Source organism: Chiloscyllium punctatum, chromosome 2 (genome assembly GCF_047496795.1).
Source record: "Chiloscyllium punctatum isolate Juve2018m chromosome 2, sChiPun1.3, whole genome shotgun sequence".
NCBI lineage: Eukaryota > Metazoa > Chordata > Chondrichthyes > Orectolobiformes > Hemiscylliidae > Chiloscyllium > Chiloscyllium punctatum.
Window position 1 is genome coordinate 156385717 of NC_092740.1, and position 144179 is coordinate 156529895.

The 144179-nt window shown below is 42.3% G+C and overlaps 2 protein-coding genes across 3 annotated transcripts; both read left to right on the forward strand.

The window, feature by feature from the left end:
* The first annotated feature begins 17290 nt into the window (after positions 1-17290).
* Positions 17291-20021, forward strand: ctxn3 (cortexin 3). Of its 2 annotated transcripts, XM_072591004.1 has the most exons (3): positions 17291-17417; positions 17835-18625; positions 19057-20021. In XM_072591004.1, the coding sequence occupies exon 3, from the start codon at positions 19097-19099 to the stop codon at positions 19382-19384; it is 288 nt and encodes a 95-aa protein (XP_072447105.1). In that variant the 5' UTR covers positions 17291-17417; positions 17835-18625; positions 19057-19096; the 3' UTR covers positions 19385-20021. The 2 variants fall into 2 exon arrangements, with proteins under 2 accessions (XP_072447105.1, XP_072447096.1); XM_072590995.1 differs by having other exon boundaries at positions 17291-18625.
* A 23956-nt stretch (positions 20022-43977) lies between these two features.
* On the forward strand, positions 43978-114466 carry LOC140493578 (coiled-coil domain-containing protein 192-like). The gene is made up of 7 exons (XM_072592159.1): positions 43978-44075; positions 44239-44293; positions 53494-53598; positions 81309-81440; positions 95031-95087; positions 98801-98933; positions 113533-114466. Exons 1-7 carry the CDS (start codon positions 43978-43980, stop codon positions 113913-113915), a joined length of 963 nt encoding a protein of 320 aa, XP_072448260.1. The 3' UTR covers positions 113916-114466.
* Positions 114467-144179: the final 29713 nt, after the last annotated feature.

Here is a 144179-nt window from a genome sequence, read left to right on the forward strand (position 1 = left end):
AGTAATAAATAACTCTAAATTCTATCATATTTTATTTGCAAAATATGTAAAATAAACTTTATGGAAATAGCAAATTAACAAATGATGCTTGCTCAAATTGCAAAGACACCGAGTTAGTGAGGGTCAGTTTCCGTACTCCAAAAACAGTGACTGATTTCAGTTGAATGAACTGTCAGCTGTTTTCTGATGTCTGATGTGTCCCAATTATTTGCAAATAGATATTAACAGGTCTTGGGGAGACACTTACTCTGTCTTCTGTGTAATTATATAGAAAGCATCTATTTTGTTTCATGTAACACTCTACACCCCCATTTTTCCTTTAGTTTCTGTGAACACAACCGATGAACTGGCTGTGACCCACTCCCTTGAGTGACCGAACTGGACCGAACCCTGGATCTCTGACTGATGTCTGTACATCTCCCTGATCTATGCTAACCCTACCCCCAAAGTTGGGTGCTATGAAGCCCGAGGACAGACTGCAAGGCATTCCCCAGACTGCAAAGGCACAGACTCCCGGAGTGCTAACACTGTGAGTGAAAGCCTGACTATCAATCCCCTGGACTGGAGTTACTCTTGACTCATTGCGCTGTGAACCTCTGACTGATGGGTTTCAATGAAGGCTACTCCCCGAGACTTTGAGACATGGTTACCTTCTTGCTGCATATGCGATGTGTTTGATCCGTAAGCTGCTGGCACATTGTACAAGTGTGAGATTGACGTAGCAAAACACCATACAGTAAGATGCAGGTCCCCTTGACTGACATCAGGTGCCAGCCAGGCATGTTGCCCAGAAATGAGATTAGCGAGGTTTGAGAAGATTTGTAGCTCAGGTTGAGGTTCCGGATGTAGGTTTGCTCGCTGAGATGGAAGGTTCATTTTCCGATGTTTCATCACCAAACTAGGTAACATCTACAGTGAGCCTCCGGATGAAGCATTGTTGGTGTTTCCAGCTTTCTATTTATATGTTTGGGTTTCCTTGGGTTGGTGTTGCCATTTGCTGTGGTGATGTCATTTCCTATGGTGCTGTCATTTCCTGTTCTTTTTCTCAGGGGGTGTTAAATGGGGTCCAAGTCAATGTTTTTGTTGATAGAGTTCCAGTTGGAATGTCATGCTTCTAGGAATTCTCGTGCGCATTTCTGTTTGGCTTGTCCTAGGATGGACATGTTGTCCCAGTCGATGTGATGTCCTTCCTCATCCGCATGTGAGGATACTAGTGAGAGAGGGCCATGTAGATTTGTGGCTAGTTGGTGTTTATGTATCCCAGTGGCTAGTTTTCTGCCTGTTTGTCCAATGTAGTGTTTGTTACAGTCTTTGCACGGTATTTTGTAAATGACATTAGTTTTGCTTGTTGTCTATATAGGGTCTTTAAAGTTCATTAGCTGCTGTTTTAGTGTGTTGGTGGGTTTGTGGGCTACCATGATGGTAAGGGGTCTGAGTAATCTGGCAGTCACTTCCGAGATGTCTTTGATGTAGGGGAGAGTGGCTAGGGTTTCTGGACGTGTTTTGTCTGCATGTTTGGGTTTGTTGCTGAGAAATTGGCGGACTACGTTCATTGGGTACCCATTAGTTTTGAATACATGGTGTAGGTGATTTTCCTCTGCTCTGCGTAGTTCCTCTGTGCTGCAGTGTGTGGTGGCTTGTTGAGATAATGTTCTGATGCAGCTTCGTTCGTGGGTGTTGGGATGATTGCTTCTATTGTTCAATATTTGGTCTGAATGCGTGATTTTCCTGTAGACGTGGGTTTGAAGATCCCCATTGGTTGTTCGCTCTATTGTGACATCTGGGAATGAGATTATACTAACTGGTACAGCAGGACAGAGCAGGATGCTGTGAGCACACAGGTGCACGGGGTGAGTGAGCATGAGGCAAGTGAGCACTAGGGGAGTAAGCATGAGGAGAGTGAGAACAAGGGGAGTGAGAACGAAGGGAGTGAGCATGAGGGGTGAGCACGAGGGAGTGATCATGAGGGGTGAGCATGAGGGAGTGAGCACGAGGGGAGTGAGCACAAGGGGAGTGAGCACAAGGGGAGTGAGCACGAGGGGAGTGAGAACAAGGGGAGTGAGCACTAGGGGAGTGAGCACTAGGGGAGTGAGCATGAGGAGAGTGAGCGTGAGGGGAGTGAGCACGAAGACAGTGAGCAATAGGATAGTGAGCATGAGAGGATTGAGCACGAGGGGAGTGAGCACTAGGGGAGTGAGCACGAGGGGAGGGAGCATGAGTGCAGTGAGCAATAGGAGAGTGAGCACGAGGAGAGTGAGCACTAGGAGAATAAGTTAACAATTCTGAACTATAATCGAGTTCAGTCCATGCACACACAATCCCTGCTGCAGCATCTCGCTGCTCATTGAGGATGTGCCCTGCAATGTGACTATATTTCCTGAGCAGCCTGCCAGTGGTTGCAGGGGAGTATCATGTTGGTAATGAGAGACTGGCAAATGTCAGATGCCAATGTCCTTGGACAGGGGGTGTATGTAGCTGGTACTGAGGATTTATGCTCTGGGATGCTGGGTTGTGATGAACGTGCACTGGTCCTTTAGAGTCATTGGCAAACTGGAGCCACTATCTACCCACTCTAAACTCCATGTTGAGTTTCTCAAAGCCAGCTTTTTCGGCGTGTTTGGAAAGATAGGAAACTGAATATTAATGAGCAGATTTGAGACTTTAAAAAAGAATTTAACAAGCTATAATCCCTTTAAATTGGCAACTCTGCCGTCAGCGAGAAACTCTGCTCACTGCTTGTCAAAAGAATAAAAGATGGTGCAATATGTTCCCGATGTTGAGCTGGCTTTGCCAATCTTCTCATCTGATTCTGCCACAAATTTCACTATAGCCCACGGCTCTCAGCCCCCTCACTCAGAAGCAGACACTTCTATCCTACAGCATGCATTGATGTTTTATAATAGTTAGCTCAGAAGCAGAGAATAATGTTTTTTTTATTCTTTATTTTTCTACAGTCTCTCTGGGAATTTAGGACAGTGGGAATGGAGGTTAGGGCAGTTGAATGTTCCTCTTGCAGAATGTGGGAGATAAGGGTCACCACTAGTGTCCATACTGACTGCATCTGAGGGAAATGCACCCCCCCAACTCCAGCTCCTTGAAAACTGTGTTAGGGAACTGGAGCTGGATGAACTTTGGATCATTTGAGAAGTGGAGGGGGTTATAGAGAGGAGTTACAGGGAAGTAGTTACACCTCAGGTACAGGAAAAAGGTAAATAGGTTACTGTCAGGGGATGGAAAGGGAACCAGCAGACAGTACAGGGAACCCGTGGCCTTTCCCTTCAATAACACGGGAACTGTTTTGGATACTGTTGGAAGGAACGACTTACCACAGTTAAGGCATGGGATACAGGGCTCCGGCACAGAGTCTGTCCCTGTTGCTCAGAAGGGAAGGGGGGAGAGCAGCAGAGCATTCATCACTAGGAACTCCATGGTTAGGGGGACAGATAGGAGGTTCTGTGGGAGCGAGAGAGACTAACAGTTGGTGTGTTGCCTCCCAGGTGCCAGGGTTCATGAAGTCTCTGATTGTGTTTTTGGGATTCTTGAGGGGGAGGAGGAGCAGCCCCAAGTCGTGGTCCACATAGGCACCAATGACATAGGTTGGAAGAGAGATGGGGATTTAAGGCAGAAATTCAGGGAGCTTGGATAGAAGCTTAGAGCTAGGACGAACAGAGTTGTTGTCTCTGGTTTGTTGCCCATGTCTCATGCTAGCAAGGTGAGTTATAGGGAGAGAGAGGAGCTGAACACGTGGCTACTGGAATGGTGTAGGAGGCAGGGTTTCTTATACCTGGAAAATTGGGGCTCGTTCTGGGGAAGGTAGGGCCTCTACAAGCAGGATGGTCTTCAGAACCAGAGGGGTACCAATATCCTGGGGGGAAATTTGCTAAAGTTATTTGGGAGGGGTTAAGATAATTCAGCAGGGGGTTGGGAAACTAAATTGCAGTTTCAGTATTCAGGAGGTTGAGAGTAGTGAGGTCAGCAATATGGTTTCAAGGTTGCAAGAGTTCATCGGCAAGCAGGAAGGCGGTTTGAAGTGCATCTACTTCAATGGCAGGAGCATCTGGAATAAGGTGGGTGAACTTGCAGCATGGGTTAGCAACTGGGACTTTGATTTAGATGTTTCAGTAAGAACAGAGAAGATGGTAAAAGAGGGGGAAGTGTGGCACTGTTAGTCAAGGACAGGATTATGGCTGCAGAAAGGATGTTTGAGGACTCGTCTACTTAGGCAGTATAGGCTGAGGTTAGAAACAGGACCGGAGAGGTTATCCTTTTGGGAGCTTTGTATAGGCTTCCAAATAGTTCCAGAGATGTAGAGGAAAGGATAGCAAAGATGATCTTCGTTAGGAGCGAGAGTGACAGAGTAGGTGTTATGGGGGGCTTTAACTTTCCAAATAGTGACCGGGAATATTATAGTTCGAGTACTTTAGATGGGTCAGTTTTTGTCCAGTGTGTGCAGAAGGGCTTCCTGACACAGTATGTAGACAGGCCAACAAGGGGCGAAGCCACATTGGATTTGGTACTGGGTAATGAATCTGGCCAGGTGTTAGATTTAGAGGTAGATGAGCACTTTGATGATGGTGACCACAATTCAGTTATGTTTACTTTAGTGATGGAAAGGGATATATATTTAAATGATTATTTTACCCCAGCACCAATGTCTTATGTATCCCCAGGTTATTTTTTTTTGAAGTGAAAGATATATACTGCAGAACAAGAGTTATTGTGGAGGAAAGGCAATTATGATGCAATCAGGCAAATTTAGGATGCATTGGATGGGGAAGGAAACTGCAGGGAATGAGCACAATTTAAATGTGGAGTTTATTCAAGGAACAGCTACCTCTTGTCCTTGATAAGTATGTAGCGGTCAGGCATGGAGGAAGTGGTCGAGCAAGGGAGCTGTGGTTTACTAAAGAAGCTGAATCTCTTGTCAAGAGAAAGAAGAAGGTTTATGTTAGGATGAGACATAAAGGCTCAGTTAGGGGGCTTGAGAGTTACAGGTTAGCCAGGAAAGACCTAAAGAGAGAGCTAAGAAGAGCCAGGAAGGGACATGAGAAGTTGTTGGTGAATAGGCTGAAGGAAAACCCTAAAGCTTTCTATAGATATATCAGGAATAAAAGAATGACTAGAGAAAAATTAAGGCCAATCAAGGACAATAGTGGGAGGTCCAAGGAAATAGGAGAAGCGCTAAATGAATATTTTTCGTCATTACTCACACAGGAAAAAGACAATGTTGCCAAGGAGAATTCTGAGAAACAAGCTACCAGACAATATGGGATTGATGTTTGCAAGGAGGGGGTGTTAGCAATTTTGGAAAGTGTGACAATAGATAAGTCCCCTGAGTCAGATGGGATTTATCCTAGCATTCTCTGTGAAGCCAGGGAAGAGATTGCACAGCCTTTGTCTTTGATCTTTATGTCATCATTGTCTACAGGAATAGTGCCAGAAGACTGGAAGATAGCAAATGTTGTTCCCTTGTTCAAGAAGGGGAGTGGAGACAACCCTGGAAATTATAGACCAGTGAGCCTTACTTCAGGTGTAGGTTAAGTGTTGGAAAAGGTTATAAGAGATAGGATTTATAATCATCTAGAGACGAATAAACTGATTAGGGATAGTCAACATGGTTTTGTGAAGGGTAGGTCGTGCCTCACAAACCTTATTGAGTTATTTGAGATGGTGACCAAACAGGTGGATGAGGGTAAAGCAATTGGTGTGGTGCATATAGATTTCAGTAAGGCATTTGATAGGTTTCCCCCAGTCGGCTATTGCACAAAATACAGAGGCATGGGATTGAGGGTGATTTAGTGGTTTGGATCGGACATTGGCTAGCTGAAAGAAGACAGAGGGTGGTTGTTGATGGGAAATATTCATCCTGGAGTCCTGTTACTAATGGTGTACCACAAGCATCTGTTTTGGGACCACTGCTGTTTGGCATTTTTATAAATGACTTGGATGAGAGCGTAGAAGGAGGGGTTAGTAAATTTCTGGATGACACTGAGGTCGTTGGAGTTGTGAATAGTGCTGATGGATGTTGCAGGTTCCAGAGAGACATAGATAAGCTGCAGAGCTGGGCTGAGAGGTGGCAAGTGGAGTTTAATCTGGAAAAGTGTAAGGTAATTCACTTTGGAAGGAGTAACAGGAATGCAGAGTACTGGGCTAACAGTAAGACTCTTGGCAGTGTAGATGAGCAGAGATATCTTAATGTCCAAGTACATAGATCCCTGAAAGTTACCATCCAGGTTGATTGGCTTGTTAAGAAGGCATACAGTGTGTTGATTTTATTGGTAGAGGGATTGAGTTTTGGAGCCACGAGATCACGCTGGAGCTGTACAAAACTGTGGTGCAGCCGCACTTGGAGTATTGCGTACAACTCTGGTTACTGCATTATAGGAAGGATGTGGAAGCTTTGGAAAGGGTACAGAGAAGCTTTACCAGGATGTTGCCTGATATGAAGAGAAGGTATTACAAGGAAAGGCTGAGGGACTTGAGGCTGTTTTCATTAGAGAGAAAAGGGTTGAGAGGTGACTTAATAGAGATATATAAAATAATCAAAAGGTTAGACAGGGTGGACAGTCTGAACCTTTTTCCTCATATGGTGATGGTTAGCATGAGAGGGCATAGCTTCAAATTGAGGGGGTGATAGGTATAGGACAGATGTCAGAGGTAGTTTCTTTACTCAGAGAGTAGTAGGGACATGGAATGCACTGCCTTCAATAGTAGTCAACTCATCAAATTTAAGGACATTTAAATGATCATTGGACAGGCATAAGGATGATAATAGAATAGTGTAGGTTAGATGGGCTTCAGGTTGGTTCCACAGGTCAGACAACACCAAGGGTTGAAGGGCCTGTACTGCGTTGTAATGTTCTATGTTCGAATGTATTATAAAGAAAAGCATGTGTGCAAATTTTGTTTGAAAAGTAAGGTATATTCTGCCAACAAAAGGTTTCTACTACCTAAAGGAGTGCATTCCTGTGAAGCATCTGGGCCTTTGTGCAAACTGACTCAGAAGTACTATTTTGTTGTTAGCTTTTTTTATGTGATGTTAGCGAGTAATTTATCAGCGTAAGATCAATGCTAAAAGAAAGCTTAGGATTTTCTAAATGATTGCTATAGAGTTGTTCATTGTGGTAGCAGCTTTGGTCACTTTACTGAAAGGAAATGTTAACTTTGGGGGCAAGTTGACCATTTTGTTGGGAGTAAGTTTCATCACAATGCTTTGTCATTTGCTTTGATGTCACAAAAGAAATGAATGATATAATTTTTATAAGAATGAGACTTAAGAAAAATATTTTGTATCATCATTTTGTTCCATCGTGCATATAAAGGTTTAGCTGAATGATAACCAGAAATGACAACATAATTTTTTCCACAGAATTTTATTGATACTTTGTGGGTGGCACGGTGGCTCAGTGGTTAGCACTGCTGCCTCACAGCACCAGGATCCCAGGTTTAATCCAGCCTTGGGCGACTGTCTGTCTGGAGTTTGCACATTCTCCCCGTGTCTGCATGGGTTTCCTCTGGGTGCTTCGGTTTCTTCCCACATCTAAAGATGTGCAGGTCAGGGCTAAATTGCCCAGAGTGTTAGGTGCATTAGTCAGAGGGAAATGGGTCTGGGTGGGTTACTCTTTGGAGGGTCGGTATGGACTTGTTGGGCCAAAGGGCCTGTTTCCACACTGTAGGGAATCTACTCCAATAAAATGGACAATTGTATTTGTGCATTAACTGGCTTAAAGTCTTATATTTTCACTTTGTAGTCACAGAATTGCTTGTATTAAGGAATTTCATTTATAGTTTAAAGAAATACGTAAATACTCTATATATGTGCAAGCATTTTGACAGACTTGTTCTTAACATATGCCTATGTAATATGGATTTACTGTGTTTAAAAACATTCCGCATGTGTCGTTTTAGTTTTCTGTGTGCGAAACAACATCTATTAAATAATTATTTTTCAGCAGCCTAACAAAATATCAAGTAAATTTATTATGAACTGACTGAAACTAGTTTCTAGTATAAATGTGTCCAAATAAATTCAATTTCTAACAGTTAAAACATCAAGTAGCATCTGTGGGGATACAATAAATTGCTTAGAACATTGATTTCTATCAGAACAGATTTGACTTATCAAATGCAGTCTAAGCTCACACACATACCTAGTGGTGATTTTTCCAGGTACAATTCTGTGTCTGTCCTGTCCTGAATGCGCTTATTGGAGAAAAATGGGGAGAAATCCACATTAGGCAGGAACAGTGCCACAGGCTAAAATATGTCTCCTTTTGTTGATTGCCCTCACTGCTGCATCCAAAGCCATTTTGACAGCTACTGAGGAAAGTTAGCTCTGTAAGGGTAATTGAGGTGCTAGGGTGAAATATGGGCATGGCTGGATAGGTGGAGAAGAGGGTTGGATGCCAGGTGTACAAGATGGTAAGGGGTTCAGTGTAAGTGTGCTTATGGTAAAGGGATGGGAGTTGGTTTGAGATGGGGCTTGGGTCCAGCAGGTAATGGGGGTGTTGGGGTGATGGGGGAAGAGGGGGGAGGTGGAAGGGGTTGGTTGGTTGGTGTCAGAGCCCAGGAAGGGTTAGTCAGGCTGTGGGAAGTGATCTTGCATTTGACACGGTCAGGCTGTGTTGGATTGGTTTCATGGTTTATCAGGGAAGTCCACTGGGCTAGGGTCTGGTGCAAATGGATTGGGATGGAGCTAGTGTCAGATCTATGATGGACAGGCCATGGTGGGACATGGCCAAGCCTGACATAGTGTGGTGCGTTGTAGTAAGAGGGTGTGTAATGGATTGGATGTTCTAGTCAGAGAACTCAATGGTGAGTCATGAGGTTCAGTTTAATCGTTTTCCAGTGATTAGATTAACATTTTAATCCTTTGACATTTCCTGGATAGATGTTACGTTCAAGTGATTTGGTGTCTGATGTTTTTGACTTAAAGAGATTTTCTTGAGGGTGCCAAATTCATGGAAACTGTCCATAGGAATTTTTAATTGCCTATACAACTTCCTTGGAGTCAGCTGCAATGGGAATTCACCATGGAACCAGAACACAGCTGTAGTCTACACTGTAGAAACAACGCTCTGTCCATTGGAATCTCCAAGCCAATCTTTCAGCTCAATGATGTTTCATCAGAACTTGGAAAAAAATTGAGATGTAAAAGGTTTTGATCAAAGGGGTAGTGGGACAAGAACAAAGGAGATAATGTGATAGGGTGGAAGAGCTAGTCTCAGAGGGTCACAGGAAAAGTGATGGGGCAGGAAAAGAAGGCAGGAAAACAAAGATGTCCTTGGACTGGATTACTGCTGCTAAACAAAAAGAGAAAATCTGGAACATGTGATTGTCTACGTGCATTTCTGTTTAGTTTTCCACTCCACAACCATCTGCTTCACTTCTGTCTTTTGCAATTAAGACTGGAAAATCCAAATTTCAAAGAAAAACTGATTTGTGGAGTTTGCATCATAAGTACTTTCTCTGAGCTTGTACGGATTACTTACATTTTTCAAAAATATTTGTCTGAAAATGAACCACTGGCTACAATTTCACTGTCAATAACAAAGGAAATTTTAAAATCACACAACACCAGGTGATTTTTAACTTTGTCCACCCCAGTCCAACACCAGCTCCTCCAAGTCAAAGGAAACTTTGGCTTATGGGAAAAAGTAAGGACTGAGAACATCTCAGTTAAGGCAAGCATGTGATGCTGCTGCTACAATTTACATTGAGAATATGGTGGTAAACCACTTTCCCAACAACTAAGAGGCATTGAGTCACTTTGCAATGGACCTGGAGTTACATATTGGTCTGATTGTAAAAGGACTTAGAATGTTCTTTCCTGAAGGTCTTCAATGAACTAAATTTTTAAAAAAATCTTTCAATCCTTCATAGCTCAAATAAATGAAGGCGGTTTCCACTTAAGTCAAGTATTACTGAACTAAGTGGTGGCCTAGTGGTTTTATTGCTAGACTATTAATCCAGAGACCCAGGTAATATCCTGGATTCAGATCCTGCCATGGCTGATGGTGGAATTTGAATTCAGATCAAAAAGAAATCTGGAATGAGGAGTCAAATGTTGACCATGGATCTATTGTTGATTCATGGGTTCATTTTGACAATCATTGTTGATTGTCAAAAAAAAAATTGTCAGGAATGTAGTGGAATAGAGGGATCTTGGAGTTCATATTCACAGTTCTCTGATAATGGAGTCACAGGTAGACAGGACAGCGAAGAAGGCTTTGGGCACACTGGCCTTCATCAGTCAGAGCATTGAGTATAGAAGCTGGGAAGTTATGATACAGTTATACAGGATGTTGTGAGGCCACACTTGGAGTATTGTGTTCAGTTTTGGTTACCTTGCTGTAGGAAGGATGTTATTAAAATGGAAAGAGTGCAGAGACAATTTACAAGGATGTTGCCTGGACTCAATGGTCTGAGTTATAGGAAGAGGTTGGACAAGCTAGGACTTTTTTCTTTAGAGCGTAGGAGACTGAGGGGGGATCTTACAGAGGTGTAAAAGATCATGAGAGGCATGGATAGGATGAATGCACTTAGTCTTTTTCCCAGGGTTGGAGACTTGAGGACTAGGGGGCATCAGGTTAAGGTTAGAGGGGAAAGAATAAAAGGAAACCTGAGGGGCAACTTTTTTATACAGAGGGTGGTAGGCATATGGAACGAGTTGCCAGCGGAAGTGGTTGAGGTGGGTACGTTAAAAACATTTAAAAGGCATTTGGACAAATGCATGGATAGGAGAGGATTAGAAGGATATGGGACAAGTGCAGGGAAATGGGGTTAGTGTGGATGGACGTTTTGGTGGTGTGGATCAGTTTGGGCCAAAGGGCCTGTCTCCATGCTGTAGCACTCTATGACTCTATAACTCTATTGTGCACTAATGCCCTTTAAGGAAGAAAACTGTCATTCTTATACTATTTGGCCCATATGTGACTCCAGACACATAGCAACATGGTTGACTCTTAAACTGCCCTCTGGGCAATAAATGCTAGCCTAGCCAGAGAGGCCAATGAATATTTTTAAAAAATGGAAAACATGGGTGATTTACTGGTGGTGGTTAATATTTGGAAAAAGTATACCTTTGGTGATGAGAAAAAAAAATTGTCAGTAAAAGTACCTCTGGATATAAAACAAAAGCTAAAAATCAGAATTCATTGTGGATCCACGTACATATATAAATTTCCAAGAAGATATTTTATTGAGCCATTGGAATGCTAAACAAATTTGAATCCCATTGGTATATTGCGAGTCTTATACTTTTTATTACATGAATTCTTAAACTTCAACCTTCTTATAAATGAATTGAATTATGCTTGATAAACTGATGTGGAATTTAATGTTCCCCAACTAAATCTTATGGAGAGATTAGTTGAAATATAATCCAGGTCAAACCAGCATAATGCAAAGCTTTTGAATGAAGTGAACTGCAAGCTGCATTCAAAGGACATCATTGGCATGCAGGTATAGAGTCATAGATTCAAAAAGCATGGCAACAGACCCTTCAGTCCAACTAGTCGATGCCGACCGTGTTCTCCAACTAAACTAGTCCCACCTACTTGCAAATCTTTCCTGTTCATGTACTTATTCAAATATCTTTTAAACGTGGTAGCTGTACTTGCATCCTTCACTTTCTCTGGCAGTTCATTCCACACACTGTCTGTGTAAAACATTTGCCCCTCAATTGGAATGCTAAACAAATTTGAATCCCATTGGTATATTGCGAGTCTTATACTTTTTATTACATGAATTCTTAAACTTCAACCTTCTTATAAATGAATAACATTTGTGGTTGCACAGTGGCTCAGTAGTTAGCACTGTTGCCTCATGGTACCAGGTTCTATTCCAGCCTTGGGTGACTCTCTGTGTGGAGTTTGCACATCCTGTGTGGGTTTCCTCTGGGTGCACCAGTTTCCTCCCACAGTCCAAAGATGTGCAGGTTAGGTAAATTGGCCATGTTAAATTGCCCATAGTGTTAGGTACATTAGTCAGAGGGGGGGTGGGATACTCTTGGGAGGGTCAGTTTGGGCTGAAGGGCATGTCTCCACACTGTAGGGAACCTAATCTAATTTGCCGCCCTCCGGTACCTCACCTATTGTTATAGATGACACAAATATTTCTGCTAGAGACCCCATAATTTCCTTTTTAACTTCCCACAGTGTCCTCGGATATGCTTATTCAGGTCCTGGTGAGTTAACTGCCTTTATGTTTTCTAAGACATTCAGCACTTCTTCTTCTGTAATGTGAACTTTGGCCTGAATAATGTTGTATGTATCCATTGTATTAATAATTAAGATAATTATACTCAATTCTTTTGGTTAGATAAAGGATTCAATCAATGCTAAATAAAATATCAAAACAACATTTTCTCTTGTGTAACTCGATTCCTACAGGCATGAAAATAATGCTTAATTTTTATCTACCTAAGCTATGACTATGTGTACAAAACTTCTTCTCCACTTATATGATATTAATCAGGCATAGAGTTTGGTTTCATTCGTTCTTGGGATGTGGGTGCCCTTGGCAGGTCAGCATTTATTGTCCATCTATAATTGCTCAGAGGACAGTTAAGACTCAACTACATTGCCGTGGGTCTGGAGTCACAGGTGGGCCAAACTGAGTGAAGATGGCAGAGTTAACATTTTGAGCCCAGTTTCTCTCTCCACAGATGCTGCTAGACTTGCTGAGTTTCTCCAGCACTTGTTGTATTTGTGTGTCGCTGAATTACTAGTGCAGTGACATAGGGTTATACCACTCCCTCTCACTAAGACATGATTGCCTCACAAATTGTAGGAACATAAGATGGTGTCTTCCTAGCTCTGAATGAAATGGGTCATGTAGAACAAGGTGGAAAGTTCAGTAAGAAGCTTCTCTGCGTCGAGAGCAAGTATGTCCCGTTCTCCATTCAATTTCAGAGGATGAGATGACATTCTTGCCAGTGAGTGGCAAGAGGCTTATTTGCATGCACTAGCATCTCATGGTTTGCTAATTTTGTTTCATTTACTCAATGAGTAATTATAGATCATAGATGTTAAAATCATAGATTTATGTACAGTTTCCCATAGAGACTAGATATAAAATACCAACTGAGACAATTCCTGACATGAAAATCAGAGCAGATCTTGTCAACTCTGGCTCACCACTAGCCCCTCCTGATCTCTGTTTTGGATACTCTACATCAAGACCTCAGGGCATACTCCTGGGTATCAACTGCATGCATTCCCTGCCCACAGACCTTGGCATCTGAAATGTACTAGCTTCACCACATCATCATGGCACATCTCAGACCCATTTACAGTGCAGTTCTGGATGTCAAGGCTATAGTTTGGAACACAATGACACTTTTCATTGCAAGGCCGGTGCCAGGACACTTTGTGTACAGGGCCATGGGGGGATTGAATCAGGGTGCATCTCAGGGATCTCCTTAACACTCACTCACTTTACATCCACTTGAATGCTTCCAGCATTACCACCTTGCTTTGCCTTATCTTCCTTTTTTTGTGTTTTAAACCCTCTGCCAGAATATAAATGTTCACAGTATTTTAATCTTGACTTACCTCTTATGCAGAGACAGAACCAGGCAGCTTGATGTCCTGGTTACTTAGCAATGATCTATAAAGATGGTTGGTATGTTTGTGAAATTCACCATGCTATGTTAATCTTAAATCTGCACCATGCACCAGCTACTTTCATGATCACGCTGCCTGTGCTTCAACCATGATCATGTCTTAAAGTTCAAGAGGAGTAGTCCTCAGGCAAGTCAATGATGCTGTTGTCACGCCTGGGATCCTGTCACAGTAAGTCAGGGTCAGTCTCTGATATCAGTCCTGAGGCTTCAGCATGGTCAGGCTGCCACTTGGGACAGTTAAGATCTGGGAGTCATATCTCTGCAGTCCTTAGGGTGAGACACAGTCAGCTCAGTTTGTCCAATGCACAGAATCTGGAGATTCCCAGGAAGTCAGTAGTGGAGCTAGACAGAGATTGTTCAGGGATCTGGCCAAGTGGGATTAAGGCAGTGGGCTATGATCATTCTGAAAGTCAAGGATTGTTTTAACAATGGCTGTTGCTGTGGAGACTGAAGGCAGTATGCTGTGATATGGAAAGAATAACAATGGTGATGGGATCAGTGGTGGACAACGCAATATTTAAGTGAAGGTAGGCAATGTATCATGGAAGGGAAAGAGTTAATATGGGTATGGTGGTGTCATTACAGTTAGCATCATCTTGTGGACTACTACCTCTGAGTAGTTCGGTTTAGAAACAGAGAACAAACTAATTTAGAATTAGCATAATGTAATACTATAGGACTAATGAATAATCTTGGTGTAATCATGTGTCAAAGTGAGTTAGTTCAATTTGAAACCAGGGTATAAACAAAACTAATCAGCTTCTTCCAGTAAGAACTTTCTCCATACTTGAACATGCCTTCTATTCCTTTTGATTGATATTCTCCCCAATACTTGTATTCTATTTTATTTCCATATTATTCTGCTCCTTCAGCATGTAACGTCCCTGCAGAGTGCAAGGTCTGGTCTATTCTATAACAAATATGTCCAGTTGCTGACTGCACTCACAGTTGCTGACTTACAGTCACAGTTGCTTACCTACAGTCACAGTGCTGAACTACAGACACAATGCTGGCCTACAGTCACAGTGCTGACCTACAGACACAATGCTGGCCTACAGTCAGAGTGCTGACCTACAGACACAATGCTGACCTACAGTCACAGTTGCTGACTTACAGTCACAGTGCTGACCTACACAGTCACAGTGCTGACCTACAGACACAGTGCTGACCTACAGTCACAGTGCTGACTTACAGTCACAGTGCTGACCTACAATCACAGTGCTGACCTATAGACACAGTGCTGACTTACAGTCACAGTGCTGACCTAGAGACACAGTGCTGACCTACAGTCACAGTGCTGACCTACACAGTCACAGTGCTGACCTACAATCACAGTGCTGACCTACAGTCACAGTGCTGACCTACAGACACAGTGCTGACCTACAGACACAGTGCTGACTTACAGTCACAGTGCTGACCTACAATCACAGTGCTGACTTACAGTCACAGTGCTGACTTACAGTCACAGTGCTGATTTACAATCACAGTGCTGAACTACAATCACAGTGCTGACCTACAGACACTGTTGCTGACTTACAGTCACAGTGCTTCTGCACAAGCTGGTTATTTTCCTGTGAGTAAGTTTCTCCTTTCTGAGTGGATGTGCTCTCACTGCATGATCACATGCCCAATGAAATTAATTAGATCATCCTTTATTTTCAGAAATTCACAAATTCTATGAACTATGTTAATGCAGTTACATTTTGATCAATGGACTTTTTCCACAGCAAATGTGGAAAGAGAAACAGTGTCTTCAAAAATGGATAACCTCACAATGCTGCACTTCTCCAGCTTCCACCCTAAACATATCTGAAAATCCATCCCATACAGACAAGCCCTACACATATACAGAATCTGTTCAGATGAGGAAGAACATGACGGACACCTGAAGATGTTGAAGGGTGCCCTCATTAGAATGGCTACCATCCAAAAACGCTGCTAGACCTGCTGAGTTTCTCTGGTATTTTTTGTGTTCGTATCAGATTTCCAACATCTGCAGTGTTTTGCTTTTATTTCAGTATCTAGACTCTGCAAGACACAGACACAGTTGCTGACAGTAAGTCAGGGACAGAATAATGGAAGCAAGACACTGAGAAAGGAATTCAGAAATGAAGCCGTGATTGTATGCGCAATTTCTAAGATAGAATTGCAGAGGTTAAAGGTAAGGAGTGATGATGCAAGAGAGATGGGGATCACAACAGCAGAGTAGCAGGAGAATTATAAATTGTGGTACCCTGAGAGCAGTCAAAAGGTATTGAACACAAGCACCCAGAAACAAGGTTCAAGAACACCAAGAATGACACTTGCAGAAGGAAAGGAGTTGATTGCTGAGTAACTGATGAGTTTGTTTTTAATCCACTCGGGAACAAATCTTAAAAGTAGATAGATTAGGAAATAACAGATACAAATATTATAAATCATTTGCATTCAGATATAGGGTGAATATTTGGAGGGTGCATATTTGGAGGACAGTATGTTGGAGTTTGTGAACAGTGAGACTGTCCTGAGCAGAAGTTGTATATGTAGTAGAAGTCTCTGTCTCAAATCTCTTCCGCTCAAAGTTGGAGTTTGAATTAGAGATTCTCCAACTCATTGGGTTTGCTCCAGATTTCAACAACTTTTTTGGGGGCGGTGGGGGAGGGTGAGCAGATTCATAATGAGATGATGGGATGGATCGAATTGAACCCAATGCCAGTCACATTGGCCCAAAGGCAGGCTGTGCCCAGGACTAGGGGCAGAGGGAATCCCCACCGTGGCAGTTTCTGGGCACCCCAACAAATATCCATGTCCATCATACAGCTACCTCCATAATCATCACACTCTGAGGTGGGCCATCTCTGGCCCAAGCCCATGGCTCCTCTCCTTAGTCCTTGCACCTTCCATTGTCCCCGAGCTGAGCTCTGGAATTCCTTCCTTAAATGTTTTGGAACATTTCTCTCCTCTTTCAAGCTACGCCTTAAAAATTTGCCTCACTTGTCCTATTCCCTAACACCACTAAGTGAAAGGCATTTAATGGAAATTGTTGCTGAAGATTTTAGAAGGTAACCACAGTTTGAACTACCCGGATTTAATTCTGTCAACCAACAACCTGGCAGCCCTGTTTGTGTAGGTAAGGAGTGAAATCAGGACAAAGTGTGTTTGGGGCTCACGTGTTGACGTGGTTTTGTACCTGAAAACAAACCAAGGCTGGAGATCCCAGTGGGTCAGGCAGCATCCACGGAGAGAGACCAAGCTAATGTTCCGAGTCTAGATGACTCTTCATCAGACCTACCTTACAAGTTCAGATCTCACCTAGCACTCTCTGAAAGGGAGGTTCCAATACCTATGGAGTGTCTTTGAAAATGGTTTAAATGGCAGCCCGCAGTCAAATGGTTAGAAATCACCAAAAAAAGATCCAATGGTGTTGCACAGAGGTTATAGAACATAGAACATAGAACAATACAGCACAGAACAGGCCCTTCGGCCCACGATGTTGTGCCGAATTTCTAACCTAGATTAAGCACCCAGTTATAACTTCAGTTTGACATCAGTGGCAGGGGGGAATGTCACTGGATTTGAAAGACTAATTATTTTTGACATTCTTGATTCGGCACCTTTAACTGAAAGGGTTATTCCAAGTTGTTCCTTTACTGCCTGTGGTTACTGTTCAGAAATCGCCTGAAGAGCACACAGCCGTGCCTCAGCGAGATTCTCACTGCAAATATCGACCAGAAAAGGGGGTTTCCTGTTCGCACCCGTGTTCACTCCACCTCTCAATAGAAACCTACAGTGATTTGTAACCGAGGGCGAGGTGACTGTTGCGTTTTTTAAATTAAAAATGGTGCAATTTATTGGAGTTGTGCGCTGAGGCGGGATAAAACATCGCGTTTCTCTCCAATGCATGGAGGTAATATTTACAAATGTACGTGAGGTGTCGTACTATCCAGAATACCTGCAATCTGTTGAAGAATAGATTCCCTTGTAATAATGGATGAAGTTGGATTGATTTTGTGTGTAAACCGGGATTAGACATATCCATCCTGTCCCTCAATCTGTACTGGGTAGTAATCGTGATTGGGGCAGGTGGATCTGAAACACATAAGTGTCTCGCTAACGAGAACGAACCGCATCTGTTCGGTTTTGCATGTTAAGGATGTATTGTTGCACATAGCAGTTTCCACCGACACCACCTAATCCAACTCGTTTACTTTCGTCTGCTCCTTAATAGTTTATGGATTCAAGACATCGGCGAGTCTTCCTGGGAATATTTAGCACACAAAGATTTCATGGAGACTTACAGAAAGTGTTGGCAGTATATTTAGGAGGAAATCCAGGATTGCTGCTGAACGCCGATGCTTCAACTCACTTTAATGATTTATGTCATCTCGCAATATCTAAGCTGAGTGAACATATGTTGTTAAATATTCAGTGATCCTTCACAATCAGACGCCAAGCCTGCTCCATGAGACAGACATTTATCAACACGCCTTTCGAGCTTACTAACCCCAGGAAGTAAGGGCAGAATATGTAATTGGAAATGGCGCTCTGCCCTTGGAACTGATTTTACTTTAATGGATATAATTCCTAAATGAACATTTCTGGGACAGAATCTACAACAAGACAGAGACTGGAGAGAGTGCACACCGTAAATCCTAGATGCGTGGTTTGTGGATCCCCGTATGATTTTGTTTTCTTGGTGCTCAGACAGATTGAGATGGTTAACAAGGGAGGGAGTAATGTTGCACTGAGCTGACCGAGAGTCGAGCTGTTTCAGCGGCACGGCAGATCCCTTCAAACGGCGCAGTCTGGCATCACCTCAAATCTCTTCAGATTAAGAAGGATCAATGAATGAATGACGTCTCCAATCGAAATGACAATGACACTGGCGGGTATTTAGGTGGAGAGGAGCCTCTAGTCATCCTGAAGCAGACTTGGCGGTGCTGTCAGAGGGGAGAGAGAGAGAGAGCAACAGGAGACTGAGGGGAACTGCACAGTGGGAGACAGCACCCCGGCGTGTGGGTAAGATGTAGAGCTAGACATGGTTTTGCGAAGTACTGACAGCACTTTATCTCGATGCATCGTACATGCATCCTGAAGAAGACCAGGTTCCTGGTATATTTTATATGCTCATCAGTCATTGGGTTAGATCTCAAACACTGCTGCGAATATGACCATAGCTTTTTTTAAAAATAGATGCAATGTATCACATTTTTGGCCAGCTGAATGGAAAGAAGGATCTAATTCTGACAGGTTGCTGCTTGTTGGCAAACACTACAACCCGGTTATGAAGTGATCATAGAGTCATAGATTGGCGGAGCTGGGAAAGCGCGCCCTTCTGTCCCGGGAAGGATGTTCGTGCCGCGGATGGGGCTTTGCAGACAGCGCCCGCTCTGAGGTAACTAACTCAATTATGTTTAACTTGCTCAACATTAACGAATTATTTTCTGTAGTTCAGGGGCTTGGTGCCAGCATGGACTTGAGGAATTGATCATGAGAAGAGAACGTTCTGGGGTTGGTCACTTCACATCTCCTGGAGAAATGGACAGTGAATCATTAACTTCCAGTTTCCAACCGACCGGGGGTGCACTCCATGAGGGAATGACTCTGGAACAGAAAACCACTTTCGCCTTTGTTATCTTCCTCTTTATCTTCTTGGGAATCCTCATCGTGAGGTGTTTCAGGATCCTGTTGGATCCCTACAGGAGCATGCCCACGTCCACCTGGGCTGATGGGCTGGATGGTTTGGAGAAAGGCCAGTTTGATTATGTGTTAGCCTGAATCTCAATAGGCAGAATGCCTCGGGAAATTCCCCCAAACCCCCATGGCCATGATTATCTGATAAACCCCCAGACTGTTCAGGTTCGATAGATTAAAAAAAAAGAAGGTTGCATTCCCATTCTCCTATCTTTCAAAAGCCGGTTGGTAAAACAGAACGGGAGATTACAGCCGCATAACGAACAGATGTAATATAAACGCAGGAATTACACTCTGTGACCTCCTTACAAAAGACTACTTAGCTGTTATGGATAAACATTTGAAACAAAAAAAGGACTGGGAAAGTTAGCGGTGTCTCTCTCCCGAGATGCTGCCAGACCTGCCGAGTTTCTCCAGTGTTTTCAAACTCGGTTTCAGATCGCCAGCACCTGTCGCTCTTTGATTTTATTATGGGTAAGCATTTGCATGGGAGGGTTGCACTAAAACTTTAGCAGCACAATTTAATGCTATTCAGTGGCCGCTTTCAGAAGGGATGCTGGGCTTGGTTCACGTTAGTGATGCTGGTCTTGAATTTGACACAAGCTTGTGATACCGGTATCAGTGGGATCTGCTGTGATTGGAGAGTGGGCGATGCTATGTCAATGCGGCAGCTCTGTATCTTTCTAAGAATCAATAATTACAAAATAAAGGTTAACCTCGATCGTGCATACAATTCTGTGTCCTAATTCTGACCTTCAAATCTTGTATTTCAATCCTTCATAGGTCAACTATTTTTGACCCTTGTTAGTGAGACTGCATCTGACATTGACGAAAACCCAACATCATTTATGGAGTATTTCCAAATCATGTTGAGAATTAGGCACTCATTACCTTAGCTCAATATGGGCAGTTACCTTCAGGCTGACAGAACCATAATCTAGGTACCTTATCAAGTGATATTGATGGTATTCAGTCCATCAAAGGAGAGCTACACCATCGGCCAAGTCACAAACACCTGGTAAACTCAAATATCCGATTTTCCATTATCTCGAGCCAAATGGGAAGAATACTATTCTGGTGGACAGGTTCAATGTGTTTGTAGATGGGCTGGATAAACATCTCCAGGACACTCGCACCAATCAACCACACTGCCCTGTGGCCCAACATTTCAACTCCCCCTCTCACTCTGCCGAGGACATGCAGGTCCTGGGCCTCCTCCACCACTGCTCCCTCACTGCCTGACGCCTCGAGGAAGAACGCCTCATCTTCTGCCTCGGAACACTTCAACCCCAGGGCATCAATGTGGACTTCAACAGTTTCCTCATTCTCCCTTACCCCAGTTCCAACCTGCCAGCTCAGCACCATCCTCATGACCTGTCCCACCTGCCAATCCTCCTTCCCACCTATCCACTCCACCCTCCTCTGCAACCTATCACCTTCATTTGCATCTCCACCCACCTATTGTACTCTTAGCTACCTTCTCCCCAGCCCCGCCCCCCCTCCCATTTATCTCTCCACCCCAGAAGCTCCCAGCCTCATTCCTGAAGAAGAGCTCTGGCCCAAAATGTCGATTTTCCTGCTCCTTGGATGCTGTCTGCCTTGCTGTGCTTTTCCAGCACCACGCTGATCTTGACTCTAATCTCCAGCGTCTGCAGTCCCCACTTCCACCAAGCCCAATACTCAGGACTGAACTAGTTTAGAATTTTCCTCATGACCGTGTTGTCAGGGAGTCACAATGAATCTATATAGAGGCTGCTTCAGCACCTTCACCACCTCACACCCAGAGAAGGATGGTTCCCAGTTGGTTATTAGGTAGCTGACAAAGGCAGGACACTCAGCTGATCTTGTGAGGTGGGAGATTCTCTCATTCCAGTAGAAACCAGTGGGTGTGCCTTTCTCCCTGCTCCAATCAGGGACATGCATATCCCGCACCAGCAATTCCATTGGATGAAGTTTTTATTGTTGGGACCAGGAGCTTTCCAGTTTTAGTTTATGGGAAAACTGATCTTCATATGGTAAATGTCACTTATACAAATGGACAAACTCTATTTGGTTTCTGTTAACTGTTGGATGATAAAAGCTTGCTACTGTTTTTCTGTTAATTAGTAAATACACATCAGGACAACCAAAATGATTAAACTCTCAAATTGTGCACAAATTTGCTTTAGGTTTTGAGAAATTTCAAATGCTATGTAGGTTTCACAGTTCTAGCTATTCAAGTTAAAAATAGTTGATAGAACAAAAGATGATTTTCCTGTCTTTGATTGCTTAAGACCAAGCTATGCATAATGCATAATAAATATTACAAGATGGAAAAACAACATAGGTGATATAAATGATTATAATGGAGACTTACTTACACAAGTCTGATTCCCCAAGCAGAACACCACAGAGAGGAACAGTGCTCATTGGGACAGACCTCTGGCCAGGAAATGGTCTGTCTTTTCATTCAAACAGAACAGATTGTCCACAATAGGATAAATACTAATCACAATGTTCATGGCAAATCATCTATGGAATGGGTGGGCACATTAAGCAGTTTACTTTTTTTTTGATCCATTCATTCTCAAGTTTTTCAGTTGCTTAATGTATCCACAATATCTGAAAAGTTAGCACCTAAGATACTCCTTACAACAAAAAGGAACATATAGAGTTAATATTAATGTGGAGTCATCAAAGTAAGAGTTGATCATTGATTCAGTTTACTGTGCCGTCGCATATATAATTTGGTGTAATCATTGCAATGGCATTTTGATCTTTTAGATTTTGCTGACATTTCTGGCATAATTACATAAATTTTGTGTGTTTAATATTTCATTTATATATCCAAATGTATATAAGAAATGGGAGCATGAGGAGAGTCTGTAGCCTCTTGAGCTTACTCTCTATTCAATATGGATGATATTCTGCCTCAATTACACTTGACTATCCTCCCCCCACATCCATTGATTCACTGGCAGATCTAAAATCTCTATCACAGCCTAAATATATGCAACAATACAACATCCACAATGTACCAGGGTAAACAGTTCCAAATATTCATAACCTTCCAAATGAAAAAAAAATCTCCTTGTGTCAGTTCTAAATGATGGACCCCTTATTCTCAGAATATGCTTTTAAGTTGTAGATTCTCCAGCCAGGCCAAACAACATCTTAGTGTCCATTAGGTTCTTTAAGAATCTTATATATTTAAGTGAATTTCATTTTTCTAAATTCCAGAGAATAAAAGATCTAATTTCTGGAACCACTTATTAAAGGAAAACTGTTTCATCCAGTGAACTATCATTGTGTTGTTTTCAGTGCAAGTATACCTTTCCTTAGATATGGAGACGGCAATTGTGTGTAATCCTCCAGGAGTGGTCACATGCTAGCTTTTATATCTGGTGATCTGCTTATAATGTACACCTAAAAATATGTAGTCTGGTTTACCTTGATTGTATATTTTCTTAAATAGTTAAAGTATTTTTATATAGTAACATCGGGATTTCAAAGTTGTTTGGAGATTGTGAACCTCAAACATCTGCCCTTTAAAACCAGCAGGATTAGTTAAGGAAAGAAATCTCTTGTATTTCATCAGAAACATCAATCAGGTTAAATATGCTTGGAGGCTGGAATATGTTTAACATTCAATACAGATTGAAGTTGTGATCATTTGTCCAAACCTACATCCTGTCAAAGGGCTCTTGTAGCTGAGTAATAGTGTCTATCTCTGAACCAGGAGTCCCAGGTTCAAGTCTCACCTGCTCCACAGGCATATTATGTCCATGAACATGTTGATTAGAAAATCCCTACACAGTCGACAAGACACATAGTGCAGTCATTATATTACCACACGGCAAATCCGAGGATGAGAGGTTAAATCCCTTTGTGACAGTTGGAAACTGTCAAATTGTAAAACTCAACTGTTCCATTAATATAGGTGGAGGGACAGGATATGTGGAGGAAAGGGGGAGACTGCAGAAAAAATTGGAAAGGCTAGGAGCATGCCCAAAAATGGAATATAATGTGGGACAGTCTGTAGGTAGGAAGAATAGAGGCACAGACTAATTTCTAAGCAGGGAAAGGCTTTGAAAATCTGAAGCACAGAGAGACTTTGGAGTTCAAAGTTTGTGAGAGGATTTGTAGCTCGGGTGCTCGTTGTTGTGGTTTTGTTCGCCGAGCTGGGAATTTGTGTTGCAGATGTTTCATCCCCTGTCTAGGTGACATCCTCAGTGCTTGGGAGCCTCCTGTGAAGCGCTTCTGTGATGTTTCCTCCGGCATTTATAGTGGTTTGAATCTGCCGCTTCCGGTTGTCAGTTCCAGCTGTCCGCTGCAGTGGTCCGTATATTGGGTCCAGGTCGATGTGCTTATTGATTGAATCTGTGGATGAGTGCCATGCCTCTAGGAATTCTCTGGCTGTTCTCTGTTTGGCTTGTCACCTAGACAGGGGACGAAACGTCTGCAACACAAACTAAAATGTTTCACCTCCCATTTATTTGTACAGCTTTGCATTTATCATATGTCTCCCCCTACAAACAGTCTGTCTATGTTGTCCTGAATTCTGCTATTATGTTCCTTATTATTTACTACATTTCCAAGATTTTCATTGTCTGTACATTTAAACATTGCCTTCCTACACCCAAGTTACATCATTTCTTGACTACAGGTAACACACCTTTTGCATTATCTGAAGAGAAGTCAGATCTGGTGAAATTTTTAGCAAGTATACAACAAAATAAAGCAGTAAATGTTTTACATCACACTACATCCCAAATACTGTATAAAGACAAAGTTTCAAATAACGTGGAAGAGAAATTAAGAATAAACAAGGAATTATTTCCAGGATATACATGGAATAAAGTCTGTGCATTATATTGGGATGAGGAAACCTTTGCTTCTACTATCTGCTTTACCTTCTCATCAGCCCTGTACCCTGGTAAGCGTCCTTTGAAGTCTTTGCATTTAGTTCCTGATAACTGACACAGATCCACAGTTTTTCATCTTTCTTTCACAAGAAGATCATGGGTGAAACATTTAGACTTGATGACTCTCAGACAGCATCTCACTCAAAGCCTTCTGCAGGTAGTCCCAGACCTCCTCCCTGTCCAACGGTAAGGAATCTTTATTTTATGGCCATCTTTAGTCAGAGTCCATTGGTTTACCAGAACACAATGCCCAATGTTACATAAGAATATAAGAACTAAGAGCAAGAATAGTCCATCTGACCCATTGAGCCTCCTCTGTCATTCAATGAGGTCATGGCTGATCTTTTTGTGGACTCAGCTCTAGAATAATGTTGCCAACATTTTTACTGAAAATCATCTTGTACTTGTGATTTGGAGATGACGGTATTGGACTGGGGTGTTCAAAGTTAAAAATGACACAACACCAGGTTATAGTCCAACAGGTTTAATTGGAAGCACGAGCTTTCGGAGAGCCGCTCCTTCATCAGGGAGTTGTGATGCCACCTGATGAAGGAGCAACGCTCTGAAAGCTAGTGCTTCCAATTAAACCTGTTGGACTATAACCTGGTGTTGCGTGATTTTTAATCTTGTACTTGGTGGGAGTGTAAGTAAGCTGTCTTCCATGGGTCTCTTCTAACTCACCAATGTTCAACTTGGAAATGAGGTATGAGATGTTTCCTCCAGTTGTCCATTTTCAATCATACTAGCAGAGTTAAGGCAACCTATGGGCATTTTTGGTTGGAGGTAGACATCTTTGTTGTTGAAATTGATGATTGAATGGTGCCCTACTTTTTCTCCTACTGTGAGGAGGACATCTCCCAGAGTTACACCCAAGTGGGATATTCACTACATGTGACGTGTGACATTGTAGCAAAGTCTGATGTTGAGCAGTTAGAGACATCTGGCATGAGCTTTCAAGAACAGTGATGGTATGGGCAGGTAAAAGAACAGCCCAGTTTCCTACTACTTGAACAGTTGTAGTGTTCCGTACAGAGTAATATATCTTGAGCACACAAAGTAAGGCCAAAGACTCGTGTCCCCTGCCAATGTGCTGCTTACAACAGTCACCATCCAAGCTTTTTGAGAACACCCGAATATCTCTTAATATGTCCGACACCAACACCAAAGCTGTTCTCAATTTCCTTGCTTCAACTGGAGGATTGATTGGGTCACAAACTATCAGACACCCCAGGCTATAAAAGATATATCTGAGTAACTGGGTCACAAACTATCAGACACCCCAGGCTATAAAAGGTATATCTGAGTAACTGGGTCACAAACTATCAGACACCCCAGGCTATAAAAGGTATATCTGAGTAACTGGGTCACAAACTATCAGACACCCCAGGCTATAAAAGGTATATCTGAGTAACTGGGTCACAAACTATCAGATTATATGATGAGGAGTTAGATGGCGGAGACAAAGTTAAAAATCACACAACACCAGGTTATAGTATAACAGGTTTATTTGGAAGTACAAGCTTTCGGAGTGCTGCTCCTTCGTCAGGTAGCTAGTGGAGTAGGATCATAGGACACAGAATTTATAGCAAAAGATCATAGTGTCATATACTGATACGATTATATTGAACAATCCTAGATTGCTGTTAAGTCTTTCATCGTTCAGAATGGGTTGCGGGTTTAGATTCATTAATATATAAATCGTAGAACTTTTTTCAAGTCACATTCCCAAGGTAACTTAGGGTTTTATTAAAAAAGTGACATCTCAGCTCAGACATGCATTAAAGGTGTGAGGTTAGAGTCTCAGGCAGCATCCAAGGAGCAGGAGAATCGACGTTTTGGGAATAAGCCCTTCGTCAGAAAGAGCACCACGTTCTCGACTCTGATCTTCAGCATCTGCAGTCCTCACTTTCTCCTGAGGTTAGAGTCTGTTTGTATCCCAATCTTGAGTCAGACTGGTTCTATTTCCAAAGTAGGAATTTATAAAATGTCATATGGATTATAAAAGATATTGACTGCCTACAGATTGTGTGCTTTTTGAACAAAATAGAATTTATCTGCAAATACAATTATGCAAATGCAAATTCACCCCATAGGCTTATATGTCTGTATGCATGCATATGAGGGGGAGAGTGAGTGAGTGAGAGAGAGAGAGTGTGTGTGTGTGTGTGTGTGTGTGTGTGTGTGTGTGTGTGTGTGCATGCATACATGTGGAGGAGAGAGGGAGAGAGTATGTGTATGTGTGTGCGCAAGCATGTGGGGGAGTGTGTGTGTAGTGGACTCACCTGTAGTGTAACATGAACCCAAGGTCCCGGTGAGGTCATCCTCATGGGTACAGAACTTGGCTATCAGCCTCTGCTCAGCCACTCTGCATTGTTGTATATCCCAAAGTCCACCTTGGAGGATGGTCACCCGAAAATGGCCTCTCGGATAGTGAGAACACAATATAGCTATGATAGAGGATGTTCAACCCCTGAACAATGGGGACCTGGATGAGAGAAGGGACATCAATGAGCTTGCAATCTGTGACAGTTACTTATGGAAAAACCGGTGAGGAACAGTTGAAACCTTCACTCTTGTATCAATGAGACTCACTTCTACTTTGTCAAATTTCATGCTCATTGCAGGACAAATCCCTATCACTTTACACAAGACTGAAACTCTTCCTGAAGGAACATAATCCCCACCCCACTGGGCTCTCAGTGGGTGATCCAACTTATTTAACACCTGGGGAGAAGAGGAGGCTACAGCCCTTACCTCTTATTCCATTAGCATGGTCTCGAGTAGAAGCTGACTGTTAACAACCTGTCTGATCCTGGCCTGGGATTTGAGCTTGGTATCCTCCTTATCACAGACTGGTACTTCTGGATTGACATCATCACCTATCGCTGGCCCTGCCTCAGTCCATCTGCAGCTAAGGTCACTGCGCATGCCTTTGTCACATCTCAACTCAGGTATTCCAAATCTCTCCATTGCCATGTTCCAAAAATGTCAGGCTATCTAAAACATGTGCAAAGCCACAAAGCACAGGTAACCAGAGCCTGGAGGTATGTGAGTACTGCACAATATCGTCAAGTGAAGATTCAAGAAATATCTACTGTGGAGCACTGTGGATTGTGATTTTAAGTCTGCTTTCAGGAAGAGAAGAATTTTTGGAGAGAAGTTGATGTATTTACTGTCTGGTACTTTTCAAGATATGTTACAATAAATGAGATTTCCGTAGGGTTCACTCTCACATCACTAACTGCTCATTTCCAACTGATTGCAGGGCAGCCTGGAGTAGTGGTGAGTGTTCCCTCATCTCAAAAGGGGCTTAGGCAAGTCAGTCAACTCAAGACAGAGATATTGGATGAAACAATGCAGGTCTATGATGACCTGTAGGAGGGAGGTGATGGTCTAGGGGTATTTTGGCTGGCCTATTACTCCAGAGACCCAGACAATGTTCTGGGGACCCAGGTTCCAGAGCCACTATAGCAGATAGTAGAAATTGAATTCAGTAACCTCTTATGCTCACATCCAAACGTTGACAAGCACCGACAGCAGAATAAAGGTGAATAAGCTCTTAAATTTGCAAACAGTTATGTCCCAGCCATTTCTTCTTATTATTAAGCTTTGACAAAAAGGGCACCTAAGAATCACAGGTGAGCTAATGGCCGTTGGATCATTTTACATTCAGCCATGCAGCAGCATTCACAGGACCATATGAAAGTTAGAGACAACAAACATGAAACTAATATACAAGATGTTCATTCCAAGGTTGTTGGGATGTATGGCATTCGGATGGGTATATGATTAGGAAGGGTTTGGAGGGATATAGGCCGGGTGCTACCAGGTGGAACTAGATTGGATTGGGATATCTGGTTGGCATGGACCAAAGGGTCTGTTTCCATGCTGTACATCTCTGTGACTCTATGACTCTAATAAAAACTTGGAATTAACAATGAACCTGAGTGTTGTGAAATGTCAGAAAAACTCATTGCATTCACTAATGTCCTTTAGGGAAGGAAATCGGCCTTCCTTACCTGGTCTGGCTGACATGTGACTCCAGACCCACAGCAATCGGGTTGACTCTCAACTCCCCTCTGGGCAATTAGGGATGGGCAATAAATGCTGGCCCAGCCAGCGATGTGTATCATGCTGTCAGTAAATGAAAAAGAAAGGCCAAACAACGTACAATGTGTACTGGACGAAAATTTGGAGAGATCAGAAAATAGTGTAAACACACACTCTAACAATGTCTACCCAACTGCACCGATATCAAATTTGTCCCTAATACTGGAATAGTTGGTACATTATAATTTGGGAATATAAGATGGCCCTCATAAACAAACTAATTCTTGGTTATGGTGCATTATTGATAGCATGAATAGAAATAAAATGGCCCTCAGATGGTCTGATTCGACTGGCTGAAGCAGAAAGTGAGCAACAGATGGCTGCAGTGGTTTTCCACTGAGAATATTTATCTTACTGAATAAACTCAATATTCCTGTTGTCTCTTTTGCACTTAAAGTAGAGTATTCTGCCTTCATTTTTCGCAGATTTCACACAATCTCATTCTTTCAATTTCTGGGCTAAATGTATTTTTTGACTCAGTGCGGTTGGTTTCTTTCAGATCTCCTCTCAACCATTTACTCCTCAACTTAAACTTATCTCCTACAGGAAGGAAGTGTGTTGTGGTTGTCAGTAAGTCTCAATTAATGTCCAAAGATGTGTAGGTTAGATGGAATCACCCAAAGTGTCCAGGGATGTGCAGGCTAGGTAAGTTGGCCATGGGAACATGCAGGGTTACAGGGATAGGGTAGGGAAGTGTATCTGGATGGGATGCTCTTTGGAGGGTCAGTATAGACACGATGGGCTGAATGGCCTGCTTCCACATTGTAAGGGTTCTGTGAAAACTCAGAAGAGATGGGCTGTGTTCAGAGAATGCCAGAACAGTAAGTTTAGGAAAAGCTTGCAAGATTAACCTAGGGGCTTGGAAATGAAAAGTCAATCGGAGACAGAATGGTTTTTCTGGAGGGATTATAGCTGCAAGGCTTGGCAGGATTTCTTGCTGTAACTTATGAAACTTGCAGCATTATTGAAGTATCCCACCTAGATAGCATGAGCCACTGTCAATTCTGACTCTGTCTTACCACATGCATACCCAGAACAACTCACCACCCAGTGGATATCCTGGAATTCATCGACATCCCTTGAATCTGTGCTATCGTGCACTCAGACCATTGCTTCCAGCCTGGAGTTGCCCGGTGGGTTCGTGGGATTAGCCCTGGACATGGCAGGTAAGGATATTGGCATCGTGTTTGAGGGCAGGAATCTGGAGGTCCTGCTTGACCAGCTGGTGTACTCATGGGACTTCCTCATACCTCAGCATCAACAACGAAGGCCATTGCCACCAAATGTCCAGCCTGCTCTGAGGTGGGCTCTGGGTTACAGCAGGTTCAGCCATCTTGAGGAAAGCCCAGTACTGTAGGAGGAAGATCTGTAACTTTCTCCATACCACCAGTGCCACCACCTTCTCTCTGATATCTCACACTCTCTCTGTGCTACAGCACCCACCTCCCACCAAGCTAATGCTCTATCATTCTCAACCTTACTTCACCTGCTATTCCCCCTTAAACCTAACTATACTAATCCCATATACTCTCTGCACTGCCTAATCACTCACTTGGGACACCTCCTTAGCTTCACCACAAATAACAGCTGTACCATGTATTTCCATCTCCTGAAATACCTGCCACCCTCTCAGTCCGTACCCACAATAGAGAAGAAGGAGTCAAGATGAGTGATGGTCTGTCTAACATTCAGTTCCTCACCCTTAAATGGAAGGCATTCTGTCTCCGATTGACTTTTCATTTCCAAGCCCCTCGGTTAATCTTGCAAGCTTTTCCTAAACTTACTGTTCTGGCATTCTCTGAACACAGCCTGTCTCCTCTGAGTTGTCACAGAATCCTTACAATGTGGAAGGTCATTCAGCCCATCATGTCTATACTGACCCTCCAAACAGCATCCCATCCAGGTACACTTCCCTACCCTTCTCCTGTAACCCTGCATGTTCCCATGGCTAACCTACCTAGCCTGCACATCCCTGGACGCTTTGGTGATTCCATCTAACCTGCACATCTTTGGACATTAATTGAGACTTACTGACAACCACAACACACTTCCTTCCTGTAGGAGATAAGTTTAAGTTGAGGAGTAAATGTTTGAGAGGAGATCTGAGAAAAAATCTTTTCAGCCAGAAGGTGGTAGAATGATTGAGGTACACTCACAATGTTTTACAAGCATCTGGATGAGACTGAGAATGTCAGGGTATGGTGGGCTCTGGATTAAGGGCAGGTAAATGGAATTATGTAGCTTGGTGTTTGTTGGTCAGCATAGACCTGGTGGGCCAAAGGGACTGTTTCTATGTTGTTTTACTCTGACTCTTTATTGTGAGCAATACAGAAATAATATGGTATCTCTGGCTGAAGTGGAAAGTTGCAAAATGCTAAGGCCAGACAACATCCATGGGTTCAGAGTCAGTGAACGCTATGACAGTGAGGGGAGAACCCAGCAATACAGCCTGGTCCAGTCCAGGAGCTGGCTGTGTGTCCCTGAATATAAAATGTCCTTGCTGTCGCATCACAATGATAGTTGCTGATGCAGCCTTAGGTGAGGCACTGAAGTGCAGAAGTGTCCTACAAGTAGATTGGAAATGTGCCAAAAAGATTCTTATAAGCTGGCACACATTATATGCCAATGTCTGTGGGCATGGTACCCATGGTTCATTCCCCGAGATGTTGGTGCCCCATGTTCAATATGGAACAAGCTGAATTTGATAAGCACCCGCTCTAGTTTCTAGGTGTCTAGTTTGTTTGACCATTTTGGTACGATAGAAAGTTGAATATCAATAGGGCATGATGAGCAGTTAGCAAGGTGTTTAACAAGTAATAATCCCCTGCGTTTGGCAACTTTCCGCTGCCTGATGAGAAACTCATCACACCACTTGTCAAAAAGCATAATAGTTGGAGTAAGACCCTCCTGACATCAGACTGTCTTGATGAGGTTCTCACCCAATTCTGCTACAAATCTCACCGTAACATATGTCACTTGGACTCCTGTATGGTTCCTCCCAAAGCTTTCTGCGTGACAAGGCTGGTTACTGACCAAGAGTGTGTCACACTCCAGGGGTTTCATTATTAGGTGCAATATTATCTATTAATGCTGTACTAATTACATAGACAGATGAGATGAGATTCAATTCCCAGTCTAAATTTGTAGATTTTACTTAATTATTGTCTAGGTGTGTACATTCATCAATTGGTGTCTGGTCTAATGAGTACTGTCCCAAATTATTTAATAATGTTCAGGCAGATGCTGAAAGCCTCCACATGCTTTTAATGGTCGCAAGAAATAGAGAGACAGCAAGTATTAATAGTAGAACAGTGAAATAGCAATTCCACATACATCTAGCTTGGAGGTTTAATAATTTAATAACTTAAATTCTAACTTAATCCCCCTTCTTTGTAATTAACTGTGGATTTCATAATGCAATGTTTGCAGCAACAAAATTTAATTTGGCGTCAATCTTTCTTCTGAGTAGGTTTAAACCACTAATATAGTCAAGCCTAACAAAAAATGAATGCTGTACTATTAGAGGTGTCTTTCAGATGAAATGTTTAATTAAGGCCCTGCCTGCTCTTTCAAGTAGATATAAAAGACTCCCCCAGCCATATTCAAAGAATAACAGGATAATTCCTGCCATTGTCTTTGGCAATGTTTATATAATACCTGATCAGTTGTTTCATTGTTGATGTGGGAGCTTGTGCTGTTTTTATTTAATTTACACGAATGGCTACATGCCATATCTCATGGACAGCAAGTTGTTTAGGGGATCGTGAGGTTGCCTTTGTTGCTGTCTTTAGTTTGTGTTGATGAATTTTTAAAAAATAAAACTTCCTACAATTTGCATTTTAAACAGCTTTGCTTGTGCAATTTAAAGTAATTATACAAAGCAGAATCTTTAATTTTAAAAGAAATAACGATTTTAAAAGAAATTTTAAAAGAAAGAAAGCAAAAAAATGGATTTCAGATTCATACCTAAGCAAAATATTGACAATTGAAAACTTTTGGCTCATCTGATTTGAAATGCCCTGACTGACTGATAGCACAGATGTAAAATAAGACATAGAACTACAGATGCTGAAGATCTGAAACAAAAACAGGAATTTCTGGAGAAATTCAGCAGGTCTGGGCAGCATCTGTAGAGAGAAAGTAGAGAAGATTTGATGTTCAGTCATCCTTCCTCAGAAGGGTTTCTCCAGCAACTCCTATTATGACAGCACAGATGTGCCATTTCTGTATATGGAACATGTATTGGTCGTGGTCAGTGGATGTTATGGTCTGGATTATCCAGCCCCAGAGGAGGCTAGAACAGTGGTGGGTGTGTGAACTTAATTGGGTGTGAAGCAAAATGAGAAAATCTTTAGCAATTAAATTTTCTCCCCTCAGGTGGTGAGTCAACCTTCTTACCAGCTGAGATTGAGGTGTTTGCATGGATTAGCATTTCGTTGCTCTGGAAACAAGTTTCTCTTGAAGAGTCACAGAGTGGTAAAGGGGAAGGGCGAGGGTGTGCTGCAATCAGGCTTTGGGAGTGGGGTGGAGGGTGGGGATCAGGGGTGATGTAAGCTTTGTCCAGAGTGTCCTCTGCTGAGGGAAGGCCATGTCTTGTGATCAGCCTGGTGTTATTGAGCAGTGAAGGGAATAGTCTCATTCCAACAGCAGCTGGATGCAGCACTTTGGGATTTGGAAGCTGAGATTGGGGAAAATTCAGCTTTGTACAGGGTTCAAGGAATGTCAAGGTACAGCTAGCCTCAATCAGCAGAGGGGTGAGGGGCTCTGGTGCTTAGATAGTGAGGGACTCAAGGGCAAAATATGGAAATCAATGGCCAAATGTATAGTATTGGCATAAATAGGGCTGAAGGGGAGAATGAAGGGGACAAGGATAGTGCGTTGGTGAAGAAGGAATTGAATGGGCAGCACATTAGTGAGAACCCAAATCTGTAACCTGTGAAAGTCCCATCAGGGCCCAGAACTTCTTGCTTGGCTGTCCCATTTGATTTGCCATTTATCATACAACTAGGAAGGGATGGCCCAGTGGTATTATCACTGCACTGTTAATCTAGAGATCCGGGTTAATATTCTGTAGACCTGCACTCAAATCCAGCCACTGCAGGTGGTGGAATTTGAATGCAATAAAAATTTGAAATTAAACACAGTCTAACAATGACCATGATCCCATTGCCAATTGTTGGAAAAATCTATCTGGTTCGCTAATGTCCTTTAGGGAAGGAAACTGCCACTCTTACCTGGTCTGGTCCACATGTGGCTCCAGACTCATAGCAATGTGGTTAACTCTTAACTCCCTCTGGGCAATTAGGGATGGGTAATAAATGCTGCCTAGCTCGTCACATCCTCATCCCATGACAGAATATAAAACATTACCTTGCTACAATACACTTAGGTATGAAATGAGCTGAAAAGCATTTAATCATGTGAGTGAACATGCCATAGGCCATGGCAAAGTGATGTCCAATGCCACTCTTTAGCTTCGAAGAGATAAATCCAAGCTATGTTCTATCATTTGGCAGGATCACATTGGCACAGTTAAGAGCCTCTCATATTCGCTTGTAGCTGAGTATGCATTCGTGGTGTAATGGACACTGGTCCAACAGCCCCCTCTCCCAAATGGATTTATTTAAAGGGATAACTGCCATTTTCTAAGCAAGCTGCTTTTGGTTTACATTTTGCTGATGGAGGGTTTGTGGAAGTACTGTTGGATATTGAGCAATTCCTTGAAGGGATTTGTGTGTGACTATGATCAAAAATTCTCTAGGTCAATATCTCGGTGACAGCCATAATGATCTTCATTCTGCAGCCACCATATGTACCTTGCATTACTGAACTGTTACACAGAATCAGAAGCTAGTTAGGCAACTGAGGATGCCTTCTATATACTTGGTACATAACTCTCGTCTACCTCCTGATCAGCACACCTATAGTTAGAGCCATGCCAGAAACAGCAAAGTGTCCTGACGATATAATTCTGCTGCCTGGGTCTATAGGGGATTCATGAGTACACACCAGTACATCCATCCATCTTTATTATGGCCTGGTGCCTTTTGCACATACCTGCTATCCTAAGCATGATCTTGCTATCAGGCATTCAAAAGAGGAATGGGATAAAGAAAATGAGAGGCATGAGGGATTAGGGAGAATCAGTTGTCCGAGTGTTCCCCTAAGATATTATAATAATGCAACAGTTGTCCCATAACTCTCACCTTCCAATTCAATTGGTCTGTTGAATCACAGTAAACACGTGGCAAATGTTTTAAAACAAAAGTTACCAGTTAAATATCATTCACTGACAACTCTAACTAATAATATTTCCAATAATTGCTAAAATTAAATGTAAGTGGAATGCCATGTGGATCAGTGCGAGAACTTTTTATTCTAAACTCTGGTTTTCAGCATCTGCAGTCCTCACTTTTGCCTGGTTGATTTGAACCTTACTGCGAATCCTCTTGCAAGGATGCCTACCTTGAAGAAGTTTTCCTCTTCTCTTCACCAGAATCTCAGTGAGTCTCTCTCTCACTGCCAACCCCAGGTCATCTCCTTTGCTCTGAAGCTCTTCAACCATGTACTGAAACAGACTCGCTACCACAGCCCCCCATGACCTGTCCTACTTGCCAATCTCCCTTCCCACCTAACTGCTCCACCCTCCCCTCTGACCTATCACCTCCATCCCCACCCCCATTCACCCATCGTACTCTTTGCTACCTTCCCTCACCCTCCCTTCTGACCTATCACCTCCATCCCCACCCCCATTCACCCATCGTACTCTTTGCTACCTTCCCTCACCCTCCCTTCTGACCTATCACCTCCATCCCCACCCCCATTCACCCATCGTACTCTTTGCTACCTTCCCTCACCCTCCCTTCTGACCTATCACCTCCATCCCCACCCCCATTCACCCATCGTACTCTTTGCTACCTTCCCTCACCCTCCCTTCTGACCTATCACCTCCATCCCCACCCCCATTCACCCATCGTACTCTTTGCTACCTTCCCTCACCCTCCCTTCTGACCTATCACCTCCATCCCCACTCCCATTCACCTATTGTAGTCTCCCAGCTCCCCCCCCCCCCCCCCCCCCCCCATTTATCTCTCCACTCTGCAGGCTCTCTGCCTTTATTCCTGTTGAAGGGCTTTTGCCCGAAACGTTGATGTTCCTGCTCCTCGGATGCTGTCTGACCGGCTGTGCTTTTCCAGCACCTCCCTGATCTAAAGTATGGTTTCCAGCAGCTGCAGTCCTCACTTTTGGCTAGAACTCTTTTGTTCAGTTGCAAACAAAGAAATATGAATTGTGAAACGTTTTGAAAAAGTGAAATCATCATGTTATCCTGCCTGTATTTCCCCTTACTGCGGAACATAATTGGTATAATTTACAACAACAGCTAGATGTCACAGACTTTCTTTATCTTCAGCTATCAATTTTTGGATTAAAATCAAATGTGGTTTACGACAATGTGGGTGAAAAGGAAGTCTTAGAACACTGCCCATTGTCATGAAGATGAAAACAAGCCTGGAACTGTAATACTTTGTGAATTATAAAGAGTTCTCATCAGCTGCTGGTTGCCAGCTGACATTCCAATTGTAATGTAATAAGAATGAATGTCACAAATGCTACCATCACTACTAGCCTGTTCCAGAGTGCTTCAAATATCGCGTATGACACAAGGTGACCACAGGAAGTGTAGTGACAACGATTGTTATTGTCCTGAGAAGAGCATTTATGTGGGTACTTAGAGCATCTTAATTGTTGCTAATTGTAGCAGTAGGCAAAGCTTCCTGTTGTTTATTCTCGTAAACATTAGAGTTTGGAGTTTCCTTCATATTTGCTGCTACATACAGCAACGACTATGGCACAGAATTTCTGATTGAACTTAGCAGTGAACATTCAGATGTTTTATGGTTTAGGGCTACTCTCAAGGTTGCATCCTGACCTGTAAGATGGTGATGGAGTATGGCTTCTGAGACCAGGTCTTAACCGCTCTGTTCGCTTTTGTTTTTGTTTATTTTTGTTGTTTTCATATCTTCTCTCGTTTTCTTTATCTTGTCGATTTAATTTTACTTACGTCTTGGTGAAGAGTTGAGTCGCAGTGGCAACGTTGGCAGCATGTAGGCCCAGTAGCTAGACTCAAGTATGCCCAGCAGCATGGGGTCAAGTGGGCCCAGCTGTGCAGACTTGAGTGGGGCCTGCAGCATGGATTCGAGTGGTCCCAGCAGTGTGGCTCAGTGGTTAGCACTGCTGCCTCACAGCGCCAGGAACCCGGGTTTGATTCCAGCCTTGGGTGACTGTCTGTGTAGAGTTTGTACATTCTACCTATGCTTGTGTGGGTTCCTCTCACAGTACAAAGATGTGCAGGTGAGGTGAATTGGCCATACTAATTTTCTCATAATGTTCAGGGATATGTGGGTTAGATGCATTAGTCAGGGTTAAATATAGGGTTGGGGAAATGGGTCTGTGTGGGTTACTCTTCAGAGGGCAAGTGTGGACTTGTTGGGCCGAAGGGCCTGTTTCCACACTGTAGGGATTCTTATGATTCAGTTTCATAGAGCCGGCAGAGTCAAGTTAGGTGGCATCCATATTGGCGAGGGCCAGTGAGGACTCAGTGGTGAGAGTGTCAATGGAGGTGAGATGGCACTGAAGAGTGGGCAACTTTCATTCTAGTGGTGACGGTGATGGCAGAAGGGTCTCCTGGTCTGGACAGCAGGCCCCTGGCCCACAATAGATCACTTAACACGAAGGACTGTAAAGTTTGACACATTCTTCCTTCATTCTTCTGCCTTTGTATTCAGTGTTTTGATTTTGTTTCTGTTTTAAGATGTTGCCAGAGAGTAGCGACATGATATAAGATGTTTCACATTATTTTGCAACAAAATACACGTGACAACAAGTAAATCAAATCAAAGCAAGCGTTTGGAACACATGTCTTGCATGGAAATGATGACCAACTCCTTGCAGTTTGAAGGATGGTTAGCAAGAGAAGCTTGACATCACCAAGGAAGATCATCTACAGCTGTCCCCAGGGAAAGCCAGCAGGATTTATTTGGAGCCAGCAGACAATGCTGAGGAGCACTAGGATAGGCAAATAAAATCACCCAGAAGTCAAGCTGCAAAGACATGCACAATGAAAAACAATTTGGGTAGGGAAATATATATTAAAAACAGTATTAAAAGCTTATTTCATACCTTTCAATATCAAATACTGACAATGTTTTTTATTGATTTGTGCACTGCTGACTGTGCCAACAGTTAGTGCTCAACCCTGGTTGCCCCGTGAGAAGGTGGAGGTGAACTGCTTTGTTGTTTAACTGTAACCGCTGCAGTCCTTCTGCTGTAGGTAGACCCACAATGCCCTTAAGGAGGCAGATCTAGCAATTTGATGCAACAGCAGTGAAGGAATGGCAATATATTTCCAAGTCAGGATGGTGATTGCCTTGGAGGGGAACTTGTAGATGGTGGTGTACCCTTGTATCTGCTTCTTTTTGGAGTTTTAACCTTGTATCTGCTGCCCTTGTCCTTCAAGATGGAAGTGGTTATGGGTTTGGAAGATACTGTTTAAGGATCTTTGGTGAATTTCTGAAGTGCATGTTGCAGATGGTACACACTGCCACTACAGAATGTTTGAGGTGGTGGGAGTGAATGTTTCAGGATGTGGTGTCAATCAAGTGAGCTGCTTTAGTCTAGTTGGTGTCAAACTTACTGAGGGTTGTTGCAGTTGCACCCATCCAGGCCAATGGGGAGCATTCCAACACACCCATGACCTGAGCCCTGCAGATGGTGGACAGTCTTTGGGGAGTCAGGAGGTGAGTTACTTGCCACAGTGTTCCTGACCTGTTATTGTAGCCACTGTCTTTATTCAGCAAGTCCAGTTCTATTTCTGGTCAAAGGTAACCCCCTAAGATGTTGATAGCAGAGGATTCAGATGGTAGTGCCATTGAATGTCAAGGAATGATGGTTTGATTTTCTCTATTTGGATAGGTTAATTTGCTTGACACAAATGTTCCCTGTCAACTTTCAGCACAAGCCTGGATATTGTCCAGGTCTTGCTACAGTTGGACATCAGTACTTGAGGAGACACAAATGGCTCTAAACAATGTGCAATCATCGATGAACATCCCCATTTCTGAGCTAATGATGGAGGGAAGGCAGTTGTTGAAGCAGTTGATGATATTTATGTCTGGGACTCTACCCTGAGGAACTCCTGTAGAGATGTTCAAGAGCTGAGATGACTGAACTTCAACAACCAGAACCATTTTCCTATGTGATAGGCATGACTCCAATGAGCATTGAGGTTTTCCAAGATTCCCAATGACTCCAGTTTGTCTAGGGCTCCTTGATGCCACACTTAGTCAAATGTGACCTTGATGTCAACACTGTCACTCTCACCTCACCTCTAGAATTCAACTGCTTTGTCCATGTTTGATTCAAAATCAGAATGAGGTCAGGAGCTGAGTTACCGTAGATGACCCCAAACTGGCTTCAGTGAGCATGTTATTGCAAAGCAAATGTTATTTGATATCAAAATACTGATGATACCTCACTCATTTTACTCACGATAGAAAATAGACTGATGGGGTGGTAATTGGCCAGGGTTGTATTTGTCCTGTTTTTGTGTACAGGACATACCTGGGCAATTTTCCACACTGTCAAGTACATGCTAGGTTGTGGTTGCACTGGAAGAGCTTGCCTGGGCTGTCATATGTTCTTAGTACTACTGCAGGGATATTGTCAGGCCCCATTGCCTTTGCAGTATCCAGTGCCTACAGTCATTTCCTGATATCACATGGAATGAATTGAACTGGCTGAAGACCACCATCTGGGATGCTGGCAATCTTTGGGGAAGTTTGTACTCACTCACTAAACCTGCCTGTATCATTTGGAGACATGTTGTCATCCTCACTATTTGTGGTCCCAACTATAGCATTTGTACATTCATTTTTCTCATCTAAAAATGTAAACCACATCCAAACAAGGTCAGGTTTTTGTCAGAAAGATTGTCCAACTCACCCCAGATGATGGCATCTGATGTTATATTGTTACGTGGCAGGTATCACATTTAGTTTTATAAAGTTCATATGAAGCACCTTCCACATCCGGAGTGACAGAAATGCAAATACAAACACAGAGGGTTGCTAACCTATGGAATTCCCTGCTCAAGGAAGTCATTGAAGCGAGTTCAGTAATCACCTTTAAAGCTAAGGTATATACTTTTTTGAAAAATAAAGGAATTAAGGGATATAAAGTGAGAGGGCGGGTCAGTGGGGCTGAGTCCATGAAAAGATTAGCCATGATCTTACTGAGTGGTGGAGCAGGCTCGAAGGGCCAGACGGCCTACTCCTGCTCCTAGTTCTTATGTTCATGTTTTGTATCACTATAAGAAAAAAAACACCGTGCTCTGATGCACAGTGTCATATTATTCGCAACAAGTAGGTATCTTTTCCCTAGGAAGGAGGATTTCAAGACTAGGGGTGAGAAAAGACAGATTTAAAAAAGACATGAGGGGCAAATTCTCTTTTATAGAGACTAGTTCATGTGTGGAATGAACTTTCTGAGCAAGTGGTAGATATGGGCACAGTTACAATGTTTAAAAGACACTTAGATAAGTACATGAATAGAAAAGGTTTGGAGGGATTTGGGCGAAGAGCAGGCAGGTGGGACTAGTTTGGTTTGGCTGCTCATTGGATGCTGCCTGAACTGCTGTGCTCTTCCAGCACCACTAATCCAGTATTTGCTTTCCAGCATCTGCAGTCATTGTTTTTACCTCCTAGTTTGGTTTGGGGCTACAGTATGTTCAGCTTGGACTGGTTGGACTGAAGGGTCTGTTTCCATGCTGTATGACTCTATGTGGGTGTTGCTGGTTTAGCCAGCATTTATTGACCTTGCACAACTGCCTTTGAAAAGGTGACAGTGAGCTGCTTTCTTCAATGACTACTGTCCTTGGGATGCAAGGTCACACACACTGTACTAGGAAGGGAGTTACCTGTGAGACTCATTGAGTTCCCATTTGTATTTATTCTATGTCCATGTTGCCTTCTTTAGTCTTCCCCAATGTAGTTATGAGCAGAGGCAAATATCATTCAGTCAGATTGTATATACCCTTTAAATTTGCAGCAATTCTGCTATTTCAAATCTGAAGAGATCCTGGGAATGATTCAGCCATGACAAAAATATGTCATTCTCCCACAAGATACACGTACAAAGATAAATAACTTCAGTATTGCAGCAGCTCAAAATGTTGTCCGACTGTTTCTTTTAAAGAACATTAGCTCCTGTAAATTATGTTTAATTGCACATTTATGAGACTCATTGCAATGAAATGCATTGCAAGCAGGTTGGTGGAAGCAGATTTAACAGTAACTTCCAAAAGAAGAATTTGACATATATTAAAAAACAAAATAGACTGGGCAAGGGGGAAAGATAAGGCAGTAAGGCCATATGATGTAGGATTAGAAATAGGCCATTCAGCCCATCAAGTCTGCTCCAATATTCAATGAACTCATGGCTGACCTGATCATCTTCAACTCCACTTTCCTGCCTATTTGTTTTTAATTCTTGATTTCCTTACTGATTAAAAATCTATCACAGCTTTGAATATTCTTAATGACCCAGCCTGACCACTCTCTGGGGTATAGAATTCCACAGATTCACTAGCCTCTGAGAGAAGAAGTTTCTCCTCATCTCTGTCTTAAACGTGTGCCCCTTTATCCTGGGATTGTGTCCTCTGGTCCTAGAGTTTCCCACAAGGGGAAACAACCTTTCTACACCAATCCTGTCCAGTCCTCTTAGAATCTTATATGTTTCAATGAGGTCACTGCTCATAATTCTAAATTCCAATGAATACAAGGCCAATCTACTCAACTTCTCCTTCATACATGGTAACAGCCTTGTAAACTTTTTCTCAACTGCCTCCATTGTCAATCTATCTCTCCTTGGATAAGGGGCCCAAAAATGTTCACAGTGTTCTGGCTGTGGTGTGACTAGTGCCTTTTGTTGTTTTAATGAAACCTCCCCACATTTATACTTCACTCCCTTTAAAATAAATGTCAACTTTCCCTATTACGTGCTGACATTGGATGCTAGCTTTTGTGATCCAGAGACAAGGATTCCCTTGTTCTGCAGCTTTCTGCAAGCTTTCTCCATTTAAATAATATTTCAGTCCTCTATTCTCCCTGCTGAAGTGTATAATCTCACATTTTCCAACATTATAGTCCATCTGCCAAGTTCTTGTCCAATTTCCTAATGCATCTATTATCCCCTCTTTGGAGACTCCTTGTGCTGTCCTCAGCACTTGCCTCTTGATTTAGTTTTGTCAGCTACAAACTTAGCAAAAGTACATTCACCTTCTTCTTCCAAATCATTAATATATAATTGTAAATAATTGTGGCATCAGCACTGATCCCTGTTCCAACTACGTCCATCTTCTTTATATCTTCTATGTCTTCCTCTACCCATGCTAACACATTACCTCCAACACCATGGGATTTTTTTCTCCCATTGCCTGAGTGTATTACATGATTGAACGCTTTCTGAAAACCTAACTAAGTTACATTTCTTCCTTACCTGCTTGTTATCACCTCAAAAACATTCTAGGAACCAAATATTATTTTAGAGACTAAAGCACAGAGAGGCAGTATAAACCTGATGGACTTTAATAAGATTCTCAAATTCCAATCTAAATCCTTGTTCCTGTAGAATCATAGAATCCTTACAAAGTGAAAGCAGGCCATTCAGCCCATTGTGTCCACTCTGTCCATCCGAAGACCATCCCATTCAGACCATGATCCTATAACCCCGCATTTCCAATGGTCAATCTACCTAACCCACATATCCCTCGACACAATGGGCAATTTAGCACAGCCTAATCTGCACATCTTTGGTCTGTGGGAGGAAACCGGAGCACCTGGAGGAAACCCACAGACGTGGGGAGAATTACAAACTCCACGGAGACAGTTGTTCGAGGCTGGAATCAAGCCTGGGTCCCTCACACTATAAGGCAGCGATGCTAACCACTGAGCCACCATACTTCACAATACTGTTATGACTTGAATGAAGTTTCATAATCACCAACAATTTACAGCCTCTGTGCTATAAGGGTCTGATTTTCTGATAATTCAAGAAGCAAGATGTAACAAATGGTATAAATGTAAAGGGAGTGCAGAAACAGGAGAATTGTGTTGTGTATGTGCAGTCTTATGAAGAGATTGAACAGCTTAGACCTATACTGTCTGGCATTTAAAAGAATGAGAGGAGATCAAACTGAGGTATAAAAGATGTGTAAGAGGATTGACAAAGTGGACGTAGAAAGGATATTTCTTCATTTGAAGAAATCTGGAACCAGAAGTCACAGTTGTAGGATAAGAGAGAGCAGATTTAAACAGATGAGGAGAAATTACTTCTCTCAAAAGGTTGTGAATCTGTGGAACTCAATACAGACCCTAGAGGGTAGGAGCAAATTATTGCAGATGCTGGAATCTGTACTGAAAACAACAAAAAGAAATGCTGGAGATCACAGCGGGTCAGGCAGTATTGATGGAGAGAAAGCAAGCTAACGTGTCGATTCTAGATGACTCAAAGGACGTTGTGAAACTTGAAAGGGTGCAGAAAAAAGCTAGCAAGGATGTTGCCAGGGTTGGAGGATTTGTGCTGTAGGGAGAGGCTGAATATGCTGGGGCTGTTTTCCCTGGAGAATTGGAGGCTGAGGGGTGACCTTATAGAGATTTATAAAATCATGAGGGACATGGATAGGGTAAATAGACAAGGTCATTTTCCCTGGGGTGGGGAGTCCAGAACTAGAGGGCATAGGTTTAGGGTGAGAGGGAAAAGATATAAAAGAGACCTAAGGGGCAACTTTTTCACGCAGAGAGTGGTACATGTATGGAATGAGCTGCCAGAGGAAGTGGTGGAGGCTGATACAATTACAGCATTTAAGAGGCATCTGGATAGGTATAAGAATAGGAAGGGTTTGGAGGGATATGGGCCGGGTGCTGGCAAGTGGGACGAGATGAGAATATCTGGTTGGCATGGATGCGTTGGACCAAAGGGCTTGTTTCTGTGCTGTATATTTTTACAACTCTTCATCAGAGCTCTGTTAGCTTTCTTTTCTCTCTCTCTCTCTCTCCACAGATGCTGTCTGACCGGCTGTGTTTTCCAGCGATTTTTGTTTTCACCTCAGAGTGTGATGGGTGTTGAGACATTGAGTAAATTTAAAGAGAAAAGCAGATTTCTAGTCAGTCATGGGTTAAAAGGTAATGGGGGGCAAGCAGGGGGAATGGAGTTGAGGTTAGATGAGATCAGACAGGGTGCTGCTGAGAGGCTGGGTGATGTACTGCTTGCTTTCTTTAATGTATATTGTTTGAAGTTATGCCAAGGGAATTTGCAACACAAATTCCCAGCTCGGCGAACAGAACCACAACAACAAAGGAACTTCCATCAGTGCAAGGAAGTACAGGAGCCACTCGGAAGCTCCTCCTGCCAGAATACTGAGCCAACAGCGGGAAAAGGGGGTAATGTTTCTGTGTCCCAGGAGGGCAGCCTCACCGCCCATCGATTGTAGCTTTACAATGATGTTGCTTAGCAACGCCGCTGTATCAATAAACAAGGGAAGCCCCCCCCACCCCCGGCGCGGGAGAAGCGGTTCAGACCTACAGCAGGGACCTCTCTCCCTGGGGTATGGGTCATGCAGCTAGTGCCAATGTTAGAATGATATCAGTGAAACCCAACCTCAACAAACCAGGGCCAGACACTGCTCACCTGCGGAAAGCCCCCAGGTACCGCATCCACACCTCACCCTCACCGAGTGGTCTTTTGATGCGTGAATTGGGGGCTGCTCGCCACCAGTCTCTGTCTACGTTGTGTTTAACGCCGTTCGCAAAGTTGTTCTGCACAATTAAGGAAGAATGGTTGCTAACGCATTTCCTCTCCTATTTACAGAATAGCACAAGCTAACAGCTGTACAAAGGGAGCTCCAAATTACATTGACGACTTGGTGAGGATATCAACTTTTTTTTTGGTTCCGTACAACTGGCCGGTGGAGAAGCGGAATTAGGCCATTCGGCCCGTCGAGTCCGCTCTCACCCAAACAAAAACAGAGGTTGCTGGGAAAGCTCAGCAAGTATGCAGAGATATCAGAGTTAGCATTTCGAGTTCGGTGACCCTTCCTCAGAGCTGACGGCAGCTAGGAAAATGTTGATTTATGTGCTGAAGGTAGGGTGGGGGAAGGGGGAGTGTGCTCTGTCATTCCTGTCCCCACCTATCCCGACCTCACCACCCTGCCCCCGCCACCCCCTTTATCGACAGCTCTCCGTATACCCACCCCCCAGTCCTGAAGAAGGGTTACAACTGAAACGTAGACTTCTCCAACTCCTGATGCTGCCTGCCTTGCTGTGTTCCTCCAGCCTCCTGCCTGTCCCTCCTGATGCTGCCTGCCTTGCTGTGTTCCCCCAGCCTCCTGCCTGTCCCTCCTGATGCTGCCTGCCTTGCTGTGATCTCCCAGCCTCCTGCCTGTCCCTCCTGATGCTGCCTGCCTTGCTGTGTTCTCCCAGCCTCCTGCCTGTCCCTCCTGATGCTGCCTGCCTTGCTGTGTTCTCCCAGCCTCCTGCCTGTCCCTCCTGATGCTGCCTGCCTTGCTGTGATCTCCCAGCCTCCTGCCTGTCCCTCCTGATGCTGCCTGCCTTGCTGTGTTCTCCCAGCCTCCTGCTTGTCCCTCCTGATGCTGCCTGCCTTGCTGTGTTCCCCCAGCCTCCTGCCTGTCCCTCCTGATGCTGCCTGCCTTGCTGTGTTCTCCCAGCCTCCTGCCTGTCCCTCCTGATGCTGCCTGCCTTGCTGTGTTCTCCCATCCTCCTGCCTGTCCCTCCTGATGCTGCCTGCCTTGCTGTGATCTCCCAGCCTCCTGCCTGTCCCTCCTGATGCTGCCTGCCTTGCTGTGTTCCCCCAGCCTCCTGCCTGTCCCTCCTGATGCTGCCTGCCTTGCTGTGTTCTCCCAGCCTCCTGCCTGTCCCTCCTGATGCTGCCTGCCTTGCTGTGTTCTCCCAGCCTCCTGCCTGTCCCTCCTGATGCTGCCTGCCTTGCTGTGTTCCTCCAGCCTCCTGCCTGTCCCTCCTGATGCTGCCTGCCTTGCTGTGTTCCCCCAGCCTCCTGCCTGTCCCTCCTGATGCTGCCTGGCTTGCTGTGTTCTCCCAGCCTCCTGCCAGTCTACCATGAATTCCAGCATCTGCAGTTTTTTTTTGTTTCTGTCATTCGAGTAGGACAAAGGTTTCTCAATCCCACTCTCCTGCCTTCTCCTTGTAGCCTTTCACCCTCTTACTAATCCTGAACCTGTCTGCCTCAATCTTAATACACTCAGTGACTTGGCCTCCACAGTCCTCTAAGACAATGAGTTCCACAGAGTCACCACCCTCCACAACAATTGGTTCAAGAAGATAGTTTTACGGAACAATTGCACCTATACTGACAGATTTAAGAACAGCTTCTTCCCCGCTGTTATCAGATTATGAATGTAACTCTCATTCACTTGAGATGTTCTTTCTCTGCACCTTCTCTGTAGCTGTAACACTATATTCTGCACTCTGTTCTATTACCCTGATGTATTTATGCATGGTATGATTTGTCTGGTAGAACATAAGACAACACTTTTAACTGTATCTTAGCATATGTGACAGTAATAAATCAAATCAAATATGATAGTTTCAGTCAATTGTGTTATGGTGAAGGAGAATAAACAACATTGTGCATTTATATAGCACCTTAATGTAGCAAACATCACAAGGTGCTTAAGAATGTCGCAAACTTTTAAAAACAAAGTGACATTGGGTCACAGAAGGAAACTCCAGATCAAAAAGAGATTTTAAGAAATCTGTGGGGGTGACACGGTGGCTCAGTGGTTAGCACGGCTGCCTCACAGCACCAGGGTCCCAGGTTTGATTCCAGCCTCGAGCGACTGTCCGTGTGGAATTTGCACATTCTCCTCGTGTCTGAGTGGGTTTCCTTCAGGTGCTCCGGCTTCCTCCCACAGTCCAAGGATGTACAGGTCAGGTGAATTGGCCTTGCTAAATTGCCCATAGTGTTAGGTGCATTAGTCAGAGGGAAATGGGTCTGGGTGGGTTACTGTTCAGAGGGTCGTTGTGGAGTTGTTGGACCGAAGGGCCTGTTTCCACACTGTAGGGAATCTAATCAAACATCATAAGGACAGGTAGGAAGGTACACAAGGATGTGGAGAGAATTCCAGAGGTTTGCGCCCAGACATCTGAAGGTGCTGTCACCATTGGTGGACCAATTAAGATCAGTGCTGTCCAAATTTTCAAAATTGGAGTGCAATGATCTCAGATGTTTGTAAGGTGGGGGAAATTACAATGTAAGGGAGGGGTGAAAGCCTGGAGGCTCAGTGGCTAGCACTGCTGTCTTTCAGTGCCATGGACCCAGGTTCATTTCCAGCCTTGGATAGGTGTGTGGAGTTTGTACATTCTCCCAGTGAGTTTCCTCCGTGTACCATAGTTGCTTCCCACATCCAAAGCTGTGCAGATTGTGTGGATTCACCATGCTAAATTGTCCATGGTGTCCAAGTTAGGGGGATTATCCATGAGAAATGTGGGGTTATGGAGATAGCGTGGGAGTTGGGTCTATGTGGGTGTCCATTGGAGGTTCAGTGATTAAACCGATGGGCTGAATGGCCTCTTTCTGCACTGTGGGGATCCTATGATTTAAAACGAGAACAGGGATTATGATATTGAGGTGTTGTCAGATTACTGGTCAGTGCAATTTAGCAGGTACAGGGATGACAGTTGTTCGGAGTTAAAGGAAGGATAGGCTTGTGTTTTGCACAAGAGGACATGGCATGGACAATGGGAAACTAGCCAGGACAATATTGGAGTGGTCAAACCCAGAAAAGCATGGAGGAGGGCTCCAGCAGCAAATAAACTGAGACTGGGTCAGAATCAAGTAATGTGATAGAAGGCAGTGTTGACAATGGAACAGATGTGATTTGAATATTATCCCCATGTCAAACACGACACCAAGGTTCCTGATATTCTAGATCACAGGGGGTCAGCCAACATCCATGGAGAGAAAGTCAGTTTAACATTTCAAGTCTCGATGACTCTTCATCAGAGTTGATATCATCTATACTGGAAATGTTAGCTTGCTCTCTCTCCATGGATGCTCTTTAACCCGCTGTGATCACCAGCATTTGTTGTCTTCAGTACAGACTCCAACATCTGCAGTAATTTGCTCTTACAGATGTTCTGGTTCAGCTTTGAACAATTGCCAGGAAAAGTGACAGAATTAATGGGAAAGAAAGGAGATTGTGATGGAAAGGAAAGCCAATATTTGTCTGCGGGAAATTGCTGCCTATCAAATATCAGGCATCAGACAAGTGGTGCCTCAAATAGTGAAACAATGGACGTGTCATAAGGAGGTGTGCAATTAGTCCTGAATGACTCGGTATCATGCATATGTATAGATTCTGTTATTTGATGATGTCGCTACAGGTCAGTGTGTCATTAGAAATAATACAGGGCCAAGGGTAGGACTGAACTGGTCCTCGCTCTGAACAACTTCTCTTTCCAATCCTCCCACTTCCTCTAAACCAAAGGAGTAGCCATGGGCACCCACATGGGCCCCACCTATGCCTGCCTCTTCGTAGGATATGTGGAACAGTCCATCTTCCGCAGCGACACTGGCACCACCCCCCACCTTTTCCTCCGCTACATTGATGACTGTATCGGCGCTGCCTCGTGCTCCCACGAGGAGGTTGAACTGTTCATCCACTTTACTAACACCTTCCACCCCGACCACAAATTTACCTGGACCGTCTCAGACTCCTCCCTCCCCTTCCTAGACCTCTCCATTTCTATCTCGGGTGAGCAAATCAACACGGACATTTACTATAAACCGACCGACTCCCAGAGCTACCTAGACTACATGACCTCCCGACTCCTGTACTCAATACACTGACCAATAAAGGAACACATACCAAATGCCTTCTTCACTATTCTATCTACCTGCGACTCCACTTTCAAGGAGCTATGAACCTGCATTCCAAGGTCTCTTTGTTCAGCAACACTCCCTAGGACCTTACCATTAAGTGTATAAGTCCTGCTAAGGTTTGCTTTCCCAAAATACAGCACCTCGCATTTACCTGAATTAAACTCCATCTGCCACTTCTCAGCCCATTGGCCGATCTGGTCCAGATCCTGTTGTAATCTGAGGTAACACTCTTCGCTATCCACTACACCTCCAATTTTGGTGTCATCTGCAAACTTACTGACTGTACCACTTATGCTCACATCCAAATCATTTATGTAAATTACAAAAAGTAGAGGGCCCAGCACCGATCCTTGTGGCATTCCACTGGTCACAGGCCTCCAGTCTGAAAAACAACCCTCCACCACCACCCTCTGTCTTCTACCTTTGAGCCAGTTCTGTATCCAAATAGCTAGTTCTCCCTGTATTTTGTGAGATCTAACCTAGCTAACCAGTCTCCCATGGGGAGCCTTGACCTTTATTGACTCATCGACAAGGACATCTTAATCCCTTTGCACATCTACACAGTATCCAACCTGCCATTTAAGAAATATTGTTTTAATGTTCCTAACCAGCCTCCTATGGTGGATATTATCAAAAGTTATCTGAAAATCTAAATATACTGTATCAATTGGTTCTCCTTTATCAAATTTGTTCATAACATTTCAAAACAAACTCTCAAGTTAATCAAACAGGATTTCCATTCACAAATCCATACAACTTTGCCCAATCAAGTCATTATCAATCAGGTGTCTATATATCTTATTCTTTATAATAGTTTGTAGCCAGTTTCCTATTGCTGATTTAAGGCTAACTGGTCTGCATTTGTCGTTTTCTCTCTTGCTCCCATAGGTCACATTTGTTACTTTCTAATCAAGGGGAAACATTCCGGAAACTATAGAGTTTTGGAAGATAAACACCAATACAGCTACTATCTCTAGTGGTTTCTTTGATATAGATCATTAGTTCATGCTGATATATTCAGTTTTATTAATTTCTCCAGTTCAGTCATCTTATTGATGCTAATTTCCTTCTGCACCTCATTTGCCCTAGTTATTTGGATCTTTAATTTTGAGAGATTTTTGGTATCCTCCTCAGTGAAAACAGACACAAAGTAATGATTTAGCTTCTCTGTCATTTCTTATTTATTACCCATTATGCTGCCATGCAGTGCCAGGGACCCAGTTTCGATTCCACCCTTGGGCAACTGTCTGTTTGGAGTTTGCACATTCTTCCCGTGTCTGCATGGGTTTCCTCCAGGTCCCCCAGTTTTCTCCCATATTCCAAAGATACGCAGGTTAGAATGGTTTCACCATGCTTAATTGTCTATAGTTTCTAGGCATGTACAGGCTAGGTGGGTTAGCCATAGGCAATGCAGGGTTATGGGGGATAGAAAAGGGGCTGGCATTCTGTAGAATGCTCTTCAGAAGGTCGATTCAGACTCAGAGGGCTGAATGGTCTCTTTCTACACAGTGGGAATTGTATAATTCTGTTCCATGATTCTATGATTATAAATTGACCCTGTCAGAGTCACATTCGTTTTAGTTATATGTTAGCATTTTATGTGCCTATAGAATATTTTACTGTATGTTTTTATATTTTTTTTTCCTAAATTACATTTGTATTCTATTCTATATTCCCTTATCATTTTTTGGTCCATCTTTGCTGTATTCTATTAATCAACAAATCTAAAGGTGCAATCTGCCAGGCTAACTATTGGCATTCCAAGTTCAACGAAGACCAATTTTGAATTGGACTATTAAACCAGTTTTGATACTTAGAAACTGCCACTCATCTGAGAGAATCATTAATTGTATTTGCAAACAAAATGAGCTGGAGTGACAGTCCATGATATTAAGGCAGCATTTGATTGAGTATGGCATCAAGGATCCCTAATAAACTTACCCAATGGGAATTAGGGGAAAATCTCTCTACTGAGCAAAGTCATTAACTAGCAAAGAGGAAGATACCAACATACAAATTAGGAATAACAGTAGGTTATTCAGCTCCTGAGCCTCCTCCATCATTCATAAGGTTATGGCTGACCTGATAACTCCACATCATCACCTACCACCCGCTCCTGCCAATAACTTCAGTCTTCTTAATATCCAAAAATATCTTTAAAACATTATTTTAATAATCGTAATAACATTATTTCTCAGTATTTTGAGAAAGAGGGTTTCAAAGGCACATGCCCTTCTGTGATGTAAAACTGTGACCCAGTTCCAGATTGTCCCACAGGGAGAAGTGTTTATCTCACGTCCACCCTGTAAAGATTCCTGGAGATTGCACATGTTTCAATCAAATTGCTGTTACTCTTTCTAACTCTAGCAGATGCAAGCCTAGCCTATTTAACTTTGTCTCATTACACCTTGTACATTCTAGATGTCTGGGATGTCTCTATGAACTGCTTTCATCCTTAAATAAGGAGACCAGTTCTGGACACTGTTCTGCAGATGTGGACTCACCAGCACCTTGTTTAACTGAAGCAGATAATCTCCCTATTTTTGTATTCAACTTCTCTTGTAATATGCAGCTAATTTCTAGCAGGGATGTTTGTATCACCCTATAGACATGGATGAGATGCCAGAGGACTGGAGGGTGGCTAATGTAATGCCTTTATTTAAGAAAGGCTGTAAGGAGAAGCCTGGGAAGTATAGACCTGTGAGTCTGACATCAGCATTGGGTAAGTTATTGGAGGGGATTCTGAGAGATAGGATTTACATACATTTGGCGAGGCAAGGACAGATGAAGGATAGTCAGCATGGCTTTCTGCGTGGGAAATTGTGTCTCACAAATTTAATTGAGGTTTTTGAGGAGTAACCAAAAAGATTGATGAGGGTAAAGCAGTAGACGTTGTCAGGGTGAGCTTGCCTATTTGATACAAAATTGGCTTGAATGTAGGATACAAAGCGCAGTGGTGGAAGTTGTTTTTTGGACAGGAGGCCTATGACCAGTGATGTTCTGATTGATTGATTAATTTATTGCTGTCACGTGTACTGACATGCAGTGAAACGTATTGTTTTGTGTGCTATACAGGCAGATCATACTATACAAAGTGCATCAGGGTAGCAGAACAGAACGCAGAAGATAGTGCTACAGTCGCAGAGCAGGTGCAGAGAGAGAGATCAGAGCTGGATCCGCTATTGTTTGTTATAAACAGTTTGGATGAGAATATAGGAAGCATGGTTAGTAAGTTTGTGGATGACATTAAAATTGGAGGTATAGTAGACAGTGAAAAAGATTATCTAAGATACAAAGGGATCTTGATCAATTGGGTTAATTGGGCCAATTAGCCAAAGAAAGACAATTGGAGTCCAAATTTAATAAATGCAAGGTGTCACACTTTGGTACAATGAACAAGGCCAAGCCTTATACAGTTAATGGTAGAGCCCTGGATAGTCTTGTAGATCAGAGAGACCTAGAGGTTCTGGTATATATTTGATTGAAAGTTGTGTCACAGACAGACAAAATGGTGAAGAAGACGTTTGGAATGCCAACCTTCATTGTTCAGACCACTGAGGTTAGGAGTTGGGATATCAACTCCAAGTCCATTTCACCCAATAAGGTTCTTATTCCTTTATAATTAGACACATTTAGGTTTAGCATAGTTGTTGCTGACCCAAGTTTATCACCAAACTGAATGATAAATGTTACCACATTATGTTTATTGTTTCCAAGGGGACCTTTCTCTTTGAGATAATTTATTAAACCTGCCCCATTACACAATACCAGCCCCAAAATAACCTGACCCCGATTGGATCCCCAATATTTTGTTGTAGGAAACTGCCCTGAATATACGCGATGAATTCTTCTTCATGGTTACCCCTGCCAATTTGTTTCTTCCAACTGATGTGAAAAATAAATCATCCTTGATTAACATACTGCCCTTTTTACATGCCCTTATTATTTATTCTCTTTCTACAGTATAGCTATTGTCGGGCCTATGGACTAATCCCAACAATATTTTCTTCCCTGGTTATTTCTTAGCTCCACCCAAATAGATTTAAGTATTTAGTTGTCTTTGTAACCATGTCTATGTAATGGCTACAAGATCATACCCATTGACCTCCTATTTGTGCCCTTCATTCACATGGTTTCTTCTGAATAATTTTACCTTCTTACCATTTTTACACCTTTGACCCTATTTGCTGCTTAGGTTATTCATTCAATGCCTTGACTTTATTTATGTTATGGTAGTTTAACCGTAGCTTATTTAGCAAACTCAAAATTAGTTTCTTGGAGGTTTTGCTTCCTAATTTAATTCTTAACTGTTAAAATTCTTTCAGCAGAATACCTTTTCTAGTCCTATCACTGGTGCCAACGTGGATGACAACAACTGGATCCCTTCCCATTCCCAGGTTCCTCTCCAATCCTGAGGGGATTCCCTGACTGGCATAAAACAGGCAACTCAGCCTTTGGGACTCATGCTGATGGCTGCAGCGAACAGAATTGATTCCCATAACTAGATTTGTCCCCTAGTCACTAGCCCCAGCACTGCTCTTCAGAGGGTCAGTGCAGACTTGATGGGCTGAATGGCTTCTTTCTATGATACGGCCAACACTATTCCTATTTCTCCTTCCACTCAAAACCCCTGTACCCCAATGCCATGGACCCTGCAGACCACACAGCTTTCAAGAACCTTGTGACTGTTGGGTGTTTGGATGTTAGCTCCGTTGGCTGGACAGTTTGTTTACAATGCAGAGTTGACCACAACAGTATAGGTCCCATTCCTGTACTGGCTAATGTCACCATGAAGTGGTCTCCTTCTCAATCTTGCCACTCACCTGAGGCATGGTAACCCTCAGGTTAAAGTCATCACCAGAGTCACCTCTCTCTCTGTTGAGAAAATGGGACTATGATGACTTTACCTTTAATGCTTTCAGTGTAAAAAGTCTCTCTGAGTCTAGAGCCTTAGCTGGTTTTTTATTCCCTGGAATCCTTGTTGGGGCTGGGTGGGGCTCAAGATTGGCAAAATTTAAACTGTAGGTTTCAGTTTAACGTCAACTACAAACTAAATTAGACTAAATGCAGTTATGCAAAATAAAGATTTAGATTTTCTTTACACAACTGAGACACATTAATAGAGAAATCTTTGTAGTGATAGCATCATCTTGATGAGTGCTGTCGGTTGTGATGTAGAAATGATCATGTGTTTATTTTTTTTAGATACAAGATGGAAACTTCACACAGATTGGTTCAATTTCAGATTCATCTGAAGTAGAAAGTGAACTTCAAGAAGCAAAGGGAAAAGTAAGAACACTAGAGAAGGAGGTAAATCACTTCAGATAATGTTAAAGCGAATGATTAATTCTCAATAATTTTCATTATATAAAACATGTAACAAAATTTATATCTCTATCAAAGTTAGTAAATGAGCGTGGAAGCATATTTTCAAAAACACTTTGTGTTTGATCTTGCATGCTTATTTCTTGCTTACTTTAAATTCTACTGTACTTAGCATTGAATCGTGAAATAAGCTAAAACTGTGATAAATTTACATTAATGCCATACCAATACTGTAGCTACAAGAGCAAGTCAGAGGCTAGGATTTTTCTGTGGCACATAACTCAACTCTTGATTCCTCAATGCCGATCCACCAACTACAAGGTACAATTGAGGATTGTGATGGAATACTTTCCCTTCACTTGGATGAGTGCGGCTCCAACAATACACGAGAAGTTTGACACAGTTGAGAACATTAATTGGCTTGCCATCCATCTGGTACGTGTATGGAATGAGCTGCTAGAGGAAGCAGCGGAGGCTGGTACAATTGCAACATTTAAGAGGCACTTGGGTGGGTATATGAATAGGAAGGGTTTGGAGGGATATGGGCCGGGTGCTGGCAGGTGGGACGAGATTGGGTTGGGATATCTGGTCGGCATGGACGAGATGGACTGAAGGGTTTGTTTCCGTGCTGTACATCTCTATGACTCTATGACCTTAATCATTTACTACATCCATCATCGATGCACAGTTGAATGTGATAAACAAATATGCTAAGCTTACATATGTGTAGTCATAAAGGAATGAGAACTGTGTTGGGTAGAATAGATTTTTAAAGGAGTTTAGCAGAAAAGATATTCCAGGAATGATGACAGACATTTAAGAAAACATTGTACGGCTTGCAATAGAGATATATCCCAATGAGGAAAGAGGATTCTAGGATGGGCCTGATTGAAACATAAGATTCCTGAAGTGTAGATGCTGAGAGGTTGTTTCAGCTTGTGGGAAACTAGGATCAGAGTGCATTATCACATCCATAAAACGCACTACATCATCTCTCCAAGGCTTCTTCCACAGCACCTACCTGGTATGGTGGCTCAGTGGTTAGCATTGCTGCCTCACAGCACCAGGCTCAATTCTAGCCTCGGGTGACTATCTGTGTGGAGTTTGCATATTCTCCCTATTTCTGCACTGGTTTCCTCTGAGTGCTCCGGTTTCCTTTCACAGTCTTAAGATTGCCCATGGTATCCAGGGATGTGTTGGTTAGACGCTTTAGTCAGGGGAAATGTAGGAGAATGTGTCTGGGTAGGGTACTCTTCAGAAGGTCGGTGTGGATTTGTTGGGCCAAATGGCCTGTTTCCATACTGTAGGGATTCTATAAAAAGAAAACATGCGGCTCTACCACTTTAAAGGACAAGCACAGAAAATGTATGGGAACATAACAACTTCTAGACTCCCCTTCAAGCCATCCACCATCCTAAGTTGGACCTATGTAACCATTCCTTCATTGCTGCTGGGTCAATATTGTGGAGCTCCCTTCCTAACCACACTGGGAATACCTACTGCACTTGGACAATTGTGGTCAAGAAGGTAGTTAGCCCCTAACTTTTCAAGGACAATAAATTCTGCCCTAGCCACAGATCCCCTGAACAAATACATATGAAAAAATATATAAAAACAGAAATGCTGGAGAAACTTAGCAGTGTGGCAGCATCTGTGGAGACAGAAAGCAGAGTTAATGTTTCAGGTCCAGAGGCCCTTCCTCAGACCTACTGAGTTCCCCCGGCAATTTCTGTTTGTGTTTCATATTTCCAACACCTACTGTTCTTTGTTGTTTTAAAAAAATTCAAATTCATCACCAAATAATAGAAATCAACACATAAAATGGGACAGAGATTGCATTTCAGTTTATGTAGCGATGTTAGCTAAACCTACATTAAGCAGGAATACTAATCCATTTTGAACTGATTTTGTTTTTACTTCATGTACTCAGTTTCACATGGGTGGATGAAAGAGATCAAATTTGCTTTTAATACCAAATGTACTGTTTGAACATATGCTCTTGAAGATTACTGTGATTTGCAGCACCTTTTCATTTTGCATACTAGGGCAGTAGGGGTTTGTGCTTATCCCGAGTAATCCAAAGGCCTGAAATAATTCTCTGGCTGTGTGAGTATAGATTCTTCCAAGGCAGCTAAGGAAGTGAAGTTTAGTTATTGTGTGGGATCAATAACTTACAACACTTAAGCCACAGAAACAAAACTGAGAATATAAAGTAAAATATGATCATGGAAGAATTCAGAAATAGCATTCCAGAAAACCTATAGACTTATTTACATGAGGCTCTCGCTGTCAACCCCTATCTAACCCTCTGATTATCTTATATGTTTCAATTAAGTCACCACTCAACCTTACAGTCATAGAGATGTACAGCATGGAAACAGACCCTTCAGTCCAACCCATCCATGCCGACCAGATATTCCAACCCAATCTCGTTCCATCTGCCAGCACCCGGCCCATATCCCTCCAAACCCTTCCTTTTCATATACCCATCCAAATGCCTCGTAAATGTTGCAATCGTACCAGCCTCCACCACATCTTCTGGCAGCTCATTCCATACACGTACCACCCTCTGCGTGAAAACGTTGCCCCTTAGGTCTCTTTTATATCTTTCCCCTCTCACCCTAAACATATGCCCTCTAGTTTTGGACTCCCCGATCCCAGGGAAAAGACTTTGTCTATTTATCCTATCCATGCCCCCCATAATTTTGTACACCTCTATAAGTTCACCCCTCAGCCTCCGATGCTCCAGGGAAAACAGCCCCAGCCTATTCAGCCTCTCCCTGTAGCTCAGATCCTCCAACCCTGGCAACATCCTTGTAAATCTTTTCTGAACCCTTTCAAGTTTCACAACATCTTTCTGATAGGAAGGAGACCAGAATTGGACGCAATATTCAACAGTGGCCTAACCAATGTCCTGTACAGACGCAACATGACCTCCCAACTCCTGTACTCAATACTTTGACCAATAAAAGAGCATACAAGCACCACCTTCACTATCCTATCTACCTGCGACTCCACTTGCAAGGAGCTATGAACCTGCACTCCAAGATCTCTTTGTTCAGCAACACTCCCTTGAGAGTACGGGAGTTGGGAAGTCATGTTACGGCATGATTGCTGGGCCTCTTGCTGAGATACTTGTATCATTGATAGTCACAGGTGAGGTGCCGGAAGACTGGAAGTTGGCAAACATGCTGCCACATGCAATCCCTAATCAACTTATTCCTATTGAAATGACGATAAATCCTATGCCTTATAACCTTTTCTAACCCTTTATACTCAACAAAGTAAGGCTACATTTTAAAGACAGTTTCATCTTGCAAAGTTCACTGTTTGTAACACATTGTAGCAGAGAGTTTTTGCTGAAATCTGTGGATTGGAAACTAAGAAAAAAATCTTCAGAGATAAAAGTAACATTCCCACGGAATTGTTAAAAATGCAAAGAATAAGTGTGATATTTCAGGGTATGACTGTGGTCCATTGTTTTCTAAAACTGGTTCATATGACCAGCGGAAACATTATGTGGGTGTACGGACATGGATTGGTGACATCTCTGCCAAAGAGAAAACAAGTTGTAGACTTGGCAATATCATTTTCACCAAGAAATCAAATGTAAAGGAAAGCATTTTCTGAAGTAAATTCACATTCGTTATCTCTTTATGAAGATGTGGACATTTTGTGGAGTTCTGAGATTTATGAAATATTTTCCACTACTCCCCAAAGCACTCCATAGACACTGAAGTATTTTGGAAGCTTTGTTGCTCTTACAATGCAGGGGCTTCTTAACTTATTAATCTGAATATTTAAAAAGTTGTACTAATAGGATGCAACTATCAAGCCAGATTTTGCCATATTTGGCTGTTCCTTTTTGCATATCAGGATGAACATGAACATTTTGTTAGCTTTGCAGCCTGTAGATGACACTTAATTGCTCGCACCATCTGTTTCATTGACTGCCTGAGGTTAGCTAGCCATAAGCTATTTGATACGTCATGGTATTTGGCTTACTCTTCTGCTCCAGCTTTGTTTTCGTTATTAAGTTTCCCTTGAGATTTCTGATGTCTTCTACCTGCTTTATGTCTTCTTTTCTGATGCTCCTTTCTTTTATCCAAAAAATGTTAATTGTCGTTTGTCTTTCATTTTCCTCAATTGTTGCCAGTGGCCCAGCCAGTCAGTTTCTTTTCTGTTATTTGTTCACTCGTGGGGTGTGGGACACGGGCATTTATTGCCCGTTCCTAGTTGCCCCTTGAGAAGGTGATTGTGAACTGCCTTCTCTAACCACTGCAGTGCCATAGGTAGACCCACAATGCCTATTGGGAGAAATTGGTTTGGAATAAAATTATTCCTCATAAAAGGAATGTTGAAACCAACTATTTCATCTCTTAAATTGAGAATTTTCAATTGTTCTGAGAATCATGTCATTTTTGAGCAGTTATTATCTGGTTATTATCTATAGACCTATGAGCCTGACCTCGGTGGTGGGCAAGTTGTTGGAGGGAATCCTGAGGGACAGGATGTACATGTATTTGGAAAGGCAAGGACTGATTCAGGATAGTCAACATGGCTTTGTGCATGGGAAATCATGTCTCACAAACTTGATTGAGTTTTTTGAAGAAGTAACAAAGAAGATTGATGAGGGCAGAGCTGTAAATGTGATCTATATGGACTTCAGTAAGGTGTTCGACAAGGTTCCCCATGGGAGACTGGTGAGCAAGGTTAGATCTCATGGAATACAGGGAGAACTAGCCATTTGGATACAGAACTGGCTCAAAGGTTGAAGACAGAGGGTGGTGGTGGAGGGTAGTTTATCAGATTGGAGGCCAGTGACCAGTGGAATGCCACAAGGATCGGTGCTGGGTCCTCTACTTTTTGTCATTTGCACAAATGATTTGGATGTGAGCATAAGAGGTACAGTTAGTAAGCTTGCAGATGACACCAAAATTGGAGGTGTAGTGGACAGCAAAGTGGGTTACCTCAGATTACAACAGGATCTGGACCAGATGGTCCAATGGGCTGAGAAGTGGCAGATGGAGTTTAATTCAGGTAAATGCGAGGTGCTGCATTTTGGGAAAGCAAATCATAGCAGGATTTACACACTTAATGGTAAGGTCCTAGGGACTGTTGCTGAACAAAGAGACCTTGGAGTGCAGGTTCATAGTTCCTTGAAAGTGGAGTCGCAGGTAGATAGAATAGTGAAGAAGGCATTTAGTATGCTTTCCTTTATTGGTCAGAGTATTGAGTACAGGAGTTGGGAGGTCATATTGCGGCTGTACAGGACATTGGTTAGGCCACTGTTGGAATATTGCATGCGATTCTGGTCTCCTTCCTATCGGAAATATGTTGTGAAACTTGAAACGGTTCAGAAAAGATTTACAAGAATGTTGCGAGGGTTGGAGGATCTGAGCTATAGGGAGAGGCTGAACAGGCTGGGGCTGTTTTCCCTGGAGCGTTGGAGGCTGAGGGGTGACCTTATAGAGGTTTACAAAATTATGAGGGGTATGGATAGGATAAATAGACAAAGTCTTTTCCCTGGGATCAGGGAGCCCAGAACGAGAGGGCATAGATTTAGAGTGAGAGGGGAAAGATATAAAAGAGACCTAAGGGCAACTTTTTCATGCAGAGGGTGGTACGTGTATGGAATGAGATGCCAGAAGATGTGGTGGAGGCTGGTACAATTGCAGTATTTAAGAGGCATTTGGATGGGTATATGAATAGGAAGAGTTTGGAGGGATATGGGCCAGGTGCTGGCAGGTGGGACTAGACTGGGTTGGGATATCTGGTCGGCATGGACGGGTTGGACCGAAGGGTCTGTTTCCATGCTGTACATCTCTATGACTCTATGACTCTATGGTTAACTAGTTCCCTTCTTTCTCACAGTTCTCCACAGAAATCAAAACACTGCATTTATATAATCATTATTCCAAATACAGTGCCTATGGATTTATTTACTTTTTTTTCATAGAGCAATTTAAGAACTTTTACCTCAACACCCAAGTATTATTTTATATCATGGCCTCCAAAACAATAAATGTTGGATTCTGCTGAAGTTTTCAGTCCCAGCAGTCCTGAGCAAAGTCTTTTGCACAGACAAAAGTAGAAATGTTTTGAATTTGAAAGAACATTGCAGTCCCAAATCTGGAAAATATCAAACACCGCTCTGTCACTTGTCATTCCTCCTACCAACTACTTTCCTTGCCAAATACCAAGATAGCTTTTTGAATTTGTTGACAAAATCTCAGACTTTGCATAGTACTGTTGAATTGTAGAAATGTTGCAGCACAATAGGAGGTTTTTTGATCTACTGTGTCCAAGCTATCTTCCTGAATGAATAATGACCAATTCTCTATTTTTGTTCCTGAAGCTGTGCAATTTCTTTCCCACTTTCCAATTTTATTCAGTTGAATCTGTCTTCACCGTACTTTCAGGTGGAACATTCCAAGTCATAAACATGTGATGTATGACGACAATTTCTTCATGCCACTGTTCCTACTTCATGAATCACCTCAAACCAACAACATTGATCTATTCTTTGAGAGAAACAATATCTCTCTATCAGCTGTGGCCTGACATCTCATTATCTTGAACACTTCTATCAAATTTCCTGTTAATTTTCTCTTTCCAAAGGGAATGGCCTCATTCATGGAATTCTTCACTCTCTAGAACTATTCTGTTTTCTGCAATCTCTCTACCAACTTTCCTAAAGTGTCGCATGGCCTGTCTAGTTGCGGCCATATCAATATTTCATCCAGCTTTATCATAATTTCCTTTGCTCTTCTCTTCTGTACTGCTGTTTATAAAGCCCAGCATCCTGCATACTTCATTAACAGCTTTATTTTTCAACTTGCCTTGCCACGTAAATGATTTGTACTCACAAACGTCCAGGTCTCTCTGCTCCTTCACCTCTTTTGGAATTGTAGCCATAAGCTTAAGTTTATTTTGCTACTCCTGGCTCTCTCTACTAAAATGAGTCACTGCACAGTGGGGTTTCTGTCACCCCAAATTTCCATACGTCTCTAATGCTATAATCATCTAATTTAGCTCCTGTTACCTAGCAGCCTACAGATTGACTGTGCTTTCCTGCTGTCACACTCTCTTATTAGATATCTCACCTTATGTGTTTTCAGCATCATCTAGCAGTTTCATGTTTGATTTTATGTAGCTTTTTGCTCCTCACTAGTGAGTTCTCCTTGATAAATTAGAAATCAAATTTCCAATTGACTAGCATACAGGAAACGGATACAATAGCTATCCTTTCCTTTGCATTAATTTGTAATGAATTGCAGAGGCACAATCAGAAAGGTCCTTTTAGATTCATGTTATATCTCATTTGGGACATGTTATAATTAAACTCTAACCTGTCACATTGTGAACAGAAGGAAGGTGAAGGTTTGGACATGTTCATTTACTTTTGCAAGCACAACTGAAAGGACCATTACTATTCTTCATTGCCAGCAGTGGAGGAAGGGTCAAAAAGTGTGGCACTGGAAAAGCATAGCAGGTCAGGCAGCATCCAAGGAGCAGGAAAATTGATGTTTCGAGCATAAGCTCTTCATCAGACATCGCTGAAAGAATGCAGGGTTAATTGGATGGCATGATTGATCAAATGGCCTGGTTCAGAGGTGAATCATTCCATGATACTATAGCTTGCTATGAAAAGGAGAAGCTGTGTTGATGATGACAGAGAAATTAGCTCATTGTTCACAACAGTGTTCCTGAAATATGCTGCTCACTTTGATGTTGTAAATTGGAGTCTCTGCTTCTGGAGTCACATCATTGTAAAGTAGTCATAGTTACAATTGAGTTACAAGCGCAACTGTTATCTGCACTGGGGAGATTAGCATCAATAATTCAGGATAGAACTAATTTTCACATGGAAAAAGGAGAGCTGATTAGGGGAGATCATGTTTAACTAACTTGCTGGAGTTCTTTTGAAGAGGAAACAGGGAGGGTTATAGAATCATAGTGGTTATAACTTCTAGATAATGATTATGGACCACATATTTCTGATGTGACAGGATGTCTTGTCGGATGGTTTGAAAAATGCAATAGCGTGAGGATTTACAATGGAAAAATCTTTATTTGTATAAAAACAGCTTGTCTTAATCCAGATGTTGGGTGCTGGTCAACATGCAGAAAATAGTACAAATCCATAATAACATCATGATAAAGCATTAAGGATGAAGAAAAGAGCTATGCCCATGTACAGAACCCAAAGAATTGAAGAGGATGGTCAAGACACTTTATGGGCCATTACACCTGATTTTCTTGTCCTCTCCTGTTCTTCATCACAATTTTTTTTAGATTAGATTATGATGTAGCCTGTTCCAAACCCATCTCCTCCCCTTTTCTATAATGCCACAACAAAGCCCATGGTTTTACACAATCATGTATTTATTCAACAGCCATTGCAACAAGATCTGATTGTCTCATTCCTATCTGTGGGACTCTGCTGAATGCAAATTGCTAATATTTGTCTATAAAATATCAGGGATTTAAATTCATTGCTTTGAAGTGTGTGAGAGAATTCTTATGACATTAAATGTGTTACAATTCAAGTTCTTTCTTTAAAAATGTAAAGAAAGAAAACAATAAAAATCGGGAAAATGGAGGATGACTCAGTTAAAGTATGAAGCAAAATACAACAAAATGAACATTAAATGTAAAAAGGACAATTTCTTGATAAAACTTACCTTCTTTTAAATTGTCTATGAGTTAGAGGATCAGAAGTTCGATTATTTCTTAATGAGTGAAACCCAAACTGAAAGTGGAACCTCATGCAAACTCTCAACATTTGGAAAGCAAAAGTTTTTTTTGATGTTTAATGAAGTTTGTACACATGAGTATGGCCTTATTTTTTTACAAATTACATCCTGTCTTTTTAAACAGCAATGATTTGGGCTTCCTATTTACAGATCCTGACTTTTGAGGCTCTGCCTGTTTAATGGGACCTCACAAAATGCATATTTTAAAATACTTTAAATACAAGAAGCAATATATTGCCCAAATCAATGTTTTTAACCGTGTCATCTTTCTGTTATAAATAGTGTCTCAGAAAAAAGTTCAAGAGACATCCCCTCTATATGATCACTTCGCAGGAAAGGAGATATACCAGCATAGTGGGAACAGGATCCATCTTTGACTGAACTGAGAATGAATATAGCACTGTTTAACTTATTGATTAACATAACGTCAGAAGAGAACCATCGAAATAGGACTTCACAAATCTGCAAACAATGTACCACTCACTGTCGCCACATTTCTCCAGTGAACGTGGGGAATTCATACCTGCCTGGAGATTTAATATTTTCTATCGTTGCCTTCAAAATGGATTCCATGCAACTCTTTAAAAATTCCTAAGTTTCTAAAAAATATATATAAATATTTATACTTACATTAGAAATTCTGTCAGAACTGAAGGAAAATCTTCTGGTTGTTTCTTTGTCTATGTCAGAGTTACTTTTTTCATACATTGGCTGTTTTTATTGACTTTTCAGCAGAATATAATCACCTTATGTACTGATCAAATTCAATCAAACAATTAAAATGATGAAAAATGACTTAAGACCCATTCTGCACTAGGTTGTGCAACCTTACCTTTCCCAACTGTTACATGAGCTCATTGCTGGATGATGGAAAATTGCAATGAATATCCCTGTAAATATAAATTACGCACGATTGTTAGACCAGAAGTAAAACCTCGGTTTGCTCCCATGGTAAGGGCCAGTATTTCTCATTAGCTTAGAAGTCACAGCCTTAGCTGTTCATGCAATTTTTAAATTTTGTTTTTCCACTAGCTGTAAGCATTCTTGGTTTTAATGCTCTATCCACCAAAACTCTCAAGTATTTTGCTGCTTTGTTTGTTTATTTCAAAGACATTTCCGTTTAATGTAGAATCTACATTATTTTCTTAAACAGATCTCAAAGCTTATCCTTAACTGAAAAAAGCAAGTTGTTATAGAAACTCAGCAGGACTTGCAGAATCTGTCAGGAGAAAGAAAATTAATGTTTCAAGTTGATATGACTCTTACAGTCATAGAGTCATAGAGATGTACAGCATGTAAACAGACCCTTCGGTCCAACCCGTCCATGCCAACCAGACATCCCAACCCAATCTAGTCCCACCTGCCAGCACCCGTCCCCTATCCCTTCAAACCCTTCCTATTCATACACCCATCCAAATGCCTCTTAAATGTTGCAACTGTACCAGCCTCCACCACATCCTCTGGCAGCTCATTCCATACACGTACCACCCTCTGTGTGAAAAAGTTGCCCCTTAGGTCTCTTTTATATCTTTGCCTTCTCACCCTAAACTTATGCCCTCTAGTTCTGGACTCCCAGACCCCAGGGAAAAGACTTTGCCTATTTATCCTATCCATACCCCTCATAATTTTGTAAACCTCTATAAGGTCACCCCTCAGCCTCAGACGCTCCAGGGAAAACAGCCCCAGCCTGTTCAGCCTCTCCCTGTAGCTCAGATCCTCCAACCCTGGCAACATCCTTGTAAACCTTTTCTGAATCCTTTCAAGTTTCACAACATCTTTCCGATAGGAAGGAGACCAGGATTGCACACAATATTCCAGCAGTGGCCTAACCAATGTCCTGTACAGCCGCTGAACAAAGAGACCTTGGAGTGCAGGTTCATAGCTCCTTGAAAGTGGACTCGCAGGTAGATAGGATAGTGAAGAAGGCATTTGGTATGCTTTCCTTTATTGGTCAGAGTATTGAGTATAGGCGTTGGGAGGTCATGTTGCAGCTGTACAGGTTATTAGGGGCTTGACAGTGTAGATGCAGAGATACTGTTTCCTCTTGTTTGACAGTCTAGGATCAGAGGACATAATCTTAGAGTAAGGAGTTGCCTATTGAAGATAAAGTTGAGATGTAATTCCTTTCTCTCAGAGGGTGGTGAAAATGTGGAATCCATGACCACAGAGGGCTGTTATAGAGTGGGTCAGTAAGCACATCAATAAGTACATTCAAAGCTATGATAATCAGATTTACAATCAGGAAAGTGTTTGGGTTATTGGGAAAAAGCAGGAAAATGAAGGTGAGGATTATCAGATCAGCCATCATCTCATTGAGTAGACTCGATGGGTCAAATAGCCTATTTCTGCTTCTCCATCTTGTGATCTTATAGGAGCAAACAATGAGTTGGGGTCGCCAGGTTACTGTTCTGATTTACATGATGGGAATTGTCACTGTCTCCTTTACTGTCTGGCAGTAGGAGAATGGGAAACTGCATATTAATAAGGTGAGATGATGTAATAGACCCCTTGCATCTCATGAGTGAGAATCCCATCTCACCATTCAGCACATGGGTGCTGGGAAATGAGATGTTTTGTTCTCGATGGCAGGAATCTCTCTATTACCAATCTCACACATTTATATTTTTTTTAGATTAGATTAGATTTCCTACAGTGTGGAAACCAGTCCACACCGCCCCTCTGAAGAGTAACCCACCCAGACCCATTTCCTTCTGACTAATGCACCTAACACTATGAGCAATTTAGCATGGCCAATTCACCTGACCTGTACATCTTTGGACTGTGGGAGGAAACCCACGCAGACACTGGGAGAATGTGCAAACTCCACAGGCAGTTGCCTGAGGCTGGAATCGAACCTAGGACCTTGACGCTGTGAAGCAGCAGTGCTAACCACTGAGCCACTGTGCCACTCTATTTCTCTTCCCATTTTCACACATACCCATTCCATTCAGTGCCTGGGAAGATTGTGCCCCAAATGTTCTGATAATCTATCAGTTGTACACAAACCTGACCCACTGACCAAAGGTTTTAGAAAATTTAAGTTGTACTTGGTATCACAAAGGAAACCTTCTATGCAGCCTCCAGTATTAGTGACACACAGTGGTTAGTACCATTATAGCATCTTTTGGGGCAATTCTTTTACACAGAGGGTGTATGCATGTGGAATGAACTTCCTGAGGAAGTGATGGCTGTGGGTACATTTAAAAGACATTTGGTTAAGTACACGGATAGGAAAGGTTTGGAGGAATATGGCTGAAAATGTGTTGCTGGAAAAACGCAGCAGGTCAGGCAACATCCAAGGAGCAGGAGAATCGATGTTTCAGACATCAGCCCTTCTTCATGCCCGAAACGTCGATTCTCCTGCTCCTTGGATGCTGCCTGACCTGCTGTGCTTTTCCAGCAACACATTTTCAGCTCTGATCTCCAGCATCTGCAGTCCTCACTTTCTCCTTGGAGAAGTATGGGCCAGGTGCAGGCAGGTGGGACCAGTTAACTTTGGGATTATATTCAGCATAGACTGGTTGGACCAAAGGGTCTGTTTCTATGTTGTATGACTATAACTCGATGAGACTAGAGAAGTAATGAGGTACATTGTCCATGAAATGGTAAAATCTGGTTTTCCCCAGTTTGCTAATTGTATTGAGGAGGGACTCACAGAACGATCTGAGCTAAAAAAATGATTCAATCTCAAAAAGGAAAAAGGAGGAAATGATGTGTTCCAAATCACTGTCAACCCCTTCCCTGTCTCTAGACAACTGAGGGTTAAAAAAAAGGCTCTAAAGCTTGGAAATGGCTGGTTAGGTATCCTAACAGGCGTTCCTCTGTAAACAACAATGCAGACCAGTCGCAATTCTTTCCACTACCTGCTTTAAAGGAGGTCTCTGCAGCTCAAGTATGAATGCCAGGGAGTAATCATACCCAAACCCACCCAGTGGGAGTCAGATCAGTGAACTCACTGAAGGTTACTGTAGATTTTGCACAGTGAATGTGCAAGATGTTCCCAGCACTAAACATCATGGTTAGGGCTATACTCTGCATGTACATCAACACCAGTTTCCTGCTGGGAAACACTACAACTTGAATTAGGAGTTAGCCTCAATTTTTCATTTCAGAAATACAAGCTTCACATAGCTTCGAAATTGATGGTTGCGATCAAGCATGCAAAATGGGCTGCGTTGTAAAGAAGAGATTTTCGAATTTAAGATAGGCCAGCATGGTATGGGTTATGCATGGTGAATGACAAACCATTAGGAATGAGTTGGCTTTAAACTAAAAGTCATAAAATGTTTCCCTCAGCAAATGATTATGCCGCAGCAAGGGAATTAAATGTTAGTGAAAAACTGGTGAGTAAGTGGAAAAAGAAGGAATTCATTCTGAAGAAAATGCCCCTGAACGAGTCCTGCCTTAAAAGCAGGGAGCAGCTGCTGACCTGATCTTGAGAAGCTTGCTTTGAAATGTGTCCTGGATAATCGTCAAAGTGAATACATTGTCAGCGCAAATGAAATTCATGATATTATACCAAGGGATCCAGTGCTTATATTTCCATCTTTGGGTGTTTTCTACAAGGACACATTCAAGGATCATGTTTGCACCAATTAGGACAGCTGGATTGTTAACACAAAAAACTCCTTCACCGAGAGTGGAACTACCGATGTTGTTTTTAAATTCCATTTTCCAAAGCGGTTCACATCTTATACTCTGTGCAGATATTGATCCAGTTGTGTAGAAGGACGTTTCAAATTAAAATAAATGCAGGATGCTCTACATGTTGCCTTATATCTGAGGTGCTTTCCATTAGTAATGATCCTGTCAGTTTTCCCACTGGTTGGACTAGATTAACATTATACCTGTAATTCTCAACACACAGAATCGCATCTACTATAATACAGGTAAATGACCAACTATAGAGGTCCCTTCTCAGGAAGCCTTAACATCCTAAATATGAAGTACTTAGGAACAGAGCTGTAAGAATATGAGAACTAGGAGCAGGAGTAGGCCATCCAGCCTTTGAGCCTGCTCCCCTATTCAATAAGATCATGGCTAATCTTTTCGTGGACTCAACTCCACTTACCCATGCTTTCGGGATAACCCTTAATTTCTTGACCTTAAAAATGAGGAAGCCTGAACTGCTTCACTGGGCGTGGAATTCCACAGATTCACAAACCTTTGGGAGAAGAAGTTTCCCCTCAACTCCATCCTAACTCTGTTCCTCCTTATTTTGAGACCGTGTCCCCTAGTTCCCATAAATCTGTAGAAACGTGGTAATGGATTAAACTAGCACAATGGAAAAACATCCACAAATCATATCAAGCACACAGTACACCTCCACTTTGCTTTCAGAAAGAAACACAGAATTCTGAATGGTTCTGTGAGTAACACGCATGTGAAGAAATTGTTGGGAACTTAAGTCTGCAAAAAAAAGGAAAAGTCCAAATAAAGGGAAGACTGCGGTAGTGCTGAATTTTGTCACATTTCAATATGCTGACTAGGGTAACTGATGCAGAATTGTACTTTGGGCAAACTCCATCACTTGGTTTCTACTGTCAAAAAATAAACATCGGACTAACATGCCTCTGGACAAAAGTGAGTACGACAGATGCTGGAGATTAGAGTCAAGAGAGTGGTGCTGGAAAAGCACAGCAGGTCAGGCAGCATCTGAGGAGCAGGAAAAGCTATGTTTCGGGCAAAATCCTGATGAAGAGTTTTTGCCTGAAACATCGATTCTCCTGCTCCTTGGATGCTGCCTGACTTGTTATGCTTTTCCATCACCACACTCTCGACTAACGTGCCTCTGACCTGGTCAGCTGAAATTAGATCTGTAGACTGAACATTTTGTCAGAAATGTGCTCAGTTGTTGTTTCTGCATCAGTCTTTCTTCATGGAGGGGATCTATCATTCCCACATTATCTCATGTATTTACCTTCCTGCTCAGAGGGAAATCTTGGCAAACAAAATGCTGAAGATTGGGATTCTTTTGGGGATAGTTGTTGCATTCCGTGCTTAACATTCAGAAAATACAATCATGTTGAGATACCAAATGTACCAAAAACTAATACCTTTCAGACTTACCTCTTCAATACTGCCCACATTTACTGACATTAACTCTCCTTCCCCACCTGCTGCAGGACCAACATTCTTACCTGAACACGTCTACATCTATCACAGCCACAGCTCTTCCCATCGATAGCCACACTATCATCGTTGCCAATAAGCAATTGCCTTACAAATCAGACCAAGGAGATATTGTTGCAAGGGTCCTGCTGTCTTGGCTTCACAGATAATAATTATTTGCAGCATCCCGTCTAACCATATTTTTCAAGTTGGAGTAAATACACAACAGAATCTCTATGAAACAATGGAGAATAGGAAGTGAAAGGAGGAGAGATATAGTAAGCACTCATTATTAACAGTTCCAGTAATTCCTCGGTCTAGCTGTAACACAAGTACTACTGATAAGTAAACCACTACAAGTGTACACAAAACAATGTGTTGGTTAATAAACTACAAATCTCATTTGTAGTTTACCTGTTTGTTCTTCCTACTCTATAGTGATTGCTTTTTCTGCTGCTGATACTACCCCAATGTTCTAATGCTTATTCAGACGTGAAGGGATTTTGTTAGGCTATAGGACTCAAAGGATGAAGGTGATCAGTCCTTAAAATGCCTTTAGTGAAACGTACAGACCTCTGAGAAAGTGCCTGCCCACAAATCAATATTTCTTCAGCTCTGTGAGGAACAGTCTGGATTGGATGGTCGTGTGGATTCTCTATGAGGAATCTGCTGAATCTGTTTCTCCTGCTGCTTTGCCTTATGGCCTGGCATTCCTGGAGGATGTTAAGCACAGCTTCCCATCATGATGCTCTTAAACTGATTTTACATCCTGTCGTTCAGCCATCTCTACTATTAGCTGCAAGATCTCAGGTAAAGTCTGTGAGAGACTGTGTCTGAGCTTCATGTCTCTGATGTCTGGAGTTTTCCTGCATAGAGCCCTGAGGTTGTTGGTTATTCCATGGTTCATAGCAGTTTTTTTGGCTCTATCATCTATTTCACATCAAGAACTTGGAGTTCAGCACAGTTTGAAAACATGTCATGAAAATCGTTTTCACATTGTTCCACTCCAGTGTGCAGGTGGGTCTTGCAGGACATCATTCTGCATTTGGGGACTAAAATATGAAGTTGCATTACTTGCTAGCTACTTACTGTTGCATAGTTCCTATTCCACTTGATCTTTCTCAATGAAATTAAATGTTTCATCTAGTGCTTCCTTCATAAACTGACTTTTGAAATGTCATGGAGTGTATGAATCTGTGCTGGTGTTTGTGCCAGGTTGAGCGTGGGATGCTATGATGTACTCTATCTTTCCTGTCACAGGATTATGCTGCCTCTTTGCAGAAAGAGAAAGAAGAAAAGAAAATGTGCTACAATAGAACAAAATGCCTTCTACTATATAACATCCCATTACACGTGTGCCTGGTTGTTACATATAAACTACATGTGTCCATGTTACTGAGTGAGGGTGTAAATGAGAACATATTGGAAAGAGGCAATGTTTTACACAGTAGTGACATGCTTCTAAAATTTCTTTCCCTGATACCTTCCATAAATTATAGTCAAAAACAACGAGTCATCTCCTCAAATCTGTGCAACTCCTTAAATCGAGAAGCTGTGTCAGCAGTCACTCTCTGGATTTCTAAAAAAATCCTTCATTTGGAAGTTACACATTGACAGAGCTTGAGACCATGAGTCATGCAACCAGATTATATCCTTTTGTAGCGGTTCATACAATTGTGACTGAATTCTGATGGTTGTAATGATGGCTTGGTGACAGAAGGTGCACGCTCTTTCTTCACCTTCTAGGCCTGCTAAGGAATTAACCCGATGAGTGCAATATTTGAGGTGGCTGCAGTTTCAACTAAAGCAGAAGTTGAATGTTGAAAAGCAAAATAGTCAACAACTTTGTGTAAAGGCAACTTCACACCGATAGGCTTGAAACTGTTTGCTGTGAACCAGACTACATGATACAGTGCCACTTCAAAATACCCAGGCATTGATCTGATCCTGAAGGAATTTTAACAGAATCTAACAACAAAGTATTCCTCCACAGCATGAGAATTTCTTTACATCTGACCTTTAGCTTAGCATTGAGGTCAGATCTGCAACTATTGATCAATATCTCTTAGCTGAGGTAAGACTAAAACTCTGATGTAAATTTTGGTTGTGAGGATAATTATTTGATGTTACTCATTGAGATATTCCACACTTTTAAGTAGATTTTGTTACTGCATCCACTTCCTATTAGGTTTATTTAGTCTATTTTTTTTCTGGATGCATTTGAATACTCAGTATATACTTCCAACTCTACCTATCTCTTGCTGTGAATTTACATAGTTAACATTTATTTCTAGATGAATTGACTATAATAATTATTCTACACTTTATACTGTTAAAACCATTACTAGAATGTGACCCTGGATTGTTGATTAGAATAAAATGTTATTAAGTGATCATTACAGAAGTTGTAAACTCATATTTTAAACCTTGCGACCCACAAATCATTCTATAATTCTAAAATGAGGAATTCTGTGCACTGAGGGTGGTTAGCTCTGGGGAATTTTCTCTGGCATCATAAGCCTGAGATAACTTCGCCAGACTGCATTCTCCACCTGGGAGTGAGGACCTTTTAATATACAAGGTAAAAACAATAACTGCAGATGCTGGAAACCAAATTCTGGATTAGTGGTGCTGGAAGAGCACAGCAGTTCAGGCAGCATCCAACGAGCAGCGAAATCAAGTCCAGAGCTGGTAATGCTGAGCAAACTTCAATCATGATTTAAAGTCACTTCTAGTTGAAATTTGAGTGACTAAGAATTCAACTGAATAAATGCACTTTGCCAGGAGGATAAAGGCTGTAGAACCATTCCAGGGCCAGGAATATTCCTCTGAACTCTATAGGATTGGCTCCTGAACTACAGATTCGTAACCATCCCCACCTGCCCTGACTCATGCACTGAATTCCAACAGCAAAACAAATACTTGGAAATAACTGGTCTCAGATTTGAGTTCACCAGACACTCAGCATGCTAATTATTGCACAGTGGAAATAACCAGACAGAGAGGTTGCCAAACTATAGCCAAAATGATAATGTTCAGACAAGCTAACACTCCAGCTGTTTAAATGGACTCATACATCTTGACAAGATGCAAGTGAGATGTTTGAGCTCAGAAACGGATTCAGGGAATAGCCACCACATTGATCCCTAGATTATATTTTTGACAAATCCCAATAGTGAAACTGTGGCAGAGTTAAACATCCAACCTGATTCCAGGGAAAAGCAAACCAAGGTGGGAGGATTCCTGCTGAATTCACAATACAAATATAAGAGTTAGAGCAGACAGAGGCCATTCGGCCCCTTGAGCTTGCTGCAGCATTTAGTAAAATCATAGCTGATCTGTTTGTGTTTTGAATGCCCTCCTAGCCGTGATAACCCTTTGATTCCCCGCCTAACAACAATCTGCCTCTACCTGGAAAACATTAAATGATTTCTCCTCCATGCCCTTCTCAGGCAGCTCCGAAGTTGTATAATCAGCCTCCCTCACAACAGAAAAAAAGTCTCATCTTTGTCCCAAAAGGGTGACCATTTCTTTTTAAAACTACAAAATACTTTTTCTTGAGCCCACAAGAGGAAAGATTCCTGATGAAAGGCTTATGCCTGAAACGTCGATTCTCCTGCTCCTCGGATGCTGTCTGACCTGCTGTGCTTTTCCAGCACCACACTCTCAACCCACAAAAGGAAATAATCTTTCCATTTCTGAGATGTCGAGACTGTTCAGGATCTTACATACTTTAGTCAAGTGGCTCACCACTCATCTCAACTTCAGTGGAAATAACCCCCTTGTGTGCCCCACCCGTTCTCACAAGACACCTGCTTTCTGAGTTCTGAAGAAGGGTCAATGGACTTAAAATGTTAACTCTGCTTCCTCTCCCCAGACCTGCTGAGTTTTCTCCAGCCATTTTGTTGCTTATTTCAGGTATTAACCAAGGAAACATCCTCTGAACTGCCTCCAATGCATTTACAATCTTTCTTAAATAAAAAGACCAAAATAATAATAGAGGTATGGTTTTAGCAATGCCCTGTATAACTGAAGAAGTAATATCTTTAATTTTATGTTCAATTCCTCTCATAAGGAAGAATACCTTCCATTAGCCTTCTTAAGTACTTGCTGTCTCAAGTACAAATGTCACATGATTCATGTGCAAGATCACTGAAAATCCCCTCTCTGTATCACTCCCACAGTGATATCAAATATCATATATTAAAAATACCCCACTTTCAGAAAACAGAGAAACCTAAGCATTTAAGTCTTGAAAAGACACTGTTATTGTCCAGACCAAACTCCCTTAAAATATTTCAAGGAAATAGCTAGACCCTAACTTTTATCTTATTCAAAGGCAAGAGTAAGGGCTTTGTTCCAGATGTGATTCAATTGATCTAACTATTAAGCTTTAAGCAACACATTTTATTCTTACACCACAGTTAAAACGTAAACATAGAGAAAAGAATTGACATGACTTTAACTCTATTGAATTACTTAACAAAAGAAAACATTATTTAACTACTAATCATCAACTGTTCCAATATAGCAGCATCCCATAAACACACCCTTGGCAAAGGCAAGTTCAACAATACAGATTTTCTCACACATTATCCCTAGTACAGGAGAAAGGAACACTGAAATAAACAATCTAGCAGCAGAGAGAGAGAACTCAAGTTTTTTGCTGCAGGAGCGAGAGAGAGAGAGAGAGAGCTGCATCTATCAACTTCGACAGCTAGGTCCAACTCTAACTTGAAAGCAAAACTAAAATCTGGGTCAGTGTGAGCCTGACTCCATGTTTCTTTTGTCTAATTTTAAGAAAAAATACTCTGGGAGCTGAAAGCTGTTTACCCATTGCTTCTGAAGCAGGCATTCCAACACCACTGTGGCAACACCTCTCAGCAAGAGAACCAGCACAGACCAAATCTCTCTGACAACACTCTCAGGGACAATGTTCAAATATTCAAGTAGGGAAGGCAAATATGGAGCATTATTTTAAACTATATTATGATGTTAACAAAGGGCAGAGGCTCAAATTAATAAAGAACAAATTTAGCGCTAATGTACCAAAGAATAACTTCACATGTCATGAACTTTTAGAAAGTATGATGAGGGCCATTGTATGTAGTTACTGAATAGATGTTTTACAATGGGTTAAAGTCAGCTTCTTCCTTTCTGCTTCCTCAAGCTTGCTTTTATTCACATGTTGCTTTCACTTTGTACATCAGACTTCCTTGTGATCTCCCTGACAGACACGACCGAAGTTAGTGATAATGTTTGATCAGTTGATGTTTCACCATCTAGAAACTACGTTAAAATTGCACAGATTTCTCTAACTTTAATTTCTTTTTGCTAATTGTCAGACTGGGCTTTTAATCTATCAGAACGGTCTGAACTTAAAAGTCAAGTCCTAGAAATAAAAGGACAGTGTGCTCTAATCTGCTTCACCAACTAATCTCATTTGTTAAATTATAATTATACCAGTCATTCACCAGAGAATTTATTAACAATATCAATGTTTGCATTTCTGAAGTCTCAAATATTTTGGGTGTAAACGTCTTAAAGTAAAAAGGCATGTGTGTAGGACACATCATTATTGATCCAGAAATTCAGCCAGCAAGTTGTTTGAATGAATAAATACTCTCCATATTGCAATTCAGTACATTTCAGTATAGTTAACTTTGTAACAAGGAGGTCCTGCCTTTAACCTCACCATGAATTTCATGAAGTCGCTATACTTTGCAGATCATTTGCCTAATCTTACCAAAGAATATTCAGTTTCATGATTAATACCATGAGGTGTGCATCAGACTTTATGTGACTATCAGATTTTCAAGAAATAGGAATTGTGTGTAGGGGTCCTCTGAGTGCATTTCACTCTCTAACAAATATTATATTTGGAATATTGGTGATTGACAGTATCTCTGGGGTGTGTAATCAGAGCCTGATTCATAGCAACTATAGATGACATTGCTGTTGGGCACCAGGAGGAAGATCGGGAGTCCTGATAGTGATAGGGAATCCTGGAATTAGAGGAACAAACTGGTGTTTTTGTGGTTGCTCATGGAAATCCAGGATGGCGTGTTGCCTCCTTGCTGTTAAGGTCAAAGATACTGCTATGCATCTATAGAGTTCTTTGAAAAGGGAGGATGAGCAGCTATATTGATACTGACAAGATAGGTGGAAAGAGGGCTGAGTGAGCTAGAAAAGAGTTCATGTCCAAGTTATACATCATCCTAATGTAAAGTATTATTGTTGCTTCTTACTGTCATTGGATAAAAATGATGCACCTCCCTAACAATTCTCTGGGTCTACCTGTATCAATTGCACCTGTAGCAGGTCCTGAGGACAACTCACCATCACCTTCTCACAGACTGTTAGGAATGGCCAACAAGTGCTGTATTTTCAGCAATATCCACAGTCATGAAATATTTTTAAAATTAATTACCTATGTCACTAATGTCCTCCTGAGAAGCAAATCTGCCATCTTTTCTCACCTGGCCACAGGTGATTCCTGCAGCAATGTGACTGACTCTTGAGTGTCTTCTAAAATTGTCTCAGATTTTTTCATGATCAAAGCCATGCTCAGTAATAGGCTTCACACCTCCCAGGACAAAGCAAATTCCTTGACTGGCTTCCCATTCACCATCTTCAAGGTTCATTCCTTTTACAAAAGATGAATAGTGACCTTCCATCTACAAAAAACATTGCAGTAACTCACCAAATCTCCTCCTTTCATGCCTTACACACCCATAATCATTATAATGTAGAAGGACATAAGACATAAGAGCGGAAGTAAGGCCATTCAGCCCATCGAGTCCACTCCGCCATTCAATCATGGCAGATGGGCATTTCAATTCCACTTACCCACACTCCCTTTAGCCCTTAATTCCTTGTAAGATCAAAAATTTATCAATCTCTGCCTTGAAGACATTTAACGTCCCGGCCTCCACTGCACTCCGTGGCATTGAATTCCACAGGCTCACCACTCTCTGGCTGAAGAAATGTCTCCTAATTTCTGTTCTAAATTGACCCCTCTAATTCTAAGGCTATGCCCACAGGTCCTCACTTCGCCGCCTGACAGAAACAACTTCCCAGCATCCATCCTTTCTAAATCATGCATTATCTTGTAAGTTTCTATTAGATCTTCCCTCAACTTTCTAAACTCTAATAATTTTAATCCCACAATCCTCAGCCATTCATCGTATGTTAGGCCTACCATTCCAGGAATCATCCGTGTGAATCTCCGCTGGACACGCTCCAGTGCCAGAATGTCCTTCCTGAGGTATGGGGCCCAAACCTGGACACAATATTCTAAATGGGGCCTAACAAGGACTTTATAAAGTCTCAGTAGCACATTGCTGCTTTTACATTCCATCCCTTTTGAGATAAATGATAACATTACATTTCAAAGTTTGTGAGAAGATTTGTAGCTCGGGTGCTCGTTGATGTGGTTCTGTTCGCCGAGCTGGGAATTTGTGTTGCAGACGTTTCGTCCCCTGTCTAGGTGACATCCTCAGTGCTTGGGAGCCTCCTGTGAAGCGCTTCTGTGATCTTTCCTCCGGCATTTATAGTGGTTTGTCTCTGCCGCTTCCGGTTGTCAGTTCCAGCTGTCCACTGCAGTGGGGTCGGTATATTGGGTCCAGGTCATGTTGTTTGTCATCTGAGTGTGTGGCTACTAAGGATAGCTGGTCATGTCATTTCGTGGCTAGTTGGTGTTCATGGATGGGGACCGTTAGCTGTCTTCCTGTTTGTCGTATATAGTGTTTTGTGCAGTCCTTGCATGGGATTTTGTGCACTACATTGGTTTTGCTCATGCTGGGTATCGGGTCCTTCGTTCTGGTGAGTTGTTGTCTGAGAGTGGCTGTTGGTTTGTGTGCTGTTATGAGTCCTAGTGGTCGCAGTAGTCTGGCTGTCAGTTCAGAAATGTTTTTGATGTATGGTAGTGTGGCTAGTCCTTTGGGTTGTGGCATGTCCTCATTCCGTTAAAGACTAGCCACACACTCAGATGACAAGCAACACGAGTTCAACTGGGACAACGCTACTATTATAGGACAAGCCAAACAGAGAACAGCCAGGGAATTCCTAGAGGCATGGCACTCATCCACAGATTCAATCAATAAGCTCATCGACCTGGACCCAGAGTACCGGCCACTGCAACGGACAGCTGGAACTGACAACCGGAAGCAGCAGAGACAAACCACTATAAATGCTGGAGGAAAGATCACAGAAGCGCTTCACAGGAGGCTCCCAAGCACTGAGGATGTCACCTAGACAGGGGACGAAACGTCTGCAACACAAATTCCCAGCTCGGCGAACAGAACTATAATAACATTACATTTGCTTTCTTAACTACAGACTCAACCTGCATGTCAACCTTTAGAGAATCCTAGACTAGCACTCCCAGATCCCTTTGTACTTTGGCTTTATGAATTTTCTCACCGTTTAGAAAATAGTCCATGCCTGTATTCTTTTTTCCAAAGTGCAAGACATTGCATTTGCTCACGTTGAGTTTCATCAGCCATTTTCTGGACCACTTTCCTAAACTGTCTAAATCTTTCTGCAGCCCCCCCACCCCCTCAGAGCTACCTGCCTGTCCGCCTAACTTCGTATCCTTGGCAAACGTCACCAGAATGCCCCCCCCCAGTCCCTTCATCCAGATCATTAATATATAAAATGCACAGAGGCAGTGGACACATGAGAACACTCCCACCTGAATGTTTCCTTCCAAGCCTCACACCATCCTCACTTGGAAATATATCACTGTCCCTTCAGTGCCGCTGTGTCAAAATCTCTGAACTTTTCTTCCAAAAATAATATGGGTATTCTTACACTGCAATAACTCCAGCAGTTTAAGAGACAGCTTACCACCATGTTCTCTGGCAGTTAAGGAGGGGCAGTAAATGCTGGCCCAGTCAACATCCCATCGACAATTTTTAAAAAATCTGACAAATGAGGCCTATGGTAAGTGGTGAGGAAACCAACAAGACACAATACCTTGAGCAAGAAGAATTGACTTTCCAATCAATCAGCATCTTCTTGGCACATAAATCAGCCATAATCTCATAGAATGGTGGAATAGGCTTGAGGGTCCGAATGGCCTACTCCTGTTCCTAGTTTCCTATGTTGTCCTACAGTACACATTGATGTACAAACAACAAATGCTGGAGATCACAGTGGGTCAGACAGCATTATGGAGAGACTGTACTGACTCGCTGTAATTTCCAGTAAACTAACAGCACTGACTCACTGTAAACTTAGTGAGGGCAGAATTATCTTAAAATTAGTATATAAAGAGATTTTCTCTTGCCTCCAGAGATTTCCATTCTTTGAAGTAATAATAATAATTCAAGCTACCAAAATGATCCACAGGAATGCTGAGGTGTATGGGTATCATAATTGACTACTTTCCACAAATACTCATGAGCTACCTTGCGATTACCACAAAGGCTGTTGATGGATTCAGAACTGTAAGATTGATGGTGAAGTTTAGGACAGATGCAAGAATGCCAAATTTCAAAGGAACCAATAATTTACACTGTTACACTGCAGAGGCTGGAATCTGTATTGAAAACAACAAATGCTGGAAATCACAGTGGGTCAGACAACATCCATGGAGAGACAACACTGACTCACTGTAATCTCCAGAATTTGTTGGGGGTGGTGGGGGTGGGGGGGAGGGGAGGGGGGGAGTGCAGTGGTGGGAGCAGATCTTGGGCAGGGCTGGGGCAGAACTTGGCAGATGGACCCAATGACCCAATGGAGGAGTGACCTCCTGGTGCACTCTGCAGACCCATGCAGTGGGAGCTGCTGGGCTGCCATTGGCCTGGGTATCTCCCACTGCTGGCTCAATCCCAGTGGCAGTGAGATGAAGTATGGGATCATCCATTGCCTTCCCCACCACTGGTAACATTGCTGAGAGTGAAGGGTGGATATGTGACTGGAGAGTGCGATTGGTGGGGATGGAGCCCAGTGAGAGAGAAAGCAGTAGTTAGGGACAAGGATTTGGATAATGGTGAGGCTAGGGAGAAAGAAAAACTGATAATAATGGCCATTAGTGAGTGAAAATGAGCTGGTTGTGCTGAAAGCAGTCCATGTTATGACTGGGTGTGGGTAAAGGACATAGAATGCAATGAAAGATTCTAGAATTATTTAACTCAATATTGAGTTCTAAAGGCTGCAGGGTCCTGTTCTTAATTTGTGCTGAGCTTCGCTGGAACACTGCAACAAGACTGAGATAGAGATATTGGCCAGGGAACACGGCAATGTGATGAAGTAACAGCAACTGGAAGCTCATGGTCATTATTGTGAACAGAATGTAGGTGCTCTGCAAAGCGGCTGTCCCAGTCTGCATTTTGTTTCTCCAATATACAGTGCATACCCACTCGTACTAACCCAGCACAGCCACATGTAGGAGATGTGGAATCAGTTTTTCCTATACAATGTTTTTCCAAGATGGCGGCGGAGTAGATGGGCTGAGCTCAGCTGATCTGGCTCCACCCCAGCCTGGGGTCTCCTGATGAATGAGGAACAGGTCCCAGCCGACCAATCCGACCCGAACTTGCAGGCTGGGCGGAGGTTCCAGGTCTTGTCCTAGTGCGGAGTTCTTGTCCCAGTGATGAGCCCTGTCCCAGTGTGGAGCCCTGTCCCAGTGAGGAGCCCTGACCCAGTGCGGAGCCCTGACCCAGTGCAGAGCCCTGTCCCAGTGAGGAGCCCTGTCCCAGTGGGGAGCCCTGTCCCAGTGCAGAGCCCTGTCCCAGTGGGGAGCCCTGTCCCAGTGCAGAGCCCTGTCCCAGTGAGGAGCCCTGTCCCAGTGGGGAGCCCTGTCCCAGTGCGGAGCCCTGACCCAGTGCAGAGGTCTTGTCCAAGTGAGGAGCCCTGTCCCAGTGAGGAGCCCTGTCCCAGTGAGGAGCCCTGTCCCAGTGCAGACCCCTGTCTCAGTGAGGAGCCCTGTCCCAGTGTGGAGCCCTGTCCCAGTGAGGAGCCCTGTCCCAGTGTGGAGCCCTGTCCCAGTGAGGAGCCCTGTCCCAATGAGGAGCCCTGTCCCAATGAGGAGCCCTGTCCCAGTGAGGAGCCCTGTCCCGGTGAGGAGCCCTGTCCCAGTGTGGAGCCCTGACCCAGTGAGGAGCCCTGTCCCAGTGTGGAGCCCTGTCCCGGTGAGGAGCCCTGTCCCGGTGAGGAGCCCTGTCCCAGTGTGGAGCCCTGTCCCAGTGTGGAGCCCTGTCCCGGTGAGGAGCCCTGTCCCAGTGTGGAGCCCTGTCCCGGTCAGGAGCCCTGTCCCAGTGTGGAGCCCTGTCCCAGTGAGGAGCCCTGTCCCAATGAGGAGCCCTGTCCCAGTGTGGAGCCCTGTCCCGGTGAGGAGCCCTGTCCCAGTGAGGAGCCCTGTCCCAGTGAGGAGCCCTGTCCCGGTGAGGAGCCCTGTCCCAGTGTGGAGCCCTGTCCCAGGACAGAGCCGTGTCCCAGTGAGGAGCCCTGTCCCAGTGTGGAGCCCTGTCCCAGTGTGGAGCCCTGTCCCAGTGAGGAGATTTTCTATAGACAGTCTCATTTAGGCTTGGCTGTCTCCATTCAGCATTCCTATAGTTCAGGCAATAATTAGCAAAGAGCAGATTCGGATATAAAAATGAAGAAGAAATTTTAATTCCTCCTGAACAACTCTCTGGCCAAGAAAACTAACATTTTCTAAGCTTGAAGTTTCATTCAATTAGTTTTTAATAACTGCCTTAAACTATGAAAAGAAATATAAAAGTTTTCCTTCCTGACTTTTTAAATCTATTTTGATACCATCTTTCTTTCCTAATCATTTAGTCTTGTGTTGTTGATTTGAATTGACTGCTCTAACGCTCCTTGCTGGTTGAGGGTCTGTGTGTTTCAGTAAAGATTTGTCAATTTGACTGTTTAAGAAGATCCAGAAATATTGAAACTAGGAACCAGAGTGGGCCACATGACTCCTTGAGCCTGCTCCACTATTAAGTATGATAATTGCGCTCAATATCCGAATCCTGTCCTCCTCCCATATCCCCTGGTGCCTTTAGCTATAGGAGCTAATGTTTTGGCCTCAACCACTTCCTGTGGTAGTGAATTCCAAAGGCTCACCATCTCCTAAATGACTCAACCTCTTCACATACATCTGTCATCCCATCCCAGGAATCAGTCTGGTAAACCTTCTCTACGCTCCCTATAGAGCAAGAACATCCTTCCCCAGATAGGGAGACCCAAACTGTACATAGTATTCCAAGTGTGACCTCATCATTGCTTTGCACACTTGCAGCAAGACATCCTTATTCCTGTTCTCAAACCTTCATGCTTTGAAGACCCACATCAGTTTAGCTTCTCTACTGCCTGCTGCACCTGCACACATCCTTACAGTGAGTGGATATATCTACTGCTGCCTGCCTTGCCTCCGATTACTTGGAAAGTCTGGTTAGCATGGATTTCTGATTACCTCAGGCTCCATTACAAACAGGTAGGTGCTGCCATTTGTGTAAGCTGGTCCTGGATAATAACTCAGTGTTGCAACAGGTGATTAAATCCGCTTTCAGCATTGATTTGGACATCATATTTCATAGTAACCGTTCAGGAATTATTGTCAATTCGCTAAAGTAACCTCTGCATTTAGCAGAGACTTATGACTTGAGATGGGAATAAAAACCTACATTATGGCAAAGCCTACTACAGCAGACATCGCGTCTTAACTCATTCCACATAAACGGCCACAGATAGGCTGTGACAATCTTTGACTGGAATCCTTATTAATACAAATGAAATCAGATAATTCTAGAACATGGAGTTCTTCGACCAGAAAGAAAATCTAACGCTTGTGTTTATTTGCTGTTTACATTGCAGCTGGTTGAAGTGGAAGAATGCAGACTGCAGCTCAGTGAGCAGGTCATGTGGCTGGAAGAGCGACTAGAGGTCATGAGAAACAAGATAAAGTCTGCAAGCTTTTATGAGGAAACGATTTGTGTCAAAGAGAAGGTATGCAAAGCATTCCTCTTGATGAAATTTACTAATCTTTTAAAGATGCATTTTACAATAAAGATTTGGCCATCAATTTCAAAAATAAAATTCTGAGCAATCCTGCAAGAAAGGTCAGTGAAATATGGGTTGGATCAATCTGTAATGCAGAGAATTCACACATATACCTGCTCGGAAATCATTCAAATTTAACTCCTTTAGTTTTCTGCAAACTGGAAAAAAACTAGAAATCAGGTTCTCCTTCTATAAAAGAGGGCATCTTTGGGATGTACATCTACAAATGGGGTGGCATGGTGGCTCAGTGCTTAGCACTGCTGCCTCACAGCGCCAGGGACCCGGATTCAATTTCTGCCTCAGGTGACTGTCTGTGTGGAGTTTGCACATTCTCCCTGTGTCTGCGTGGGTTTCCTCAGGATGCTCTGATTTCCTCCTGCAGGCCAGGTGAACTAGCCATGCTAAATTGCCCATAGTGTTAGGTGCATTAGTCAGGAGGAAATGTTGGGGAATGGGTCTGGGTGGGTTACTCTTCAGAGGGTCGCTGTGGACTTGTTGGGCTGAATGGCCTCTTTCCATACTGTAGGGAATCTAATCTACAAATGCTGCTGTGTAGCGATGTGGTAGGAGGAAGTAGATGGGGATATTTGTAAGAAGGCCCAGGACAGACTGGCTCTTGGTGGGTCAAGGTTTCAGATGCTGCCAGCAGTGGATGGGTCTGAAAAGTACCAGCTCTGGTCAGCACACTGGTTTCTCAATTTCATTCCCCATCACTGGCTATTTTCATTCAGGTGGGATTCAGATCCCGCAACATCCTTCAGATTGATGCTCGGAGAGCTCATTAAGAGCCTGACAGAGGGAGATCTGGAGAGGTCATGGATCACATGAGTTACACACAACCCTTTTCAGAATATCTATAGGGGAACACCAACAGAGGATCTGGGACTTTCTTCAAAACTCTCTGTACCACCAGAGCCACTGACTGGTCCAGCTCACCTTGAGTATGGTTTCAGTATGACTGTGTGACTGGCTATGAGCCTCCCCATAGAAGAGCCCAAGTTCTTGCAGCTGTCAGTCACAGGGGTGAACAAGAGCTGAACGGACTCCCTCATTCTCGCTCATTTACATCGAGGGCCGAAGGGCCTGTACTGCGCTGTAATGTTCTAATGTTCCCTTAAGCCTGTACTGCCTTAGAGATTTAGGATATGACGGAACGCATTATCTGCTTCTGTTCCAGGTAGACCCTCATTTGTATTGACCCCATTAGTTCCTGCACCTGTGCAGGGTATGTCTCCTACTTCTGGTGAAGGGATTATGCCCGCAACATCAACTCTCCTGCTTCTTGGATGCTGCCTGACTGGCTGTGCTTTACCAGCACCACACTCTTGACTCTGATCTCCAGCATCTGCTGTCCTCACTTTCTCCTAATCTCCTACTTTGTCAGCTGCTCCTTTGCCCTGGTGATATGTTTATCACCCAGGAGCACCCCATTTACCACACACACAAAGTCTCATCTGGATGATATGGAATATTCAATGGTGCACCTGTGAGGTGTGGTAGTGCTTTTTCTGTTCCTTGCTGTTGCTCCTGGACTGCAGCTTGGGACAATGAGAGTCTCTACACATGGATGGATACACCTCCCAGAAATTTATGAAGAGATCATGACAGCTCGACTTGGAGAGCAGAAATCTACACATTGCTGAGGCTACCCAATGGGAAACCAATGCTTGGCTTGGCATTCGGTGAGACAGGGTGGATGCCCGCTCCCACTCATTAGGGACAGTGCTCTGATCGCCACCTACATCCTGACTGTCCAGTTCACCAGGCTGACTTCCTCCCAGTGAGTGTTCCTGGCTATTTCCATTGCTCAATTGACTAATAGGAATTATAACCTTCTCCACTTGGGCCCTCTTCTGCACAGTTCCCCTTTCTCCTTCAAGAACAAAGTAGAGCCAGGTAAGGCATTGCTGTCCTTCTGGCCAACATTATCTCTTTGACATTAACAGTTATATGTCCCCTCACTGACAAGTATCCAACAGTACTGTGGTTAGAAGTCCATCTGATGGGCCTTTACATATTTGTTGTTATTAGGATTACACTCTAAATATTCTATCTCTATCCTTGCTCTGCAGCTGCTAATTGTAACTCCATTTCTACATCAATCAAAGGCTCATCCTCATAAATATAATTTCTATTGAGGGCATGGAACTGATCATGTTCACGTTCCCCATTCATGATCAGAAAATTTATCCTCTCAAAAAAATCTATCCGTCATCAAGAGTTACGGGGAAAGTGGATGTAAGGAATGTTGGATCAGCCATGATCCTATTGAATGGTGGAGTAGGTTCGAGGGACTGAATGGCCTCCTCCTGTTCCTGTTTCTTATGGTCTTACCTCAGTTAATAATGGAATCTTGCAATGTTGAAATCCTCAAACCCATATCCTCCCATTCTCTGATCCACTAAATTGGTTCATTGGAACATTGCCTCAAATGTTTTGAATTCACATCTCACAGTGACCTTTCCAAATGTGACAAAGCATGCATTTTAGTCTGCAAGATGAAAATATAAACTTTATAACAAATGAAAACTTTTATTGCAATGTATAAATGTAAATGGTTAAATTAAAACAATTATTGAGTATGAAATGAAGTTATTGGGTGAAGATTACTTTCAGAATCTTGAAAGTAAACCTATTTATGATTTCATTATATAGAGTGCACAGAGAAAGCCTTTTGGCATTATGGAATTTATTGGCATCTTATACATTAATAACATGAAGTTTGGGCTAGTCTCTGCAAGTGTTTGCAAGATGAAGTCATTGAAGAATTGGCTTTGCTCCCTTTTGAAAGGTTGCTCAGTTGGCTTTGTCCCTTTTACATTTTATTTCACTCCACTACAAAATTAATTTTTAACTATGTTACAGTGAACAAAATGTACACAACTGTATAATTGAGCATTAACAATGCATTGAACACATGAAATTCTGTAAAGCATTCTACCAAGTCAATGTGTAATCCAAGCTCATGTCCCTGAAAACTAGCACTCGTCAGTAGTTGAGTCTAGAATGTTAGCTGCAAAGTCAGTGACCTTGTACTGAAAACAACAAATGCTGGAGATCACAGCGGGTCAAGCAACATCCATGGAGAGAGAGAGAGATCCAGCTAACGTTTCAGGTCCGATTCAATCAGTGACCTTGTCTGCTCAGTGAGAGCTGGAATTGTGTTGCTCTGTTTAATTGCCAAGTATTGTTTAAAATTCCATTTATTTTCCACTCATCTTGAAAGTACTGGAAACCAACCATCACCTGAATACATGTGTTGAAATATAACATAAATCACTGCTAGCATTAATTTACCCTGTGAGATATGCCAGTTATAGTTTTAGCTTGTATTCAACAATATTTGTATTGTACCAATTCAGAAACAAATACAGCACATCTGTTCAGTTGTGAGTAAGAACAGCCCACTATTTCACACAAGTGTTGTAGAAATTACTTAGGGTTGCATAGTATTTTTTTGGAGGGGTGAGTGTAGACCTCAATATCAAGACCCTTTGTCCCTTTTAAACCTCTGATTTAAGAATTGAAGGTTTGAAGAAATTGATTTCTGACATGAGGTGATGCTCATGCCAGGAAAGGGATGGAGTTAACATACTGACTTTTACATTCACGTCAGTTTGAAGAAAGGAAATGGTGAAGACACAGGTAAGCCTTCATGATGTGGAAAACTGCTTTCTTAGTATTTTTAAGTTGTATTTCATCTTGAGAAATTTGGAAACTATGTTTACAGAAACATCTAACTGCATTTTTAAAAATAATCAATCAGCAACTTGTGGTGTAATTTTTTTAATAATATATTTTTATTAAGAAAAAATAGATTTTTAAATATTACAACAAATACAAAACAATGCAATTCAAAACAGTACAAAAATGGTACAGAAGCACAGTCTTCCGGATCCTTCCCTTTTTTAAGGATAAGTGAAATATTGGCCTCTCTCAGAGATGGTGGGAGACAAACATGACTGTATGAATCATTAAACATATTCAGCATCGGGCCTGACAGTATACTTATAAATTCCTTATATAATTCACTGGGAAGTCCATCAGGACCGGGCGCCTTTCCACTCTGAAGTTGCCTCACAGCTTCCTGCACTTCTTGCTCTGATAATGGGGCATTGAGAAAGGACTGTTGTTTGGGAGTCACACCTGGGAGCTTCAGATGTCTCAAAAAGGATTCCATTTTGGCCTGCCCCTCCTCACAATTCTCAGACTGATATAACTTAGAGTAGAATCTCTGGAATGCCACATTAGTCATTTTAGAATCACATGTTAGGTTCCCAGACCCTTCCCTAATCGCTGTAATGGTTTGTGGGGCACTTCTCTTTCTGGCAAGGTATGCTAAGTATTTGCCTGGCTTGTCACCAAGCTCGTATAACCTTTGCTTTGCAAAAGCCAGCTCGTTTGCCGTCTGCGTGAGCACGGAATTTAGTGTAGACCGCAGTGCCGTAATCCTCTGTAGTTTGACCAATTAGGGTCTGTCAAAATAGGTCTTCTCAGCTGCCTTCAACCGTGCTTCAAGGAGACGTTGCTGCTCACCCTTCTGCCGCTTCCTGCTGGTGGAATATGAAATAACTAACCCTCTGGCATAAGCTTTGGCAGTTTCCCAGAGAACAGATGAGCTATCAACCGAGCCTATGTTGATGTCTAGGAATGCCCGAAATTCCCTAGAGAAATACTCCACAAACTTGCTGTCCATGAGAATAAAGGGGTCCATTCGCCAGTACCTTGAATCCACTGTAACATCCTTAATTTTAACCATGAGGTACACTGGAGCATGATCAGAGATGGCAATATTCCCAATCGTACAGGATGCCACCAGATCCAGGGTTACCGCAGGGGTCAGAAAAAAAATCAATCCTCATGTGACATCTATGCGGATTAGAGAAAAATGTGAAATCCCTACCTGGAGGGTGGAGACACCTCCAGACGTCCACCAACCCTAATTCACCACACAAACCCAATAACTATTTAGTTTGTGCAGAGGGTATTGAGGGACCTTTAGGCAACCTGTCTACTGTTGGGTCCATGAGGCAGTTAAAATCTCCCCCTAGACTTGAGACTTATCAGTTTAGAAAAATAATCGACCAAGAATTTAAGAAGATGAGCTGGGGGACAATAAACATTTAAAATGCCAGATTCTTCCCCATTTATCAAGGCTTTAAGAATTACAATCCTCCCATATGTGTCTTTAACACATTCCAACAATTTAAATGAGAGATTTTTCCTTACCAATATAGCCACTCTCCTCCTTCTGGTATTAAATTATGAAAAATAAATTCAGTCAAAGCCATTCTGCTGTAATTTCAGATGCTCCTTGTCATCCAAATGTGTCTCCTGTAACAAAGCAATATCCACCTTCTCCTTTCTAAGACTCAAGAGTACCTTCTTCCTCTTAATTGGTGAGTGACTTCCCTTGATATTCCAGGTGCACCATTTAATCAAATCATTAGCCATAATCTTCTGCAATTACATTTAAATTCCAGAGAGGAGGAACCTGAACCACAAATTGCTGAGCCTTAGTGTCGCATGGTCCATCAAATATAAAAACTACATAAACTAAAACCACTACATTTAACAAACATACAAAATTATTAAAAATAAAAAACAAAAACCAGAAAGCAAACCAATATATAAAGCGCCAATAGCGCTGAGTAGGGGAACTCAATCCCTGCCTGGAGGGGGCAACTACCCATCCCAAACTGCCCATAAATAGGCATCTAACCATCTCAACCACCTTCACTTCTCCCAGCTAAGCCGCATCGCAAGCACAAGCTAAAGAGAATAAACACCCCATAGAATATCAATATGAATTTTTTTTAAAATTTCATAAAAAAGGGGAATAAATACCCTACCCATCCTTTGGTATATCCTAACTTAGAAATTTAAAATGTACATCTTAACCACCGCCAGACATAGTTTGAACCAAATTATTATCAATAGAGGAAAAAAAAGGGGTAAAACAAAGCTCCAACCGGATTTCCTCCATTTCTTTTACAGAATGATAAACATATACCCAAACAACAATATTTATATAAACTACAATTATTTAAATTAGGTTAGTTTGTCCACAAAGTCTCTTGCCTTCTCCCATATGTCAAAGAGATGCATCGATCCATCTAAGGTGATCCGAAGCACTGCCGGATATCTCAGGGAGTATTGAATCCCAAGCTCCTTCAATCTTCTCTTGACACCATCATACGATTTTCGTTTCTGGATCACTGCCGTTGAAAAGTCCTGAAAAAGCATGATCTTAGACCCCTCGTAAATTAGGGCCTTTGGATCCTTCCCCTGGAGTCTGGAAGCCTCCATGACTCTCTCCTTATCCCGGTAATGATGGAACCGCATCAGGAAAGGACGAGGGCGTTGACCCAGACCCGACCTCCGTGCTGCGACCCAGTGAACCCTCTTGATCTTCAATCCTCTCATACCAGTCTCCAATTCAAGGAATTTTAGCAGTCAATCTTCAACAAATTCCGCAGGCCACTCACCTTCCTTACCCTCAGGCAGGCCAATGATCTGAATGTTTTTTCTCCTGACCCTATTTTCAAGATCATCCACTTGGTGATGCAAATTACGAACCTGTGTCTTCAGGGCTTGGGTCTCTTCCTTCAATGAACTGGCATCAGCTTCCATCACTGTGACCCTGTGCTCCACCTTATCCGTCCTCTTCTCCAGGTCTCCCAGCTGCTGCTCATACGTCTGCAGCATGAGAGAGACTGGAGCCAGCTTCTCTTCAATCTGTTTCCCCAACATCTCGCGAGATTTCGAGAGCTGGTTCACCAGATCCTGGAGAGTAATCGGCTCTGAGGCTGCTGCAGGCTGAGCTGCAGGCCCGGCCTCAGATGCCCCTCCTCCCTTTTTAGGCATTTCTGGACAGCTGAAAATACAGGTAAGGCAATTTTTAAATGTTTCTTGGGGCTCCACAGTCTTTCCAATGCCCCAAGAAATCCTGATGACCTGGGTTGGGTGGGTTAAAGGGCCGTCCTGCTTCTGCTGTGATGCGAAGCTCTGCAGTGTGATCTTCTCAGATCGCCGCCATCTTAGATCCCCGTGGTGTAATGTTTTTAAAGAGAGGAAAGTGGAATGAATACTCACTGTGCTTCAATATAGGGTAACTATATTGTAAGCTCCTTTACACATACTTCACATCCTGCAAGAACTTGTATTCGAATCAAATAGACATTAGCTGTCTTCATAAGACAGGAATAGGCCATTCGTGCCCTTGAGCCTCCTCCACCATTCAATGGGATCATGGCTGATCCGATGTTCCTTATGTCCACTTTCCCGTCCTATCCCCAGAGCCCTCGATTCCCCAACTGATCAAGAATCATTCTATCTCAGCCTTTCATACACATTCAGTGTCCCAGCCCCTACTGTTGTCTGGGTGAGAGAATTCCATGGACAGTCAACTCTCAAAGAGAAAAAAGCATTCTCCTAATCTCAGTCTCAAGCAGGAAATCAATGCTGTTTATACTTTGTCTTCTAGTTCCAGTCTCCCTACAAGTTTAAAAATCCACTTCGCCTCCATCCTGTTAGGTGCCTCAAAATCACATCTGTTTCAATAAGCTCACATCTAATTCTTCAGAATCTAATGAGTAGAAGCCAAACATACTCGATCATTCCTCCTCCCTAGACGTCAGTCCAGTGCTTAGGAATGGCTCAGCGGTTAGCACTTTTGCCTGATAGCATCAGGGATCCCGGTTCAATTCAACCCTTGGGTGACTGTCTGTGTGGAGTTTGCACCTTATCCCCGTATCTGTGTGAGTTTTCCCCGGGTACTCTGGTTTCTTCCCACAGTCCAAAGATGTGCAGGTTAGGTGATTAGCCATCCTAAATTGCTTATAATGTGCAGGCTAGGCGGAAATAGGGTTAGAGGGATGGGGTGGGTATGGGTGGGGGATGCTCTTTAAAGGGCTGGGGTAGACTCAGTGGTCTGATGGCCTGCTCCCATTGTGTAAGGATTCTGTGAACTGTCCCTGCTTCTGACTGAATACAGTACTATTGTCTAACTAAGGTCCTGTATTTCTGTAGCAATACGTCCCTGCATTTATATTTAATTCGTAGGAAATGTTTGCCTTTCTAATTACTTGCTGTACCTGCAACCTTGTGACTCGTGTACAAGGATATACTGAACCTTCTGAGCTGTAACGTTTCACAATCTCTCTCCATTCAAATGGTGTGCTGCTTTTTGATTTCTCCTGTCAAAGTGAGCAAATTCACGTTTTTGGTTCAAGGATAGAGTGAACTGCCAGAAGAAATGGTAAATGCAGGTACAGTTACAACAGTAAAAAGGCCTTTAAATAGCTACATGAATCACAGCACAAACTGAAGGAACATCTCATCTTCAAACTGGGCACTTTATCGCCTTCTGGACTTAATATTGAATTCATTACCTTCAGTCCCATTCCTTCCCCCTCTTTCAGCTTTACTTGTTGTATTCTTGTCACCGTGTCCTCTCTCCCCTCCCCCTGCCCCAGTGGGACTGTCTGTCCTTTCCCAGTCTGGCAGTTAGACACACTATTATTCTGCCATTCTCACATTCCGACCATCTAACCTACACTGTCGGCGGCCCCTCTCCCCCAGCAACTTCCCCCTCACGACAGCATAAATGCTGACTCTCCACACTTCACATCAGCTCTGATGAAGACTCATCTAGGCTCAAAACCTTAGCTTGCTCTCGCTCTCCATGGATGCTGTCCAACCCACAGTGATCTCCAGCATTTGTTGTTTTCAGTAGTTCAACACAATCTCATGGCCTGCTATATCCCCAACTGTACCATTAGCATCAAGCCAGAGGATCAACCGGGTTCAATGGAGAGCGCAGGAGGGCATGCCAGGAGCAGCACCTGGTATATCTAAAGATGAGGTGTCAACCTGGTGAAGCGACCAAACAGGACTACTTGTGTACCAAACAGCATAAGCATCAAGTGACAGCAGAGCTAACGGATCAGATCTCAGCTCTGAAGTCCTGTTATATCCAGTCGTGCATAGTGGTGGACAATTAAAATAACTAACAGGGGTTAGCAGGCTCCACAGTTATCCCCATCCTCAATGATGGAAGAGCCCAGCACATCAGTTCAAAAGATAAGGTTGAAACCTTTACAACTATCTTCAGACAGAAGTGCTGAGTGGAAGATCCATCTCGGTGTCCTCCAGTGGTCCCCAGCATTGTGGATACCAGTCTCCAACTAATTCGAGTCACTGCACGAGATAACAAGAAACGGTTGGAGGCACTGGATATTCCCAAGGCTATGGGCCCTGACAACATTCCAGCAACAATACTAAAGACGTGTGCTCCAGAAATTGCCGCTCCCCTAGCCAAACTCTTCCAGTACAGTTACAACACTGGCATTTACCTGACAATGTGGAAGATTGCCCAGGTATATCCTATAAACAAAAATAGGACAAATCCAACCTGGCCAATTACTGCCCCATCAATCTACTCTCAACCATCAGTAAAATGATGGAAGGGATCATCAACAGTGCTATCAAGCAGCACCTGCTCAGCAATAACCTGTTCAGTGACACCCAGTTTGGGTTTTCCTATGGCCACTCAGTTCCTGACCTCATTACAACCTTGGTTCAAACATGGACAAACATGTTGAATTCCAGAGGGGAGGTGAGAGTGATAGCCTTTGATATCAAGGCTGCATTTGACTGAGTATGGCATCAAAGAGCCCTGGCAAAACTGGAATAGATGGGTATCAGGGGCAAACTCTCCACTGGTTAGAGTCATACTTGGCATATAGAAAAATGGCTGTGGTTGTTGGAGGTCAGTCACCTCAGCTCCAGGGCATCGCTGCAGGTGTTCCTCAGGGTAGTGTCCTCGGCTCAGACATGTTCAGCTGCTTCATCAATGACCCTCCCTCCATCATAAGGTCAAAAGTGGGGATGTTCACTGATGATTGCAGAATGTTCAGCATCAATCACAACCCCTCAGGTAGTGAAGCAGTTCAAGTTCAAATGCAGAAAGTTCTGGACAATATTCAGGCTAGGATTGTCAAGTGGCAAGTAACATTCATGCCACACAAATGCCAGCAATGGGCCTCTCCAAAAAGAGAATCTAACCACTGTCCCTTGACATTCAATGGCTTTGCAATCACTGAGTGTAGATAACAGTATGTTTGATGGTCCAGACTCAATGAGATGAAGAATCTGTACTGTACGATTTCATAATTCTGTAAGCTGATTTAAAAAAACCTCAATATTAAAGGGATCACCTAGTAGAGCACAACAAACAATTTAAATGTTTGCCTTGGTTAGAAACCAGGAATGCTCTTGTAGACCCCACATTGCAGGGAGGCAGGCATTGCCAGATGTCTCATTCACCAGATGGGGGAGCTAGAAGTATGTTCTCGATGTGTAATCATCTCTTCCATTAGCTTGTCTGGAATTCATTTAGTCAATTGGCCTGTAATTTCCCATTCTTACAGAAATATTATTTCTAAAGATCAGCTGTCTACAGCCCATGGCAGAGCCCAGCAAGCTATTCAAAATAAGAGGAACTGACCCATATACAAGAGACTCCAGTGATAAATTTGATAATCCCTACAGACACTGCATTTGTTGTAATGTAATGCAGGTTGCATGCCAACTTTGTGCTGCTTGATGTTTGAAATGATCCCAGTGATCAACCCGGTTCTAACTGTTGACTGGGTGGATATTTCAACAGGGGTCCAATACCATGATTAGTTAGCACCACCACAGTCTGCACCTGTGGTGAGGAATGACTGCATTGTACTTGGAGCAGGTGCTGGCAGTCAGGAGCTGTGTCATGCTGATTGAGGGTCAGCGCTGTTTTCAGATGCTGCAAATGACCCTTCCTGGAGGAGTTGGAAGGTCAAAGAGAAGTCGTGTAGCTACAGTGGACTAGAAGGTCTGCTAGGTTCTTGTTCAAAAGTACTGGGAGCAATTAACCATAAGGGTCAATGCCAGGAGTCAAGATTTAAGAACATGGAAGCATTGTTGCAGGAAATTCATTGGCACAACACAAGTGGTCAATGTTGATGACAGTATCTTCAAATGGCAGGTTCCAGAAACCGCATCAGAGCACATCTCAACTCATCACATCCCTATTAGTGATTTACCTACACTCTCTATCAATCCCCAGCCCAGTTATACTTTCTTCCAAGCTCTTCCATCAGGCAGAAGATACAGAAGCTTAAACACACGTGACAACGGGTTCAGGAACAGCTTCTTCCCTGCTTTAATTAAACTGCAGAATGGATCTCTCTAACTTCAAATAATGTTGGTCTTGCTTGGTGCCCCTCCTGTGTAGCTGTAACCTTGTGTGACTTACTTTGTCAAAACACCCTATGATCTGTATGCTCTTGTTTGTTATGATCTGTCTGTACTCCTCACAGAACAGAACTTTTCACTGTACTTAGGTACATGTGATAACAATAAACCAAACCAAACCAAATCATACCGAACAGTCAAATGTTCTGTCACACCCTCAAACACTTAATATTGCTGGTATTGTCAAACCCATGTCTCATAATTTTTACATTCTGCCAATTTTAACCTAATTTTTCAACTCAGGCAGCCATAACATCCAAACTGATTGTGTGTCTGTCACTGATGCAATGCATTCTCTCAGGTACAGCAAGGTATGCTCATTAGTGTACACAGTAGGAGCTCAGTGGAGATACTGGATTAGTGGTGCTGGAAGAGCACAGCAGTTCAGGCAGCATCCAAGTAGCTTTGAAATCGACGTTTCGGGCAAAAGCCCTTTGAAGCTACTTGGATGCTACCTAAACTGCTGTGCTCTTCCAGCACCACTAATCCAGAATCTGGTTTCCAGCATCTGCAGTCATTGTTTTTAGCTCAGTGGAGATAGCAGTTCATAAACTCTCTGGCTATTGCTGAGGCTATGTCACCAATAAAAGAGTGGAACCTATGAAAGGTGACAGTTTGATCATATTGAATTCTCCTCTTATTCTGTCACCCCCTCATCCCAGACCATTTTTGGATTTATATGCTATCAGACGTGTCAGTGTCAATCTGTTAGTTACTCCCTATACACATCAGAACATCACCTTTGTGCTTTCTTCTTTCAGACACTAACTTGCCAGGCTATGGAGTAACAGCATGACAACAGTAACGAAGAAGAAGTACCATCAGGCATCTGCTCAGAAAATGAAACAGCACATAATTTAGGGAATAGCTTCTGGGTGGAATCTGTACAAAATGTGATGCCAGGCACAGGGGAGAAGGATAGTACAAGTGCTAGTTCATCAAATGGCAAAAATTGCAGATGAGTTCTGCAGCAAAAACTCAAAGGAGCACTTCATTGAGGATGCCAACAGGAGAAGCTGAATGTTACATCTGAAAGAAATGCCTGGTGCATTGGTGAATCTGCAGAAAACCTGCTGTTGCTGTTAAGAAACACGGCAGAATTCAGCACTGACATGGCACAAGATTCTGTGTAGATCTTGGAAGCATGGACAATCATGGAAGCAACGACCAACTCCATCTGCACAATGGACCGATGTTCCTTCTAATTTGTGTTTGCTATGTTTAACAATTGGTTGCACTTTGTGGTCCCTTTAGGATTGATGTGTGGCCACGTTCAAGCACATCTTAAACAGAACACTACTTCTGTACATCTGGTATGTTCCTTGCATGGTATGTTGCTGGATGGCCACACACCGACACAGCCACAAGAGAAATTGATGGATACCCAAGCATGATACAGTGTCTGGAAAAACAGAGCAGGTCAGGCAGCATCAGAGGAGCAGGAAAATCGACCTTTCAGGAATGATACACTATCTGCTGACCAATGTCTTATCATAATCAACACAAGCATAAACCATCATGATCTACCTGCTGCTTTGGAAGTTTACACTGCAGGCACCCCATCTCAGTTTGTTATCATGATTGTGAGCTACAGTGTATGGGGGGGACTTGCTGTTTATTGCAGCAGTTCAGTAATCCCTCCTCCAGTGTAAAAAAGTGTAGCATACAAAAAGGCTAATATAGTGTTTAAATTACAGAAATAATCAGAACGTCCACCAGACAAATGAGCATGGAAAATATGTGATGTTAGTAACAGATATCATTCACATCAGATTTCTTTGGTTGCTGTTTTAAGAGTGGTGTCAAGCTGTCTAAAGTAGACCTGTTACTGCCTCCATGAAGTCAGAAGTCACAGAACTCAGAAGTCACTTCACCTGACGAAGGAGCAGTGCTCCAAAAACTTGTGATTTCAAATCAGTCTGATAGACTATAATCTGGTGTCCTGTGCGTTCTAACTTTCACCACCCCAGTCCGACACCAGCAAACTCCGCATCATGCCTTGCTAAAAATATTAGACTGAGCAAGTAGATACAAACGTGCTGAAAATGTGTTGCTGGAAAAGCGCAGCAGGTCAGGCAGCATCCAAGGAGCAGGAGATCGACGTTTCGGGCATAAGCCCTTCTTCTCGAAGATACAAAACACGTGGAAAAGATAATATTGCATGCTGCAAGTTTCAGGCTGTATTTCTTGGAGGGGTGCTACCTTGTTTAAAACTGATTTTTTTTTCTCCTTTTATAGTATATCCAGAGGTTAGAGGCAGAGAATAAATGTGTGAAAGAACAATTAATACAATCAGTAAGTATCTTACCATTACAGTCACTTTAAATAATTTAACGTTTAACTTGATTGGGCAGGTTTACAAACCAAATGAATGTATTTCAATACAAAATAATATATTCCATTGTATATAATAATATATTCCATTGTATATAATGATATATTCCATTGTATTAATCCTTGCAGTTAATTATATCCAAATCATGAGGTTAAAATTACTGTCTCCATTAAAAAACATTTGAATCTGTTGTCTGCCACTAATGTTATGTTACTGAAGGAATTATGATGTTTGAAGTGTGTTAAAAGACAGCAATCTGTCTTGAAGGTATTAAGTTATGAATGAAGTCACACTCTTCCCTGTGGGTTCTTCCTCCCTTTTTGTCTCTTGATTTAGTTCTTCTATAGGAGCTGCCTCCTGGCTCTCTGCCTTTATTCCTGATGAAGGGCTTTTGCCCAAAACGTCAATTTTACTGCACCTCAGATGCTGCTTGAACTGCTGTGCTCTTCCAGCACCACTCTAATCTAGACTCTGGTTTCCAGAATCTGCAGTCATTGTTTTTACCTTGTTGATTTTAACCCTACTGCGAATCGTCTTGCAAGAATGCCTGCCTTGAAGAAGTTTTCCTCCTCTCTCTACAAGAATCTCAGGGAGTCCCTCTCCCACTGCAACTCCCAGGTCATTTCCTCTGCCCTGAAGCTCTTACTCTATGCTACTCTCTCCCCACCCCCACCCTCCTCTAGCTTATCTCTCCACGTTTCAGGCTCTCTGCCTTTATTCCTGATGAAGGGCTTTTGCCCGAAACATCGATTTTACTGCTCCTCAGACACTGCCTGAACTGCTGTGCTCTTCCAGCACCACTAATCCAGAATCTGGTTTCCAGCATCTGCAGTCATTGTTTTTACCTCCTGTGTGGAGAAAGCGAGGACTGCAGATGCTGGAGATCAGAGCTGAAAATGTGTTGCTGGAAAAGCACAGCAGGTCAGGCAGCATCCAAGGAGCAGGAGAATCGACAGGGCTCATGCCTGTTTAACCTTTGTTCATGAGACAGTCCCTCCATGCCTGGGATCATCCCAGTGAACCTAATGAATCAGTTCGGCAAGTATTGTCTTTGAGGTCAATCAAGAAGTACAGGATTGTCAATCTAAAGGGGGGAATCGGTTTAGCTCAGTCAGCTGGATTGTTGGTTTGCAGAGCAGTGTGATGCCAGTAGTGTAGGTTCAATTCCCATCACTAGTTTGAGGTTACCATGAAGGGCTCTTCTTCTCAACCTCTCCCCTTGCCTAAGCCTCTGGTGGCCCTCAGGTTAAATCACCACCAGTCACTTCTTTGTAATAAGAGAGCAGTCCCTATGCTCTGGTCAGACTATGATGACACAACAATCTAAAGGGTCTCACTTTATTGCTAAGAAACCTTCCACTACTTTATAGAATCCCTATAGTGTGGAAACAGGCCATTCGGCCCAACAAGTCCACACCGACCCTCAAAAGAGTATCCAGCCAGACCCATTCCCCTACCCCATTACTCTACATTTACCCATGACTAATCCACCTCACCTGCACATCCCTGAACACTATGGGCAATTTGGCATGGCCAATTCACCTGATGTGCACATCTTTTGATTGTGGGAGGAAGCCGGAGCACCCGGAGGAAACCCAGACACAGGAAAAATGTGCAAACTCCATACAGACAGTCGCCTGAGGCTGGAATGGAACCCAGATCCCTGACGCTGTGAGGCAGCAGTGCTAACCACTGAGCCACTTTTATGTGCCATGCCTTGAAAAATGAACACTCTGCGGAGTTAGATTACAGTTGGTTCTTTCATGTTTCTGGTTGTTAGATTATAAAAAGGACATTAAACAGTGGAAGAAGATGCAGCAAAGATTTTTCGGGGTGATTCCAGAAGTGAGAAGTTATAACTATCAGAAAAGTCTAATTTCTCTCGAAAAGAATAGGCTGATATGATTGCATAATAAATGGTTTGATAGAGTTGAAATGAAATAAATGCCTTCACATGATAGAAGAATCCAAAACTAGAAGCCATAAATGCAAGCGATTATTAATAAATCCAAAAGGAAATCTTTGAGAAAGTTTCTCATCCAGAGAATGGGGAGCTTGCAGTCTCCAGGAATAGTTGAGGTGAACAGCATCAACGCATGTAAGGGAAGGTTAGGTCAGTATATGAGACAGATAAAGGAACAGAAGGAAATGTTATTGGGATGAAATGATGAACGATGAGGGAAGGCTCATGTGGAGCAGAAACAATGGCCGAGATCAGTTGGACCTTTTGACTTGTATCTGTAAACACAATATGACTTGATGAGGTCCTAACACATGTCTACCAGCTACCATTTAGCAGTTAGGATGGCACTGAGAATTGAGCAGAAGCAATTCAGCTTAGACATCACTGTTTTAGAGCATCATTGCTGCATTCTGCTGGTATTATTGCTGGTTTAAGGCAATAACAAATTTGGATCCCATATTGGTTTTCCATGTTGGGAAGTTACTTCACAATGTTTCTCTTTTTCTTTGGCATGACAGTGTTAAGCTTTGAATAATGAATTTCCTTTGTGCTCCTCAGATTTAAATGGCTTAACATTCTTTCCAATATTTGAATACATTGAAAACTTTAAGGAGAATAAGAATAAAATGTACTTACCGACTTTCCAGCTGAGTTGGTCATATCACAGTAGGGTGACTCAGGACACACTACATAGGGCTTGTTCCAATCAGCCACTTGGAAACTGACATGTTCAGTTGTCACCTATTTTAGACACTGCACAATCTTACTGTCCATTGCTTTCAACAGAAAATATGGTTGGGTGCTGACTCAAATTAGCACTGAACTATCTGACCTTTTTATTCACTTGTGGGACATGGACATTGCTGGCTGGGCCAACATTTCTACTGCCCTTCCCTAGTTGCCCCTTGAGAAGGTGGTGGTGAGCTGCCTTCCTGAACTGCTGCAATCTATGTGCTGTAGGTTGCTCCACAATACCCTTTGGGAGGGAATTCCAGGATTTTGACCCAGTGATCTGGGGCAGCACGGTGGCTCAGTGGTTAGCCATGCTGCCTCACATCACTGGGGACCTGGGTTTGATTCCCATCTCAAGCGACTGTGCGGAGTTTGCACATTCTCTCCGTGTCTGCATGGGTTTCCTCTGGGTGCTCCGGTTTCCTCCCACAATCCAAAGATGTGCAGGTCAGGTGAATTGGCCATGGGAAATTGCCTGTAGTGTTAGGCACATTAGTCAGGTAAATATAGGGTAGGGAAATGGGTCTGGGTGGGTTACTCTTCGGAGGACTTGTTGGGCTGAAGGGCTTGTTTCCATTCTGTAGAGAATCTGGTCTGATTGTTCAGATAATGTTAAAACTATCCTCAGGATATTAATGTCAAGTGGTACTGAGAGTGGGTCACATTGCTGAAGATGCCAAATGTTAATCCTGTCTGGAAACTCTGTTGAGCATTAAAACGTTTATGGCACTCTTGAAAGATTTCCAGTGAGTTCTTCTAGCATCTTTATGAATACTCTCAACCTGAACCATAAAACCAGATTAATTAATCATTCCATGTGTTGCTTGTGGGACCTATTGTATACAAAATTGTTGATATATTTGCTTGCATAACCCCTGTCACTTCAAGTATATAATTGTAGTAAGTGTGAATTGTTGAATAAGTATTACACTGTTTATTTACCTTATTATTTGACTTTGAGTTTTAATTTTAATCAAGAAACAGAAGCACAAAAAAATTGTAAAGAAGATGCAGATTCAGCTCGCTCAAGTCAAGCAAGATGGTGCAATCAGTGTGATGGAAGCAAAGGAGAGAATTCAAACCTTGGAGAAGGAAAATCGGTCTGTCAGGGGTCAGTATGACTATTATTATAAAGCAGCACTGTTGCACGTAGGCACATGTGCAATGAAACACATTTCCTCAGAGTTCCCTGTTCAATGTGTAATCATGGAATTCAGCTTGACAGCAATTGTATTATTTAACGTTCCACACTACTGACTGGACTTCTAGCAAGAGTGTGCCAGAAGAACTGGAGACATTTGGCCTGATCTGGCAACTTTCCAGTATTTTAGTAAATCTTTATAAAGCCAGTAGATGGTAGCAAAGTACCAAGTACACCTGCATCTTTGATTGTGTTGCCAGTTATGAAATATTGAGATTTGTTTTCCTGGCTGTGAAGTGGTCACAGAAAAAGCAGTGGGTTTCCATTTGTACTTGCACTGACCTTTTCACTAACATTGGAAAACATAAGGATATTATCCCTTTATACTTGTGTTTTGTTTCCATCACCGGAAGTACTGGCTTGGTATAGGAATGGAACCTTGACTGAAATAGGTTCATCAGTTCACTGCTGAGTTTGCTTTTCAAATGTCTCAGTTCTAAAATAAATTTAGCTTCAAACTAATGTTCAAATGGTAGTGATGTCATTTTATGGTGCAACTAATTTACCAAGGTCACCTTGAAGAACTTTCATACCCTAAAGTGTTGGGCATATAAAGGGTTAGGTGGTTCTGAGCTGTATATTGAAATAAGTTTGGAGGTTTAATAAGAGGATTCAGTGGATAATCTCAAAACTATTCCTGATTGTGCTGTCCTTTTAGCTGTGTGCTGCTCTAATATTATCAGGAACATTAGTGACTATTACCTTGCGGAGTCTTTGTTTCCCAACATCAATATTTGAGCCATTAGTAGATTTCCCAATGCAAACCTCTGCATCCAAAATTTAGGAAGGGAGAGAGTGGCCTGAGAGAGAAAGATGTTGAACAATTTACAGAATCACCGAAGTGTTACATTGTCATAGGAGGTTGTTCAGTCCATCATATCTACAATAACTCATTCAGCAGTTTAACGTAGTGCCAAATTCCTTATTTTTCTAGAACACCTCGTTCACTTGTTGGACCTATCCACTCCACCCTCTCCTCCCTGACCTATCACCTTCATCTCCTCCCCCACTCACCCATTGTACTCTATGCTACTTTCTCCCCACCCCCACTCTCCTCTAGCTTATCTCTCCACGCTTCAGGCTCACTGCCTTTATTCCTGATGAAGGGCTTTTGCCCGAAACGTCGATTTCGCTGCTCCTTGGATGCTGCCTGAACTGCTGTGCTCTTCCAGCACCACTAATCCAGAAACTGCTGTGCTCTTCCAGCACCACTAATCCAGATCTTGATAAGATGTTCATTTCCTGTCTTTGAAGAAGTCTGAAGCATGTAAAGTATGCATCAATTTCTGAGATAAATGAAGATAAACTTCACAGCATAGATATGCAAATGCCTGACTAACCATAATCCAACTTGAAAGCATATGGATCACAATATGCTGCATTTTCAGTGACAATGCATGAAAGAAAGTGGCTGAGTATGATTCAGGAACAATTCTTAGTTTTTGTGGTAGACCTACCAAGGTAATATCAACTTCATCTCCAGACATTAATAGAATTACTGATGGAACTGTCTTCATAGGCTCCAAATTAGTGAGGAGATAAATGCAGAGCTTCTGCAAGGATATCAGTTGCTAACTTGCAGCAAGGTGGGGAAACAAGCAGTGGCTGGGGTCGCCTGGGACTTTCAATCCGTCCTGATCTATCGAACATCCTTTTTCCAAATATTAGGATCTTCAGCAACTTAGAAAACTGGATGCAGAATTTTTTTCAGAAATGCTTTTGAACATTTTGTGGACTGAAATATCAAAGTAAGATGTATTATCAGTGGCTTAATTGTGAAATTGTGAAATCACAAATTGACGTCCACTATTTCCGTTATAATTTGGATGAAGATGTTTATGACTGGGATTCTCCTCTTCACAACATTGTTCAATTCTTCAACACCAGTTTCTTGGATCTGGGTTATTTTAGGCACAGGCAAACTCCCATCTGGATTCCTACTGTGAGGACAGAGCCTGTGGATGTCAGGGGACAATACTGTATTGATGTGGCTAGTTCAGTTCAGTCCCTAATTAATGTACCCTAGGATGTTGATAGTGGGGGATTCAGTGATGGTAATGCTATGAATAGCAAGGAATATTAATTAAATTGTCTATTGTTGGAGATGGTAATTGCCTGGCATCTGTGTGACACAAATATTACTTGCCACTTGTCAGCCCAAACCTGGGAATTGTTCAGATCTTGTTGCATTTGAACATGGATTACCTCAGCATCTGACAATCACGGGCAGCAAGTGAACTTGTTCAATCTAATCATCATGTTGTAGTAAAGAGTTTTCACACTTCACATATGTCAGCAGATTCAGAGTAAAGAAAGAAATTAGCTGATAGGACTCTATGGGAGCCAGATCACCATTCACAGGCTCATAACCTAGTCAAAAAGTAATCACCTGGTTTGAACATTGGAACATGATATGAATTTGTTAGCTTCAAGTTCTCATAGTTGATGTTATAGGGGAACTCCCTGAGGTGACAGGAAAGAAATTTGAGAGATTAAAGGTTCCCCAGATAAAATAATGGACCAACTACTTGGTTTCATAGGAAAAACATCAACCACAGAAGGACATTGGACAGACAAAAGATCCTTGAGGTGAAATGGTTCTTTGACCAATCAAGATGAAAATCACAATCAGGACAAATATACCTCAAGTCAAAGACATTTCAATCTTTGAAACCCAAGGGGAATACATTCCTGAAGATTTGTGCAACGTCCAAACCACCAGCATTTGTAACAGCTAGAGACTTGCAGGGTGGGGGTGTGATGGGAGTAGCAGGGGGAGATGGAGAGGTAGATGTGAAAATAGTTAAATATATGAATGTATAAAGTTTCACTGTGGGCAGAAAGCTTGCACAAGATTTTTGTTGTACTAGGGAAAGAGTTTATGTGAAGTTGCATTAATGTCCACCCGACCTGATATTGCCACTCAGTCCTGGAGAAAGAATTAGAGAGTCTACTGTGAGGTTCTGACAAAGACAGACAGTTCCTATCTGGTTCGTGATTGTCTTTTTTACTTATATCTACTTGACTAATGTAACTTATATCTCTTTTTATCATTGTATAAATGGCTTCTTGTTGTATAAGAAGAATAACTCTTGTTAAGATTTACCTGTGGTCTGTCCTATTCCACAGAAAATTAGAAAGATCCTTAGGAACATAAACAGGAAGGTTTGGGGCATTACTGTACCTTAGCCACAAATTGCCAGTGGTTGGTTACCTGGAGCCTAGTATGACCTGGAGATTGACAGTTTGGCCTCCCTCAATAGAGCTCAGTAAGTGCATGTCAGTTGTCCTGAGTCTGACAGTCTGTCAGGGGTTTGGGGTGGGGGGGGACAGTCATTCATGCCAGCACACTTTTTATTTCCTGGCCTCCTTGCAGTGGCTACAGCTCTGTTTATTCCTTCATCTTTAACTGTTGCTTCTTCCCTTTGATCTGAGTGGATATGTCAGAAGGATTGTTACAGATCGTTGAAGTATTTCAGAGGGTTGTATACTTAAAAGCTCTTTGAACTTATCTTTGTAGTCAAACATTGTCATGCTCATTGCACATTTTCTGCAAAATAATTGTGACTTTGAAGATTATACCAGGTGAGTGCTGCTTTAAATGCCACTATAATGGCTGCTTGCTGACCTATATTACCTTTGAGTTGTCAGCAAGTTAAGGAATTACTAATGGCAACAGTGATTGGCAGTGGGAACCTGTGGCCAGTTTCTGTTTGGATATTCTGACCCTGTTTTTATTCCTGCTGGTAATGTTCACTGGCTAAATCAAGGTCTGCTCACACCAAATGCAGCGAGTCAACATTTATTTTCCCGATTTTCACTTCACAGTCATTTTATAAACTGATAACAAGACAGAAATTAGCTTCACAAATGTTAAAAGGTGCAGTTAGTTAAGTAGTCTGATTATTATAAAGTCAATTTCACATTGGTTTCCAGAACAAAACAAATTCTAAAATTAGGATTGTGTCTGATAAAACACGGAAACATCAACATGAGCATTATGGCAGTTCAGGTGCAGCACACACAGCTGCTTTCCCTATTTGCTATAGAGAACACATCATGTTTTCTTCATATTGTTGGATAAGTGAAGCAGTATTTGAAGTCCATTTTATGTGTAGATAAAGGAATGAAGTTCCATGGGGTGTAGATATTGAGGATTTGTGTTCTATGTTAATGCTTCCCAGCAGTATACTCTTTAAAGACAGTTACAAATACTTATTAAAGATTTAAATTCACTCCTTCCAACATTGCATTTTTGATTAGAAACATCTTTTTTTTTACAACTTGATGAATTTTTGTGCACTGGATTTCCAGAAGGTTTATATTTAGGTGTAAACAATATAAAGAGCAAATTTAGTGATCTTACATTTCCAGTAGAAAGCTGAGCTTGAAGGGAACTTGGCTATGAGAAGAATGCAAAATGTTAGCTCCTTGATTATTTGACTGATGATCTACCAAGGTATATAGATTCCCCTTGGGAACATGGGTTTGGTGAATTTGCTCATATAATCAAAAAACTGAAAACCACTTTAGAAATAATTCTTAACTTACAGTGTGAATTTTAACAAGCAAAAATTGTAGCAGTTACAAACTGGAAAAAGCGTGAAATGAATTCTAAAAATAATCACCACATTATTATGCGGCCAGACCTCTGCATAAACACACACAGCAAAAGTACTCATTAACACATTAAAGCAGCTGGTTGTGTTCACATCCTCTTTGTGTATCAAAAGCCATGTTCATTTAATTTATATTTGATTGAACTTTCCAGAAATTACAGTTCCATAGAAAGCTCATTGTGATCATGAATTTCCAAACAGGAGTAACAAGCTGCTATTTGGAGGGATTTGATACCCATAGTGCTTGAGTTTGGTCAGTACCTGTTCAGAGGAGTGAGGACTAAGTCCAGTCAGCACTGTTTAGAGCAGAGGATGCAATGCCTTGTGTAGTGTCTGAACCAGTTCCACAGCTTTCTGTATGACTGAGTTGGTAAATGCATCCCGTGATTAACTGTCTCTGTATATGATGTTTTGTGGTCTGTTGACTGTTTCCTTTATTTCTAATTTAAACCTAACAGTGGCTTCGGTCATGGAAACGACTACTATAAATGGCTTTCTGCCAGGTCGTGAACTCTGATTTGATTACGGGGCATTATTGGTCACAGTGTTTTTCAACAACAGCTGTATGAATGAAGGCAGAGATTGTTTTCTTTTAAATTAAATGTAACTGAGGACAATAACCCATAGATACTGAATCAGCGCTCTTATAAAGTTAAGACAATATCTTGAGTAATCCTTGACATTAGCTAGCCTTTCCCCCAACCTCCCAGTATCATTGCTGTGTCTTAAATTATACTTTTCTTTCACTTAAGTTTTTCAAAACAATATCCTTGCATATTATATAGCTGGTTCATGCTCAAAATGGATTTAGCACAAAGGTGGAATATGTTTTTGACCTACCCATTATACTTGCTGCTGAGTCAGATGGTAGAGAGTTTAAGCCCCACTCTAGATAACGTCCATGCTTACAGACTGGCTCTGAGTTTTGTGTTAACGTGCCTGATAGGTGCAGGCGATATCCCTTATCCTGTGACTCTTACACCTATCATGTTATTCCAGCCATTTGGTTTGTCTGTAGCACCAATTTATTTCATTTTTTTGTATTTATTTCTCTTCCTCAAATAATCAGATTTCGGTCATCCCTTTCACTTACTGTACAGCTGTTGACACTTTACTCACATCATCTAACACTTTTGATCACCTGCAGAGACTTATTATTCAGCATGATGACACTCTACTCATACCATTTGTGTGATCTTTTGATCTCTCTGCCTATAAATTCTGTGCCTCTGTGCTTCTCTTCACCTGATGAAGGGGCAGCACTCTGAAAGCTTGTGATTTTAAATAAACCTGGTGTCGTGTGACTTCTGACCTTGTCCACCCCCAGTCCAACACTGGTACCTCCACATCATGGCCATATAAGAGCAGTCATCCTGTCACCTGGTATCTCAATGGTCACAACTATGAAAGAAGTTTTCATTTTGCAATCTGTTAACCAGCCTCAGTGTCCTTCTCCTACTTCACATGATTGTCCAGGGAAAACTGCAAATACATGAAAACAAGCACACAAGAAACCATGGCATGGCCAAGTTACTTTGAGATTAGCATTTCATAAGGTCATTCTTTATTTAAATGTGCTACCATATATATCTTATGAGAGTTCATATTTGTGTGCAAAGTTTATGTAATCACTGCGCTTTTGTTAGATTTGTTTTTCAAGGAAGAAAATAGGGGCCTAAATAGGGGCCTAAATAGGGGCCGAAAGAAGCAATTCCAGGGTGACCCACCTGATGGTGCAAAGATGTCAGGTATTTATCTGACTTCCCGTTAGTTCAAGAAATATTCATGTATCTAGGTGGGTGACTAAAGCAGGATGAGATCCTTGAATCTGTTAAGGAGGGTACAAGTGCCAGCTTTGGGCCTTACGCTGAACAAAGCTGGCTCTGAGACTGTTTGGATGATTTCTGTGTATTGTCAGGGGATCAAGGGTTATGTGGAGAAAGCAAGAGAATGGGGGCTGAGAAACATATCAGCCATGAGCGAATGCTGGAGCAGACTCCATGTGCATAGAGGGAAATGGGGCAAATGCTCGTAAATGGGACTAGATTAATTTAGCATATCTGGTCGGCAAGTTGAATCAAAGGATCTGTTCCATGCTGTACACCTCTATGACTGTCTATGACCAAATAGCCTAATTCTGCTCCTATATCTTGTGGTGTTAGTGTATTGTACTATGGCATAAGCATTGATCATTAAATGGAGCCGTTGGAAGCTGCCTTCAAAAGTATATAGTTTTAAACTTACTTCAAGAAGCTCTCGATTGGGCCCCACTCTGATTTGTCTAATGGCTGTTGACGAGCGATCCATGTTAAATTTGTTCTTACCAACAGGCCACATGGTATTTGAGGCTCTCTGACGCTCAGTTTCTGGTAAGCATGAGGCCACCTTTGTAAACTATCATTGACTGTACGTCCTGATGACATGGTGTCAAGGTGATTAGAATTTTCCTTTGGTTATTTGGAAAATCGAGTGCCTTGACACTGGGAGCCAGATTGTCACTAGCAAGGCAGCTAGCTCAGGTTACATCCACTTTGATATTAATGGTCCCATTCTATGCAAATTTAGAATTTCAGGAAAGTGTGGGGAGGGCGTGGGTGTTTGAGTGGAGCCTGTTCTTTCTGAGGTAGTTCTAAGGTTGCCATGGAGATGAATCATGCTGAGGAAGGCTGGTTAGAAGGCTTCCCACAGTTCCCTCATCCAGTTTTAGAAATGGGTGGTCAAGATCTCTAGCCCTCACCCCACCTGCTCCCTCCCACCCTGACACTAAGCCACATAATACCCCCCCAAACCAGTTCATAACTCCACCTCCAGCTCTCGCTCATTCAAGCTTGATGCAGGAATATTCTGTCCTCCATTGAATGGCATGGTGCTGTTCCTATGTCATCACCAGGCATGCAGTCAGTCTGGGAACATAGATTAGGTCCATAATCTTCCCATCCATCCCAAAGTTTAGCCCCATAATACAGAGGGGTTGGACAGGTGTCGCATTCAGCAGACCACCCTGACAGTCACACACACACACACACACACCCTAGACCGAGAATCCAACCATCAGGAAGTACCTGTACTCCCTACCCAGTGGCCCTGAGTTACCACAGTTCAGGATCTATGACCTCCTTTGTGATGCACTATGGACCTCTGGCAGAGATAGCACATCTCGACCTTTATGTCTGATGCTTGTTATATGTTGGTCATCACATTATGTTAAATCTATCGAAGAAAATAGAAGCCTTTTAACTGTAGATGCCAACGTATATACTAAATGTTTCCCATCTAGACCATAAGAAAAACGAAAATGTAATTGAAATTGCAAAAGTGAAATTAACTCAAAAGGTGCTGTATCCAAGACAGAAGCTGTCAGACTGAGGGGGGGGTGATTAGAGATTTGATGTCCTCTATCCACACTGCAGTCAGAGCTGATCCAGACAAATGCTGAGATGGCAATGTCAAGGAATAGTAGTGGAGGTCCGTGCCGGAGGTTCAGCTCTATAAAAATGAATGAAGTGCAGGTGGAAGTTCAATGATGGCAAGTGATGGTCAAGATCAGAACACCATTTCAAATGCCAAACTTTGCTCTTTGTATCACTGGCTTCAGTCACCACATTCCTATCACTCCCTGACCAACACTCCCTGTCAGTCAGGGATCACAGCTAACATTGTTTCATCTCACCTTCAAAATCTTGGCACTGTTGTAAACTTTATATTGATATCTCTCATATTGTACATGCCTATGATGGCCAAATCAAGGCAGCACAATGGTTCGGTGGTTAGCAGTGCTGCCTCACAGCGCCAGGGACCTGGGTTCATTTCCACCTTCAGGTAACCTGTCCGTGCAGAATTTGCACATTCTCCCTGAGTCTGCGTAGGTTTCCTCCAAGTGCTCTGTTTTCCTCCCACAGTTCAAGATATGCAGGTGAGGTGGATTGACCATGTTAAATTATCCGTAGTGTCCAGAGATGCCCAGGCTAGGTGGGTTAGCCATGGGAAATGCAGGGTTACAGGGGAGGCATTGGTGGGAGGGTGGTGGTGGGGAGGGAGTGTGAGTGGGATGCTCTTCGGAGAGTCAGTGTGGATTCGATGGACTGTATGGCCTGTTTCCACACTGTAGGGAGTCTGTGATTCTATGATAACACTCAGAGATTGCTGCACACTTTCCCCACTTACGCAGGAGAGTGTCTCAGGAGCTAAATGCAGGAGCAGAGGCATGTCTACAGAACATATGGCCCTTACAGGAAGAGGCTGGCCACCAGCAAAGCTGGATCAGCTGAAGGTGTAAATATACTTATATCTAATCCTCTTCACTTCCCACTTCTCCCAATCTCACAATCTACCTTCGTTTTTGTAACCAAAGATTGCAACTTTCTCTGGTAGTCATGGAGGAACAAGCTGACTGAAGATGAAGACAGATGTAGGAATAATGGAACATAAGAGGAGTAGCCATTTATCCATCCAAGCTGTTCTTCTGCCAGTCATAGCCACCAGCTGAAATTCTGATAGTCTGCATTATGCTGAGGATAGGATGGAGGTGGAATCAGAAGTTGGGTTTGGCCACAAACACACTGCAATCAGAACAGAGGCAAAGGAACAGGCATGAGTCAGGAACAGGAAGATGATAAACACATTGATTCTGCTGAAAAGGGATTGGAACAATGGCATTGATGAGATAATACAGATGATTGTCCAGGAGTGCACACAATAAATGTACATTGGGAAGCCTACCTCTCAACGCTAAGAATCGTGAAGGTGCCCAGCACCAGCTTGGCCAGGACTTTGCACGGATCACAGAACAGGTGGCTACTCCAGCTCTTCAGAAGTAGCCCTTGGACAGTGTCTGCAGGTGAATCCTCAGACTTCATTACCAAAGAAGCAGTATCCATCCGATTGAATGAGTGCTGCCTTGGAACTTAGATTGCTATCATAGATTATAATCCTGCTACCAGACATGTTCAATGATATGAAGAAAGTCTCCTAGTCTAGTTTGAAATCAGCAAAACAAAACCCACATCAGCACCTGCCACTCCATATTTACTATTGAAACTTTAATCATTTATAGAAAGCACCCAGAGTCCGTTTAATTACAGCAACACCCAGAAGCGAGAAGTGACTGATTAACCTGGGAATAAAAACAGGAAGTGTTGGAGAATCCTTAGCAGGTCTGGCTGCATCAGTGGAGAGAGCCATTTCTGACCTTTCCAGCAGGGTACCACCACCAAACACATCTTGCCCTCTCCACCACTGTCAGCGTTTTAAAAGGACCATTTCCTCCATGATATCCTAATCTACTCCTCCACCACTCCTTTCACCACCTCCTCCCCCCCCCTCCCCCTCACCCAGCACCTTCCCGTGTAATCACAGAAGGTGTCACACCTGTCCACTCACCTCCTCTCTCCTCACTGACCAAGGCCCCAAATCCATCATTTAGGGAAAACAATATTTTCCTTGCATACTTCTTTCAATCCACTCTACTACTCTCGCAACGTAGTCTGCTTACATAGGCTGGATGCTTTGTGGAACCCTTCTGCTCTGCTGTAAAAATGACCATAACCTTCCTGTTCCTTGCCATTTCAATAAACTATCTTGCTCCCATGGTAACGTTTCTGTACTGGGCCTGCTACTGATTCCAACAAAGCTCATGGAGGGCTGGAGGAACAGGCTTTGAGCATGACCTCTACACACCATTTCTATTACACCCCAGACCTCCCCCAGCCTTGTCTTGTCATGTCTTGCTATCTTGGCTCTTATCAGAGTGGACCCATTTTCTCTTTTTCACTCCTGTAATTTGTACCTATTTTACATTTCTATCACTCCTTTACCACCATTAATATTCCCTTGTTTTTTATTCTGGGCAGGATCACCATCTGTTCCATTTGCTCCTCCTCTCACTATGTCAACAGCACCTACTAAACCACTATTTTCTAGCCACTTTCAGTTCTGAAAGAGAGTCACATTAAACTTGAAATGTTGGGATGACTCTTTCAGCTTTTTGGCTTCCTGACCATGCAAAGCTTGCTGATTATATGCTTTTATCCTATTGACTTGCTGAGTGTCTCCAAAACTTTATATTTCCGTCCAAACACATGTTCAGCTGAACGAGGATAAGAGAGAACACAAGTTAAAGCATTTTGCTGTGAAGTAGCATAGGTGGCATCAGATTAATGCTTCACATTATTTGTTAGCATGATCTGCCTCCAGCCCTTTGGTAATATAGCATTCTGCACATTTTGCATCAGAAATGTGTGCGTGTGCTACAACAACAATTTTGAAACCTTAAGAGGCCAACATCGCTCCTTCTGGTTTATGAATCCTGCTAAATGAAAATTGGTTTCCAGAATTCCCAACATGACAAGATTGGTAACAGAGTATTTCAGAAACTGAAAAGTTCTTCTGTGAAGTTATGAAAGACACTACAGAGGAACCTCGATTATCCGAAGGACATGGGCGGGGAGTATTTCGTTCAGTTAATCGAATTCCGGATAATTGAATGCTGGATAACATCATTTAGCCGAGCATCAGGACCTTGCGACCTTGCTGGATAATCCGATATTCGGATAATTGAATGCTGGATATTCAAGGTTCCACTGTATATGAATACAATGTCATTTCCATTAAAGCTTTTAGAAAACACAAATGAATATAAAAATAACAGAAGCTTCTAACACAAATTCAGCATCAATTTAAAATCCATTTACATCAACAAGGGACTGATCTGAACAACTGCATTACTTATGGGAAAAACAATCTGAAATCTAGCTATATTTAGGATATGGTTTGAATAAGAATACCTCTGCATCTTTAAACTTTTACTCATAATTGGTTGGATTATCTATACCACTTCCTAACAATTAGAGTCTTGTATCATTGCCAAGAATTGGTTTTACCTCATTCTCATGAACTGCTTCACTCTGTCACGCCTATCGCCTTCAGTTATTTTGTTTCCCTGCATACACAATCACACATTTAATTTGCAGTTTGCCTTCGATTTGCGGACACTTGACGTAATGTGGTCCCAGGGACAGAGGAGATGGAAAATTGCAACAGGAAAGAGTGAGGCAGTATATGAGGGTAATAATAATACTCATGGAGCATCTCAAACTTACAAAGACCTGCTGGGTAAATACACCACCTGATGAGATACACACCGACAGCTTCTGAGTTAGTGCATCACAAGGTGCCTATTCTATTTAGCCTCAGTGTCCCAAGACAGGACAAAAGCACTGGCAACGGGCTGAGTGGTGACTGGTAATACCATTTGGTAAGTATACTTTGTTGTGGATGTTCGATCAGCATTAAGTGTGTTACTTCCCATAATCAAACAGCTTTTCATTGTTGGGTAGACTCCATCAGTGACCATTTCACACTGCTACTGAACAGTTTGCAGAATTTATGGAACAGTGCCTTGACAGAAATCAATATTTTCAGCTGTGGAGGGGCAAGACTATGTAAATACAGGCCAAGCAATCTGGAGCCCTTTTGGTAATTTCTAAAAAAAATAGAATTTCATTCAGGGATTATGGGCAATGTTGGCTGGACCAACATTCATTGTCCATCTCCAGTTAACTCGAGAAGTTAATACGCTGCCATCTTGAACAACTGAAGTCCATATGCTGTCAGTAGAGAAACAATACAATTAGGGGAAGTTCCAGGACTTTGACCCAATGTGTATGAAGGAATGGCATTGTATTTCCAAGTCAGGGTGGTAAGTGGCTTGGAAGGGAACTTGTAGTTCGTGGTGTTCCATGTATCTGCTGCCCTTGTCCTTCTAGTTGGGTCATGGGTTTGGAAGGTGCTACGTAAGGATCTTTAGTGAATTTCTGCAGTGCATCTTGTAGATGGTAGACACAGCTGCTCCTGACCATCAGTGGTGCAATGCGTGAATGTTTATGGATGTGGTTCGAATTGAGAGGACTGTTTTGCTTTGGATGGTGTCAAGAGTCTTGACTATGTTGGAGCTCCCCTATCCAGGCAAGTTGAGAGTATTCCATCACACTCCTGACTTGTGCATTGTAGATGATGAACAATCTTAAGTGAGTCAGGAGGTGAGATATTCCCAACCTTCAACCTTCACTTGTAACTATTATATTTATATGTTTGGTCCAATTCAGTTTCTGGTCAATAGTAAGTTCCAAGATATTTATAGTGGGATATTCTGTGATAGCAAGTTTTGAGAAGATTTGTAGCTCAGGTTGAGGTTCTGGATGCAGGTTTGCTTGCTGAGCTGGAAGGTTCGTTTTCAGACGTTTTGTCACCATACTAGGTAACATCTTCAGTGAGCCTCCGGATGAAGCACTGGTGATGATTCCTGCTTTCTATTTATATGTTTGGGTTTCTTTGGATTGGTGATGTCATTTCCTGTGGTGATGTCGTTTCCTGTTATTTTTCTCAGGGGGTGGTAAATGGGGTCCAAGTCAATAGATCTATACCATCACCATAGGAAATGACATCACCAACCCAAAGAAACCCAAATATATAAATAGAAAGCAGGAATCATCAGCAGTGTTTCATCCGGAGGCTCACTGAAGATGTTACCTAGTATGGTGATGAAACATCTGAAAGTGAACCTTCCAGTTCAGTTAGCAAACCTACATCCATATTCTATGATGGCAATGCCTTTGAATGTCAAGGGGCACAACTGTATTCTCTGTCTGAAATGACAATTACCTGATATTTGTATGGTGTGAGTGTCAATTGCAAGTTTTCAGCCCAAGCCTGATTATTGTCCAGTTCTTGCTGCAGTTGAACATAGACTGCTTCAGCATCTGAGGCATTGAGAATGGTGCTGAACACTGTGCATTCACCAGTGAACATCCCCACTTCTGACCTTATGACAGAGAAAAGTTCATTGATGAAGCAGCTGAAGATGGTTGAGCTAACGACACTATCCTGAGGAACTCCTGCAAAGATTGGTGCCATATCAGGAGAGGACCAGGCAAGAGGAAAGAGTCTGAAATATATGCAAATATAGACTAAAACTCTGTAGCCATTTCAGTAATGCCTGCCACACATCTAATCGAAAGCCTGGGGAACAGCTACACAATCTGAGGATTTTCATGGATCAACTCATAGGGATGGAGTCAAGAGATTCACTATTCCTGCTCTTCAGTCTAGAGTAGAGATCAGCAGCAGCACCATTACACCTAATAAATAAAACCTGAAAGAACCTGAATGGTGGAAATCAGAAACAAAAACAGAAATTGCTGGAAACATTCAGCAGGTTTGGCAGCATCTGTGCAGAGAAATCAGAGTTAAGGTTTCTGGTTAAGTGTGTTCTGAGAAACGGTTACTCGACCTGAAGCGATAACTCTGATTTCTCTCAACAGATGCTGCCAGACCTGCTGAGCTTTTCCAACAATTTCTGACATTGTTTCGTTATTACACATACGTTTGGTATTGTTAACCATGTCCTACTGTAAACAAGACAACTTATCAGTTCAACCTGAGGTTGAGATCCAGAAAAGGATTTTTGATTAAACATTTTTAATGCAGTACAACTAATACAATGTGTAATGACGAGCTTCTTCCTCTGAGGCCTACCATATCACATCGGTATACCAGTTGTTTCTGGTTGGGGGCTGTGCACATTTCTCCCTACACCAACAAAGGCTCCCTGCTTTGAGGTCTTTCCCACGACTCTATGAACTTCAGAGGAATCAGCAATAAGTTTTACAATCTCTACCACCCTGCCATAACTGCACAGATCCTGTCCAGTAGATTTCCAGTCTCCTGCCGCCTAACCATATAACGGTGACTGAGGAAATGTAAAGGATAGTTCATAAGTCCATGTTGGTGAAGGATGAGGGTCCTTGTTAACAGCATTCAATTATAAAATTATGCTTCAACAGCTGGAAAATGTGAACAATTAGATAACTGTTACATTTTCATTCATTTTACAGAACAACAATTCAACAATAAGCATTTGGATGAAGGTGTTAGCAGAGATGGCATTGAGCATCGTGAGCTCGGTTCTGGAGGTGAAAATCGAGTACGTCTTGTCCTTGAACTGTCAAGTCAATTGTCACAGCAACAAGAAAAGATACGCCTACTGGAAACAACTTTGAAAGAGAAAGAAGCACGGCTGAGTGGACTTGAAACACAACTGCTCACTCAAGCAACTGCTGGAGCATCAGCAAATGGCTTACTGCAACTTAATTTGCCAGCACCACATGACAATAAAACCTGTACAACAAAAGGTGATCAAAGGTTAGGAGCACTGCTCTTTTCAGTGGATACCTTGACCTCAGATAGGTCGAGTAATGCCAAAATTGACCAAGGCTAATCCTATCTTAAGATTCAAAGAAGTTAAGGACACTAATTCAAAAGCATGTCCAGCAGTGCATTTGAAGATCAATTGGGTAATTGTGTCGCTTTCTCATGCCCACTGAGAGCAGGATATCCGGGACAACAGATGAGACCAGGCCTCTGGAAAATGTAAATAATATGAACTAAGTTAATGTTTCCTACAGTTACTCGGTTTCATTGGCTGTAATACATTTTGGGACATTCTGACATAGGGGACTGTGCTAGCTAAATGCAAACCTTCCTTGCTTTTCGAAACAGATTTCCAACTCAAACTTATGGAGGTATCGAGCATTAATCAGGGTCTTATTTTCCTATGAGCCTTTTAGGCAATGACTGTGATGTAATTAATTTTCACAAGAGTCATGCACACTGCATTTTAGAATTACAACAGAGAGAAACACATATATGTAACCTTAACTTTATTCTGTAAAATTGTATAATTTATGTACAATTCATCTTTCTATTTAATTTACTGTCAAAGAAAGGATGTCTATAGTGTTATCTGAATAAATCTAGATTTACAAAACCAATTAGGGAAACAAATTCTGTAGAGGATATTTAAGTGTATTTATTGCATGTTGACTAAAATTATTGCATGTATATAGATAATCAGGAGGCTGGAAGAACATAGCAAGCCAGGCAGCATCAGGAACTGGAGAGGTGACCTGAGACATTGATTTCTCCACCTCCTGTTCTTCCAGCCTCCTACTTTTCTACTTTGGATTCCAGCGTCTGCAGCTTTTTTTTTTGTCTTTAACTGCATGTAGGTGATAAATGCAATCACAGAGAGATATTGATAGACTAGGTGAATGGGCAAATCTGTAGCAGATGGAGTTCAATGTAAGCAAATGTGAGGGTACCCATTTTGGACCGATAAAGGATAGATAAGGATAGGTTCTAGATGGTATGAAGTTAAACACAGTGGATGTCCAAAAATACTTGGGGGTTCAAGGTGCATGGATCTTTAAAATGCTACGAGCAGATGCAGAAAATAATCAAGAAAATGAATGGAATGTTGGTGTTTATATCTGGAGGATGGGAGTATACAGATGCAGAAATTGTGCTCCAGTTATATAAAACGTGGGTTATACTCCTCTTAAAATGCTGTGAGCAGATCTGGGCACCACGTGTTAGAAGGATATATTGACCTTGGAGGGAGTACAATGTAGGTTTATGTGAATGATACCTGGATTTTAGGGGTTAAATTACGCGAAGAGATTATACAAATTAAGCCTGGTCTCTATAAAGGTTAATCTGATCAAAATCTTCAAGATATTAATAGGGAAAAACAGGAAAATTATTTCTTTGGGGATTGATTGGGGGTTCTAAAACTGGGGACATAGTCTGAGAATTAGGGTCAGAGCGTTCAGGAGAGATCGTAGGAAGCACCTCTACACACAAAGGGCAGGAGAGGTTTGGAACTGTCTTCCACAAACAGCAGTGGATGCTGGATCAGTTGGTAATTTTAAACCTGAGATAGAAAATGTTTTGTTAAGCGAAGGTGTTAAAGAATAGGTCCCAAAGGCAGGTATATGGAATTAGGCCACATATTAGCTATGGAACAGGCTAAAGGGACTGAATGGCTTACTCCTGTCCCTATGTTGGCTATTGTTGTCCACAAATCCATTAAATATGTTAAAGTTTGTTTATTTTTTCTGAGCTGTTTTTGCCTTGCAGAATTTAACCTACAGTGCCGTTCTTTCTGCTGTGTCTCCTTAATTAGTCTTTTTTTGCTTCATTTTATGTCTTACTCCACAAGGATTCAGTGTAGGTTTTCAAACTTGTAAAACACAACTTGCCTTCATTTCCATCAACTGTTCCTAAAAATCTGGGACAAAGAAAAAATCCCTGTCAGTCTTAGGGATGCTGCCACGGTAACCATCTTCAAGAAAGGAGACAAAGTGGATGCTGGGAACTACTGAAGGATCTCCCTGCTCTCCATTGCCGGGAGATCATCACCTGAATCCTTGTTAGGTGCCTTCGCCCAGTCTGTGAGGGGATCCTTCCTAAAAGCCAGTATAGTGTCTGATCAAACTGGAACAATGTACTTGATTTTTTAAATAAAATCCAGATCCTATATGTTGATCAAATACAAAGAATCATGAAAGGCACAACACAACCTCAACTCAAACTTGCATGTTGGAGTCAGTTAGCTCAGTTGGTTGGTCAGCAGATTTGCAATGCAGAGTGATGCTAACAGAATGGGCTCCATTTTGGAGCTTCACACTGGCTGAGGTTACTATGAAGGACTTTCCCTCCCAAACTTGCCACTCACCTGAGGCATGGTGACCCTCAGGTTAAGCCACCACTATGATACCAGAATGGGACCAATGTGGTAAAGCGACCGTATTGTATTTTGGACCAATTAACTCCTTGCTGTTCCCAACCGTTCTCTCACATTCCAATAGATTTTTTAAAAATCCCTATTTTTTTTCAGCTTTTGATAATTTGGTAGACTACAGTTTGAGAAAATGAAATCAGCTAGGCAGCAATTAAATTTAATATCGAGTCTGGCCTGAAAGATTAATTGGGAGAACATTTCAAATGAAAGAGGCAAAAGACAAAAAAGCACAGTGCTTCCCAAATTTGTTTTATGTCTCATTAAAGCTAATAGATAATGAAAAATATAACTATAAATTATTTTAAAAACAAGGGAAAATGAGGATATGTTTTTGTTCACAATAATGTGATAAATATTGGATTACTCCCAGTGCTACGAGCTAGTGAGGGCAGGAATAGGAGGATAGAGCAGATGAATGCATGACTGAGGAGCTGGTGTATGGGAGAAGGATTCACATTTTTGGATCATTGACATCTCTTTTGGGGTAGAAGTGACCTGTACAAGAAGGACGGATTGCACCTAAATTGGAAGGGGACTAATATACTGGCAGGGAAATTTGCTAGAACTGCTTGGGGTGATTTAAACTAGTAAGGTGGGGGGGGGAGACCCAGGGAGATAGTGAGGAAAGAGATCCATCTGAGATGGGTGCAGCTGAGAACAGAAGTGAGTCAAACAGTCAGGGCAGGCAGGGACAAGGTAGGACTAATAAATTAAACTGCATTTATTTCAATGCAAGGGGCCTAACAGGGAAGGCAGATGAACTCAGGACATAGTTAGGAACATGGGACTGGGATATCATAGCAATTACGGAAACATGGCTCAGGGATGGGCAGGACTGGCAGCTTAATGTTCCAGGATACAAATGCTACAGGAAAGATAGAAAGGGAGGCAAGAGAGGAGAGGGAGTGGCATTTTTGATAAGGGATAGCATTACAGCTGTGCTAAGGGAGGATATTCCCGGAAATACATCCAGGGAAGTTATTTGGGTGGAACTGAGAAATAGGAAAGGGATGATCACCTTATTGGGATTGTATTATAGACCCCCCAATAGTCAGAGGGAAATTGAGAAACAAACTTGTAAGGAGATCTCAGCTATCTGTAAGAGTAATAGGGTAGTTATGGTAGGGAGTTTAACTTTCCAAACATTGACTGGGACTGCCATAGTGTTAAAGGTTTAGATGGAGAGGAATTTCTTAAGTGTGTACAAGACAATTTTCTGATTCAGTATGTGGATGTACCTACTAGAGAAGGTGCCAAACTTGACCTACTCTTGGGAAATAAGGCAGGGCAGGTGACTGAGTTGTCAGTGGGGGAGCACTTTGGGGCCAGCGACCATAATTCTATTCATTTTAAAATAGTGATGGAAAAGGATAGACCAGATTTAAAAGTTGAAGTTCTAAATTGGAGAAAGGCCAATTTTGACAGTATTAGGCAAGATCTTTTGAAAGCTGATTGGAGGTAGATGTTCGCAAGTAAAGGGACGGCTGGAAAATGGGAAGCCTTCAGAAATGAGATATCAAGAATCCAGAGAAAGTATATTCCTGTCAGGGTGAAAGGGAAGGCTGGTAGATATAAGGAATGCTGGATGACTAAAGAAATTGTGGGTTTGGTTAAGAAAAAGAAGGAAGCATATGTCAGGTATAGACAGGATAGATCGAGTGAATCCTTAGAAGAGTATAAAGAAAGTAGGAGTATACTTAAGAGGGAAATCAGGAGGGCAAAAAGGGGACATGAGATAGCTTTGGGAAATAGAATTAAGGAGAATCCAAAGGGGTTTTACAAATATATTAAGGACAAAAGGGTAACTAGGGAGAGAATAGGGCCCCTCAAAGATCAGCAAGGTGGCCTTTGTATGGAGCCACAGAAAATGGGGGAGATACTAAATGAATATTTTTCATCAGTATTTACTGTGGAAAGGATATAAAAGATATAGACTGTAGGGAAATAGATGGTGACATCTTGTAAAATGTCCAGATTACAGAGGAGGAAGTGCTGGATGTCTTGAAACAGTTAAAAGTGGATAAATCCCCAGGACCTGATCAGGTGTACCCGAAAACTCTGTGGGAAGCTAGAGAAGTAATTGCTGGACCTCTTGCTGAGTTATTTGTATCATCGATAGTCACAGGTGAGGTGCCGGAAGACTGGAGGTTGGCAAATGTGGTGCCACTGTTTAAGAAGGGTGGTAAAGACAAGCCAGGGAACTATAGACCGGTGAGCCTGACCTCGGTGGTGGGCAAGTTGTTGGAGGGAATCCTGAGAGAAAGGATGTACATGTATTTGGAAAGGCAAGGACTGATTTGGGATAGTCAACATGGCTTTGTGCATGGGAAATCGTGTCTCACAAACTTGATTGAGTTTTTTGAAGAAGTAACAAAGAAGATTGATGAGGGAGAGCAGAAGATGTGATCTATATGGACTTCAGTAAGGCATTCGAGAAAGTTCCCCATGGGAGACTGATTAGCAAGGTTAGATCTCATGGAATACAGGGAGAACTAGCCATTTGGATACAGAACTGGCTCAAAGGTAGAAGACAGAGGGTGGTGGTGGAGGGTTGTTTTTCAGACTGGAGACCAGTGACCAGTGGAGTGCCACAAGGATCGGTGCTGGGTCCTTTATTTTTTGTCGTTTACATAAATCATTTGGATGCGAGCATAAGAGGTACAGTTAGTAAGTTTGCAGACGACACCAAAATTGGAGGTGTAGTGGACAGCGAAGAGGGTTACCTCAGATTACAACAGGATCTGGACCAGATGGGTCAATGGGCTGAGAAGTGGCAGATGGAGTTTAATTCAGATAAATGCAAGGTGTTGCATTTTGGGAAAGCAAATCTTAACAGGACTTATACACTTAATGGTAAGGTCCTAGGGAGTGTTTCTGAACAAAGAGACCTTGGAGTGCAGTTTCATAGCTCCTTGAAAGTGGAGTCGCAGGTAGATAGGATAGTGAAGAAGGCGTTTGGTATGCTTTCCTTTATTGGTCAAAGTATTGAGTACAGGAATTGGGAGGTCATGTTGCAGCTGTACAGGACATTGGTTAGGCCACTGTTGGAATATTGCGTGCAATTCTGGTCTCCTTCCTATCAGAAAGATGTTGTGAAACTTGAAAGGGTTCAGAAGAGATTTACAAGAATGTTGCCAGGGTTGGAGGATCTGAGGTACAGGGAGAGGCTGAACAGGCTGGGGCTGTTTTCCCTGGAACGTCGGAGGCTGAGGGGTGACCTTATAGAGGTTTATAAAATTATGAGGGGCATGAATAGGATAAATAGACAAAGTCTTTTCCCTGGGGTCGGGGAGTCCAGAACTAGAGGGCATAGTTTTAGGGAGAGAGGGGAAAGATATAAAAGAGACCTAAGGGGCAGCTTTTTCATGCAGAGGATGGTACGTGTATGGAAAGAGCTGCCAGAGGATGTGGTGGAGGCTAGTACAATTGCAACATTTAAGAGGCATTTGGATGGGTATATGAATAGGAAGGGTTTGGAGGGATATGGGCCGGGTGCTGGCAGGTGGGACTAGATTGGGTTGGGATATCTGGTCGGCATGGACGGGTTGGATCGAAGGGTCTGTTTCCATGCTGTACATCTCTATGACTCTATGCCTCTATGTATAAAGCTGAGCATAACTTAACGTAATCGCCAATTTTCTGTCAGCTTTACTCACAAGGGTGTTACATTGCACTTTTGATGAGGGCATTTTTACATGTTTATTTCTCATCCCTTTCTAACATTGCTATGATCTCATGTAATATATCACCACCACCAAAGATCCTCAGACACCACCTTCCAAATCCATGGCCATTTTCATCTAGAAGGACAAGGGCAGCTGATACTTGGTAATACCACCTTGAAATTCCTCTCCAAGCTGCTCACCATCCTGGCTTCGAAATATATCACCATTCTTTCAGTGTCACTGGCTCAAAATCATGGAATTCCCTCCCTAAGTGCACTGTGGGTCAACTCACAGCAGGTAGACTGCAGCGGCTCACCCCCACCTTCTCAAGGGCAACTAGGGACGGTTAATAGATTCCAGCTGGCCAACAACGCCCCCACACAAATGAATGAAAACAAACCCGGTCTACATCTAGTTAGCTTCATACTGGTCTTGCTGATTTATGAGGGTATCTAAGAAAGAGTTTCTACGTCTTCACCCGCCTTACTTTCAGCAGAAAATCTGCAGAGACTCATACTCAAGTTCATTTTTATTGTCCTCATGGAAGTTCACTCCAGGTAAAATTACCATGCATAACCAAAACCAGAAAGAGAGTTACATCAACAAGACCAGACAGCCGCACCAATTCTCACAACCACATCAAAAACAGAGTTCCAGATCTTTGTGCTCCTTCCCAGCATAGATACTGCCAATGATAGAATAGTGTAGCCATGACCTTCCCAGCCCAGATACTGCCAATGGTAGCATAGTGTAACCATGACCTTCCCATCCCAGACACTGCCAATGGTAGCAAAGTGTAGCCATGACCTTCCAAGCACAGATACTGCCAATGGTACCACAGTGTAGCCATGAGCTTCCAGCCCAGATACTGCCAATGGTAGCATAGTGTAACCATGACCTTCCCAGCCCAGATACTGTCAATGGTAGCATAGTGTAGCCATGACCTTCCCAGCACAGATACTGCCAATGGTAGCATAGTGTAGCCATGACCTTCCAAGCACAGATACTGCCAATGGTACCACAGTGTAGCCATGAGCTTCCAGCCCAGATACTGCCAATGGTAGCATAGTGTAACCATGACCTTCCCAGCCCAGATACTGTCAATGGTAGCATAGTGTAGCCATGACCTTCCCAGCCCAGATACTGCCAATGGTAGCATAGTGTAGCCATGACCTTCCCAGCCCAGATACTGCCAATGGTACTATAGTGTAGTCATCACCTTTCAAACATAGATACTGCCAATGGTACCATAGTGTAGACATAACCTTCCCAGCACAAATACTGCCAATGGTAGCGTAGTGTAACCATGACCTTCCCAGCCCAGATACTGCCAATGGTAGCATAGTGTAGCCATGACCTTCCCAGCACAGATACTGCCAATGGTAGCGTAGTGTAACCATGACCTTCCCAGCCCAGATACTGCCAATGGTACCACAGTGTAGCCATGACCTTCCAGCCCAGATACTGCCAATGGTAGCATAGTGTAACCATGACCTTCCCAGCCCAGATACTGTCAATGGTAGCATAGTGTAGCCATGACCTTCCCAGCCCAGATACTGCCAATGGTAGCATAGTGTAGCCATGACCTTCCAAGCACAGATACTGCCAATGGTACTATAGTGTAGTCATCACCTTTCAACATAGATACTGCCAATGGTACCATAGTGTAGACATAACCTTCCCAGCACAAATACTGCCAATGGTAGCATAGTGTAGCCATGACCTTCCAAGCACAGATACTGCCAATGGTACTATAGTGTAGTCATCACCTTTCAAACATAGATACTGCCAATGGTACCATAGTGTAGACATAACCTTCCCAGCACAAATACTGCCAATGGTAGCGTAGTGTAACCATGACCTTCCCAGCCCAGATACTGCCAATGGTAGCATAGTGTAGCCATGACCTTCCCAGCACAGATACTGCCAATGGTAGCGTAGTGTAACCATGACCTTCCCAGCCCAGATACTGCCAATGGTAGCATAGTGTAGCCATGACCTTCCCAGCACAGATACTGCCAATGGTAGCGTAGTGTAACCATGACCTTCCCAGCCCAGATACTGCCAATGGTAGTGTAGTGTAGCCATGACCTGCAAAGACGTCTCCTGTATCAGGCATTGCTGGTCAATTAAAGAGAATGGAAATGATGCAGCTTTGGCAGGTCTCTGACCCCAGTTAGACACAGTTCACTGACAAACTCTTACCGAACCTTAAAATTCTACTACTCCCTCGAAAGAATCAAGCCAAAGACAGCACCTGTCTTCAGTGGGTCAGCTGTCCCTCTTCAAGCCCAAAACCCCATGCTGTGCAACAATGGCTCCAACAGTGTCTCTCCCATTTCCTCAGCTACATCATCACAGATGAAATGTTGACTCAGGGGTAACAGTATTCTCTGAATCTTCCAACAAACTATCCTACAGGAATTCAACAGTTCGATTTATTTATTTTAGAAAAGAAAGCCATGATATGTTCAAATTAAACCATTCATACATGGCAACAAAACATCACTCATTGTGGGAACAAATTACAGAGTCTAGATGAGAGTGGTGCTGGAAAAGCACAGCAGTTCAGGCAGCATCCGAGGAGCAGTAAAATTAACACAGGGCGGTGTGGTTGATTGGTGCGGTTGTCCCAGAGATGTTCCCTAAAGTGCTCTGCTAGGAGGCGTCCAGTCTCCCCAATGTAGAGGAGACCGCTTCGGAAGCAATGGATGCAATAAATGATATCGGTGGATTTGCAGGTAAAACTTTGATGGATGTGGAAGGCTCCTTTAGGGCCTTGGGTGGAGGTGAGGGAAGAGGTGTGGGCACAGGTTTTGCAATTCCTGCAGTGGCAGGGGAAAGTGCCAGGATGGGAGGGTGGGTTGTAGGGGGGCGTGGACCTGACCAGGTAGTCACAGAGGGAACTGTCTTTGCGGAAGGCGGAAAGGGGTGGGGAGGGAAATATATCTTTGGTGGTGGCATCCTCCCACTTCCTCCAGATCAAAGGGATAGCCATGGGCACCCGTATGGGCCCCAGCTATGCCCGTCTCTTTGTTGGCTACGTAGACCAGTCCATCTTCCGTAATTACACTGGCACCACTCCTCACCTCTTCCTCCACTACATTGATGACTGCATTGGCACCACCTTGTGCTCCCGCGAGGAGGTTGAGCAATTCATCAACTTCACCAACACATTCCACCCTGAGCTTAAATTTACCTGGATCATCTCTGACCCCTCCCTCTCCTTCCTGGACCTCTCCATCTCCATTAATGACGACCGACTTGACACCAACATTTTTTACAAACCCACCGACTCCCACAGCTACCTGGATTACACCTCTTCCCACCCCACCTCCTGCAAAATGTCATCCCGTATTCCCAATTCCTCCACCTCCGCCATATCTGATCCCAGGAGGACCAGTTCCACCACAGAACGCACCAGATGGTATTTCCCTTCCCACGTGGTTAAAGATGCCCTCCAACGCATCTCGTCCACATCCCACACCTCCGCCCTCAGACCCCACCCCTCCAACCATAACAAGGACAGAACGCCCCTGGTACTCACCTTCCACCCTACCAACCTTCGCATAAACCAAATCATCCGCCGACATTTGCACCACCTCCAAACGGACCCCACCACCTGGGATATATTTCCCTCCCCACCCCTTTCCGTCTTCCACAAAGACAGTTCCCTCTGTGACTACCTGGTCAGGTCCACGCCCCCTTACAACCCACCTCCCTTCCTGGCACCTTCCCCTGCCACCGCAGAATTGCAAAACTTACGCCCACACCTCCTCCCTCACCTCCATCCAAGGCCCTAAAGGAGCCTTCCACATCCATCAAAGTTTAACCTGCACACCCACCAATATAATTTATTGTATGCGTTACTCCCGATGCAGTCTCCTCTACACTGGGGAGACTGGATACCTCCTAGCGTCCCACTGGGGCTTTAGGGAACATCTCTGGGACACCCGCACCAACCAACCACACCGCCCTGTGGCCCAATATTTCAACTCCCCCTCCCACTCTGAAGAGGACATGGAGGTCCTGGGCCTCCTTCACCACCATTCCCTCACCACCAGACGCCTGGAGGAAGAACGCCTCATCTTCCGCCTCGGGACACTTCAACCCCAGGGCATCAATGTGGACTTCAACAGTTTCCTCATTTCCCCTTCCCCCACCTCACCCCATTTCCCAAACTTCCAGCTCAGCACTGTCCCCATGACCTGTCCTACCTGCCTATCTTCCTTTCCACCTATCACCTTCATCCCCTCCCCCACTTACCTCTTGTACTCTATGCTACTTTCTCCCCAACCCCACCCCCCTCTCACTTATCTCTCCACCCTTCAGGCTCTCTGCCTGTATTCCTGATGAAGGGCTTTTGCTCGAAACATCGATTTTACTGCTCCTCGGATACTGCCTGAACTGCTGTGCTCTTCCAGCACCACTCTAATTTAGACTCTGGTTTCTAGCATCTGCAGTCATTGTTTTTACCGGGAACAAATTACAGCAGATGCCGGAATCTGTACTGAAAACAACAAATACTGGATATCACAGTGGGTCAGGCAGCATCCGTGGAGACAGAGTGAGCTTTGAGTCCAGATGACTCTTCATCAGAGCTGACTTCACATAGGAATAAGTGGGTCTTTTGCAGATTGGCAGACAGTGATTAGTGAGACATAGCAGGAATCACTACCGGGACCCCAGCTACCCACAATACGTGATAATGATTTTAAATGGAAAATCCTAACATTTTCACAAAGCTGGGTGGAGGGTGAGCTGTGTGGAGGATGCAGAAATGTTGCAGTGTTATTTGCACAGTTTGAGGGAGTGAGCTGATGCTTGGCAGATATAGTATTATGTGGATACATGTGAAGTTATCCACTTAGTAACAAAATTAGAGGCAAATTATTAATTGAATGCCTGTAAATTGAGAGGAGACAGCATTGAGTGAGACCTCGGTGACCTCTTGTGAAGGTATGTGCGCAGGTGTAGCAGCCTATTATGGACCAGACCAAACCCCCCGCGAAATACATGCTGAAGATAACCTAGACTGTAACTTCTTCTTATTTTGCAGGCAAATGCCAGGCATTGCATTCTGGAAGCAAATAAATTGGTCAAATTACAGATTTGAAGCAAAACGCTTTATACTCTACAGTTAAAATACCATCAAAAGAAAGAAGAATTTTGAATAACAACTCTTTTGGAAAACAGAGCAGAATAATAGATTTGATTATTTAACTACTAAACAGCAACTGTTCAAATATAGTAACATCCAATAAACACACCCTTGGCAAAGGCAAATTCAGTCAAATAGATTGTCTCACTGGCAATTCTCCAGTCCAGGAGGAAAGAGCATCAAGAGAGAATTCAGAAAGAGAGAGACAGACAGTAGCAGGGAGAGATATACTGCAGCTTCCAAACCCAGCTTCAAGGTCCCAGCAACTGCATCTGAAGAACTAACAAAATCCCGGTTCTATGGCAGCTTGACCTATTCAAGCTGCTTCTATTGTTCAAACGTTAAGAAAAGGCTTCACAAGCTGTTTATTTTATTTGATTCAAATGGATAGTTCATCACCGCTGTCTTAAAACCGCTCTTCAAATAAAAACCAGAACAAAATACACCTCTTAAAGCCATAGTATTGTCACAAGTCAGTAAAGAGGGCAAACTGTGCACTGGCCTTCATAGCAAGAGGATTTGAATACAGGATCAAGGATGTCTTGCTGAAGTTATACATATCATTGATGAGACCACACCTGGGATATTGTGTACGGTTTAAACTCCTTATCTGAGAAAAGATGTTCTTGTTATAGAGGAGTACAACAAAAAAATTACCAAGTTAATTTCTGGGTTGGTAAGACTGATGTATGCGGCTACATTGAGTCGGTTAGGACCTTAGAAAGGATGCTCCTGGTGTTGGGGAGACCAAAACCAGGGGTCATATATTAAGCATAAGGGGTAAACTCTTTAAGACTGAGATGAGGAGAAATGTCTTCACCGAGTGAGTGGGGAGCCTATGAGACTCACTGCCAGAGAAAGAGACTGAGGCCAAAACATTGTGTTTTCAAGAAGAAGGTAGGTTTGGCTGTTATGGCAAAAGGGATCAAGGGATATGGCGAGGGGGTTGGACAGGAATTATGGTGTTGAGCCTGATGGTCAGCCATGATTATACTGAATGGGGTAGCAGGCTAGAGATGCCAAATGGCCTACTCCTGCTCTTATCTTCTAGGGATGGCCTAAACAGCATTGATCCTGACAGGGGTAACTAGAAAAAAAATTTCTTCCATTTCAACTGATATCCTGTACACGCTATGTATTAGCAGGTACCATTACAATTAAGCTATATCTGTCTTAATTTAATTTGCATGTGTCCCTCGTAGATGTGAGGACTCAGAGTGGCGAGGCCGGATGGTGCCAAAGAGCTGCAACCTTCGGTCTAGCGGCGACAGTGATGGTGAAGGGGACTTGTGCCTGACCATCACGTCCATGGCCCATGATGGAGCCCTCATCAAGAAGGACTGTAAAGTTGAACACTTCCTTTATTTCTTCACTTTTCTGCTTTTATGTTCTATATTTTAGTTTATTTTTCTGTGTTTTAAGATGAAGCTGGAGACTGGTGACACCAGACAACACTTACTACTATATTTTGTAACAAAATACATGTCTCAATATATAAATAAATCGATTGATTGATTGAAGGAACTCTTGCTGATTTTTCTGTCAGGGGTAGTAAAAGTATCTGGGACTTACTGGGACATTACTGTCTTTATTGTTCCTGTACATTAACTCAACACTGATCAGGGAGTGAACATAAGCCTTCCTTATGTATATTGTGATTAGAATATTACTTTACACTAAGTCTTAACTGCTTAAGAAGGTCATAATCTGCAGAGGGACCACAAAACTACAATTCAGAGAAACACAATGTTCCCTTTCAAATCAGTTTGTTCTGAAAAATTCAAAATGCAATGAGAAACCAACAATTGTGCAGGATCGTGGATATAATTATAAAATTACCATTTGCACAAATAGTTATTACAAATAGTAATTACACAAATTGTTCAAAGCCTCAAACAAAAACAGAAATTGCTGGAGAGACTCAGCAGGTCTGGCAGCATCTTTGGAGAGAAATCAGAATTAACATTTTGGTTCCAGTGATCTTTCTTCAGGTTGTTAACAGTAAATCTGTTTTTCTCTCTACAGATGCTGCCAAAACTGTTGAGTTTTCCAAGCAATTTCTGTTTTTGTTTCAGATTTCCACATTCACAGTTCTTTGTTTTATTATTCACCGTCTTGTTTGTCTTTACAAGTTGTGTCTTAATTTTGACCTACTTCCTTAACAAAAGATACTTACTCTGAGACATATTGTGAGAAAGCTGATGAATAATTGCTGATGAACAAGAAACACCTACAACAGACATCTCAAGTTAAGCAGAAGAGATGGCATCTCTGTGAGAAACAGCTGTGCTGTCAACAGACTCAACTTGATCTTGAGCAAATATGTGCACATGGCATTTAAATTCAGTGTCAGATAACATCATCTTGTGGAGGAGAAATCTTTTACATGATCATGTTTCAGCAATCACACACTTCCTCACTTCTTTCAGAACTCACTCTCATGTAGTCTGTAAACTTAACTAATATAAAACAAACTTTAAAAGCACATTTGAGAAGAATTCATATCTCAATCTTTTCCAGTGCAAAATAAAGCACAGAAACATATCACAAATCAATGAGGTTTAAGAGATACATCCCTACTTTAATTGACTGGATATGAGGAGGAAATATTTAAAGGCTGCATCAACATTAAGCACATCCCAATTAATATTCCTTATTCATAACATTTTCTTCTCTAGCTGAGGAATCCAATGTGAAACTTTATGATTGCACTCTGGCCCCTTAACTTACTGCAGTCACTGGCAACTTGCAATTCATCCATTTCCTATCCCCAAACTGGTGAGCTTCCGAATAGAGACCAACAGTAATCAAACTGACTGCAGATCATCCCTGATATTGACATCAGACCAGGCTGGGTGTACCATGGTCCTGGTCCATAGCACTTGCTGCTTGTGAAGGTAATAGGCCTGAACTAGAAATGTCTTCAAATAAAGCAGCAAATACTTAAGAATCACAAATGGATCGGGTGGGAAACGAGATGTATGGCATACATGCCTCCATCGGTCATGGCATTGAGTATAATGTTGGCAAGTCATGGTGCAGCTGCCTAAAACTTTAGATAAGCCATGTTTGGAGTATGGTGTGCAGTTCTGGTCACCACACTTTGGAAAGGATGTGAAGACTTTGGCGAGGGGCAGAAAAGGTTTACCAGGATGTTGCCTGGATTGGAAGGTATTAACGAAAAGGAGAGGTCGGACAAACTTGGATTGTTTTAACAACAGAGTCAGAGGCTGAGAGGTGACCTGATAGAAGTATATAAAATGATGAGAGGCAAGGACAGGGCAAAGAGTTGGAGTCTTTTTCCCAGGGTGGTAATGTCAAATATGAGGGAGCATAGGTTTGAGGTGAGAGGGGGAAAGTTTAAAGGAGATGTGTGAAGCTTGGGTTCTTTTTGCACAGAGGGTGGTAGGTGCCTGAACCATGCTGCTAGAGGAGGTGATAGAGCAGATATGATTGCAACATTTCAGAGGCATTCAGAGAGCCAGATGAACAGGGATGGGGGGATGGGTGTTGGTTGTACTTTACACATCTGTGATTCACAGAGGTAGCAATGCATTTTAAAGTATATCTGACCTCAAACTGACCCTGTCCCTTCAGTGCAAAAAAGCGAATCTTGTAAATGTCATGCTTTTCAGGAGTGGTTTTTGACTTAGCAGATGCCTTTGTATCAGTGAGTACCGTAGAGACATGTTTGAGAGAAGTCAGCTGTTCTTTGGATACGTAAATCGTTTTCTTGGTAGAGATAAAATGATTTTTGTGATTGTTAAAAATAACTTGAATCAGCATATTAAATAGACAAATTCATTTGAACTATAAAGCTGGCATAATAATTAAATTGTTTCAGAATGTGAGGCTGTCAAGACATTTAAATAAAACAGTCTGCAATTTTAAACATAAGTGCTTGCAATTTCACTCTGTCTGTTGACATAAACCTGAGGCCTATCATATTAGGATTTATGCTTATGATGTGGAAGTGCCAGCATTGGACTAGGGTGGACAAAGTCAGACGTCACACCAGGTTATAGTCCAACAGGTTTATTTGAAATTACAAGCTTTCACAGCACTGCCATTTCATCAGGATTGATGCTGAATGACTTATTGAACAACCTATCATGATTGCAGTGGGGTGCCCATCAGTGTACAGTTTGCATGACCTTGTTATGATTTTTTTTTTATACTCAAAGAAAATGTTTGTTTTTATAAAGTTTAAGTAATGGAGGGTCACATGCAGTGAATGGGTTTTTATCGATGGCAGTGTTTTATTTAAGTCAGCAATAGATGTTTCAAACTTCATTTCATCTCAGTATAATTCCTAAGCCCTGCCCAGTGTGGATATTTACAGACAGGGAAAATTATGGTGGGCACGGGCAGGGTTGAGTATAAATTGGGATAGGACTAGAAAGGGCCATGGAAGCGGGTAAAGAGATAGTGGCTTTCTCAGAGCATCCAAGAAGCCATTGGGGTTGAACAGAGGGTACATAGACTAGAATAGGATGGCATGGATAGGGTATGTGAAAGCGAAGGATGTGAAGGGTAAAGAGCTAGAGGGCTTTTTTAAAAACGTTATTCTTTTCTTTATAAGTCCCACAGCACTAAGTTCAGGCTTTTGAACAGCCATCCTCAGCACCAGCAAGTGCTGTGGCAGTCTCTACATGGATTTTGGGTGTGGCAGACCTATTCCCATTAACAGCAACAATGTCCCTCACCCCTGCCTCCAGCCAGAAACTAAAACTTGAATAGCCAGCCATTTTCACAGGAGCAGGAGTCCAAGAGCTGGCAATTTTCCCATATTTCTGTTCTATCCGTAAAGGCAAAACATCGGATCTTGGCTTTAACAAAAAGTTAAAAGCTTGTGCATCTGAATGCTGTATATTTTGGCACCAATTAATCATGGCTACTGTTCAGTTACCATCGAAATATACTGCTAGATGCATAATTCTGTATATCTGTATCACTGTTTAGCAGATTTCTTGCTAATCTGCTGCCAAAACAAAAGAAGTAATACTAATGTGATATAAAAACTGAGATCCTGCCTCAACTGCATCCAGCACACCTGATATGCTACAACATAAAATATTTTGTAAACGTTATATATCATAAAAAGTAACAAAGAGCAAGAAGACATTTAAGGCAATAATTGAATTCTGCGATTCTGCTGAGCTAGATAAACCACTCAAGATGTAGTCTCATGGCTTCTGACTCATGTTTGAATTTCTCCCTGAAATTCTCCAGGCCAAACATTCTCCAGTACCATCTGGGATAAAACACCCGGATTCTAAATATTTGATCGCCATCACCTGCAATAGGGGTGTAGGAGGAGCTCATGGGGTTTGGGGATGGAGGATGCGAGGGTGGCTAATTGCCCAAGAAGATTTATCTGACGAGTCTTGGGGAAATGCTCCTATCCCTCGTGGTGTGACAAACAGCACTAACTTACACTACAGGCCGGGTGCTGTGAAGTGGAATTAAAATTGGTGGCTAGTTTATTCAGCACACACAATGGGATGAATGGCCTCCATCTGTTCTGTGACATTTCTATGGTTCTATGTACAATATTCTATATACAACATTGAATTATAATTTACTATATTACAATATGTGTTCTATATATTGATTTAGCCAGATCCAAACAAAAGATTATCAGCAATTTAAGTATGATTTTTTTTCAGGATTTTAGCAGGACAAAATAAAAATTAAAATACTGTATGTTTGAAGGGGCACTGCCTTCAATTGAAAACAAAAAGCATTTTGCAGTCCCATTTTATTTTAAGGTGCAAATCAGCTAGAATAACACTTTATTTCATTCAAACTGATAGACCAAGATTTTACTATTTGGGGTGGAATGGTTAATCTATAACTATCTTGCACCCTGCTGTTCCTGTCCAGTCACAACCCACCTTCCTATTGGTTACATATTTGAGATTTATCCATGCCTAGTAATCTCTTAGAATTAAATTTCATTGTTATATCTACACAAGTTACTGGAGTTTGGTGAAATGTTCACAAAGTCACCATTCTACTGTGCCATCTTAAAATGCAAATCCAGAATTAAAAAAAACAAGAAGAAATAAAAGAAACAGAGCCAAAAGCTAATTATCTCCCTGAGCCTAGGCCTGGCCTGCAGTTGATGGAACTCGTATTACCAAATGGTCATCGGCTTTGTCCAAGAAATCTCAGAAGCTGCTCCATTTGAATGTTTGCATCTGCTGGCTGTGGCTAACTAACTCACTGAGCTCATTGCAGCTTAGAAGTCAGACATAATCATTGTGGAAAGTAGAAATGCAGTGAGTTTGCAGCATCTGGCCCTTAGCCTTCCCTGCTGCCACTTACAAACAGCAAAAGCAGTCTCCACAGTGAAAGAGGAATGGCAGTAAGATGAAAATAGATCTTAGTACTCAAACATTTTCTGAAATTCACCTTCCATTTTAGGAAGGGAGGATTAGCCTCCTGAAGTCATCCTGCCATGTTAGCAAACAAACAAAATTTATCAAACCTTTTTCATGAACGTTATTGTTATTCAATGATTACAAAATGAGCATGAACATTAAACAGATAAACATAGCTGGATGTTAACAATTTGCAGTAGCTGCAATTGCCTCAAAATTTCAGCTTGTTTTTTGTTAAGTACCAGTGCAAACACCCCCAGCCATTGTTTTTCACTGCCATCAGTGAAAGGTACATTTGATTGACAGATATAGGCCAGGTTTAACCTTTGGATGCTGGAAGTGCCTCGAGGTCTGATTGGTAGGACCTGGTTAGGCAGTCAGCTGGACCACAACGCAGAGGTGATGGCCAAGTGATATTATCACTAAACTATTAATTCAGACACCTGGGTAATATTCTGGGAACCTAGGTTCAAGTCTTGCCATGGCAGATGGTAGAGCGAGAACTCAATAAAAATCTGGAATTAAGAGTCTAATGATTAACAATAATTAAGAGTCAGGCTGCGGAATGGGCAATAAATGCTGGCTGAGCCAAAAGTGCTTACAGCCCATGAATGAATAATAAGGAACCTTTTAGGAGAATGGTGAGCACAGAGATAGCCACAATGTATTGTTCTGCGGACCCGGTTCAAATTTTGCAATAGTAGATGATGGAATTTGTATTCAATCAAATAAAAAAAATTCTGGAATTAGGTGTTTATTGATGACCATGATATCGTTGTCATTGTTGGGTAAAAAAACCTGGTTCACTACTGTCCTTTGGGGAATGAAATCTTCCATCTTTACCTGGTCTAGCCTACATGTGACTGCAAACCACACCAAAGTGGTTGATTCTTAACTGCTGTCTTGGCAATTTAGGATGGGCAACAAGGATGGCAGAGTGGCTCAGTGGCCAGCACTGCTGCCTCACAGTGCCAGGGACCTGGGTTCAATCCCACCTTTGGGCAACTGCCTGTATGGCTATTCACATTCTCCTCTTGTTTGCCTGGGTTTCCTCTGGGTGCTCCAGTTTTCTCTCACAGTCCAAAGATGTGCAAGTTAGGATAGATTGGCCATGCTAAATTGTCCATAGTGTCCAGAGATGTGCAGGCTAGGTGGATTAGCCCTGGGAAATGCAGGGTTACAGGGATAGGTTTGGGGGGTGGGGGGTTGGATCTGGGTGGAATGGTCCTCAGAGGGTCGGTGTAGACTCGATGGGCTGAATGGCCTGCTTCCACACTGTAGGCATTCCATGATTCTATTCTATAAATACTGGCCTAGCCTGCAATGCCCACATCCCATGAATGAGTTTTTAAAAATCATCAAGGTATCAAAGGAAATGTATGGGGTGCAGGTTGGTGTCAGAGGTTTTGACAAATTCCATAGAAATGTTCAAAAGGCAACTGCCCCCTCCAGTAGACAGTGATAGCTCAGGTGGGGTCAGCACTCGAGGGGTCCATTGAATGAAATCTGACTGTAAGGAAGAATTCCACAGGCAAGCTTGTCCAACCATATTTGTTGCTACAATTGTTGGCTGGACCCACTGTTTTCTAGTATGTAGACTTACATCTTTCATAACACAGAAAGGAGCTATTTGGCCCATTGTACATGGGCTACCTCTTTGAAATAGCTATCCAATTAGAACCATTGAATTAGACAAACATACTTAGCCTGAATAACATGAATTGTATTCTAAACAAGCCTCTGCTACAGATAATATGGTCAGTGCAGCTCTGCATTATAGATGCTGTTGACAAGGTCAGTGATGTAGCTTTCATCTTTAGAAAAGGCACATCACAGTCTATGGGCCTGAAAATGAGCCATAATCAATGTCTGCCTGTTTAGTAGTTTATTACTGGTAATTTTCAGGATATTTAAGATTTGAAGTATTACATAAAATCAGAGGCCTACAGAGTAAAGGATGTTAGAAACATTAACTCCATTTTGTAACATATCATTAAATATATGGTATGAATTATTCCCATAGAGGACATGATTGCACTTTTAGACACATAATAAATAACACCTAATGCACTAAACAGCCTGAGTAATGCCAATAAAAATGAAGCATTTTCATGACAAACTTTCCTGGACTAAAACACTTCATTTGCTGCTGTGATGTGTCCAACAAGGGCAATAATACAGTCAAAAAGATCCAACAGACACAAGTTATTTATTGCTTAATGACTGAAATATTGTTTGTGATGCCGAATAAGCTTGCACAGCTTAACAATCATGGGGTGAAACTTTCAATCAGCTGGTGAAATCAGTTTATAACTGGTGGAAACTGGTTTAGTCACTGTTACAAATCCCCTTGTTCTGCTACCTGTAAAGCTGTCATTTAACAAGTTTATTTTTCCCTCCTCTTTCTGACTACCTTGTCCTACCCCTAGGGGTAGACCAATTCATTTGCATTAGCAATGAGCCAGGAAAACAGGATTTATAGGAAGCGGACAAGCTTGCTTAACCTAATTTCGAAATGAATTGGTGATATTAAACATAATCATGTCCAGTCCAAAGCACACTGTCCATGATCTCTGAGAAATCTTCTTTCTCAATGATATTTCACCCATTAATGAGTTGATTTCCCATGACATATCAAACTAATTAGGGCATTTCTTTTACTGGTTGTTTCAACATGTTTAAAAAAAATGACAATGTACTCCTGCCTGTCCTGAGCAACTGAACAGTTTTGAGGTTATCACTTGTACATATGCTAGAAGCATGTCATTGTATGTTTCAGTGACAAAGGTTTTACAGCTCATGTTGTTCAATACATAAACTGTTTTACAATATTGATGTCAGGTGTTAAATTAATAAAGACCCCACCTGTATTTTTGCACCAAACCACTCAATCAAATTAATTCCTTTTCATAATATCATGTATGTAGTATTATTGCATTTGTAGTGAAATGTCTGTATTGCCCCTCTTTTATCTAGCTTTGAAGATTTGACACTAGAGTTAATGGCTTCAGATTATAACTCAATGCTGAAACGTTTTTTTTCAAAAAGAACAAAGTCATGGTGGAAGCAATGATACTTTCAGATTAATCTGTTTTCTGAGAGTCAGCCTCCAGTCAATTCTCCTTCCATCAAATTTCTAGTGGTTCCAGAATTGGCAAGGGTATGGTTACCCAAGGGTATGGTTACATTGTGGGATACCTACACATGTGGCGACAGTAAAATTGCAGGTTATCACTTCCCTCATGAGGTAAAATGTAGTCAATTCAAGATGTACATTCTCAACCTCGACACCTTCCACTCAAAGTTTCCCCGACATGAGAAATAGTTGTCTTTGTTATGGACTGCACATAGTTGTGTTAGACACAGTCTGATAGTTCTTAGACTGGACCAAGCCCACTTTCCCATGGCCATCCACTTCAACTCCCCCTCCTACTCCCCTGAGGAAATATCCATTCTGGGTTTCCTCCACCACCTACACAAGGTTACTCACAAACTGGAGGAGGAACACCTCATCTTCTGCCTCAGTAGGCTTCAACCACATGGCATCAGCATTGAATTCACCACTTTCCAAATCTCTCCTCCCCACACCCATTCCAAATCCAACCCTCCAACTCACCACCACTCTCTTGACCTGATCTATCTGTCCATCTTCCTTCCCACCTATCTGCTCCACACTTCCCTATCACTAACTTATCACTATTACCTCCTACCTTCGCTCACCTATGACCTACCTTTCCGTAGCCCTGCCTCCCCCTTCCCCCCATTTATCTCTCAACCCCCTTGCCCCTCCCCAGTCCTGGTGAAGGTTCCTGCTCGACTCTCTTGTGCCTCAGGTGCTGCCTGACGTGCTGTGCCTTTTCTAGCACCACACTTTATCAACTCTGATTTCTCCAGCATCTGCAGTCCCCATTGTCTCCCCATTTACCTTTTACAAAGGCCTTCATAATAGAGAGGATAGCTTTGGGGATTCGCTATGCTGGAAGTGCCATCCATTACTTTAACAGGAAAGTTAATGGGGTTGGAGTATAAGAATAGTAAAGTCTTACTGCAACTGCACAAGGTGCTGGTGAGATCACATTTGGAGTACTGTGAATATCTTTGGTCCCCTTATTGAAGGCAGGCTATTATTTCACTGAAGGCAATTCAGAGAAAATTAACTCAGATGGTCCCTAGTATGGAGGGATTGTTTTATGAGCAAAGATTAAACAGGTTGACTCCACTCACTGTCATTTAGAAGAATGAGAGGATGATCTCACTGAAACATACAGAACTCTTAAGGGGATTGAAAGGGTGAATAAATGCTGACAGAATGTTTCCCATTGTGGGAGACTCTAAGACCTAATGGCGTTGTCTCAGAAAAAAAGAGGTGCCAATTAAAAGTCTTTGGAACTATTTTCCACAGAACGCTGTAAGGGTAGAGTCCTTGTAGATAGTTCTTGCTGTGATAAATGGATTCTTGATGAGGAGACGAATCAAGGATTCAGCAAAATACAGAAAGGTGGAAGTGAGGAATGTTGGATCAAATATGTTGGATCAATTTAATGGTGTAGCAAAGTGAGGGGCTGAATGACTAGTCCAGTTCCTATTTCTGGTGGTGTTGATAGTCTTATCAGAACACAACTGGAATTGTGGCAAGATGAAAGAATCATAGTCATCCACTGAAAAATACAAATGGGGTTGGGTCCAAACCAAGTCCAGTCTGAACCCTTGAATATTGAAGGGGCAATTTTTGATATTATTTCTGACAGCATTAAATTAGATTCCCTACTGTATGGAAACGGGCCATTCGGCCCAACAAGTCCACACCAACCCTCTGAAGAGTAACCCACCCAGACCCATTCCCCTGAATGACACACCTAACACTAGGGGCAATTTAGCATGACCAATTCACCTGGCTTTCACATCTTTGGATTGTGGGAGGAAACCCACGTAGACACAGGGAGAATGTGCAAACCCCACACAGACAGTTGCCTGAGGTGGGAATCAAACCTGGGTCCCTGGTATTGTGAGACAGCAGTGCTAACCACTGAGCCACCGTGCTACCCACTCACACAGTGGCAGTTAATTGTCTCTCTTGCTGAGAGGGGTCCAACAACACCAAACCACTCCTGAGGGTGAGGTCAGATCTGAGATGTATTCACACTGACAAACAGGACCTTTGAAAATTCACTCCTCATTTCTGAACAGTTGTCGGAAAGAGTTATTAATATTCAATTAAAATATGCACATATCTTACTTCTTATGTAACAATGTTTGATTGATACCTCCCAGAGTTCTTCCTCCCAATGAGAATGGATGAGCAGGAGTTAAGAATTATAAGTCTTCCAGTCAATGTCATCAAACAAAGAACTACAGATCCTGCAGATCTGACACAGAAAACTGGAAGTGCTGGAGAAACTCAGCAGCTCTGGCAGCATCTGTGACGAGAGAAACAGAGTTAATGTTTCATGGTCGATTGATCCTTCTTCAGAACCTATTCAGAACCGTTCTGATGATGAATTATTAGATTTGAAACATTAACTCTGTTTCTCTCTCCACAAATGGTGCCAGACCTACTGAGCTTCTCCAGCAATTTCTGTTTTTGTAACAATCACTGCTTCCTCTCTGACCTCTGACATGTATCATTTTAACAGCTGTGCCAGATCTCGCTGCAATTTGCTTTAAATGCCATTATAACATGTTGTCATTAAAATACAACATAATTTTTACTTCCTACAGTAATGCCAAACTTGTAGGTGTTTCAGGCACCAAATAGCAGTCAACTCAAAAGTCGGTCAGAATGGTAAGACATTTTAAAAATTTTCTTTTCAACCAGAAGAAATAGAACTGATCAGATCCGAAAGGTGAACTCTGATTTCTCTTCACAGACACCGCCAGATCTGCTGAGCTTTTCCAGCAACTTCTGTTTTTGTTTCTGACCCTGTTTTATAAAGTAGTTCTTAACCTTCTTGTTCCAATTTGATTCTTCTGAAAGTCACGGAAAACTAATATTGCTAGGAGTACTGAGTTACATCACAACTTTTGAATGAAATGTTCCTTGGTGTGCATTTGAAGTAATGGAAATAAATGTGTGCAAACATTAAGATATTTGCAGTGAACGTAGAATGTGAAAAGAACAATTGCTATTTTGTCTTGTTGTTATTCCTGAGCCTTGTATGCTATTTGAGGCCACATAATGTGATAACAAAATAAATGTTGCAGCTTGCAATCTGATGCTATGAATTACCAGTCATGATTTAGCATGATTTTCATCTTAATATCACAACACAGCTGTCATATCAAGAATACTAGAAAGCATTACTTTTATTGAGATTAAATGAAACAGATTTCCTGTTCTTGCACCTCAGATTTATTGCATGGTTTAGAGGCTGCCGAAATATTTCCTGGCTGTTTTGAGGAACATGCAGTTCTCAAATTTTCTTCCTTAAGCTGTGCCAAAATAAAGTAATCGAATACAGGTGGATAGAGTAACAGGAAAATCTGATCCAATAGCTTACCGCCTAGACATAATTTTAAAATTATTTTATGAACAGATCGAGGCTAAAGTTCCTCAATCCACTTCAGTTCCAGATGGGATACTCTAAGCTCCTGGACGAGGATGGATGATCTGGCTTCCCTCCTTTATTCACCACTGTAATACCTCCACGGAGGCTGGTATCCTGTCACCAAGTCACCCTTTATTTATACAAGGAGAATCTGTGACATTGATCCAGCTCCCTCAGAGCCAGCTCTCAGAGTGAACAGAACCTCTGACTCTCCTGTTTATATCTGTCAGCCAGAGCTCCCTGATTAGACCAGATTAACAGCCCCAATCAGGGAATTTATATTCCATGAGGTCCACTTGGCTGACCTCATTGTAATCATTACAACAACCTCCTTGGGGGATTGCAACAAAGTTAATTATAGAAGTATCCCTTCCCTTATAAATACGTTTTTCCCAATATACAAATAAACCTGAGTACTAATAAGGGCTCTTGTGGTGCAGTGGTAAAATCTCTACCTTTGAATCAGGAGGCCTGAGGTCAAGTCCAAAGGTGTGTAGTAAGGTTGATGTGAAAGTAGTTTTAAAAAGATCCAATTTAACCTAGTTTATTTGAATCAATGAAGAGTGAGTTTCTTAATTATGAAGTAATGACCTAGTGGTATTACGGCTGGACTGTTAATCCAGAGACCCAGCAAATTTTCTGGGGACCTGGGTTCAAATCCCACCACAGGAGATAGTGGAATTTGAATTCAATAAATATTTGGAATTAAGAGTGTACTGATGACTATGAATCCATTGCTAATTGTTGGAAAAACCCATCTGGTTCACTAATGTTCTTTAGGGAAGTAAACTGCAGTCCTTACCTGGTCTGGCCCACATGTGACTCCAGACCCACAGCAATGTGAGGTCAGCAGCCTGTCCTAATCTTTGTGAGATCATATTCCATAATAAAGTTCTGACTTGCCTCCCCTCTCCCTTTAATAGGCTGCTTTTTGAAGTTTTATATGTGTGAGATTCCATGGTAGCATCCTGCAGACAGTCATTTAAAATAAATCCAGCACTGTTTTTGGCTATTTCAGTCCTCTTTTTAAAAAAAAACCTTGTTTTGGAATTGCATATTTAAAATGATTGCTGTATTTTGGGATCCAGACCTGTGCTCATGAGAAAAAAAGAACGAGATCAGTGAAGGTCAACCTGGAATTGAATGGGTCTGGCTAAATTAAATCTGTGTAGCAGTATTGCTGGACATTACAACACTGAACAAAATATGACTAACCATTAGATTAAGTCTAGTTTGAACATTCAGCTGATAACTGTTATCACTTCAGAAAGATATGTGATCGATATCCCAAAGCCCCCCAGAAAAAGGTTAATTGTATGGGAATCCTTTTTGGACCCACAATTCGATTGTGTTATTCTCCAGAAGACTAAAACACAGTTGTGCTTTAAAGCAGCTTTCTGGCTCTCAGCGCATTTAATAAATCTCAGTTGCATAGCAATGCGAAAAAAAAGACCCCTAATTCTGCCCCTGAGTACCCAAACTCTATTTGTTTCTCAGAGACTTGGAGACAGTAAGGAGTGCAGATGCTGGAAGCCAGAGTCAATAGATATGAAGCTGAAAAAACACAATAGGTCAGAGAGCATCTGAGGAGCAGGAAAGTCAATGTTTCGGGTTGAAACCCTTGAACGGTGCCTGACCTAGTGAGCTTTTTCAGCTTCACATCTATTGACTCTATTTGTTTTTGTTGTCTTACCCTTAATTTTGCCAACAAAAAAAAGTTTCTCTATATCCACCGTATAAGATATTTCTTTTGTTCACGGTAAAAGATCTGTCTTCTACAGACAAGGTGTTCATGCCAAATTCAGGGAAACCCAGCACCTGGGCTCTGACAGTGCCACTGAATGGCTATGGAGGTTCTTTGGGCTTTCTCTTATTGGGGATCTTCTGGTCGGTCTGTGAGATACATTTTACTTGCTACTTGTCAATTCAAGCCTGTACATTGTCCAAGTCAATTGGCACATGTTCCTTCATCGTGGGAGCTGTGAATAACTGTGTAGCTGGGTCAGCAAACTGCAGCAGTCTTTCCCTCATCACACAGTGAGGGTTATTGATGAAGCAATTCATTGAAGGTGGTTGAGCAGTGGATTCTACCCAAAGGAACTTCTGCAACAATTCTCCATAGCTGTGAAAACACCACAACTATCGAATCCTCACAAACAACAGATTTGAGAAAGTTTGATGCTGTTATATTCAGCTGAATGAACCCTCCCACCAAATAAACCTGCCCAGGTAACCATATTCACTCCCTTCTTCCAAGATAGCAAGTAATGGAGAAACATGTCGAAGGTGTGGAGGTGGGGTTTGGGGTGTCTGAGTGTTGAAATTCAAATTACTTTGCTAACACAGCAATAAAATATGTTGGTGGCACTACCTGAACAAAGTGACGTTATTTTTGAATTAAACTAGAATCAAAGATGAAGGGCTTTTGCCCGAAACGTCGGATTTTCCTGTTCCTCGGATGCTGCCTGGACTGCTGTGCTTTTCCAGCACCACTCTACCCTAGAATCAAAGAAAGGAAAGTGACTATGCTGTTTGACATTGTTCTAAAGTGCAGGCTTTCTGCAAAAGTTCATCTATTGATTGAAACACTCCATAAGCTTATTGGTTCTATGGCACTGTACAAGATTGAAGCCTTAGCATGGAATTGCATTGTACATGGAGTACAATATTTAACTTGTACTGTTTGCCACCGATTGTACAAAGCCATACAAAGGCCCAGATATTCCTGCAATGGTGAAGTCAGTGACTACTCTGGTATTTATGTAGCAAACACGCTGTTGATAACTTCCTCTATATTTTCCAGCATTTTTAATTAGAAACTACCACAGCAACCATAACAGTGAATTGGAATGTCAGTGTATTGATCCTGTCAGTGATGTTGTGAGTTACTTACTAAGGTGGTAAAACGCTGTAACTTAATTCAATTTTAACACAAGTTTAAAGGAAATAACCTTTGAGATAACATAGGAGGTACTTCTTCTGCATTCTTGAAAGAAAACTTTGAAAAGTTAGGATTTTGTAAAGCAAATAAAATATAGATATCTTTGTAAAATAGTCATAGAAAGTCATAGAGCTGTATAGCACAGAAACAGACCCCTTGATCCAACTTGTCCACGTCAATCAGAAGTCCAAAGTAATCTAGTCCCATTTGCCAGCATTTGGCCCATATCACTCTAAACTCTTCCTGCGCCAGATGCCTTTTAAATGTTATAATTGTACCACCCGCTGAGTGAAAAATTTAGCCCTTAGGTTCCCTTTAAGACATTCTCCTCTCACTCTAAACCTATGCCCTCTAGTTCTGGACTCCCTTACCCCAGGGAAAAAGACCTTGGCTATTCATTCTATCCAGGCCCTTCATGATTTTATAAACCTCTATAAGATCACCCCTCAGCCTCCGAGGCTCCATAGGAAATAGCACCAGGCTATTCAGTCCATTGATGAAACTGAATTTGCATGTATACTTAGTTTCATTTCTTATGTAGTCCAGGTGATTGGGTTCTACATTGGAAAATAGGAAGAGGAAAAGCCTGTTGTGTCCCATGTGCCTGTTCCATCAATCAAATAGACGTTGGCTAATTTGTATCTCAACCCCATTTACCTACCTTTGGTTGAGATTACTTTATACCCTCACCTCAGAAAAATCTATTGATCTCGATCATGAAATTGATCATTGATCTTTTTTGACCTAGCAAGCACACCTTTTGGGGGTGAATTTCAGCTTTCCACTTCCCTTTCTGTGAAGCAGACCTTCCTAATTTCACTCCTGAACAACCAGGATCTAAGATTTTGATTATATTATCCTGTTCTGCAGTGGCCTCACCAGATGAAATAGTTTCTCTCTATTGATCCTAATGATTCCTATTATCATCCTAAACATCTTGATTAAATAGCCCTCAATATTATATGTACAAATGAATACAAACCAAAGTTATGCAAATTGTGCTCATAATTAAATTCTTTTAATGTCAGGATCATTCTGGAAAATCTGTGCTGTTACCCTTCGAAGACTAATGCATCCACTGGGGCGGCACGGTGGCTCAGTGTTGAGCACTGCAGCCTCACAGCACCAGGGTCCCAGGTTCAATTCCAGCCTCGGGCAACTGTCTGTGTGGAGTTTGCACATTCTCCCTGTGTCTGCGTGGGTTTCCTCCCACAGTTGAACGATGTGCAGGTCAGGTGAATTGGCCATGTTAAATTGTCCATAGTGTTAGGTGCATTAGTCAGAAGGGAGTGGGTTGCTGTTCAGAGGGTCGGTGTTGGGCTGAAGGGCCTGTTTCCACTCTGTAGGGAATCTAATCTGATCCTTCTGGAGGTATGGCGCCCGTAGATGAGTACAATACTTCAGATTGGAGTTGAAATAAATGAAGCCTGATTTCCTATGCTTTGTATTGCAGCACTCTTGAGATAAAGGACAGTACTTCATTAACCTTTTAATACATATTCTCTAACTTTTAATGGTTTCTATATTCATGCATGCTGTTATGCATATCTAGCTCTTTGCTTATGTATCTTTATATATATTTTAAAGTTTTAGAAGTTAAAGTTTAACTGTGGAATATGAGATTAATGCAACTGAAGCACCTTGATAACAATGCACTTAAACGACTCAAGTCATGCTGCTTTAGAAAGTTAACAGTAAGAAAGTGAAGGTAATTAAAACACTGAACTTCCTTGATGCATGAACGCCTAAAGCAAATAGCAGTCAGAGGTTGGCTATGTTTTTGTTAATACATCAGAATAGAAGCAATGGAATTGTAAAACAAACAGGTGGCTTTCCCTAGCTGGTGTCTGCAAACCTTCCAGGGAGAGAGCTAAATAAGTGCTTGAGTAGACTACATTGTCATGGAGACTGGTGGAGCTTAAAGGGTTTCTCTGCTTTCAGTGTATCTGCAGGTATAATTTCTGGGAGGATTTTGTTGCAGCTTGGAGTTGGGGAAATGCTGTAGCAAAGAAATGGCTTCAGACAGTGCAAGTGCTACAGTTAGCAAGCTCAGGCAGTTAGGGTAGGAGAAAGCCCTGTAAGACAGGAATCATTCACTACAGCTGGGTGTGTGGTTAAGTCAATGAACAGCACTTGGTTGATGGAACTGAGAAAGTTTGGAACTTAGAGAAATTTAGTGGCAGTTGGTGAAGCTACTAATAAAAGTAGAAAGTGAAGCAGCAAGTAGACATTTGGGAACAGTTTCAGGAGTACTGGCAAACATAGCCTTGGCAGAAGAGATTGAGTTAACAAGGCATAAACACCAAAATTGAACAAAGACCTGCAGATGCTGCAAATCTGAAACAAAAACAGAATTTGCTGACAAAACTCAGTAGGTCTGGTAGCATCTGTGGGTAGAAAGCAGAATCAACATTTCGAGTCCGGTGACTCTTCATCAGTAATAAATAGATTAAGACGGTTCAGTTTAGAAAAAGCCTTGTAGGTGTTCGAAACCTAAATCATCAAATATGTAAAATTGCAATTGTTCAGCAAGAGAATTGGTGACCAACAGTGGCCTGAAGTCTGGAGAGTTGACTGCATGAATCCTTTAAAATGTAGTCTGTGATGTGTTCGATTACAGTTAGTTAAATTATATTAATCTTAACCTCATGCTAATCCTGAATGTTAAAAGAAATTTGTATATATATTGTAGTCGAAAAGTGTGGCATTGGAAAAGCACAGTAGGTCAGGCAGCATCCGAGGATCAGGAGAGTCGATGGTTCAGGCATAAGCCCTTCATCAACTCTCCTGCTCCTCGGATACTGCCTGACCTACTGTGCTTTTCCAGTGTCGCACTTTTTGACTCTGACTCTCCAGCATCTGCAGTCCTCACTTTCTCCTTGTATTTATACTTTGGTTTGCTTGAGTTTTCTAACTTTCTATAGTAACGTTTCATTTGTTTGTTCAAAACCGTGGAGTTTATGGGATTTATTTTCTTAGTAAGTACCTCGGATCTCAGATTTTTGCTATTTCAAACCAAAAGGTTTCTGGTCCCTCACCAGATTGTGACATAAATTGAACAGTCTTGTCTGCAATCATAACAACTACCAAATCTCTTCATCCTCCATAATTTCTGGTTTCTTATCCAAAACTGCTCCCAATATTACAGATGTGATCTCACCTTGTACAGTTGCTTAGACTCCAACCCCCTTGAAATAAGAGC

Excerpts from the sequence above, each read along its gene's own strand:
- LOC140493578 (XM_072592159.1), top strand. The coding sequence starts at position 43,978 with ATGGGTCATGCAGCTAGTGCCAATGTTAGAATGATATCAGTGAAACCC. Across the intron at positions 44,076-44,238 it reads CACCTGCGGAAAGCCCCCAG|AATAGCACAAGCTAACAGCT; the intron begins GTACCGCATCCA and ends TCCTATTTACAG. Across the intron at positions 98,934-113,532 it reads GGAAAATCGGTCTGTCAGGG|AACAACAATTCAACAATAAG; the intron begins GTCAGTATGACT and ends TTCATTTTACAG.
- ctxn3 (XM_072590995.1), top strand. The coding sequence starts at position 19,097 with ATGAGAAGAGAACGTTCTGGGGTTGGTCACTTCACATCTCCTGGAGAA.